At 28.1% G+C, this 121,620-nt stretch overlaps 10 protein-coding genes across 12 annotated transcripts; 3 read left to right on the forward strand and 7 right to left on the reverse strand.

The window, feature by feature from the left end:
* Nucleotides 1-322: 322 nt before the first annotated feature.
* On the reverse strand, nt 323-5,990 carry LOC132922576 (putative mediator of RNA polymerase II transcription subunit 26). Its single transcript, XM_060986156.1, has 2 exons — nt 5,754-5,990; nt 323-2,448 (listed from the first exon to the last, which is right to left on the reverse strand). The coding sequence occupies exons 1-2, from the start codon at nt 5,775-5,777 to the stop codon at nt 799-801; spliced, it is 1,674 nt and encodes a 557-aa protein (XP_060842139.1). The 5' UTR covers nt 5,778-5,990; the 3' UTR covers nt 323-798.
* Nucleotides 5,991-19,263: 13,273 nt separating this feature from the next.
* On the reverse strand, nt 19,264-24,151 carry LOC132922577 (uncharacterized). Its single transcript, XM_060986157.1, has 3 exons — nt 23,992-24,151; nt 22,938-23,065; nt 19,264-20,236 (listed from the first exon to the last, which is right to left on the reverse strand). Exons 1-3 carry the CDS (start codon nt 24,010-24,012, stop codon nt 19,372-19,374), a joined length of 1,014 nt encoding a protein of 337 aa, XP_060842140.1. The 5' UTR covers nt 24,013-24,151; the 3' UTR covers nt 19,264-19,371.
* Nucleotides 24,152-24,983: 832 nt separating this feature from the next.
* On the reverse strand, nt 24,984-27,777 carry LOC132922578 (basic-leucine zipper transcription factor A). Its single transcript, XM_060986158.1, has 2 exons — nt 27,618-27,777; nt 24,984-25,823 (listed from the first exon to the last, which is right to left on the reverse strand). The coding sequence occupies exons 1-2, from the start codon at nt 27,687-27,689 to the stop codon at nt 25,161-25,163; spliced, it is 735 nt and encodes a 244-aa protein (XP_060842141.1). The 5' UTR covers nt 27,690-27,777; the 3' UTR covers nt 24,984-25,160.
* A 1,503-nt stretch (nt 27,778-29,280) lies between these two features.
* On the forward strand, nt 29,281-32,264 carry LOC132922178 (uncharacterized). The gene is given in 3 exon segments (XM_060985543.1): nt 29,281-30,310; nt 31,530-31,666; nt 31,725-32,264. Coding segments are annotated over 3 exon segments (1,389 nt in total). The 5' UTR covers nt 29,281-29,444; the 3' UTR covers nt 32,111-32,264.
* Nucleotides 32,265-37,458: 5,194 nt separating this feature from the next.
* Nucleotides 37,459-39,550, reverse strand: LOC132918960 (sperm microtubule associated protein 2-like). The gene is made up of 7 exons (XM_060980315.1): nt 39,488-39,550; nt 39,274-39,411; nt 39,010-39,206; nt 38,817-38,934; nt 38,644-38,754; nt 38,440-38,578; nt 37,459-37,662 (listed from the first exon to the last, which is right to left on the reverse strand). The coding sequence occupies exons 1-7, from the start codon at nt 39,548-39,550 to the stop codon at nt 37,505-37,507; spliced, it is 924 nt and encodes a 307-aa protein (XP_060836298.1). The 3' UTR covers nt 37,459-37,504.
* Nucleotides 39,551-39,692: 142 nt separating this feature from the next.
* LOC132922830 (lysozyme-like) lies at nt 39,693-46,724 on the reverse strand. The gene is made up of 4 exons (XM_060986552.1): nt 46,565-46,724; nt 41,731-41,922; nt 41,541-41,614; nt 39,693-39,966 (listed from the first exon to the last, which is right to left on the reverse strand). The coding sequence occupies exons 1-4, from the start codon at nt 46,635-46,637 to the stop codon at nt 39,835-39,837; spliced, it is 471 nt and encodes a 156-aa protein (XP_060842535.1). The 5' UTR covers nt 46,638-46,724; the 3' UTR covers nt 39,693-39,834.
* Nucleotides 46,725-48,893: 2,169 nt separating this feature from the next.
* LOC132922028 (lysozyme 2-like) lies at nt 48,894-52,985 on the reverse strand. Its single transcript, XM_060985327.1, has 4 exons — nt 52,823-52,985; nt 51,447-51,641; nt 49,428-49,501; nt 48,894-49,274 (listed from the first exon to the last, which is right to left on the reverse strand). Exons 1-4 carry the CDS (start codon nt 52,890-52,892, stop codon nt 49,137-49,139), a joined length of 477 nt encoding a protein of 158 aa, XP_060841310.1. The 5' UTR covers nt 52,893-52,985; the 3' UTR covers nt 48,894-49,136.
* Nucleotides 52,986-61,275: 8,290 nt separating this feature from the next.
* LOC132921533 (uncharacterized) lies at nt 61,276-73,206 on the forward strand. The gene is made up of 4 exons (XM_060984602.1): nt 61,276-61,436; nt 62,637-62,890; nt 69,744-69,879; nt 73,042-73,206. The coding sequence occupies exons 1-4, from the start codon at nt 61,340-61,342 to the stop codon at nt 73,053-73,055; spliced, it is 501 nt and encodes a 166-aa protein (XP_060840585.1). The 5' UTR covers nt 61,276-61,339; the 3' UTR covers nt 73,056-73,206.
* LOC132921532 (uncharacterized) lies at nt 72,475-120,693 on the reverse strand. Its single transcript, XM_060984599.1, has 4 exons — nt 120,513-120,693; nt 96,612-96,674; nt 75,329-75,870; nt 72,475-73,594 (listed from the first exon to the last, which is right to left on the reverse strand). Exons 1-4 carry the CDS (start codon nt 120,597-120,599, stop codon nt 73,474-73,476), a joined length of 813 nt encoding a protein of 270 aa, XP_060840582.1. The 5' UTR covers nt 120,600-120,693; the 3' UTR covers nt 72,475-73,473.
* Nucleotides 99,464-110,645, forward strand: LOC132920821 (pancreatic triacylglycerol lipase). 3 transcript variants are annotated; one of them, XM_060983515.1, is made up of 7 exons: nt 99,464-99,879; nt 99,939-100,098; nt 100,190-100,338; nt 100,440-100,688; nt 105,359-105,577; nt 110,104-110,281; nt 110,348-110,645. In XM_060983515.1, the coding sequence occupies exons 1-7, from the start codon at nt 99,831-99,833 to the stop codon at nt 110,418-110,420; spliced, it is 1,077 nt and encodes a 358-aa protein (XP_060839498.1). In that variant the 5' UTR covers nt 99,464-99,830; the 3' UTR covers nt 110,421-110,645. The 3 variants fall into 3 exon arrangements, with proteins under 3 accessions (XP_060839498.1, XP_060839499.1, XP_060839501.1); XM_060983516.1 differs by having other exon boundaries at nt 99,465-99,879; nt 99,939-100,038; nt 110,348-110,642; XM_060983518.1 differs by lacking the exon at nt 99,939-100,098 and having other exon boundaries at nt 99,466-99,879; nt 110,348-110,642.
* Nucleotides 120,694-121,620: the final 927 nt, after the last annotated feature.

A 121,620-nucleotide genomic window follows, 5' to 3' on the forward strand; every position in this document is an offset into this window, starting at 1 on the left:
GATGGGCAATGTAATAAGTAATAATAAGTAATAATGACAACCTGTGGCTACTGCGCCTGTTGTGTCCGAATATTTCATCGGTTATGGAATGCGATTTAGGTCAAATATCAATAATTAAAAACGTAAAGAAACCTGGTTACATCATTTAGAGCAAACCGGATTTGGTGCGGAAGTAATACACATACAGGAAAGTGATACATATTTGAGTACATGTATGTAATAAACGGAAAGTGAAAACAACTGTCGTTTTTTCTCACACAACTTTTATTCATTATTAAAAATATATTTATATATATATATATATAATAATAGTAATACATCATATATAAAAGTTTATTTATTTACAAACATTGGGAGTATTTGAGCACATTTTGTTTTTGGAACATTAAACATAACATTATTATATTTTACGAGGATTTAATGTTACAAAAAAAAAAACCAGCATTTAGCAAAGTGCTAAATATACAGTAAGTTATGGCTTTCACCTCCGCCAGGTGAAACCGCTTATAGCTAAACGGGTGTGAATATCCTTATCGTTCTTACGCACGAAATTTATAAAATATATACGAGTATATGATATATCTATATAACGCGTTACACATTATTAATTAAGCTTAAACGAAAATAATATTATTTTTATCATTAATATTATTACGCTAAAATATAATATAATATAATATATAGTTTTTGTATGTGTAGTACAGCGTCAACATATAGTATGGGTCGCTGTACTCGGTGTCTATGTTATTATATTATATTATGTTATTTACAAATGGAAATATTATTAAATTATTCCGTTTAGAATTGCACGTTGTGGCCTCTTAGAAACGCGTCGATCTGGCCGGCGGCCAAGCTCTGTTGTCCGGGAGTTCGGCCGGGCTGGACTAGCACGAACTGCTGCTGGTGCGCTTCCGGTTGCTGTTCGAATCGCTGTGGCTGCTTGGGCGCGAACTGCGACGCCGGTTCGAAACGCTGCGACGGTGGCGGGAAGAACTGCGCCGACTGCGGTTGGAACGACTGCTGTTGCTGGAGTTGCTGTTTCTGTTGTTGTTGTCTGAACAGGTTTTGTGACTGTTGGAAAGCCATGGCCTGTTGCTGCTGGACCAATTGCTGTTGCGGGCCTGGGGCTCCCGGGAATCCGGCGGCAGGTCGTTGGAAGTCGAATTCGACCGGTCTCTGTGGCTGGAACGGTTGGATCGCCGGCCGGAACTGTGGTTGTGGTTGTTGGAACTGCGGAGGAGGGGCTTGTGGTCGGAACTGTTGCGCGGGCAGCGGTTGTTGTCTAGCCGGGGCCGCTGGTTGCAGAGGCAAACGTTGATTGATGTTGATGCCGCCCTGCTGTTTGGGCACCTGCTGGAATATGACGGTGTTGTACTGACCGGTGGCCGGATCGAAAACCAGTTCGGTGGTGTACAGAGGCGAGTTAGGTCCAGCGGGTGATTGAATCTTGCCGGATGTCAGTGCGGGTTGTGGCAAGTTTCTAAGTGCCGATTCCAGATTTCCGGCTCCAGCCAGGAATTGTGGTGGTGGTGCGGCTGTGGACGATGGACGGTCGGCTTGCAACTGAACCGGTGATATTTGCGGGGGTGGTCTCCTGGGAGCTTCTTGGAATGTCGATTGCTGCAACTGCTGTCTGCCCGGCTGGCGTGGGGTGGTGGACGGTTGTGCTTGTGGCTGCGACTCGAAATCGCCAAACGTCTGCTGGAACAAAGTGGTGGTCGGTCTGTTGTTCTTGGGTTTAGGTCTGCCCGCGTTCACTGGAATGTTGGCCGGAACATTCTCTTCCTCGCCAGGTTTGCCTGGCTGTTCTTCTTCGTCTTCGGCGGCGGCCGCGTTCGGGTCGCACGGGTTGCCCTGCACGTACGTGAACTCACGTTTGTTGCCGTCCGGGTCTACGTAACCGTACTTGCCCCTGACCACGCAGTCCGTGCCTCTGGTCTCCTCTTTGAAACTGCCGTCGTCCGCTTCATAACCGAACGTGAACGAACCGTCATCGTTCAGCTTGTTGAAATTCCTGATGGTCTGTGCGGTCGGTTCCTTCTGTTGTGGCGGCTGTTCCTGCTGCTTGAGTCGCTGTTGGACGAGCTGTTGCGCTTGCGGTGGTTGGGCTCTAAGACCCGCTTTTATCGGCTGTCTGATAACCACTTGCGGCTGTTCGGCGTCTTCGTCTTCGGCGGCCTCTTGTTGTTCGCGGGCCCGCTGTTGCAACACCCTCGGAGATTGCCGGACCACCACCACCGGTTGTCGTTCGGTGTCAACGTCCACCTGTGGTCTCTGCTGCAACGGCCTGCGTGCGATCAACACCGGCTTGAACTGTTGCTGTTGTGCCTCGTCATCGATGGCTGTCTGTTGCGCGTTGTCTTGTTCGACGTCGTCCGTCGCCTGTTTCACGTTCACTCGTCTACAATGCACATCCGTCGACAACAGCGTTACCAATAGTAACGCGCTCTGTAAAAACCACAGATAGACATTATAAATATATTCTAATTATTTTCAATCGATTTAAAGTCAGTACGACAATAATAGTAAAAACACGTATATTGTTATAGTATAAGATAGGTACAACTATAATACAAGACGGGACCGCTTTTTTTGTTATTTGTTTTTCTAAAAAAATTTGTTTATTATATTCACTATAAGAACATCTCTGGGTGGCCATTTACCTACGTTTTAAGCTTGAGCTTGATTTCCATAAATAGAGTAATGAAATTGTTTGTAGTGTAGGAATTATTGGAATTGCAATGCCTTTGTGTAAAGTGAGGTGGTTGCTAAAGGGCGAGAAGATGAAGGAATATTTACAAAATATTTACGAGGAATAAGATTATACCTGAAAGTATTTCCAATGTGCGCCTGTTTAAAACAAAAAATAAACCTCGTCAACACGGATCAACAACATTCTTTTAAATGTCAGTAATTTCACACAGAAATACAATCAAAATTAATTAATCATAAAATCCTGTATAATAAAGATTTATGATAATCATTTATCGCATAAGTCTTATTATTATAAACTTGATTATAATTGTACCATACATAGTGCTCGGTACGACAATCGGATAATGTATTTTGCGTAAATGATACGAGTTTTCATTTATTTATTATATTTTCGTTCTAACTTATCGCTGGTGCAGCTCATAAGTCTTTCCGTGTACGTGGCTATCCCAGGCGTGGACCACGATAGATCGTTGTAACTCGTAATAGTGATATTTTTACTATTATTATTATAGATGTGTCGCAATGTCCCGAGAGGATGAAAACAAAAACCTACTCGCAATAGTAATAACAATAATAACACTCGCAGGCTATAAATCACGGCACCTATATATTACACGTGTAATAACAGAATTTTATATTATATATAATATTATATGTGTCGGAAAACCCACGCTAGTTCGAACTACGAGAACATTATTCCCACGGTGAACCGCGTGTGACCCGCGTACGCGAAACGTCAAGGACGTCGTATATAGTATATATGTCACGATCTATTATAACGTATCTATATAAGCGTCAGACTTGTGCATTTTGAGAAATACGCCAAGGGCCACGGGTCAAACGATCAGAAACGGACTGTGTTATATGATGAAATCGTTTTTACGAAAATCCCTCGCACGTGTATCGTAATATTAGACGTGTAGAATTTGCGTAAAAATAAATCCCGATAAACTGGTAAATAATATGCGATAAAATAGCTTTAACTGAATGATATATTTTAATATATTATTAAAACAGAAAGAAAAAGTAAAAAACTTTCATTGGAATATTTGAAATACGTATAATCATAAAACACAATTAATATAGTTATGTATGATATAATATAATAATAATATAGTAATTAGTAAGTAGCGGTTGGGACATTAAACAATTTCAGGACGGGCGATTAACTAGTTCATTTTTGGTGTCAGTGTTACAAGAATAATAATCGATGAAGGTAATAATTATTGGAGGAGTCATATTATTTTGATTGGTACAAAAAAAGTTGGCAAAATTTAAAAAGTATCTACAATTTTAACGGTAAGAATACATCAAGCATCTCTAATGTGTGTAACAAACGGATAAGCACAAAAGACGGTTTTGTCGACCGCTTGACCGAATAGCACCAGAAACGTTACGGGCCGTTGTTTTGTAATATAATTATTATTATCGTATTATCATTACCGTTATTATTATTATAGATGGTGTTGTATAACTCTATGTGTGTGTTGTGTGTATGTGTGCATGTGTGATGACACATGTAGATAATAGCAGACGTAAAAAAAACATATTATAAGCCTAGATAACGATTAGTGAAAGTTGCACATTTGCACACTGTGCTTATTATTGTGTTCCGGCCCGTCGACAATTATTAAACGTTCAATATTATGTTAATTCGGTTTTCGAAAAAATAACTGTGTTATACATTATTCAATTATTTTTTCCAATAGGTACACACAATATTGGCGCGCAACTGTTACAAAATAATTACGATTTAGAGTAGAATGATAATAATAATGATTTTATAAAATAATATTATTCGTAATAGTTTAACGTTATACTATTATTGTAAAAAATATTAATATTAAATTCATATTATATTTTAATGCGATGTATGTATGTATTAATATTAGATATAGAGTACAACGTATAATGTTGTGATATTGTGCCTTCGGTTGTCTGCATGCCCGTGATTGCGCAATGACGGTCGAATAATTTAAAATGGACCGCTGACCGGCGGGCACTCAAAAAATAATAGTAATAATAAACGTACGATTCGTTTACAATAAAGCACGTACTTACATTATGTCTCCTCAGTTCAGAAAAAAATAAATAGATTTTCGTTTTCATCTCAAGGTTCGTAACGATGATATTATTATTATTCTTTGCTTCGAATAAACGATATGAAAGGAACATGCTGAGTAACTATCTGGTCAGATAATATGTACCTAATTGACAACCTCGCGGAGTAATCCGAACCCATACAACGCGATACACGTGGATGATATATCAAGGCCTCGCGTGTCTGTATAAGATATGAGTATACATGACATCCGAGGAAGTGTAGCTATAATACAAGTTGTATCGATCTTTTGCGTCGAATCGAAAACAAAACCATTTGTTTTCATTCCCGTGCCGTCGTTTCTAATCTCCGGCGCGATATTATATATTATTATTACAGTAAGTCTCTTTCAGTCGACCGTGTAAGTTCTTATCGTCCATATGACTACAACACGTATACCGAGTGACAAGTTAAAGTATAATGTAATGTATAATATTTGTACTGGATACGATAACATTGCATGAGAATAGAGTCGAAAAAAAAATACATTATACTGAAAGCATGACGTATACAGAATATTAAATCACCCGAAAAAAGTCATAAACAGATAGCGCACAATGATTCTGCGATCACGTTGCGGGTAAGTATCTAATAAGTAATAAGTAATTTAATGATAATAAAATACGTTCCTAAAATTACCAACGCTCAATACAGTTCGTTTCTTTCGAGTAAATGTTTATACTTACAAAGTTACAAATACACACGTCTCTATATCATTATTTTAAAGATTGGCCGATGTAGAATTAAAATAATAATGATTAATCATAAGTATTTTAAAATATCGGTGGCACAACTCGAATAGTTACTACTTTGTAGTTATAATATATTTTTAGTAATTAGTCTATACGATATTGAAACGCGACCAGAAAAATCGTTTTACAGCCGATGATAAAACACGCGTACATTTTATTAATATTATCATAATGGGTTTACTCACCAAGAGGTATGTCGTGTACTTCATCGTGTCAGCGGCACCGTGCAGATCGTTCAGATATAATATCTATGCGCTTTTTAAAATTATTTTTGTCTTTAAACTGTGTAGAAAAATCAAAAATAATAATAAAAACCAATTCTGCAGCAAACAGTACGCGCGTTACAGCACTGTGGCGAGAGGTCCGCGAATGGTCCTTAAACGATCGTCTTATTCAGTGGCGTACACTGACCGGACGAGCGGGTGCCGAGTGGGTTTTATAACTTTCCCCCGCCGTCGCGTAGTCTCGGGGCCAAAACCGCCGCTCTCGCACACATCATCGACACCGCAACCGTAATACCGTCATCGTCATCGTAGATACGTCATTGATCGTTTACGGGTACTACTCCTGCCGAATCTCCTGCAGATCGCGCGAATCTCTCCCGCACCGCATCCAGCTTGCACCTCCTCCGCGGTCGCGTAACCGTCGCGAGACATGTCCGAAGTTGTTTGCGCAACACGGACATTAGATACGCACCTACCTACATAAATGCTTAGCGTTTGCAATGCGATATCGTATGGATTAGGTATAATGTCCCATTGAAACCGGTAGGTAAGTATATGATGTTATGTATATCTATTAGATCATTGTATTGATATCTCCACGACACACAAACCTGAAACTCTTGGGATTTTACGCGGTAGTTGTCGTCGTTCCTAACCCGGCGCTGTTACTAGTTTTCGCCAAAATGATATTTAACGTTTTTGCTACTGCCTTTTTCTCTTCAAAGATGAAAAAGGTTCAATTCTGTTTCCGTCATAGTACCTAAGTTTCGGAAAAAAAGTTTTGTAACTAATGGTTTTAATTTTCAAACAATACATCGCAGCTATCAAGTTATTTGTTAAAGATATAGAAAAATAATATTAGATGAAATATAACACTTAAACTTTTATGGTATACAATATTATTGTTGAAATTAAATTGATGAATATATAGGTAATACGATTTATGTGATATTTTAAAAACCATAATTTAATCGTAGTATTAGACTTAGAAGTTGTTATGACTTGTATTATTTTTGTTATGACATTTTGAAATATTTAAATAAAACAGATATATAACATGCAACATAATGGTTATAAAATGTTCTTGTTTTAGTGTACACACGTGAATACGTGATTGTTATACGTTAGGTATGCGGTTCTGAAATAATAACTAGCAGAAACGAGAACCGTATCTTTTTAGTTTTTAGAATAAAAGGCCATGTTTTACCTAACCATATATTATATGTGAATATGGGTTTATATTGACACAGCCCCTCAAAATAATATTTTTTTATTAGTTTTAGTCATAATATTATGTATATTTTTTTATATACTAAGACAAAATGTATTTATACAAAATCAATTTTTATTAGTTATTACTTACTACTGTAATTATTAAACTATATTTTATGTTAAAATGTAATTTAGGCACAATAAGGTATCCCGGATACGGATCCATACGAATAAGACCAGACATACATTATTAGCAGTCTGTTGGAGCAAGTCGATGAGATTACACTAGTACATTACTGATAAAATAATAATATTTTTATTAAAATAAAAGTAGTATAATCATAATATTCTAGTAGTAAATGTAATATATTATAATTTCTCATACTTAATAATAAATAATGCATCAAATATTATGAATATTTATTATTATTAAATAAAATATTATGTTTTATTATAATTATTGTAATAAATTACAAAGTAAGTTCCTGTGTAGTGTGTAGTGTTTCTGTTAAAAACTATTGAATCGTGATTAATTTGGGGGCGTAGAATATTTAAGCGTTAAGTCCTCCAATTAATATTTGCCAAGATCTCCTAGAATCTATATACCTAGTCTCGAAAAACACAATAATATATTATTATAGTATAATAATGATTAATAACATAATGTAACCGGCGAAAACCTATTATCGCTTATTTACCGCACCTTTGATTACTATTTTTATTGTACTGTGTGGCACATAATAGCATATAACTATATATATATATATATATATTATAGTAATATCGTACGGGCAGTATATTATAGATGTATGATATCGATTGCCCCGGGATGACGTTTAGACCCGTAACGGGTTCGCACGCCGTGCTGTAAAGTTCATTTAACATCGTTTTATTGTTGTATGCGCGCTCGGTTCTTTGTCCAGGTTTAAGCGTCGATGCGTTATATTGTTTTTGTCGTTTTTGTATTATACATATAGGCAGTACCTCTTAAACACATTGTTCAACGGCACAGACGGTATCACAATAATAATATTTCGTACACGCCAGTCGCAAGATCTAGTCTCTACAAGCTACAGCGGATGAGATATTATTATGTGCTTTATCATCCAACTTGTCTGCAGACGACAATAATGCTACTATAGAAATATCATTAGGCTTGATGACGTCCGCGGAATAAATTCAGACACCGTAATTGACTCGTAATTGGGAGGTTCTCGTGGTCACAGTGCCGCATAAATCGGCCTTATGAGTTTAGGTCTCAAGTGACGATTTAGCACTATCTATGAATTATAATCATATAGAACGTGTATAATTTATATTATACGTAATATGTAACGTAGGCATTATTGACATACATATAGTTACTGAAAAAAAAAAACCATTTATTTTTAGTTACACACGATTTCTTACGGTAAAAGTCGAGTGCTCGAAGATAATCACGCACTTATGATGCTGTATTTTTATAGAATATAATAATATTATGCGTAATAATCAGCGAAACTTCCACTAATGGCCACTTCTAATCACTGACATTTTTTTAGGAAAAATTCTACAAAATATATATATAAAACTTCAGTGACCGAGTGACTAGTATTTAAAGATAAAAACGGAATCTCACAAACTGTGTATAAGATTAAATGCAAAACACATTTCTTGTCATGATTTGATATTGAACGAAATTTCACAAAAAATTCAAAATTTGTCATACCAATATAGTTCAAAAAGAGTTTGGAAATGTCGTAAAAATTTGAAATTGATAAATCCTTATAAACAATTAATTTAGCTTTTCGGTAGAAATTTTTTTATTCATAGGTTGGAAAACTTATAAACAACTTAGTATTTAATAAATTATCAAATTTATTTCGCAAAATTTTAATTTTAAACGATTATAAAAAAATGATTGTGAATATAGATTGCCAATATATTTTAGTTTAGATATTAACAAATTTATGAAGAGATTTTATTAAATTTGTAAGCATTTCTACCTTGTATCTTTAATCAATATTTATAGAAAAAAAAAATAATATAAGTTGAATTAATTTGAAAATGTTATCGTAAATAGAAAATGATTATATAAACATTTTACGAGAATTAAAGTATCTTTGATTATTTATTTTCGAGCTATATAAAAAAAAAATGTGGAACAAAAGTGTCATTTGCATAAAAACGTCTCTTTTCTTAATTTTTTTATTTATTTTTTCCAATACCAAAATTTACTTTATATTTTTGATTTCCTAAAGTACCAACTAGATCCAATTTTTGTTACAAGAAACGTCTTCCATTTTTGAAAATTCATAAATTTTTATTGAACCAAAAGGTGATGACAGACAGACAAAAAACACACATCATTGTAAAATCAATACATTTATCGCTCAGAATCTGAAAAAAATATTCGATTTCCGCGAACCAAAATAAAATTCATGTACGAGTACGAGTTTTATCTTATAGCGACTTATATGGGTTCAATGCAAAGCTACAAAATCCTTTTGAGTCTCTAGGAATCTATTGATATAACTTTTATTGAAAACGGTCCAGTAGTTTTGTGAGTTTAAAGAGGACAAACAAACAAAGAAACAATCATTTTTACATAATATAGATATACATGCCAGATGCATGTTTCATCCTGTTCTATAATAACACGGAGTCCCATATTATAGATATAACTATTTTTGATTACTTTACATAATGTATAATAATAATCTGCTACATATATGTACGCGTGCCGAAGTAGTCTCGTTTCATCGCTAGCTCCGTGTATTACTACTTGCAGGTCATCGGTAAAATATATTTCATTTCAATATACGTTAAATTGGACTCGGTATAACAAGTGTTTTTATAATCAAAAACATCAAAATTCCCCCGTTAGGTGTTGTAATCTGTCACTAAAACGTCAGAGGTATACAACGTTTTTTAGTTAACACATAACAGTATATATCATAGTAAAACCGCCGTGCAAAAAATATAAAAATATAAAGGCTCTAAGCCGATTTACGAACCATTTGACGAAAATTAATATAGGAAAAGGCCAAATCGAATTATGATGACGCATGGGTCAATAATTATTATTGCGTTTACATTATAGTTGCGGCACTACCCCGCGGGTGTTTTCACGACTGCAGCGAATATGGCAAGTATCTACCTACTTCATCCGGACAACGATCTACATAATAACACTGTTGTTATATAACATTACGTATAATTGAAAATGATCTACACTAACTACTAAGTATAGGTATTATATATTCTGAAATACACTGTTATAGATATTCGTTTTATTCTATCTAATACATAGCTCTATAAGTACGATAATATTACGCACGCCGTAATATGGCTTTAAAATATCTCGTCTCAACGATGTCCCTGCAGTGTTAATGTTTCGTATTTTCATAGATAATCGCTCTATTATAAATGACCACAGGAAAACTATTTCAAAATTAAAAATTAGACGGTAATATATTTTGTAAGCTCGGCATGATATTATTATTATTACTTATAACACATTAAATAATTTTTGTAACAATACAAATATTACACTTATTAGTAAGTTACCTGTAAGTTTTCAAAATAAATTTTATTTACAATTGACTGTTGTGCAATTTTGTTATTTAAAATAACGTCGATTTTGTTGACATTATAAATATTGTGTAATTACATATTATTCTTTTTCAATGGATTTTTAACGACAATACAAATCTAGGTAAAACAATTTTATCATTTCCACTTGTAAATTGGTTGAGGTGTACTGCTAACCATTAATGAAAGTAAATCGTATATAAATGCATTTTAATACTATTATTACTAGTTACAAATCGTGCAACAAGACTAACCTATATGTGCAAGTTAAATAAATAATTAATGTCTAATAAAAACGTTACACTAACCTGTCAGTCAAATTTAAGTGTAAAAACGGTGACTAATTTTTCGAATTATTCATTACACGAACAATCACTTAGTCGTTGTTCACGAGTGTTGTATAATATGTAATTCAATAAAACAATAACGATCGGATTAATGCAGACCATAGCTTATGTAGGTATAGTAGTACGGCATCAACTTGTTATTTAGATACCCTTTTAACAAAACAAATTACCGATTATAATAATTTTAAGGCATCCATTATTACTTATAAGTTATAAATTAGGTATAACCAAACACATCTGTACCTATCTATAAATTATTAATCCTGTAATTGTTCGTTGAGCCGCTTTAAATATTTCGGTATTGTATATTCGTATTTAAACTATTTTACGGACGAGATTAAAATCTTATTAATTTACATTTATTAAAATCATTCAGAAATGAAATAATAATTAACATTCACGTATAGAAATAAGACGTACCTATCGTATAGTTAGTACCTTTATTAGAAACTTTAACATAATAAAAGATAAAGATTTATAGCCTATACGTTATATTGTATTATTACATATTATGATATTTATTATATAACACAGTGATTAGATTAAACGTTTGATTTATCTATTTTCGTTACATAAAAATTAATATTTTGTTATTGTTATAATAGAAATCAATTTTATTGCTATCTACCTACTAAACAATCGTTATTATAACTATGTCAACTGTACTTAATTTAAATTTACACCCACCAAAAATAATATGCAATATACGATATGATTTATATTTATCATTCTAATAATCTCAAAAGTAGGTACCTAATAAATTATAATATGATAATCATTAAAAAGTAAAACTTTTTTTAAAATAACTAATTAAAATTAAAAAATTAAACAAACGAATATTTGAATAATATTAACGATGTAGGTATAGTGTTCTCAGCAGTGGTTCTACAGATTTTACGTAATACATTCACTGTAGACTTTTTAAATAACAATAATCTTTCACGCTTAAGAAAACCGTAAGTTGTTAATGTTTCTTATAATGTGAACATATTTAATTTTAATTTAAGAAAACACTTTTTTTCTCATGTATCTCTACGCCATTTCGCTTGAATTGTTCTGTTACACATTTTGCCTGTTATGTTACGCGTACAATACTTTTAGCGTAAGAAATAAACTTCTACTAAATGACTTGATACTTTGCTCCACACCTTTCTGTTCCTTTTCAGTCTTTGGTAGTCAGAATCTTAGTGTATTATACAAAGGTTATACGGGTTGCTTATGATTTATTTTCGGCCTTGGTTGATTCAACAAGATTTGTTGACCCAATTGCCATACACGAACCTGAAAATTTGTCTTCAGCTAACTTCGACAATCTGTCAACTGTAATTCGTATTTCGTAATAATTTATTTTTAAATCTCGCACCATTCGGGCGTGAGAAATAAAATACACATTTTTATATTATTAGCATTCTACTATTTTGTATTGAAAATAACAATGTCAATTTTTTGGTTTAAAAATATTATGAAACTCAGATAAAGGTGTATGCGATACTATTTCTGTATATAATTTGAGGACATTTGTAATATTATGGATACTATAGATACATATTATATTATTAACATAATAATGTACAATAACTTTAATATTTGTTTAAAATGAGAAATATTAGGAAATTACATTTTTTTATATTAACTTATTTCAACTTATATAATAATTATTACAGTAAGTAGTATATTAGTCAAGTTTATGTTAGCGATATGCCAATTGTTTGATTATAAATAATATGTATTAATATTATATTTTTAGTTTTAAATTATTGAAGTTATATGTTTTTAAACTTTACTCAAACACAATAAATAAAATCTATGAGATTTTAATAAAATTTGGTTGAAATAGTAAATAATATGTGTCAACAATACGATTATTTTGAAATACGTAGAATGTAGATGAATAAAATTAAAAAGGCGTTCAACAACAACCTATGTTCGTTATAAAATCGTTATTCTCCATAATATCGAGTTCGGCTTGATCGTTGTTTGACTGACATCTCGTGTGTAAGAACTACTTACGCAAAATGTATTCAAGAAATTAAAACCGATTTCTAAAAAAAAAAAAAAGAAAAAAAGCGAAGTCGACATCCGGTGAACAATCTAAAACGTCTATTTATCGATGCCAATTAGCGGCCTTGAACTTCACCACGATTTTCTCAGACAAACGCGAAGTTTTTGGACGTCGCTTATAATAATAATAATAATAATAATAATAATAACAATAATAATAATAATAATATATACCACATAGGAATACTGATAACTTTGGACACGGCCGGCCGCGGTCGCGATTTCATCAGGCAGTTTAGACATCACGAATGCAGCGGGGCCGGAATGGTTAATGTTCGCATTGTTTCGGTTTTCACCGATCGCTCGCCGTTTTCGAACTGTTGCACCATGACATACGCGATAATAATAATATTATAATGTTTCATTCATAATATATACAATATCACAAGGCACACGCACATTACTCGAAGGGAAATACGCAGTCAAGTCATCGTTGGTAATAATATTTCACAACAGTATAATGGCGTTGGAGCTACGGCCAAACGTTAGGCTGTCCAAATCTGCAGGATATACTATAAGTCTTAGCCTAGCAAAACACACGCCATCAAATATTCAATGTCGAGTCCAGACAATTTTTCTGGGGATCTCGTTTTGTAGTTTTTTTTTTTTTACATTGGTCATACATTATATAGTGATATTTATAAACATTGACTCAGTACGACTTGATACGTAACATATTATTTATTTTATACAAATTATTAAATTTTTAACGTGATAAATATTTTTTCTTTTATACAAATCGATTGCGTTTTCTTTACTCTCACGAGGCGGGTCTTCTTCGTCTTTGATTCTAATTTTCTCACAATATTAATATTCCAATACGTCTTGTGTCTAGTCCCATTCCATTTCGAAGTTTTCACATAATTCGATTCGTCGTATTGAATATAATTCAGGTTAACATTCAGTACAATTACAGCAGTGCAGCAGTGCCAATTGGTACGCATAGAACTAATTGATGAGTATTGTACATTTTATAAATGGTTGCATCCAAGTTCCGTCTCATTTATACAAATTGACTTTAAAGACAATAGTTCCGTCCTGGGTTTTTTTTTTTAATGGATAAACTGATTCTGCCCCGTGTCAAACATTTAGTTACTCTAGTACAGTCATTTTTGTATGTAATTTTATGTTATAATATAGGTATATAAAATGTACAACTTAATAACGTCGATAACTGAGTATAATAATATTATATTATTTAGAAATAAAGATAATATGATTTCAGTTAACGATACAAAATTAAGTGCATTAATAGGTGCATAAAATAATTTTTTACTTAAAAATATTGTAGTTAACTTTCTTTTTTTATTAAGAACGGAATTAGTATATATCTCTTTTAATTGGGGCGGAATTGGTGTGTAATTTTTTTTTTAATCCGTACGGCATTGGTATGTACCTTTTTTTTAACCGAGATGGAATTTGTATAAAAAAAGTTCTCGGAACGGAATTCGGATACAGCCCATTTTGTTGACAGTTGTATTTGTCGTGGGGAGGAGGATGAACAGTAATCCAGAGGGGTATTTGCTACCTTTTTTGTAGAATACCTGAATTTAACACTGTACATTTACAGTCAAATCGCGCGATAACTCGAAGTTTTTCACATAACATTTGGGTATTTCAACACGAGTAAGATATATGATGTTTAGAAAATAATGATGGCGCGGACTTCTTGATTGGTAAATTGTGGCAGACAAACTTACTATCGACCAACGAAATAAGCGTTTGTTATACAATCGACGACAATGTCGTAGTTAGCTGACTGTTAACCGGTGACAAAGTCTTAGGTATGAAATATGTATCGAAATATGTAGTAGTGATACCGAAAACGATGAAATTTATGAGTGCCGAAGAAAAATGTATTCAAATATTATCATAGCGAATCAAGCAATGTCATCATTATAAACTGTTGGGCAATTTGCCGAGTCGCGTATTATATTCTAACACGATATATATGGTATTAGTATTGTTATTATGTGGACAAGAGGGGTCAGGGACCGCAACAAAATACCATTAATGCCGATAATCAAACAAACATCATCATCATATTCATATAATATTAGTGCGCCGTTCGTATCGACCGCGAGTCGAGTTGGCTGCGGTATTTCGTCTGCTCAGGCGTTCAATCGGAATTGCGCGCACGGCGAACGATTTATTAGGTACCAATCAATTATTGAAATAATGTTTTAGTCGCCGTGAAAATATCATATTGTTTACACACATTACTGCTGGTCATAATAATACAACGTTCATGTAATATTATATTTTATATTATTATTTTTACGCGATTACAACGTTTCCATCAATATAATAATAAAATTGTGGTGACACACACTAACGTATAGCATTATTAGACGATTTCATACACATACACACAAGTGGTACTAAATAATTTATAATATAAAATATTATCTAGTTGAATACCTACGTTCATTGGTGAATATATTTCATTGTTACAGACGTGGTCATAGATATTATGTGAAAATATATAATTTACTATATATTACTATATATATACTAAAATATATTTTCTTAGTTGCAAACAAAAAACGTTATTATATATTTTATGAACGAAATGCATAGTTTGACAAATCAATAATAGTTATAATACATATATTATGTTCTATTATAAATTATAAATAATGATTTTTTTACAAAAAACGAGAGTTACGATATTGTAAATAGATAAGCTATGTTATACAATGTTTTAAACAAATATGTAATATTAAGGAAAAAAAATAATGACCAATGCTTTTAATTTTAACGTTCATAATTAATAATTAGAAAACATTAAAAAAAAAGTAATTAAATACCTCACATACAAACTTATTTAAATATAATATTATTCACTAATGAATTATCTTATTTCTCATCAGTTACTTTGCATCAATAGATTATAATATGGTATTTATTTACTGTTTGATATTCTACATTGAAAAATAAATGTTACAAATAAAAATATGTATAAATAATTTAGAAAATAATATTTTAGTATATGTAGGTTACGTCAAGTCATTATAAATATTTTATCAATTTTAAGATAAATAGTTTCAATTATTAATTTTATTATTATTTATAAAGATTATTTTAAAGTAATTTTATTCCAATTCACATGCATTTATATTCATGACTATTGACATTTTTATATACTGAACACTTTTTTTTTTGAAATACAATATAATATATTACAAACTGTATGTGTGTTTTTATAATATAATAATTTCGTACTTACAGAAATTATTTAATTATTTAATTTAATAAATTAAAATTTCTTATAAAGCGGTAGGTAATTGAAAAACCTGTTTTTAATTAAGTTAATCAAATTATAAGATTAAGATCGTTACTCGTTAGTAATTAGTGAAAAAGAAATAAATAATAATTATAGTAAAATACACAATGCGAAATTGTATTGTTATCATAGATTATCATATATTATTAAAATGTTATTTTATATATGAAAATATTTTATCAGAATTTCTCATGATCCCTATTTGATTATGTTAAAAAATTATTAATTTCATGAAATACATGAAATATATAATATAATACTTAAATTTTTCTTATAAAATAGTATTATATAATTTATTCTACAAAGACATATTAGGCGATTATGGTTGAGGTTAACACGATAGTCATTAATATTTTGAAAATTATGTACGTAGGTAGGTATATTATATTGTAGATACATATTTAACAACTGCGATCTTACGGTTATGTCATTCATCATTCATCGTAGTATTTACCGTATGGTGTATTTAATAATGTACATTTACGACTTACCTATATGGTATAATAATTATGCCCATAATAATAGCAATAAATAAAAATATAATAGTAGAAGCGTACAAAATTGAAACAAGTTCTGTAAATGAAATATAATTTTTCAAATTGTTATTTAATTTATACATAATCATGTTTTAATTGACGAAAAATGACCAGATATTATTCAGCTGTGCAATTTAATTGTTATACCTAATTCGTCATAGCAGTTGCTATCAACAATAATTATAATTTTAAATATGTTTTCTAATTAAATTTTATAAGCGCTCAATTATTATCCTTCTCTGTTATTTTCAGTTTAAACTGTATATTCTCGTGGATTCATTTTCATCTTACAGTCTATATTATTCTCTTCTCAATTATATTCGATCATTATCTGTACCATCATTTATTTTAAGTTAGACGGTATGTAGTACAATCTCAATAACAACATATAATATTGTAATATTAGAATTTTTATGTAAATTATAATCGTTATTAAATCATTAAAAATTAAATAAATTGTTGGCTGTGATAACTATTGTTCATTATTCAACGTATTATAGGATAACAACTAATAAGTATAATACATAATATATTAGCGTAGTAGATATTTAAAATTCAATTGGTTGTTTAAATATATGTGGTTATAATTGTAAATTTCAAATTAAATTCATCGATTCAGAATTAACTTTAAAACCTATACCTTTCTAATTTATTGCTTGTTGTAAATGAACCAAAGTCTTTTCAAAAAGAAGGATTCAAGAACTAAAATTATATTATCGTCGTAATATGGAAAAATATTTTATATGTATTTTAATACAAAAATCAATTACAGGATCCAATATTAGAAAACTATTACCAACCATAGATATAAAGAAATAACCAATTTAAACTTACAATACTATAATAATATATTATAATAAATCAATAAATTAAACATTTAATAGAAAAAAACAATCAACATTTTTATTTTTGATTAATTTGATACCTGACCTACCAATAGTAGGAATGGGGTATCTAGACTCGGAGTCTACCAATCACTTAGGAACCCCGCAGAAATAAACTCCAGAGTGAAATATATGTTATAGAAATATGCAAGATGGGGTAGCTTAAATAGTAAACATAACGATTTTTAGGACTATTATTAATAACGCTACCTATAATAATATTATGGTCTGCATAAATATTTTTTTACAAATTCAGTTTTAAAATAAGCACAAAGTTAAAAACAAAATTAAAGCAATGAATTTATATTATGACAAATAACAATATTTACACTATCTTATAACTTTGTTATTTTTTTAAAACAAATTATTATTACCATTATTTTTATATATAATATTATATATATCCATTATATGAATATAAATATTTATTAAAGATATAAATTGCACATTGAAATTATTTATAATTTATAACTGTAAATATTAAAAGCATTTTTGAAGATCATAATTCCATTTTTGTTTTACAAAAAGTGTATGAGTAGATTATATAATATGGAATAAGGATAGCATGGGTGGTATGAATTTTAAAATAATAAAAAGCCTTTTTGTCCAGTTTTCTGCCTTTCACGGTTCGGATTGGGACAATAGTCTGCCAGTTGCCACGTTCATTAATATAGATTCCAGAGATAATTTTTTAGTTGAGATCTCCAATGTTATGATTGTGTAATAATTTTAAAGATAATACTATCATTTCTTTAGATATCATTAGAGCACGGATGTTGTAGTACTAAAAAACTAGTAAATTGATTGCAGTATTATTACACTAAGAAACACCAACAATTGCACTAAACAATAACAGCGTTTTGTTAATGTTTTAAATGTACTGTTATAATCTAAAATTCTACTAAAAATATAAATATAAATAATTCAGTATTCTATTCGAAGTAGCTGAAGAACAAATTATAACAACATTACGCATAATTGTTAAATAGTCATATTTCACAAATTAATTGTGTGCTGTATTAAAAACCTATCAACTTGAAATTATGTTTATTTTATAAGATAACATAAATGTTACGACGGTTGAGTGTCGACTACATAACTAAAATAGTTGCATATAAATGAGTAAATTCAATAAAATTGCAATAAAAATCCAAAAATTGTAAAAATTGTAAAAAAATGCATTTGAAACTTTTAGATTTTAGTTCGTACATACATGACACGCATTTAAAACGTAGGTACTTATCAATATATTGAAAAAGTAGAAAAAAAGTTGCAAATGCAACAACATCCGTGCCCTATAGTTATCAGTAAATAATTTTTAACACAATTATAATATACTATAATATATGCCAATATTTATATAATATATATTTAATATACTCGTAGTAATATACAACCGTAGTATATTATTACTGCTTGACAAACTTATCAATTCTGCAACGGTTGTATTTAATTTAGTTTAAATGCAATAATATGATAGTATTTCTTTGGACGGAAGGACATAAAAACGATTTAAAAATGTAATAAGGACTTGGAAACGTTTTCCCAAATCAGAAATCCATACATCAACCATTAATTTTATACATAAAATCGTCGTTTATTTTCAATTAAAAAAAAATGTCATATTAAATATACACGAATATTTACACAAGCGCCTAACGAAACGGACGTCCGTTGCACTCACGAGTCCGATCCGAACGAAAAGTCATGAGACACGGGCGACTGGGACTCGGGCAGCGCGTACTGTTCGGCCAGTTGGTCGAGAACGCCGCCGGTGCGCATCTGCCTGGGCGCCGTGCGGTAGTTGCCGGACAGCTTCGGCGCCGCGGTTCCGGTGCGCCTGGCCGCGGGTTTGGCGACCGGCTGGTACAGCGTCGGCGGTTCCGTCAGCGGTTCTTGGTGTTCCTCGAACGTTTGGTACGAATGGTCGACGGGTGCCGAGGTTTGCGGGGGCAGACGTTCGTTTCGTGCGGCCAGCCGCCTGTCGCCAAAGTCTTGGACCGACTGGAACGACGCGGACGGACCCGAGTCCGACGACTGCTCGTCCACGGGAACGGCCCTGAACGAACCGGACACCGGAGGCATTGACTTGTTCGGACGCGATGCCGCGGCCGACGGACGGTGATGAGACGGTGCCGGCTGTTGTGGTCGGGTGGCCGCGGGCTGTGCCGTCCATTCGCCGTCATCAAAATCGGAGGCCACTGATATCGGCTGAGGCTGTTGTGGTTGTGGTTTCTGCTGTGGTCGGTACAGCGGTTTCGAAGGTTTGGCGGGCGACGGTCTCTTGGCCGGCACCTGTGGTTCCTCGTCCCGTTCGTCCTCGTCCGGTCGCAACTCCACCAGTGTGGGTGACGGCACGGTTATGCCCTCACCCGACGGCTGGAAACCGTACCTGTTGGCTCCGTACTCGACGACGCGCAACTTGCCCGAGTCGTCCACGTAACCGTATTTACCCGTCACTTCACCAGTCACCGTCTTGGTTTCGATCTTGAACGATCCGTCCGATCCCTCGTACCCGTAAGTGTATGATCCGTCTTCGTTGTGTCTGCCGAGTTTATAAAAACAAAAAAAAAAAAAACAAAATTATTGAAGTTATTGATCCCAATGAATGAATTACGCGTCAAATAAGTATTTTTAGCTATTTCGTTTTGGCCCTTTTGCGTTTTGTTCACCGCGCTATAGTACGAGTAGGACTTAATACGCAGCTCCTCCTGACATAAGTAATATCGTGATGCAGGGTTGAAATAGGAATTTGGATACACATGTTTACAGTCTCCCGTCTACTAAATTTTTCATTTTGCGCTTTAACTAAAAGTATGCATAATATAACCTCATGCTAAAATATTTCCGGTGTGCGTCTATATAACACTCGTATATGTACTATAAAACATAATAATTTACTCTCGAGAGTAAATCTTACGGTAGTTATACAATTAGATGAAAAACCACACGAAATATAATTATTATTAATTGTTATATATATATCGTCATATTATTATTGTTATTGCGTGTTTTCAGATGTTCGTGCATAGTTTGTACGCGGTGAAACTTTGTATACGACCACTGCCGCTCGTTCCATAACTTTTACATAAAAAAACGCATTGTTTTGGAGTTCCCAGGTTATAATTTCCGTACAGGAAAGAGGAAACATATTAGATCGTTTCGTGTACGTACGTGTGGGATTCGTAAACGTTGCGTCATTTCGCGAGTATCAAGTGTTATTTTTTGAACGGCAATAGGTCTTTAGATCGCATTGACGGTAAGTTGCAAATTACAAATCGGACCTCAGCGATTTCCGATAAATATATTTTTTAATATTAACAAACTAATAAAATACAATTATAAATATTATTATTATTATGTCGTAAAAATATAATCGTATAATGTTATCGTGTAAGCAGGACGTTGTACTTTATGATATTATTATCGTAAATCTCAAGAAGAAGAATATATTTATGTAGTAATAATGTAAAATTATCTTAACGATACAAAAAGCACGGCGAGTAAACAGATTACTATCATGATGACGCATTTAACCGAAGTTATAAACATCGAAGAATGATGACGACAGTGATTATGATGATAGCGAGCAAAAATATTTGGTTTACGGTGATTTGCTTTATTTATTCTTATTCTTGTACAGTCTAAATTTGTCTTTTCCAAACCGTCTAGACTTTGAATCTTAATGAACTATTCCACGAACTCATATGAATTGCTTGTAATACTTACTGTATCAGTCGATTAAACACGATAATATGGATATTCATAATATCGTATAATATCGAAATATAATTAAATTTTAAAATACAAAGCATCATCATAACAAACAGACAATCTAAACTTAATTATATTACTCTTACAGTCTTACACAATATTTCAGTGTATCTACTAATATTATATTATATTTTTTGTCACATATCCGTTGTAATTATTAGCATTCTATTTGAAAAATAATATTTTAAACTAAAATGATATATTAAATATAAATCTTCAAAATATAGATAATGATGAATAATATATTTAGTAATTTAGATTTCAATAAGAATATATAATTGACTATACTGTTTGAAGCTGTGATAATTTTATGAGAGTGAATTCGTCCATAATTTATTTGTATAAACCCAACCTCTATGATCAAAAATAAGTAGAGATCTGAATATTATTCTGTTTTTTAGTATTACTGGTGTTATTTTTAAAATAAAACCACCTATTTCTTGATAAGAGTGTACTTTAATTAGTGACGATGTTGTCATCTCGGCTATTTATCTAAGACTAAACTAGTCATGAATTATTACGTAAACGAAAACTCACGATTTCCGCTCCGTTTAGAAAACTTTAAATTAAACTAATAATTATGTAATAAATAAGACTTATTTAGTAAGTCAATTACTATGTATAATGGACGTTCCATATATTTTAAATAGTGATTAGTCGGTGAAATAAATAATAGATATGCAAGTAGTAGGTAGAAATAAGTTATCACCTTGTAGAATTAAAAAAGTTGTAATACATCATTAAATTAAATACAAGGTTAAAAATCATATTAATTTATGTAATCCATAAATAGTATTAAAGATTTTTAAACCTTTTACTTTATAAATAATAAAGTATTTATTATTCTTGTTGAATTTATTATGAAAAACGACAAAAATGTATACTGCTTTCCTAATATCACCTAGTTCACCCAGCATCATAATAGAAACCAAGCATTGCTTTTTAATATTTTTTATAAAAGTAGAAAATTATTTAATAATAGTAAAAATGAAAAAATTGCAATCTATTCGATGTCACGTTCGTATTTTCTAAAAATACACAGTTTGTATGAATTATAACGCAACTTTGCTCATTTAAACCGTATAAAAACTATATTAGCATAATGTAATTTTTTTTCGTTGTACTGAATGAGTAAAATATATATTATAAAAAAATACGATTGTTGAAAGGGAAGAAACCGTTAAAAAAAGTTTAGTTATAATTTGTCATTTTTTATACATAACAAAATACGTGAGCTACTCGGGAAACGATCTTTTGTACGTAGATACATATATATATTATATACCTATACTGTGTGTTAATTTAAAATATTATTATTTTCAGTGACATACTACATAACGTAAACAAACAAATTATGCATCACCCCCCGTCTATAGATACTTTTGATTTAATTTTTTAGAACAATGTTCATAAACGTTAATTTAAATTTATAAATAAATAATAATAATAATATGTCAAGCACACACGATTACCTGTGAATCTGTTTAAGTATTGATACATCTTGATTTTTCCGAGCCGATACTACTGATTGGTCGTTACCCTCATTGTAGTCTTCGGCATTTTGACCGTAACACGTACATAAGCCCAACAGCACAATTATCTGCAAATTGAAAAAAAAAATGTTAAAAAAAAACTATAGCCAGTGCGTTCATTATTTTCGACACAAAAGGATGGTTCATCTATATATTATTATAATACGCGGCTGCAGTCGATACGTGCTGCCGATGATGGTGCACAGGCGCCAGGTCAGACCTCCCGTGCGCGTGCACACCTGTTGATTAATTTCACAATTGTCTGATCGTGAGAATCGGATGATGGCGAGGTCATACACCGCTGGGATTTTCAAAACAATGACGATCGAGGTGGATAACCCACAACGAGCCTAAGGACGCTTTTTGTCAAATGCGAGCACGAGACGCGTGTCGGAAAAATAATGTAATATAAAAATCGTTAAATATAGTACAGCGAATGACTCTTCCGTTCTTTCAGTAAAACTTTCGATATAATATTATATTTATCTGGCGATTTCGTTTTTAATCACGTCCCGCAAGGTGGTGGTTTGTCCCCAGACTTTAATTGATGTGCAAGATTAAAGGTTTATTTTATTTTAAGCGTAAACAAGAATATTAGTATAACCGTTTCGTAAACTAACACGCCAGAGTGTACGAATAAAAAACTTCGTGCCTACCTATACAATAAATTATATTTCAAATTATTATTATCAAAACTTTAAACAAAAATAGACGTAACCATGCATTAATATTAATTGTTTATTCTTTACGATCGGTCATGAACTGTCAAAAATAATAAACGAAATGAGCCGCTGCAAACATAATAATGATGAATATACGATTTGCACTATTTGCAGATACCTATTTAACATATTTAATATTAGGTATCTATACTTAGATAACCAGGTAGTTTAATATAGTCAAAAATAAAATCAATACCCTGAGCAGCTATATAATATAAATGCGTTACGCGGTTACTGTACAAAATGAAATAATATTGGCATATCGTACTTACCACTGATTTGACTAGCATCATGGTTCTGGTTGTTCTCTTGCAGTAAACTGACGAATAAATATAATACCTACACTTAAAAGGTCTAAACTAAGTAGCCCCTCCAACGGGCACGTAAGGGTGACGCCAAGGCCGTCGGAAGTCGTCGTATGTGGTGATTTTTTGTTCTTCGCCTTTCACCACAAACCCTCTGCACTCAAACGAGTTGTTTTCGTTTCCTCGAGGAACGAGTCTACATTTAATGCAAAAAAAAAAAAATAATAATAAATAAATAACAACACTATAATGAACGCCGCTTAAAATCCATTTATATAAAGATTTACGTCTCCTATTTTATAATGCGATGATGATTATAATAATCATAATAATATATTATATATTACATATTATGTACTAACGTACTATGGAGTTTTGATACGTTCGAGGTGAATGTCAAGGATGGGTGTTGTCCGCGCTTTCGTTTCAATGCCGAAACGCCCTGGGGAAAATTGCATTCAGTCGTATGGTTAAAGATAATTTTTTTTGCATATTTTATTATTTTCGATTCGTCGAACAAGGCTTACCAAGGCAAACGACAAAATGGTTCAAAAACCGACTACGCCTTTAACGCGCGCGTCAGTTCCTGGTCTACGAGCGAGCACATTATTGTCGTTTGAGGATTGCGCGCGCGCAAGTGTATCAAGTCCACACAGTTGTGTCGTTTAGAGTTGAATTATACAATGTAACTAACTTGTTGGTAATGCGTTTTACCGACATTTTTTTTGTACCTATGCGTTAAATATACCAGATTCGACACGGCGTGGTATAATAGTAGTATATACCCGGCTTTGTAATAATTCATGATTAATATATTCTGCACGGGCCGACGTCCGTCGACGTCGAATAATAGTACGCGGTATAGTTGAGTATACCGTAGGTCGGGTGATCGGGTTACCATAATAATATTGTATGCGAACGATAAGACGAGCGCTACAGAAAATATGACAACGTGCAAATAAGACAACAGAGATTTTTTTATTGATTTTTATGTATAAAAAAATCTTATAAACTACTTATAAAATATAATATAATAATAGTGAAAAAAAATCGTACAAAAAAGTAATAATAATAAGTACAATATTAAACTCTATTCGATGTCATCGCGACGATGGCTTGTGACCACTCGACCGCAGTCATTTTCCCGTGTACGAGATGGAGAACGATCCGGACGCGGGATCGAAGTTGTGCACGGACGGATGGGCCTGGAACTGATTGAAGTCGGGCCTGGCCTTCTGCTGCGGACTGCCGGAGAACCATTGCTGTTGTCTCGGTGCTACGGGTGCGGCCTGTTGCAGGGATCGCAGTTGCTGTTGCTGTTGCTGCTGGTGGTGTTGCAGTTGCTGCTGGTGGTGCTGTTGCTGTTGCTGGTGGTGGCTGAGCTGCACGTCCGACGACGACGACGACGACGTCTTGTAGTACACGCTCGGGTCTTCGCGGTATTGCCCGTCGTCGTAATCGTCCTGCGACGAGGACGGGTCCTTGTGCAGGTCGTTGGAGTCGACGCCTAGAACAGGCGGCGGCACGGTGATGTCGGTGCCGACCGGCTCGAAACCGCGGGCGGACGCTCCGTACTCGACAGTGCGCAGTTTGCCCGTCTCGTCCACGTAACCGTATTTGCCGTACACTTCTCCCGTCGGATATTTGGTCTCGATCTTGTACGTGCCGTCCGCGTTCTCGTAACCGTAGCTGTACGAACCATCCTCGTTCTGTCGGTTCACCTGTTTCAGGATCGGTATGACCGTGTGTTGACCGGCTGGCGCGGCCAGTGCGCCGCACGCGCAGAAAGCCGCTAACGCCTGCGATTTGAAACACAACAAAAACAACACGTGAGACGGGTGTTCGTGGAATGTACAGATGTTGGTGACGCGTAGGGTGATTGCTTACGTCATTCGGTTAGGTTGGGTGGGTAAAAAAAATATAATATATAATAAAATTATAATAATAATAGTATTAATAATAACATTGGTAAAAATATACACCGTGTATTAGACATCAACAATTAATATTTTTAGTGTGGGGCACATTAGAAATTTAAGAAGTCTACTTGGCGGGTGAGGAGTACATTACAATTTAATATTTTAAGTTTATTAATATAAATTAAACGCAAAATTAAAACTTTAATGAAACCTCGACATAAAAAAAAAAAATGATATAATCTAAACAATTAATTTCTTGTCTGTGGGGCCAGATAAATATCGTCCAATGTCCACCATTTGCTCACCCATACCGTATATTTTCGGGGTGTATAATGATGATATTAAAAAAAAAAAAAAAATGTTCCATATTCGCGATAATGCAGTAACCATGGCTATGTGTTTGCTCTATTTTTGTGTGTGTGTGTGTGTAATACGTAATTTGTTATACGGGTAGTGAGTATGAAAATCGCAATCATAATCAGGACTGTCTTTAAATGGGAACATTCCCGCTTCTCTTTTCACCGCGAACTTTATACTATTATCATTATCTTAGGCATACATTTCTTAACCGTATTAAATATCTAAGGTGATTTAATCTACATCAGAAGTTATAATTTTATAATTAAAGCATTATCTGAGCAACAAAACAAATAAACAATTTTTTTTTACCATTTAATGCCTAGATCGGAATAGTGTGCGTAGACTTTTTTTTATTCACAAGATTATTTTGGTTGATAATAATTCATACCATAATTTGCGAAATTTAAATTTTTAATTTAATAGTAAATGTTTTGATAATTTGAGATAGCTTAGACATTTTTTCGATAATTATGACAATAATTTATCTGTAGTTGTAGACTTAAATTGTTAAGATCACGGTATCCGATAGACATATAAATTATACGGTCATTTTTGTTAAAAAATTGAATGCTGAACTAAAATGTGTGTTTAATACGAAAGATGGCATACAAATATGCCCCGTAAAGTGGTTAGATAAAGATAATATTATATCAAAATAGGCGTATAGAGAACGCAATATTGTTTGTGTTAAGATAATTCTATCACAACGGCTGTGTATTCAAGACACGATCAATTAATGTAATAACTGAAAACAAAATAATAAATCGATAGTAGACATCGAAATCATAATATCATTCATATTATTTTTATACTATTCGTATTACACTGTATATTTATATGTAGTTCATAAGTATACTCGTAGTTACATAAATATTATAGGTATTTAAATTTTGTGCTGAGATATTTAAAATCCATAGCAATTGAATACAAATATGCACCTACCTACGTAAAATATAAACGTTGAATATTATAATATTGAAAGGTATAATAACAAATATAACGATTATTTGTTCATTTATTGTTTTATTCATAACAAAATATATTTCTATATTAAAAACGCCTGAGAACAATAAATACTTTGGAGATTTAGTATGAATAATACATAATATTATAAACCACTAAAAAATCGTGTAATATAAGTAACCTTCAAAACGGGGAAAGTTCAAAAGCCTTGACACAAGGTGTATACTGTATAATATAAAAAAAATGTTCGTTCGATAAATTAAAATGATTTTTTGTATTAAATCAATAAATTTGTTTTATTAATTGGCGAGTGAGATAAATTGGTATGATCTTAAATATTAATATACTCACGGTGAATACTTTGAAGTGGTTCATTATGGTGTCTCTATTTGATGTGCGTACGACCAAGTTGAACGTCTTCATCGGCAATGGAACGGAATTGATTCGTGGTTAAATAGCCACCGTACGTTTTCTCCACCCATTGTCCATCGCAAAAAATATGATACGACCTCTACCGATCGAACACCAACTCGTTTTTTTTTTGTTCATGATGTAGCATAGGCACACACGAGGGAGGTATTTCATTAATCTACTCGAGTTTACGTTAGCCTTGAGCGAATTAAAAACAAATGTATACCGAGGAATGTGCGTGTTATATAATTATTAATTTAATATTTGTATCACTACGTTACTTGCACTATTTATAATAGGTATTATAAGAGCACAAAGATTCTGTTTAAAATAATATTATACAAAACGAATAAAATAAATAATGACTAATAATCGAAATACCTAATGGATAGTTGGGCGCACACCGTTTCGAACGCTTCCTCGATATATTTAATACAATAAAAATTATACTATCAAACATATATTTAATTAAATATTATGTTATAATTTGAACTGTATCTTCGAAATAAATAAATATTAAAAACGATTTCTTTGTCAGAAATCTTTGGAACTGAACATTCATTTGAAATACATTCTGGAATAAAAATATTTATTCAACTTATATAAATAAATTTGAATATGATTACTTAAATTTGGTATTTGTAGATTTAAAACTTAATTATCTAAAAAAAAAATTAAATCAAATTAATTTGCTTGAACTAATTTGCACGAATAAAAGTTGTATTTCAATTTAACCAAAAATACGATAACCACATTAAATAATAATTTTCCTATTATACTTATGTTCAAAAAATAAATTCGATTAAACCATTTAAATAATATATTTTATTACAAAAAGAATAATTTATTTGAGTTTTATAGCACCTAAATATATACACTTTTTTAAGTAGATCAATGATTAATTAAACAATATTTTTATACTTGTATTATATATAAAATATTATATCCAATTGTTTTTATGTAATAAATACATTTAAAATACATATTCTTCACTCTGGTATGTAATATGACAATAATTAATAATTATTTTTTTTTTACCTACCCATATTAATTCCTGTTAAAATGTAATGCAAATTTTAATAAAAATTATGTATCTATTCTAAAAATGATTGGTTTAAAAATCTGATTAACGCGTACAGGAAGCGTCTAGTTTTTAGTTTATCATATTTAGATCATTAATTATACAGTATAAAATAGTTGTTTTGAAATATTAATAAACATATATATTTCGTTATTACTAGCTACTGTATATGTATCGGTATCATTTTTTTTTTTTATGTAAAATCGAAACGATATTGAATTTTAGTTACTTATATAATATATTATTATTTTATGCTTTATTCATCTCCGAATGGCGTAATATGTCTCAAGCTTAAGGTACAATTATACATACGTCATAATATGTGAATTTATTGTAGGATTTACACAGCCATAATACATTTATATATAAAATGTGTATATGCTTATATAACTTTCACTTTTTGATGAAAGAAATGCATTAAAATAATATCGAATGCAAACCTCATATTATGCTGGTTTTACAAACGTCCAATGAATGATAATCAGTCTGAAAGTATTTGTTCACGTTAGAGCAGAAGCATGACAGTATATTATGTATAGTTTTATGTTGATTATAACTATACGTAATACAAAAACTAATAAGCAAAATAAGTCATATATTGCTAGGGAACTATTTATATTGAATACTACATTTTGAGTTTTGTTTTCTGTATGTTTTGTTGATAAAATTTGTGATTTAAATGAACCATGATTCAAAAAACAATTCGAAAACAGCTATTATATAAATCTTCATCACCAAATCCAGATAAAAATGTCAAACAGAACCGACTGGAGAGTCACAAAAGCGTATACGATTCGACATTGGGTTTAAAGAGAGAACGTTTAGGTCACAAAGAATTAAGTAATAAAGAGCACAAAAAGATAATATCTGCTGAAATATTACCACAATATTCAAAACAAATAACAAATAAAAAAAGATTTGGGAATAATAAAAACAATAAAAATCTTACACCGCAGGATTTAGAAATAATAAAAATATTTACATCACCAGAATGGTCGAAAAAAACATTTTATACATCGAATAATTCTATAGTAAATGCAATGGTTAACGATGATAATATTCCGATAAATACGGAATCAGAAAATATATTAGGTAGAAATGATAATGAAGCAGAATCAGTAGAATATCTAGATACTATACAAGAAATTGTCGACCAAGAAACTGAAGAAACTGATTACGTCGAAGAAAAACGAAACGTATACCTTCCTAATGAATCGTTTAATAGTGACCAGGTATTCGAAACAGAAGAGAAAGAATTGGAAAACAATCAAGAAAGCATAACTGAAAGTATGGTAGAGAATCAAAATGATAGGGAACTGTTCGAGGTATCCAGTTTTAATAGTAAAACGCAGCACGAATTTAATATGTCTTTTGAAACAAATAACGATATAGCTAACGACTTTGGATCACACCACCTATCGCGTACAGTCTCTAATGTCGATGAGTCGGACAAATCATTAAAAGTTGATAAGAGCAACTGTATTTATAATGAAGAAGATGTGTATGAACAACAAATTTGCATTGAGCATGAATACGAGTGCTATTTTCATAAGTATATAATATGCTATAATATTATGTTATATAATATTAAATACTATATTATTTTAGATTCTTAGTGATTTTCAAAAATATGGGTAGTTTTTAGTTGAAAATTTGGTTTAGTTAATACATAAGAGGGTTCAAAGTGAAAAAATATTAAAAATAAATTGTATAAACGGAATAAACAAAAAACAAAAAATAAAAAATAAGGAAAACTGGGATTTTTACGCAAATCCGATTTTTGACAACATCGATTTTTATTTATATAATTCGAAAACAAATAATCTTAAATAATATAAACTTTTACAAAATGTATATATTATTGTTTTTTTATCCACGATAACATTTTAAAAATATTTCAACTATTTTTGAGCTATTTATAGATTTTTAAATATAATACAACATTCTTCATAAGTATTTTATACTATAACCATAAAGATAATAATATATACTCAATTATTTTTTAGCGGCATTTTAAGTTAAAATTTGGGGGTAATTACTGATTTAAACGATAAAATAAATAACAATGTTAATGATTTTGTTATATTTAAAAACCATTATTCGCGGCAACTTAAAATGTTTACGTTTATTATATATTGTTATAAATTTTACTATACGCAATGAAGTTTTTACGTACCTTTATAGAAATATGTTTATGTTATTACATTATGAGTTATAATATAATGTTATAATATGGTATAAATACATATTATTATAATAATTAAAAAATAATAATATGTATAATAAACGTAATATTTTCGGAAAAAATTATATCAACCCACCGTAATACTAAAAGTAAAATTAATTACTTTAATAGTTACATCAAAAAAATAAAAAACACGAAATATACTTAGTAGTGTAATAAGTGGGTATCGGTGGGGCGGTGGACTTCCGCTCTGAATCGTTTTTTCGTATACAATGATATATTATTGAATTTAAATTTAATACACCCTATAAAAGTGTTTTAATAAAAATCTTAATGTACAGTAAACTTGTCTACTTGCCTACCTTTTTTTTTTAATAATTTATTCATTTTTTAGATTTTTCTATTTTTATTAGACTAAAATTAACTCAATGGTACGGATATTTTTTAAGATTATACTATTTAATTTAATTATATTATAATAATATTTATAAGGAATTAAAATTATATTGCTAATGAAATGCCAGTCTTGTACATAATACTTCTTGTTAACATAATAATTTTATTTGATATGGCTATATGGGTACAGCGAACATTGTGAAGAACAAGAAGCTTCACTGAATCTCAAATCCGTGGTGTCCACGTCAAACTTGTCATCCAAACAAATATGGAACGACTTGGCTTTTATGCAGCATTTTAATTTCAACGACTACAGTAGTGACAGCTGTAATAGTTACAACATTTCAATATTTGCACAATTCATGAATTTAGTATTGTGTTTTAGATGGTTCTAAAATAGTTGATTCGACGCCCACGGAGTCATTAAACACCGATGTCATGACTCGAATAATTCGTCAAAACAAATCACGTACATTTACACTCTCATATTAGTAGTATTAACAAATGTTTATTGCAGTTGTGAATTATCTAGGTAGCTACATGACTGAAAAGCAAATGAGTAATGAGTCAGCATACAAAGAAGCCATGGAACTGATATTCGAAGAAACCAAAGTATCACTGGGACAACTTTTAATTGAGGGTTTGTTACTTGTGTCAAAGAGACATCGTCAAGACGCATTTAAATACTTAGGTAAATGGTTGTTGATTCAAGCTGATATCAAGGATGAAAATAAAACTGAAGAAGAGTCTATGTTGAGTTTCGGAAAATGAAACAATTAACATAAAACTTTTAAGATTGTGAACAAAGTTCTATAATAATTACACTCATCTAACGGCAGACTGTCATAATCTTTTAATTAAATGAATAAATATGATATGTATACTATGATATTATACTTAAGCAATTTAAACTTTTTGAAAAATGACTTACATTATGATTTAAAAGCACAAACCGAATATGAACCATAATATTTTAAAATATGTATGAATTAAGAACATTATGTCTTAACAAGTAATTTGAATACGAATAAAAGTTCAAGTGTACAAAATAAAGTTGTTTATTTAAACTTTAAATGTTTCGTCATCGGATGTCATGAAATTAAAAAACATTTTAATTTATCAAAAAGTCTTAAAATTTCGTCTTTGTTTTCAGTACTCATAATTAAACTTTTATACAATATAAATATTTTTTTGTAAAATTGATTATAATAAAAAGTTAGATTGAATATGACTCGGTTCAATATCAATTATTTGTTGCGATATTGTATTTTATGATATGCAAAATTAATTATAATATCAATGTATTACAATAAAATTAAAATAATACTAAAGACACATTGAAATGTCTGCTAATTGCGACAATTCATTGATAGTCTTTCAATATTTTAATTTTCCGATTTAATAAGCTTTTATTACATGATTGCTTATTTTAACAATGCTGTATACAGTATTATAATAATTTAAATTCGATAATTAAAATTTGTTGTTGGTTAGTTCAATTAGTATACAACCGTTTATAAAAACTTGAAAACAAAATTTATACTAATTTTTTTTCTATAAAAGTTAAAAAATATTTCATGTTTATACATTTTCCTATTTCAATCTTGAAATTAATGTTTATATGTTAAATTAAATTTTACATTTAAAACAAGTGTGAAATAATTATTTATCTACGAATAACATTATTGATATGTTTTAAAAAAAAAAATGTTAATAAAAACGATGAGTACCTAACCTATACGTTCTTTTAGATTCTGAGCTAATCGATGATTATATTGATTTTACAATGATGTATGTTTTTATTTATTTATTTATTTTTTGTGTCTGTCATCACATCTTGGTGTAGTAAAAAATGCTTGAATTTTCAACTAGGGGGTGGTTTCTGGTAGTAAATACTAAAGAGGATTTACTAATCTAGTTTGTACTTTGAAGGTTTAAAAGTAAAAATTTTCCAGTACTTTTTTTTAATAGGTAATTAGAGCTAGGATTTTATATAGGTATGTTTTATTTTTTAGTTCAAATCGATTGGTTGTCAGATTTGTTCACAATTTGGTTTATTCTTGATTCGATAGAACAATTCTTTTTTTGTATATTTTAGCATATTTTGAACGTAATGCATATAATTGTATATTTAGAATTTTAAGAAGCTAATGAATTTTAAATAGTATTTATTTAAAGGACGTCTATAATTATTGGGTTATTTGTCGAATTGTCGTAATAAATATACTATCTAAACTTATCTAGGTTGGACGACTAACTATAGGATTATTTACACATTATATTTGTTTTTAATTAGCACGGTGTGAGTTGCCATTTAGGTACATTCAAATTTAAAAGTTGAGCGATTTCATAGTTTTAGTCAATATAAATTCATTTTTCATTCCATTTGCCGATTGTACGTGTTTTAAAATTTGAAAGAACATATCATCACAGCATGTAATATTTAATGTAATAATATCTAATTATGTATAATAAACTAGTTGTCCCCGCGTACTTCGTTAACCGTATAAAATGCTTCCGTGTTAAATTTGGTTATTAATTTGGTAGCTTAGCTCAACATATCAAATTTACATAGCTGTTCCACCCGGCGGTATCCGTGCAATTTTTTTCGACCAATTAAAAGTAGCAATTTTAAAAATTATTTTTCGTAAGGATGGACGGCGTTAGGCTGAATATTGATTTTTAAAGTACCTATACTTCAATGCTTCTATCAATTTTATAATATTTATCTATATAAACTTTTTTACCCATTTAAATAATGCCTCTTATGTGGTTCAAACTTTGTTCATTAAGTTATTTATACTCATCATTCACAGACAACTCTGCGCTCCTTTTATACATTTATATAAGTACCTATTTGTTAATAATTTAAAAAATTCATACATCAATTGGATCTCGGTTCACTGGAAAATCTTTAATTTTTTTAAATACATTTGTATAATCATTATTTTAAAAATTTAAGTTAATACAATATTGACAATTTTTCTAATTTCATTAAGCTCAACTCGCCAGGGAAAAAGTTATACCATTTTTTGTATTAAATTAAAATTTTCTTTTTTTTTTTTGAACAGATGACGCTACTGATATACTCATATTTTATTTCGGACTGGAGTTGTATTCAAAAAACTACGTTAAAATTTGTTTTGTAATGTGCTCTTTCATTAAAAAAATCACATGACGACCGAATGAGTAGCTTCCAAGATCATTGGCATCTAAGATTCACCGGATTCACACATATATTAATTAAAGCAAATCCACGTAAAAATGTTGTAAAACCCAATCTTGCGATTCCACCAACAGTGTCACTAAATTATGAATCTAAACTATTCAGAGACTCTCTCAAACTACACAAAAATGTAAATAAAATTAGCTCTGCCGGTTAAATAATTACTTAATTCTTTTAAGAGAATCGAAATATTCTGAAATGCATATTTAAACTCTTGTCTCTTGATCTTATAATAATAATAAAACATTGTTAACGTAAATTATTATAGAACGTTTTAAATTATAAACATACAATACAAATTTTCTAACTCTATGCAACAGTAATACAATTTGTTTTAATAAAATATCGTCTTTAGAAACAAATTTAGTTTTGGTCGTCTAATGCACTGACTATCGGTTATCTTTGACTGATCAACCAAAAACTTGATAATTTTTAAATAAATAATGTCAATTTACACTTTTCGTGATACATTCTTAAAACAAAAGTAATTTTCAAAAACGATTTTTAGTGTAAGAAAATATTAAAATCTATTAAATAGGTTAGTTTAGGTAAATACATAATATATTATTATTATTATTATTATTCTTTATTGATTGATTAAATGCATACATTTTATTAACAATACGACCATTAATACAAATTAAAACATATGGAAATCTACTGGTATCAAATTATATTATTCAGTCGATTTAAAAAAAATATAATTTGAGTTTAAAAACTTATATTATTATAGTATTGGTACCAGCTTTGGCCAATTATCCGAGAAAGTTTTTACTGCTGCAGATCGGCGCATTTTAAGAAGCGGTCCAGTTCCATCTTACCTTTCCTTACGGTACCGTTCTCTTTTTTTTATTATTATTAGTTATAATAATTTAGTTATATTAGTTTTTTTATATTAATAGTTATTCATATATCATACAGGACGATCTGTCTAGTGCCAGTTGGCGTATTGTTTTATTATATATAACATAATTACTTATGTGTGATATATTATATTTTGTTTTGAAATATTATTTGTAAGTTTTATATAGATCGTTTATGACCCTAGTCATCGCCGTCCACAAGCCAAAACAAAGGTAAGTCCGGCGTTGGCGAAACATGTTTAAACAGTAGTTGTATAGTCAATTCGGCTTATCTGTATTTGAGGCCAATATTGTTTTACCACTGTGCCACTCGGGAATACAATCGGATTTACGTGCATTATATGCCAGGTCCAGAGAAATATCCAGATTCAGGTCAAGTGTGACAACTTTGGTATACCCGTATTTATCGGTCGGTTAAAGATGGTAAGGACCCAAAGGAACATGTTCACCCTTAACAAATGGTCATCATAACATGATATATTGTAAATTGTAATCTATACGAGAGTGGAAAACCGAAAGGATATGTACGAAACATTTTATTCAGATGCTTAAAACACATCATACTTCTTTTTCATTCAAAGGCAATGGCCTTTCACTACTCAAAAACATGATCTGTGATTATTGCCGTTTATCGATTGTAACGTGACTTGCTGCCATTTTAACTATGTATGAGCCGATATAGAACTGATACTTGATGTAGGGTGGTATTAATTTTAACGATATTGAATTTTTTTAATTATTTTTTTATTCCAAACATTGATATAACAAATATAAAAATCATATCTAAGGCTGATCATAGTATGGGATTATTGTCAATTATAATATTTCAAATGCGATTGTCATTTGTTATTATGATCAATAATGTTGTAAAAATAAAATAAATGTCATTCTAATCAAAATCTATCACCTAATTAATTTCATGATATTTTTTAACAAGATCATGTATATATATTATATATTTTTAATTTATTATATAATCATGTTGGTAGTTTCAACATTTTTCTCTAAATGTTTAGAAAATGTTTGTTATTTTACATTGTTTTTAATTTTCAATTATATTTAATAGGTTTCAATTTTTTTTTACTAATTTGCCATTTTCTTTTTTTAAAACTGTTTAATAGGAACATGGTTATTACTTTATAATAAATTACTAATTGTTGGTTATTTTGATTAATCTATAATATTATATTATTATGTAGTATTGGTCATGGTATAGGCTAACATTTTTTTTTTAAATATTTCTATTTTCTATAGTCGATTTTTTATAAATATCATTCTTTATCGCAGAGTATCGGGTATTGTTAAAAAGTGGTACCAATCTATCCCTAAATTTTAAACACTCGTATATTAGTTCCTACAAAAAATGTAACAGAAATAGATAAAAAATGTTATTACGTAACTCTATTTATTATTTTGGAGAAACATTAGTCGTATTATACAGAGTGATTCTTTTATCATAAAACACTCATTATTTCAAAAAGTATTCATGTTTTTGAAAACATTTTTTTACATAGTTTCAAGTTAACAACATTTTCATTAAAAAATTATATTATTAAATATTTTTTATCCTTATATTTTTTTAAGTTTTTTACTTTTTTGAATGACAACATAGAGTTTTAATTTCATATTTCAAAGCAGAATAATTTTCTGAGTATTTTGATACATGAAAATCGAATTTAGGACCAGTAGTTTATGAGTTATACGTTTTTAAGTTTCGACAAGCGGAGAAGTGGATAAACATTTTGCGGGGTAACCCCGTACCACTCCACTCCGCGAATCAAAACTTTAAATACTTATAAGTTATAACTCATAAACTACTCCTCAAAAATTCAATTTTTGTGTATCAAACTTAGAAAATTATTTTGCTTTGGAGTATGAAATTAAAACTCTATGTTGTCATTCAAAAAAGTAAAAAACTTAAAAAAATATAAGGATAAAAAATATTTAATAATATAATTTTTTAATACAAATGTTGTTAACTTGAAACTATGTAAAAAATGTTTTCAAAAACATGAATATTTTTTGAAATAATGAGTGTTTTATGATAAAAGAATCATCCTGTAGTTGTACAGTATTTTAATCTCTTATGATGGGTCTGGCCAATTGTTTTATTCTTGGAGAACACCGCGCTTTTAAAGCATTCGGATTGACTGAAAATGCGTTTGTTTTAACTTCAACGGTTTTTGGCGTTTGTCTAACTTTTGGTGTCGACAATTCTTTGATCCTATCTGAAGCTGCGAATATACATAAAAAAAATAAAAAAAAATTGAAATATATTTTCATACAATTTATAGTTAGTTCTTTAAAATTTTCGTTAAAGATTTCGTCAAATTTTAAAATAGTAATATTATATTTTAATTTAACGCCAAACAAAAGTTTTAATATACATAAAATTTATATTTTTTTTTACCAATGTCGGTGTTTGCAGACCGAAAATAAACGCTTTTTCAATATATAAGTTACACAATATACACATGTGTATAATGTGTAGAAAACCATGCAAGACACATAATATTTTAAATAAATTAAACTACATTTCGATAAACAAACATTTTTGGATTTTAGTAATAAAATAGAACTTTAAAGTGTACAGAGATTTTTAAAAATGTTTATTTTAATCAATTAACATTATATTTTAAGTTTAAATATTACTATTGAGAGAGTTAAAATACACAAAGGAAAAAATAGACATCTAAATTTAAATGAATTTTTAAGGAAACGTTATACATTGGAACTATTATTTTATTATTTATACACATAATAATATGAATATTATATTATTTATAATAAAAAGACAACTTAGGTACTAGTTTATAATGTTTTAAATACAGATTTTAATAATTTTTAGATTTTTATTTTTGTTAATAAAGAGTTTTGTATAAAACTTGTATAAAACTGTATCAAGTACAATATCTAAATTTAAATACCTACCTATCTCGTTAAGTATTTTAACCTTTTTCTATAAATAAATATAACTTTCGAGATTTTAATATTATCATGACATTAGTTACCAATGTATTTTTTCGCATTAACGAGTCTATCTCGTGGATTGTAATTTATATCCATCAAAGTCTGTTCATTTAATTGCTTAGCAACAGCTAAATTTTTAGTTCTTTCACTGGCATTGTATTTTAGAGCTGAACTTTTAATCTAAAAACAATTTTATAACTTAATAAAAATAAATATGTCAAACGACAAACAACTGTATTTGTTACCGTGTATAATTCTTCAAATGTCTTTTCATTGGTGTTCGGGGGACGATTGGCGGGTTTGGATAACGGCTCTAGATACGTCATAATTTTTCCTAATGGTTTTTTAATTCTTTTCTAAACAAAGATAAATTATAGATTATAGTGTAAAACCAAATCAAACAATCCATATATCTAACTGGTGCTAGTGGGCTTGGCGGTGGTCGTCTGGCTGCACCAAATGTTTTAAGTTTTTTAATATAATTGAGCCATTCAATTTCGGTCAATTTAAAACGTGTTCTTACAATTTTTTCTTTTCTTTGAATTATAAAAAATAGAAAATATACGTAATAAATGTATTACTATTAATTATTTATTTTATATGTATATTACGTATCATCTTTGAATGTTCTTGGCTGGGACAGTTCAATTAATCTATCACTAATTGTTTTTATTTTATCTTTTCTTGATGATGTAGTTGGTAAATAATAGCTGTCCCAATATTCGTTTTCTATTTTAGGCCACGATAAATATTCTACTCTATCTGTAATTTTGGCTTTAAGAGCAGCAGGAGAAATCACAAAAGGGCCCTATATATCACATTACCTATAAAGATTTTTACATTTTTATTTATTAATATTAATAATTATAGTCGACCTCTAGTTCTGGATCTGGCCATGGTCGCAATTTCCTACATATCGGTCTACTTAACAATTCTCTACGAACTAATTGACACAAATAATTGTAATCGGTCTTCTTATTATGTCTTCGAACTGAACTTGTAGATTTTTTTAGCTATAGATTATAAATATATAAAAAATATATTGTATTATTGTAAACAACTTGTAAATGTTTTTGATACGCTATTTACCAGATCAATTGAAGATACTCCTAGGGCTCTGAGAAACTGTTTTTCGTATAAGCGGTTCGCCATATTTATTTTAAGTAAAATTTAAATGACCGAAATTTATTAACTATACAATTTGTTTTTATAAATCAAACTCACTATATTCGTTTTTATTGACATTTATAAAATTGTTTCTAAGCAACCATACATTAAAATATTTAAACAAAAATAAATTTGTAATAAATTGTATGTATATTAATTATTATATAATGATAATATACTATATAATATTATACTATTCTTATTTCTATATATTTTTTTGTAATAATATATCCTATATATAATAAAACAACATTTTAATAATAATTAAATTAAGATGAAATACAATTTCTAAAAACTTTATAGTATGGAAGTGATGTGATCGGTCTTTCACAATTTGCTTCTCCAAAATAATGTAATCGTACATAATCATCACATGACAGTACGCGATCCTTATTGCAATCCTGAAAATATTCAATATTAGGTAGGTATTAATGTATTATTGAAGTGTTATTAGTCATTAATTTCTATATTATGTGAAAAGAATATAATTATTATTACGTGTATTAATTGCACGTATGAAGTATTTATTTTTAAATATTTTTTTTTTTACATGTAGTATTGAACAAAATATTACTCTTGTCTTTATGAATTTAAATGTATGAAATTTTACAACTAAAACAGGATAATTAAACTGAAAAGAATTGTTCTAAAAAAAAATAATGGAAATTAACATATATTATGCTGTTTAAATGAAAAATTTATAATGCTGTTTATCAGATAATGTTGTACTAAATACTTACATATTATATAGATCATTTTTATAGATAACATTTATTTTGATAAAACACAAACAATTGAGTTAAATTAAAATTTTTAAATTAAGTTAGAAACAAAAGTGTCTAATTAATGCTTTGATTTATATATTTGTGGTTTTGTATGACCGATTATTTGAAAATAATATCGTTTAAAATATATTTTTATTAATCTATACATAATTATATAAAGAATAAAGAATAATAATCTATAAAATTAGTATAAGTAGAACCATAAGCAAAGAATAAAATGAAAAAGTATTACTTTGTACAAGGTTTAATTTTATGATGAGTTGTGACTTGTGGTTATGTTGTCCACGACTATAGCAATAAACATAATCAATGGATAAAAGTGTTTTTATATAAAAATAATAGAAAATTTAGAAAATTAAATTTTAAATAAGGGCACTTCTAGTATAGGTAGTTCGCATATACTGTATGTTTGAGAAATATACTTCAAACTATTAACTAAGCGAAAAATTGTACACTGAATATAATTTTCATTTTTAAATAATTTAATTTATAAAACGAAAATTATTTTTAGTAGAAGGATATTTTAAAGTCTATATTATTATGGAGCTATAATAACAGATACCTAAGAACAATGGATTTCTATAAAGGAAGATCAAAATGTTTATAAAATCTGCAATTCATTGACTGCCTGATATAAATATCTACGCAAACATCAAAATTTATAATATATTGTGAAAATTAGGCAAATTTAGGAACAGCACTCGATAAAATGTATTTATCTATTTATTTATTAATGCAAACAAATATTTTATAATAGATTGTAATATAATGCCTTAATATATAATAGTTTGCTCATCTTCTGTAAGCTAGTGCTTCCGTTAAATATTTTGTGCAGCTTTTATACGTATAGGAAATACAATATTATATATCAGCGCTATAATACGAAAATACATATTAGTTATACTATAAATTATAAGGTCGATGTTGATAATGTGTTTATAATTAAACGTTTCAAAATACATTTCAATAAGAATTAAACTGCTACATATTGTATTGTTTAAATAATAGTAAATAATGTGAGTAGGTACCTATATAATCAAAACGCTAAAGGTATAATGGTTTTAAAAATTATAAATGCATTAGACCACATGTGGGTTGAGGTACATTTGTTCAATACTTTACACGTGTGTTAAAAATGTGGTTTTATGTATATCTAATATCTATTTCTCTTATCTTATAAACTCGAATACCTTTGCATATCTCTGTATGTACTGATTTACAGCTCTCGCTGCGCAATATGGGTCTCTGACGCACCTTTCAAATGCTGAAACGAAAAGTGTTCAAAGTGGTAACGATATAACAATTATATGTCAATACGACACAAGCGCATTATAATGTATTATTATTTTTAACATTTTAAGTATACAACGCAGTACTTACCTCCAATTCGTGTAGGGTCATCCCCTTGAAGTACAGGTGTACCAGCGTCTTGCCAATAAACGTCACTCAACAAGAATACACCGCAATATTTAACTTCGTTTTGTTCAATGCATTCGAGTGTTTGATTGCATCCAGAGGATGCTTCGCACATACATCCAATACATTTTTCTGTCCATCCAGGTGGGAATTCTTCTGTAAGTGCAATACATTTTTTTAAATGTTTCAGTTCAGTCATATGCACACGAAACCAATAGATAGTTGTTGGCGATATTATTACTATAGTTATATTAGAAGTTTTGAAGATTGAAGTTAGTGAACTATTATTGTTAACATTTGAATAGTTCATTGAATTATACTTTTATACTAACTTAATTGTATTTTATCACTTTGCTATATTATAGTAAATCAATATTTAAAATTTAATAGAATCAAAAACTATTGGCTATAAGTATTGCACATATTTTTTTCAAATGCAATATTATTATGAATGCTACTTGAATATTTTCGTATGTAGAAAAGAAACTGCTACCTTTTGGGTGTTGGGACCAATCAATAAAATACAAATAAAAAGGGAGAGGGTTGTATGATGTCGTTAACTTAATGGTATACTATAAATTTGAGCCCGGAAGTTGCTTGCATTGAATTTCTGAAGTGCGTTAAAGTTAATCTATTATTGATAAAAAAAAACCTTATTTGTTAACTTCAATATACAATAATAATCTCAAATAAAAATTATAAATGTAGAAATTAAAGAAAAAAAGGAATAAGACTCTAAACGAAAATAACATTTAAAATTATTATGACATTGTATTTGTATAAAATTAAATAATATATTTAGATTATCAGACAATATAACTTATATTTTATAGTTTTATGATTTTTAGAACTCATTAATAAACTTATAATTTGCATAATGATATTACTTTGAATAAGATCATATTATTTACAATAAAAATGCAAGATTTTTGTTCTACAATTACAAAAGCCATAACAGTTGTAAAAAGTTCTATAGTCGTGTCATTAAACACAGATGGTACTTGATAGAGGTAGTATTTTTAATAGGTATATATTTAATATATGTATTTTTTAAAATATATTATATTATAATATAACAAAATTAATAAACATTAAAAAATTGTAAACGAGTGCACTTTACGTTTTTAATTGTTCGATGTATCATCACTATCAAATTTAAAAACTATACCTATCTCGGTAACCCATCTAACATTACTTGTTTCTCACATAATGTAAATTCATCATTTAAATTAATTTAAACAGTGTGGCGCTTAGATAATTTCATTAGTGCTTTAAAATATTTTAATGAATTGAATACTATTAATTTGTAAAAGGCAATCAGTTCTTTGCATGATAACAACTATTAACATAATATAATAATCTGATAAAGTAATTCACGAAATCAGTATTCTTAATAGTCGTACTAAAAATATCCTAAGTATATTATGTTAACTTGCGTGTAATTTTTAAATAAAGAAAAACGATTATTGAACAGAAACGGTTTGTAAAAAAGTAAGTGGATGTGTACCAATTTATTTTTAATTGATTTTAGAACTATTTATTAGCGTATTTGACTATAATTTTTAATATTTTAGTAAATAAATTAGGTACTCTTTCAACATATTATTAATATAATTTAAGAAATTTCTAGGGGTGCAACTTTAATTATTTGTTTATAGTGATAATAATAAAGAAAATGGTGATTGGTGGGTGGATTTTTGTATTACAATTTATTAATACATCTCGTCAATTTGGATTTTGAAAACATATCACTTAGTCGTGTTTTTGATATAATAAAATGAAAAACTTTATATAAATACAATTAAATTATTAATTCAAGATAAAATGTCAATATACATTCTTAAATATTTTTTAAAAGTAAGTACCTACTTTATTTATAGTCTGCAGTATTATTTAACTTAAAACTTTTTTGTTTTGTTTTGTTTTTATTCCACGTTTTTTTTTTAGACTACTGCCTAAGTAAATTTGAATCATAATATCACGTATGACAAATTGTATGTGTTTTTAAAATGGTTTTAGTTTTAAAATAATTTATATATTAATGAAATATGTTAAATTATTGTTAAAAATTATTCCTAAAAACTTTGTTTTTTTATACCTGACTATAGTTATGTCCATTAAAAATATTTGATGCATAATTTATTTTTAAAATATATATTACACGGTTTCCGCGATTATTATTTATTTATGATGTCTATTTTTAATTTTGTTCCGTAAAGTTATTTACATTTTGTAAAGTATAATGAGTATTTGATTCTAAAAGGAAAAAGTTATTTTTAGTTTTTTATCATTGTTATTTATTATTAAATTTCAAACAAAAATGAGCACGCCATGCATAATATCATTATTGTACTGCCATAAGTAATGGAATGACCTATACTTACCAATCAATTTTTAAGAACGTAAAAGAAAATACAGAAGCTAAAAAAAAACAATTAAAAATATTTACCAGCTATCTCATTTTAGTGTCGTTTAAATTGAGTTTGTTATCGCAATTTAGTCTTAGCATTGTCTGACCCGCTTATCGAAGTTGTAGTTTTTTATGCTTGTAATACAACTAATAACTTTGGAGATAAATTTTTTTGTGCATTGATATTTCAATTTGATAAAAATTTTCTTACGCGCAACAATAGCAAAAACTATTTGAAATAAATTATCTGGACACCGTATTACAAATTGCAGGCTGCAGTGTATTACCTGTAAAATCGAGGCCATAGAATCATTATAACTGGTCTAAAAAGGTATTGGGTGGCCAACCTACCTACCTACTCGTTTTGGTAATGCTCTTAACTGGACGGAAATACCCACCACGTTAACAGGATACAACAAACGGACGAAGTTGACAAATTATTATTGCCAACTGTATTATATTATGCGTATTATAGAGCTCTAAGAATTGGCACAAAGATTGAATACAAAATCAGCGTAAGCGTAGGTAAGGTACACACATTTGCGGAGTAAAACAGTTTTGCTTACTGTTATTTTCGTTATTCGCTACACGCGTCAATAAAGGATTCAATACCGCTTTGGTTAACACTATCAGCATGATATTATAAAGGTTATAAATAATTAGCTATAGGTACCTACTATAGAAATATTAACTGTCTGCGGGACGTATGCAATTTTATGATGATTTTTTTTTTGTACAAAACGCGGGGACCTAAGTTTAAATATTGTTTTCTAAATGAAAGCGTCCCACGACGAGTTATTAATTTAATCGAATGCCGGTGCCAGTATTGTAGGTATTACACAGTATCGTATTATGGGCGTATATCGGTATGTATAACGACGTGACCATTTTAAAGCCCGCATATACGCATTTTTAATGAAATAAAACATATATTCAATTGAGTACGAATAGTTGATAAAAAAAATAGAGCTTAACATACCATTATATGAAATCGGTAACTAATAGTTTTAAAATAACTACTCTAATAATTTTTAAAGAATTGAAACAAAATATATACCTAGGCAATATTTTAAAGGTATTATTTAGATAAAGTTACCTACACCTGCAGTGGAATATTTATTATAAATATTATAAATATTGTCTTAAAAATAATGACGAAAATTAAATATCATATTCTTATATTATATTATAATTATGTATAATAGTGTTAAATATTATTAATTACCCGTTTATTATACTTTAAATATAAATTGGAGCTAAAAAAATTAAAATAACATTTTTTAAATTGAATAATATAAACTTAATGCAATCAAAATAATGACTATACTTAGAACGTTATAGACTAAAGCTATAATTTATTTTATGTTTGTATTATTATATCGAAACTTTTGTGACTATTAATGACTTCGTCACAACTAAATATTATTTTCAGTGAAACACTGAAGTTAAGCAATTCGTTTTATGATGGTGACTCAAAATTATAATAACCTAGCAGTACATAGCAGAATAGCCCACAAATAATATGAGTAAATGAGTAATAAACGTATATAATGTAAAGCATATTAAACCAAATAATAACATTTATAAGTATTGAATTTAAATAATATATAGGCACGTGCAGTGTAAAATTCAAGATATATATTAATCAAAAATTTAGTACAATTATGTACTTTTTTTATTATTGCATTATAATAAATAATACTATTTTAATACTTATTAGTAATGAATGTTATAAAATATGTGTGTGGGCGAAACTGGAAATTAATGCATATACAATGTTACTAACTTTGGTCAACAGTATATTATTATTCATCATTATATTTTCGTGTTACGTGTTTTCAAATGGATATTTGTCTTAGTAAATATTTAAATTGTACAGAATTCTTTTGCAGCTTACGTTTGAGTTGTATTTTCCCAACATATAACAAATTATATGGTTTAACAACAGGATATACGTCGGATACACATATCCTTGAATCTTTAACTTCTAACTGATATTTCATAACTTATTTAATGTTTATGGATAATTTGTTTAACTCAATATTATCTTCTCGTAATATTATATTTTTAAAGTGTTGATAATTATCGTAAAAATAATTCACACAAAACTAAATAAACGTTACAGTTTTTAAACTAAAAATAAAATATAAAATAAATTATGCATAGAAAACGAACTATAATTTAAATTAATTTAAAATAATATTATTTATGTGATACCTAAATATAATTGAATATCTACGTTTATGAGCAATTAATGTTGTAAAAAATATTTCGTTTTTTTAATGAAATGTTGTTATTAATCCTTGTGATATTTTAGTATGATAGTTTTAAAGTTATAGTTAAATAGGAAATAATTAGATTGTATGAAGAAAAAAACATTACAATTACCTTGTAAATCGTTTTGAGAGAAAACCAACGTGACGAACACTAACGTTAACAGGAATTGTAGTAGCGCGCCCATGACATCTAACTGCTTCGACGGATTTTTGCACAATGAGTGTCGTATAGATCACACGGGGTAGAAGATACCTAGTGGCTAGTGTTCGCAAGTTGATACTAAAGTAGCCTGGCCTAGGTGTTCTCAAAATGTCCCCACCTGTACAATACTTGGAACCATTTCTAGGGCCACCTGTGGTTTGTTTTTCAACACAAAAACCGTACTAATAATAAATGTTATTTGACTCATCTGTCTTCTATAACATATAATATTGCATAGATTATCACGTTTTTACAGTAGGCAATAAGATTATATGCTTGTATGCGTCACAACCTTAAATATTTAAATATCATGGTCCCCTGCATGTAACACATAATATATATTATGCACATGATGAGTGATTATTGGCATATATTTTACTAAAATATTCACTTAGTCGTGCCTTTAAAGGAAGGTATTAGGTTCAAAATATATTTATGTTTTAAATAGTAGGAAAGTATTTTTCTTAAATCGTATATATTAATGTCAGGTGTTTCGATTCAGAGTTAATACTGTACCAGGAGAAAATATTCGTAATATTATGAATTTTAAAATTTGGTCTCATTTAATTGTCCATCGAGTATTAGCCACGGCTATTGAATGTATGACAGACGCAACCTTTTACGAAATTACACAAAAAAAAAAATTAAATGAAATGACTAACAGCTATAATTGATAATTATATTATAAATAAAATTATTGTAGTTTGAATATTTTGATCAAATATTGAACAATGTATTTACATATACACGTATTAAAATTAATATTGTTCATGTTTTTAATGTTTTACATTAAAATGTCTGATAAAAAGTAGTAATCAGGATAAATTACTTCTCTAAACCAAAATTTTTCAATGACAGAATGTTGAAAAAATTGTAATATTTTTTGTACATATACATTTAAAAATAGTATAATTGCAGTGACCACTGCGGTCTTTCTGTCTACTGAAAATTTTTGATATAGTCTTTCGTCATACTGACAAAATATTATGCTCTTGATGGATAATGAAACAAAATAAAAGTCGAACAGAGACGGGGCATGATACTCGCATATCCTCTAGTATATTTCTTTCACTAAGCTTGGCGCAACGTAGTGTTGTTTGTATGTATATAATCATTATAAATGTGAACGAAATGATAAATAACCGCATATTCGAAAAACGATTCTGAGCGGAGTTCGTGATTTACTATATAGAGTTTATAGTACTCTTGAAAATGTCCAGTTACTCAAAAAAATATAATTAATCATTAAAAATGTCGAACATTGATTTATTGTATAAAATCTATTAATAATAGTAAGTCTCAATAATTCGAGTTACTAATTAAAGAGATGTTAAAAAAAACCCATTTCCGTTAGATTGTATACAACTAAAATTTTTCAAAAATCAAGTAAGTAGTAAAATTACGATTTTTGAATTTTTTAAATTGTTATGATTGTTAAACACGTATAATTATATTGAATAATCTTAATTTGAAATAACTTAGTCATAAAATTATAAATTAAACGTTTGTCATCTGCAGGATATATTTTATCAGTTGTAATATTTTAATATTATCAATATTTCGTGGTTTGTATTTAACTATATTATGCCTATTTGATCAGTTATGAATAAAATAAAAACGTTGTGATGTAAGGAATAGGACTTAAACATAATGTGCTCACTGCTCACATAAACACTCTTCTGAGTTATTGAAATAAACGCCATCAAGGATTTATTCAAGCCTTTACCGTTTATGTCATCATTATGCATTATTGCGATGTAGGTTCATAAGTTGTACATTTTTTATTCAACCAGTGAGATTAATAAACAAAATAATTGTGTAATAAGGCACAACATGTATAAGCTTGGCACATTTTTTCAATATAAAGACCAAATAATAATAATAATAATACATTGACATTTTATTAAAATATAAAATATCATAAACGATAATAGTAAAGTTTATTATTATAGAAAATAATAATAATATCTTCCTCTTTACCCTTCTCAAATACATATATTAGATTTGCTTGAATTAAAAAAAACCTGTAGTGACCGCGTAAGACTTTTTTTTGTTTTTGAAGATTAAGTTACTGTTTTTCATGTTAACCGCGAATTAAGATACTATATATGCAGTTGCCCAACGAGCTGTTACAATAAGTATCCTAAGAAATTAATCTTCAAACATCCGTTATTTGTCTTTGTATTAATAAATAATTTATTTTATAATATTGTATTTTTTAAAACATAGAAACTAAAACTAATCAAATTAAATTTTTATTACTTTTTAGAATACATAATTGGTATATTTAATATAGTAGATAAGAAATACATTTCACAAGAAAATTAAAGATAGGTAGGGTGTTTCAAATTATACGTAGTAGGTGTTTGTTCCATCAATGTTCAGATTATCATCGTTGAGCATATGACAAGATCTGGACTGTTGGTAGCTGGACAATCCTAATAGTATCTAAGATTGAAATACCAATATATTGTGACGGGATCTAACTGATACTTGGGTTATGGCAAGACAAGAATCGTCTTTTGAAGTCTTCGCTCAGCGAACCTCTGCATCCATAACCTCCGAGCTTGTGAATGGCTGCGTAATCGTAGCAATCAACGACTCCGTCGTCATTACAGTCCTGTAGTTAATAATAAGAGTTGAATTAAAAAATGAACAAATAAAATATATAAAAGTAAAAAAAAAATGAACAGCTGATCGAATTAAATGGAAAAAATGATTATCCCCATAACGCATTCAACAGCTAATTATTATGATTAATCTAACGATTTACCTCAGAGAATTTGTCCATGTAATTTATTATTGCCGTTTTAGCACAATAAGCGTTTACAGCACATTTCGGGTAAGCTGAAAATACACGAAAAAAAATTTATTAATTATTAAATATTATTAAGTGTCGATAACGTTGTTGTGAGTATGGAATAGTATAACCATTATCATCATCACATGTATTAGATCATTTTTATCACATGATCTGCTAAAGTATAATTATATATTCTTAATAATATTCGACTAAAAGTACATAATTTATTTTCTTTATACATAATGATATTATATGCAACAGAAAACATTCATGTCGGGGAATGTGAATGGATAGAAAAGTTGATTTATCTAGAAAAACTTTAATAGTTGACGAAAATATTATTTAACCGCATCGGACACATAATAACAATATCCTGTGCGTGACACTTCCAGAATTTACTTTTGTTCGTTTAATATGGTCGTTTTTGGAGTATAATACAAGGTGCTGTGTACTTTTAAACAACACGCAAAAAATGAAAAACTGCCGAATCATACTATTTTCGAAAATGTTATCCAGTAGATATTCGCATATTTAACGACTATTCTTTATATATAATATTTAGTATAAAATAAATGTCAACTTTGAAACTATACTATTTTTATTATTTTACTATTTACACACACATAAAATGTAAAATGTTTAAAAATACAACGGAGGCCATTATTGGAATATTATATGTACTTAATATGTATTATACTTGCAAGGATAACATTTTCATTTTAAACTATTAAGAGTTTTTTTTAACACTGTTAATGTGGTTTGTGTACAATGATTTACACAAGTATAAGTAAGTAAACAAAATAATATCAGTTTCTTTGTCAAATTGTAAACCATTTATTTATAATATTTTATAGATGACAGTTAATTATATAGTTCAATAGTGAATAATTTATGTATTTTAAATAGATTTGTACAATATTATTTTCATTATAGTTCCCCTTGATTTAATGTTATTTCTACTTTATATGCTGATGTATTAACTATAAACATTAATTTTCTATCATTCACTAACTGACATACATAATTAGAGGAAATATTCTAAAATTATTTGAATATTTTTTCAAGGATTTGAATATGTCCTGAATATATATTTTTAGATACATATTTAAAAATAATGACAGATCATTAACTGTTGGAGCTGGGCATTGTATGTTGTGCGTTATAGATTATTATACTTAGAAGTTACTATCGACAATTATTAGCTTGGTAATGCCGTATTATTTATTGAATTTTTCATCATACTATTATTTATCTACAATGATTGTTTTAGTATTTATATTTAATGATGGCTAAGAATTTAAGATAAATTTTAGTCTTCTTAAATCTTAATGTTACGTTATGAATTAATATGCATATCATTTCATCATACTATGTACTTATTTAATTAAAATAATAATTATTAAAGTGTTTATATTTAATTATTAATATTAATTTATTTTACTTAAAACAAAATGTTAAATGATGAAAATATAATATGCATAATAGGTATCATTATTCGTTACAAATTTTAGTAGCTACCTACCTAAAACAATTCTGAACTCAACTAATATTTTGCTTATAAGTGTCCCTAATGACTGCATTATGCAGGGATACAACTCTGAACTAGTATACACCACGGGTTTTATAAGTCCACGAACAATCGTGATTTTATAGTGCTGACTTTTTTTTACTACTCATCAATATCAGTTGTAATTTCATAAATTGTCTAAAAATATGCAAATATATACGTCGATGCGTGAAAAAACGTATTTTTGTTCTGACGTTGTGTAACCACCGTAATTAATGACCATCACCTACTATAATATATTTTAATATTTTCTGCTTATTCTACAGAATTCATTCTTTAGTTTTTTTTTTTTTATGATAATTTTCATAAAAATACATTCAATTATCATTTCATGGACGTAAAATATTGTAATATAAGTATACATAATAATAGATCACTTATCATTATAGATACATAAAACTTATATTAATCTGATATCTTACCATCTGAGTCACTTGGTTTACTTCCTGATACAACCGGTTTGCCTGAATCAGCCCAATACGCCCACGTTATACCGAACATACCACATACTTCTCCCTCGCACTTCGTGTCGGGTCGACACTGACCAACGCCTTCGCAGATGCATCTCAAACAAGCATCAGTTACTGGCATTTTTTGTATACCTATCGGTTGAGGAGCTGCAAAATAATTAATAATATAATATATTATTATTATGTTCGCATTAAAATCGATTTGATACAATACGAAATAAAAATCGTACAACATACATTTATCTAAGGTTGAGTTTCGCGAATGTTTAATATCATATTGTAATAAAAAAAAATGTATGTATTTTTTCATAAGAATTTACATCGTGAATTTCTATCTGCCCTAGCGTGAAATACATTTTCGATAGTATTGATAACATAAATATTTTTTTCATTACTCGTTCCCTGAATTGCATGAATGAATAAGAACCAATACGGTATCACTTTGTGCGTTGTTCAAATTTTCTTTGTAGAATTATTAAATCCTATTAGATTCAGATTGGAACAAAGGACTTATTGATTTTACAATGATGTGTGCTTCTTCGCAGTTTGTTGGTAGTAAAAGAAAGCTCTAAAAGTTGCATGCACCACCGCAGTATTATTCCGATTGGTTTTCAAAAAAAAATAGTGTATATACGAGAAAAAAGTACACCTAGATGAATATTTATAACAAGTGGTTTTAATTTTACCTTTGTAGTAAGTTATTCAGAGTAAGTTTTTGAACTTATTTATCTTCAACACTTAAATATAATCCATCACATATTTTTGTTAGATTAATACTATTTATAATTTAAAATAAATGGGATGTCACGTTTGAGCTATAATTGTATATGTTTATAGATAGCGCGTAATTAACTTTTAAAACGAAATGAATTAAAATAATTAAAAATTGATTTAATTAGCGTTAATTGTTAAATTAAAAATTCTACAAAAATTTCTATAATTTAGCTTACAATGATGAAAATAATGTTAAAACATATTTAAGTAACTATTTTCAAATATATATCGGGTAAAAAAGAACTTACGCTGATTAACATCGTAAAATAAATCGGTTTCTGTAGACTTCAACTAAAGCTCCGAGATACGAATAATAATCGTAAACGAATAGAATAAAAACGAATAATATCAATTTATTATATCGCGCAAAAACGTGTATAATTTAACCGCAAAAGAGTCATAATTTTCACAATGATTTACAATGATATAATATCAATACACGTCGTAAGTATATCATTGTAGTGAAGTAAATATTGTAAACAAATAATAATCGCCGAGATGGATATTGACAATTATATTTGATAATACGTTATGATATTATAATATGTACTTACATGCGGTAACAGAAATAGACAGTGCTATTAGACACAAGACTGTGCTAGCAAATATGATATGACTAGCCATCGTGTGGTGAAGTGTGAATTGCCTTGGGTACTGGATGCAGTTGAATCGTTCAACTCGACTTGACCGACGTGTGTAGATGAATAACAGCAATTTCCGAGGTAATGGATGTATTTAAATGATTGTGGCCTAAGACATTATTACATAACCTCCATCCAAGTGTAGTGATAATATATACATGATATAATATGGAATATCAGATGACTTTCAACCGTTTACTGCATATCTTAATGGTATTATAATTAGTTATTATACTATTTACATTTAATAATTTTTATAGTCCATCTAATGACAATGATGTTATTTTTCATGTGTCGTATGTATTAATAAGAATACTGCGACGCGTTTTTTTTTTTTAAATATTTTTAAAAAATCATCCCGAGAATTGAACAAAAAATAATATAAGTACTATTAAAATATTGTTTACGAAATACCATTTTGGGTCGCACTAATTCAATGAACGACGGAGGTCGACCATTTTAACAAAATGTATACTGGAATCATAAAACACAAAATTCATAAATAAAATATTATTACCGCAGAATTGTATAGATCTAATCTGTGTATTATGTTTCTGTGTTACTGCGATTTTTATATCACACTAACAAGATTTTATTGTTATTTTCAAAAATAACAAAATACCCTATTGTGTGGAACAAGTACAGACTGAATTGTATTATTTTCAGTACACGTTTTATACTTGACGTTTAATTCTATTAATATATATTTTTATATATATTTTATTAAAATCGGCATAGATCGATTTAATTTAAAACCTTTTAATAATTGTTCAAATTAAATGCTTATAAAATGAAATATGTGATAATATTTTTAATATAATATGATATGATTATCCAATAAAATTTTTTGACTAATATGTTATGATAGTTATTATAATTGTTTTACATTAAGTTTTACAATTACTGCTGAACATTAACATTTTATTAACTGAAGATAAATATTTTTGATGGTAAAAAAAAAATATAAATGTATTATTTAATATTAAATCTCATTAAACGTATATTAATAGTGTTGTTGTTATTTTTCACTCATCAAAGTTATAAGACGTATATAAAAATATATTTGTTGTCAATATATGATATAAAATAGAATAGTTTACCTACTACGTATTTCTATACATTTGAAGGACAAGTATATAATTATATAATAAAGTAATTTTTTAATTGTATTAATTTTGAACTGTACATTTGTACATTTTGAATTTAACAGTTAAATGTAGTCGACAATGTTAATTATATAATATGAATTCAGGTTTATAATATATTTTAATAAATTGTGTTCATCAACCATTTAAAATAAAAAAACACGCTGCAATAAATTGCGACTACAAACAAATTTATTTTGTAGCTTTTTCTTTAAAATATTATAAACTTTCCAGCGTTATAAATGTTTATCATAACTTATAAATTATTGAAAGTGTATTTCAACTTAACCTAATTAATAAGTTATAACACTTACGTAGAATTTATAATGTGTATAATACATATATAATTTTTTGATACTATACCTAAATTGCATAATAAGTTATACTAGATATCAATATATCATATTAGTATTTTCATATATTTTTGATAGGAAAGACAAAATAATAGAGAACGCTAAAAATCAGTTTGGAATGCATATATAGTATTAAAATTTAAAATGTTTTAATTTATTAATCAACTAAAGTTTTTTTATTCATTAATAAACATGTGATATTTTATTTTTTATTTTTCTATTATGTAAGAATCTTACTATATAATTTTTAATTTTATTAATAACAATAATGGGTTCTAATTACTGCAATAATTTACACACGTGTTCTATAATTAATTAAACATGTATCATATATGATATATATCGCGTTTTTCGGTCAACTTTTTATCTCCGCTTTATTTAAACAGTTGTTATTTGCCTAACGAGTTCCTAGTATAATGTATCTTTTTTATTTCAAAAGATTATCATATTTGTATAGTCTAACGTCATTAAAACCCGTAAGCTAATGCATGTTTTTGACACATATTTCACAATATATTCATTTTAAACATTAAACTGTAATAGAATCCTATCTCCGGAATTATAGACCACATGGCTGAATATTTTGAATGTGCTGAAAAAAATATGTTTATTGTTTATACAAAAAACATTAACTTCACGTGAAAAATGTTGAACAAGGAAACAAATTCAAAAATAGTATATTAACGAAGGACAAAAAAAATGTCTATTATATTTCGATTAAGAAAATTGAAAAGTTATTTACCCAGTAATAATTATAAAGGGTGTAACAGGACTATTTAACAAATATAGTAACATATTTGTAATGGAAGTTTGTCAAATAGTCTTGTTACACCTATATATAGCTAAATTGTATTATAAATATACAAAATTTACTATAATATATAAAATTGTAAGATAATCACATAATTTTTTTTTTTTGTACTTATAATGTGTAATATGTGTAATAAATATTTTAAATAACTATAATTAAGATTTAAAACCAAAATATGTTGTTTGTTGTCGTACTACTCATAATAATAGCAAGGTTTACATATGTATACAAAGATAATAACAACAAATTTCAACACAATAAAATTTTTTAGTTTAGATGGGTAAATTATATCAAACAAATTAATTTGTTCGACTTTTATATTTTAAAATTTTGAGCGACACAAAGAACGCATTGATTTTATAATATTATAATTATGTGACTTTATTTATTTATTTTGTGTCTGCCATTGCATTTTGGAGTAGAAAAATTAATTCAATCAACATTGAGATCATTTAAGGGATTTCTGTTAGAAAATTACATCTAGGTAGTAAGTATATGTTAGGATAAAACCACTTCAAAACAGAAATGTTCAAATAACTCCAGTTTTCGATAAAATCAATTTTGCTGTAATTCAAAAAGGAATAACCACAAAGATTTGAGAATATTTCCTACCAAGTACTTATATCAGCATTTTCTAGATGTAATTATTTTTAAAATATATTCCACCATTTTCTCAGAACCTATATGATATATTATGAATTATAGCTGATGATATTAAACTTTATATAAAAAGAAAGAACGCTGAACAAATTAAATGCATCGTTGACCATTATCATAATAGATAACAATTGAAGCATTTAAAATGTATTGGACAATATACATTTATCCTTGTAAAGTGTAATTAAGTATATTATTTATTCTGCAATTTTTAATTATAATAATTAATAACTCAATACGAGTTACGTATTATGAATATTTTAAACAATACTATTTTTAACTTCCTTTATTTTTGTTTTTGTAGTTTTCACCAACATTTTCACAAACTATTTTATTTATCAGAAAACATTAACTGTAAACACTCAAAACTTTTCGTTATTACTAATTAATAGTTATATTATAATTTTCTTTACACGATGATATTTTTAAGCCATTTATATTAAATCCGAGTGTTCTAAGGTGTTTTTACTTCACCGTATAGTTGTGTCGTATTTCGTATATTAAATATTACGAGTATGTTGGTAACGAAATTTCGGTAATACTACACAATACGGCACATGGAAACAAAGGGGTAGGTTAAGTTCAAACTATGGTAAATAAAGTTGATTTAAACTATTTTTATTACCATAATATTCACATCTACTTTATGGACTATTTTATATCGATATTGATTTATAGGTTGTATATACAATGTTTTGGGGAAAAACATGGTCCAATTCAATAATATAAAACCAAATTATAGAAAATGTATAATATTCTATTATTAATATACTGTCTTCAAAGTGGCTCAGACAGACATACCAATCAACCTGTTTCATTTGGTAAGAATCATTTTTCCGTTTTCGTACCTATATTTATATATCTGCAATTATTAACCATTAAATTCAACTTTAATGCATCCATTACTGCGCTGACTAAATAATATACTCAACAACGAAGTACATTCGAAACCTAAAACTTGTATAGTAATACGGCGAGTTTCATGACATTTTTCTTTTTACATTTTTCGATTTCGATATGAGTGATTCCTGCATTTTCTGTACATACACGTAGGACGGAAACACATTACGCTTGTAAAAATTATAATATCGGCTATAGCGAAAAGATTGAACGAAATGTCAACAGTTCAAATTGGTATTGTCATTATATACGTAGGTAAGTATCAATACCTTCTTTAGATTTAAATACTTATAGGTAAATTTTTGATAGGTCAATTGCCAGTATACGATACTGTTGGTTGGATATATGGCATTTGCACTAACGTTTTTAAGATTTTCATTAATGGGTAGAAAGGGGTATTGATTTGGAAATTAATTTCTAGGATACTCAATACAGGCACAGGTTTATTAACGAGTATAACAAAATGTATTCCCTATACAATTTGGCTTCCAATCTAGACATTCATAATAAATGAAATATATTATTTAGGAAAAGTATCATCTTTTGTACATGATAGATGGCCAATTCAATTATATTAACCACTTATAGGTATAACCCATAATAGGTTGAAATAATAAGCTACATTTTTAGTCATATTGGAATCGATATTTTTCATTTAATTTGAATCTATAGATTAGTAAAGAATTTCAACAAAATAAATGAAATATGTATTATTGTACCGACCGACCGTGTCATCATAAATCGAATGAATTTTTTAATAAACTAAGTGTGATGCAATAAACAACAAATAATATTTTTCTATATATTATAAGAATGTCGTATAAGCTAAAAAAAAAAAGGCCAAGAGAACCCCTCCCACCTAATAAATAAACACCATTACTGAAGAATTATAGGCGTTTAACTTCTGTTTTCGTTAAAATATATAGTAAAATCATATTTTCGAAAATAATATGTTAGTAATACTCGTAACATAACAAAATGAATCTATTGAAATTAGCACAATTTTTAGAAATTCTTTAAAAAACTTAGAAAAAAAAATTGAATGGAAAAAAAACTCAAAAAACAATCACACCCCAATAAAATAATATATGGATCAAATTTTCTACTGCATAAGTGCCACAGATTTTTATTACCTAAGTATTGATAAAAAAATGTAACATTTTGACTAGTTAGAACAAAATGCAGTTTACTTAATTTTTATTATTGGGTATCTAGTATCTACTACCAACCTACATCATCCAATATACCTACATCACGTATATCTAAACTAAACCACTTCATAAAATTAAACTTGAAGAACGAAAAATAAACACAAACGAAACTAAAAGCTTATAACATGACGGATAAAATGGAAAATTATCTTTATAATATTATTTTAAAATTTTTAATTTTTTCTTGATGATTTATTGTAAACATTTTTTTAGGTGAATCTTTTCAATTGAATATTTTTTCCTCGAGCTTTTAATTCCGTGAGTATTTTTATGAAATTATATCAAAATTGTCTTAATTTTTTTTGGCATTATACACTGTTGTTAATAATTTTGTATTAATGATATTGCATTTAGAGTTTACAAATATCTGTGATATACTTGTATAAGTGAAATTAAATCCGACGAGTGAGTAACAGTGTTTTATTAGGTGGAATAGTACGAATGACGCACGGAAAAAATGTTGAAGGATTTTACAAAAATTTCGTGGAAACGATGAGCTGCTTATTATACCAATGAATATAATATTAAGTCGTATTATAGATGTTATACGACGTATGTTATTCGAAAAATCTTTTTCCTACTCGTGTTTACTCGTTTAATATGTCCTTCGTCACTCAATATATGCCTTTCGTCTCACACATTATAATAGGTCAACGCGATCGCAATAACAACGCTATATAATATAATATATTGTATTGTATTATACAATATATAGCCGTCATCATTAATTAATAATTAATTATTGATTGCACTATTATAGGTAGATGTGATTTTTCGATTTTTTTTTGTTTTTGTTTTTTTTTTTTAACATTTCACTAGAACATAATACGACGGCTGTAATAATGCATCCGCGTGTGTGTATTATGTTACTCGGTAAACAACCTCGGGCGCAATCATAATATCCAGAGGCGGACCCGGATTCCAATGTAGTACCGAACGTAGGTCCGACAACCTTCCATCTGCCGTAGTAGTGGTAAAAAAAAAAATAATAATAATAGTGTAATACCGGCGACATCGAAGACAGCGGACGACTACGTCATCGTCTGAATCGAGGCTTATTGAGAGTCTCATACCAACAACCGTGTATGGCAGTTTCGAAGATCACACACACACACACGTTACAACTTACGAATTGCAGTCGGCAGACAGTTCTTATCGTACACGCCATAGTGAATGCCTCCATAAAACATTGGGCACTCGGCTGCGACTGGCACGGAAAAACTACATTAAATGTCTATATTTTATATTATATGTATCAGTAAATATATATAACAGTATATACTATCGCGTATACCGATGCATATTGTGTATAATAATTTATAGAATTTTCCAGCAGTTATGAGGTACAAGATACCCTCTCGATAACTATCACGGACTTCAATAGAATCAGAGACAGGTCATATAATATAGAAATTCAATCTGACGGTGCGCACGACAACACGTGGGTGGTCACTGGTCAGTGTACATTTTAAATGGCATGTGGTACAAAATAGTGACGCGTGAACGTATTAATAGTATACCGCCGTGGCCTGCAAAGATACGAAAAATAATTTAAATCAAATCCAAAATATATATAATATATAAAAACGGTGTATTTTTGGTACTTACCGTTATACCGGCTATTGATACATTGTTTGTTAATCATATCTGTCTTGAAACCTTTAGGTAAATAATAGTATTTATTAACTTTTTTCGACTACTTACATTTATTTTGAAATTTTTCATCGTCAGTACCTAAAATGTCTATTAAATAGTTCACTTTCAAATCTTGAAATCGATTTAAGTATAACTATATATTATTATGGTACCATTATTTAAACCTACTTTCAGTTATATATATAATAGTAAGACGTGTAATCTCACGAAATTATTGTTCGCCTGTTCGGTAACGCGTAGGTACCTATTGCTTGAGTTTTTCAGTTAACTGAACTCAATAGTGCACGTAATGTATGAACTATAAATCCTTAATCCGTGATATTTATATCAAACACGTACATTTTAATGAATTCCATTATTCGGTTCGAATCTCGGAATAATGTCTAAACAATACTTAAAACTCACCCTTACGGACTCGTTTACCTAATATATAAGTAAAGTAACCAAATATAATACAATCGAATTGAACACTATTGTATCGATTGCATAAATCATGTAATATATTCAGAGTGATTCGCCAAAAATACTCACCATAATTTGTTCTATTAATAATAAATGCATTTTAACTTTTAGGTATACTTATAATATATATTTCTTATATTTTAAAATACTTAGACTTAAGGGGTGTCTGTATGTGGCGACACAAACTTCTTCTCTCTCTCTCTCTCTCTCTCTCTCTTTTTTAATAAAAATTGTATTTTAAAATATTGATGCAACTGAACTAAGATTTAAACTGATATAATGTAGATAATATGTGATAATATTATATATAGAATATAATATTATATACTTATAAATAGTATAGTAATTAATAGTCTTAAAAATGATTTAACAAAAATATAAAATAAACGTAATATATTTTAATCTAATACCTGCAGCTTAATGTTTAATAATTCTTACTTATTACTAAGTTAGTGTTTACAATAAATATTATACGATTTCAATAGTTCAATAGATATTATTGGTATTAATTATAAATATTTTTAATTCATCGTGGTCTCCATATTATTATGAACCTATATCTTAAGCGTACGACATTAAATAAATTAAATAATAATAGTTAGAATTTTGATTTTGTTACCAGCTAGCATTAACATTTTCAAAAAAGCCATCGGGTTAAAAATTTACAGGAATAGGGATGATTTGCATCTGAAAAAAATGTGGACATTTCTTAAATGGTATAAAAATCTAAATATTTGAAAATATAGTACTTAAGTATATTAGGTATTATTAAAAAATAGAAAAATAATAATTGGTTTAGGTATATTCATTATTAAAGAAAGAAATATGAGCGAGCATGCTCGGCGAATCGTCTTGTACAATATATTGGTAAGTACTTTATAAATGTAAAGTCACATCAGACGGAAAAAAAAACATAAATTGTAGTAATGGACTTCGAAGGTAACACTGCAATAGTTATTGGCCGTGTCCCGGTTGGCAGAGAATTGCAGCACGAAAATGTGATTTCATATATTATGCCGTTATCGCCTCAGCTGCCACGCTTATATTACGTCGTTATCGCGGTCGCTGATAAAAGAGAAGGTTGTGGCGTTGGCCGGTTCGACGGTATAACACCAATACCAGTATACCACACGCGTGAACCATCATAATAATAATAATAATAATAATATTATAAAATCGTTATTGGCTGATACGCAGTGGCCAGTGCACGGTCCACGTAAACAAATAGTACGACAATGACGCGTGACCCGTCCGGACAGCGTTTCCTGACGTGCGCCGCCGCAGCTGCACTGCTGCTGATCGCGTCATGGTCATCCATGGCCACGACAGCCGGTAAGTTGGACTAAACGCAGAATAATCATATTGTATGCCATGTAGGTTAAATTTAAATTATGCTATCATTCACCGTTGGTTTCGAATCGAATGTGTGATAAGAAAACCGAAAAAAAAATTGTACTCTACGACGAGATTTTGTCGCTTGGGCTGAAGATTTATAACATAATAGGTGTATGAATCTAATGGAGTCTTTCTTCCGATAGCTACGTCTGAAAAATACTCTCATCACGATAACGTCAGATGCATAGACATGGTGACCAGAGGTACTTTTTTTTGTTGCATCGTCCTAATGTCATACGTCATAGGTTTGAGTAAATTAAATTATACTAATTTTCGAAAATATCGGTCTAATATTATTGGTATTTCTTCAACATATCATATTATCATCTATATGTATATATATATATAGATATATAGATATTAGTGCAGAGTTGTTCACTAATACTTCCAAATGAACGAATTATTGCTATCGAATAGTGTTTAATAACATTATGTTTTTTTATGATAAAAAAGGTAAAATTTAAAGTATGATTTTTTTTTTAAGTTTTATATCTGATCACCATAATAATATGCATGTGATGTATACGAAAACGTGCGGTCGAAATTACTCGCAGTGACATCTACAACGCATACATCATAATATTTTATAATAAAGTACTCGTAATTAAACGTATTCAGCAAAATCATCGCGATAGCCGACAGGCATACGTCATTTAATTTTTCATAAATCCTCGAAAACGACCTGTGATATATTTTTTTCTACGTGTACGTCGTTCGGTCGCTAAGTCCCGGTGCACGCGATAGTAATATTGTTCCGACGTTGTAATATACCGAACACAGACTATATTATATATATAGATACAATAAATTAAAGGATATATATAGAACGCGATGGTGCTACATTTTTCGTGATTGGATTTTAAGATGCCAGAGGTGAGTTATCATCACACGTCACGGTAGCGTATAATAATTCTATATTATAGTATACGGTGGTTGGATCGATGATTATTCACCTAGCTTCACTTTTTTTTTTTAGTACATTAATATATTAGGCACGTTCCCATCATATATGCATATACTGCAATATAATATATACCAATGATTTTATAAATCACCAACGGTCGTAGTAGGTTATAATCGAGCGAGTTTATTATTTCGTAATTGATGTCGTCGTCGTCGCTGTTGTTGTTTTTGCAGGCAGATATGTGTCTAACCTTAACGGAAACTGCATGCGGTGCTTGTGTTATGCGTCCACACTGTGCAACGTGACAGTCGGATGCTCGCGCGGTTACTGCGGTCCATATTACTTGTATCGTGATTACTGGAAGGAAGCGGGCCAGTTGGTGTTGCCCGACGACGATCCGGACCGAGACCAGGCGTTCGTGGACTGTGCTTCGAACGAAGAATGCGCGCAAAAAGTCGTCGAGAACTACATGGTCAAGTGGGGAAAGGTGAGTGACAAACATATAGTAGAACAACAAACAAATGGGCTGATATCAGAGTGGGTGTGTGTGTGAGAGAGAGAAAAAGAGGTTCGGGAGCCAAATTTCAATAGAAAAATATGGCATAAAATTTGAATCATTTATACAAATTAATGGCGTTAGAGAAAAATTAATTTAATAACAAAGTTATTAGAAAATGATTGCATCTACTTTAAATGCCGCGACATATTATGTATTCTTCAGCAGAGTGAGGGACGAGGTGTCTATATTATATTATATTAAAATGCCCATAGTTCCAACAATGTATCATAGTAAAATTTACTAAGCACTAGTATAGTTGCAGTGACGCAACTATAGTTGAAACCCTCATCGAATTTTCACAACAATTTTTAAAACTTTTTCAGTGTGCTTTAAATAAACTGTAATTTATTTGAGGATTATTGCTCAAGTAAAACGTGGTATTTCCACGCTGGAATCAGTATAATAAACCAAACTTTCGAGGAATCCTCTAGTTAAGCTTCCCTTATAAAAAACAAATTATTAGCTCCCCCTTTTGCTCCTAAAAAACAAAATCCTGACTATTTCACTGCTGAATAATAATATTATTTGGGTACTTCTGCGACGTCAGGCCGGAAGGAAGCGCGCGTCGCCTTCGTCGTTATTACACCATTGACCGATGTATAATAATTATTAGCCGCAAGACGAGTTGTGCGGGAATGAAATCACCGGTGTTCGTAGTTTGGGTGGGGAAGGGGGTAAGGGACGAATTTTAAGTTCCGCCGTCTACGTCCTTAGGAAACGCGTCATCCGGTCGTTGGCAGGTTAATCACCATGATAACGATTATAATATATTATTATTATTAGGTATTATATTGGCTGCAGTATATGTTGTGATGAAGGATGTGTAATAAAATATTCATACTATGCTGTCCCCTGACCGGGTTAGAAATGATCGAAAACGTTCAAACACGCTCCCCGTCGTACCTACATAGGTACATAAATACATAATAAACGTCACACGAAACACACTCGTTACCGGGCGTCACGCATATTATATAACGCGAGTATTAAAACACCAACAATAATAATCATAATAATATACTATATAGCGTCAATGATTTAATTGTCTTTCGTGGACGCGATATTATAATAATATTATTTTAAAGACTTCAGCACATCATAATAACGAGTATCTGGTTACTGTAGGTATTAAAATATAGGTACTAACAATATCATGTTTCGGTATCGAATGATTAAATCGTTTTTTTTTTCAAAACATTTTGATAGCCTATTATTGTTTTTAATCAACCCACCAGAAATCGCTGAATACAAAATAATATACTGCATAATATTATCATAACTATAGGGAGTAACTTTTTTTGTAAAATTAAATTTAAGGTTGTTGACAACAATCTTTTCGGATAATAATAATTTTAAGCTACTGCAACAGCAATTTTGTTACACATATTTTTATATATTTGATAATAATTGCATATTTCTACAAAATTTAGTATTTGTTACATTTTGAAGTAAAGTTGAATTATGTACTGTTTTCAAAATTTAATAAAGGTGTAAAATAATATTTCATCCAGTAGAAAGATTTAATAATACGTTTTGTCGACTATGAACCTATCATTTTTGGTTAACTAATAAAAATTGTATCATTTTTAACAGAAGATGAACTTCTTTATCCATAATCTTGTAAAAAAATGTTATTAAAAAAAAAATGATTGTTTTGCATCAAGTTAATAAATTTATTTATAATTATTTTGATGTCTAATGAAATAATAATTAATAACTATCAAATATATAAAAAAATACATATATAATTTTTTTTATTATAATCTATTGTTGGCTATTTTTATGAATTGCACTTTATATTGTGATGCTTTTTACTGCATACAAATATGTACTCTAATCGTGAATATTGGTCATAACGTGGATTGTATTATACGTATTCTAGGGTTCATTATAAATGATTTCATACAACATAGGCTGCGAGGCGCACCAACGAACAAAAAGTTATTGTTTGTTACACAAATATATATTTCATTGTTTATGGAAAACACGATCAGCGATATAGTGAATTATACGTAGACCTACCTATACTTATTACTTGCCTCCTACCTATGTATATTGTTATATTACTCGAAAGAATTTAAAAGTTCTTAAAATATTTTAGTTGGCTATTTTCTGTTATGATGATATATAATATATAATATAAATACCGCTCCGATATAATTTTATGTAAAATATAAAATTTCAAGTGCTTTTGTATTCAAATCGACTTGTAAATATCTTTCGAAAGTATTTTTTTTTTTTTTTTTACAACACTACATACAAGTTTAGGTATACAATATGCGATCGATGAGCGCGGATCGGTGTCCTTGATGTGTTGCAGGTCTTGTTGTACCTACACCGCACGCTAACCAGAATATAATAATAATATAGACACAACCATTAGTCATCAAATTGCGATATTAAAACCCGATATTATATTATTATTAATGTGTGTTCGTGTAAATGCATTATAGTACCTATACAACACGGCGATGGGTTTTAAACGAAACGCGTAAATTATTCACGTGCAATATTAGATACAATATTTAATAAACGGGGTCCACGCGATTATTATTATTATTATCGGGACTTGGGAGTCATTTGCGGTCCACGGGTTCCCTTCTTTTTTTTTTTTTGTATGATTCGTACAAAATGGTTTTGTTAGCCACCACCACCGCCGCTGTATTCAATGAAACAATATAGGTAGGTACGTGTTTACACGATAATCTATATTATACACGTGCCTACACAACGACGAATCCGATTACTCGGGAAAATTATCTGTTGTCAGGAATTTTGTATTACATATAATTAAAGAGTTGCGCAATCGTTAAAAATTCTGTTTTTATTTTTATGTACCTTGAAAACGGCATGCGTCTAATACTATTGTATAATATTATGTGTTGTAGAACGTCTTGATAATATTATTATAACGGTAACTCCAAAAATTAGAATGACGTGTTTTCGTACTAAAATATCAATGAAATAATAATATACGGTAATAAACTACCATTATTGACCACATTATCATATTAATATTGCACATGTAGACTTATCGTTAATGTTACGATAACTGTGACGATCACGGACGAGTTTGTTTTTACCAATCGCATCATAATAATATATTTATATATTTATACATATTATTATATTAATATTTGCTTGGATAATTAATATGATATTAGTGCAGTACTTGTCTTTTCTGGTCATTATAATAATATATTAGGTGTATATTGTGTGTACGTGTCGAATGCGGGCTGACGAGCGCATTATGTGGGATTACAAAAATGTGTAATAAACCTACAAATAAAATGAACATTTTTTGTCCTTTAAAATAATATGACGTTTTGTATACGGATAAATTATTCAAGTCAAAACGGTTTTGTGTCCGCGCCAGTCTATTGTGCAGTGTGACGTTAGCGATTCCATGCCGTATAATAAACCATTGGACGTGTGAATAATTCAAAATAAATGTTGTTAATATTTTTTTTTATATATATAAAAACAGTCGTGTACGATTAATAACGGTAAAAAAAACACTGCCATACGAGTCGTCGATAAACCCTCAACTTACCCAGAATATAATAATAATAATATATATATATATATATATATATGTAGTTAACAAGTAAATGGCCTGAATACCGTGAAAAATGTTTGATCGCTAGTCAATTTATTATTAATTAACTAACCGATCAAAATTACATTTTTATGCATAGACATTTTTAGAAAAATACTCTATTTCGGAATACAAACATTAAAATCATATTGTGTTGTTAAAAAGTAAAAACCTGTATAAATAATAACGTTAAAAATAGTGGAAATATATTATTATTATTTTCAAACACGTTGTTTTGTATTGACTTCAAATTATAGACATAAAAACATTAATACTTTTTGAAAAAATGAATATTTGTCTTGAAAATAGCTGTATATTTGAAAAATATTATTATAATTAAAACTCTAGGTCCTCCACTGAGATGGATGAATACCGATATTTGTTATTTCTGTATTTTACACGTGTAGCATAATAGTAAAAGCTATAGATACTAGCTTAGTATCCATCATCGGTCGATCAATGTAGTGACGACAAATATTATAAAAACAGATCTTAATTTGCGTGGAATGGAGTTGAGCCATATCTTTAAATTAAATTTTAGTTATTTTTTCAAATAATAAATAACATTTTGAAACTTTTAAATCAAATTTTTGGAAACTGGAGAGTGAATTCAAACAATGTAGCTAGTTTAATAGTATATATACTTTACATTGAATTAAAATTTGTATAACAAGATGGACGGATGGATAGATTCAAAAAGAAGCAGTTTTTATACTACGTTTCACTTATAAAACGTAGAGATAACAAATATTTTTAACCTGCAATCTTGTGTGTATAGAAATTTTTTTGTTTTTTTTTTATTTGGTGGATGGGGATAACATTTTTCAAAAAATATTTAAGTATTATTTTGTGTAGGAACTTATGGCGATTTTTAGGTCGTATATCATATGCACATTTTTTGTACCAAAATACCGTAGGTACATCAAATGTTCATTATCATTCTGAAGAATAGAAGAGTATAAAAAATAATTTTTGGTTGAAAATGTAATGATTGTCATAAATTATATGTAATAAGTAGTTACAAACAATTAAAAATATTAAATAATAATGTGTTGTAAGAAACTATGTGCATATTTTTAAACCATATTTGTACTATTTTAAGCGTATAAATGCATGCATATTTAGTACTTTTTAAATGCATTAAGTTTCAAGCCCTTAATCCTTGTTGAGACGAATTGACAAAACGATATTATTTTTATTAAATATGAGTTTAATAATTACATTTTTTACAAAGTTATTTTTTAAAACGGTGACTTATGTTGTTTTTGAAATGACCGATCAATTTACTTATAACGACTTACTTAGTGTTTTTTACCTTTGAATCGACCGTAAAATTATCAGTTTTGTGGTATTTGACCCAAAATTGGGCCTCAGATACTAATAAACTCAAAGTCACGTTTTCTCTATATGTATAATGAAAAATAATGATACTTTTACATGTAGGTGTACGTCGAATTCTGGCTGTCCGGACAATACTTCCAGATTATTGTTCGTCTCGGGCCACGCTGTATATAATTTATTATACCTAATAGGTAACAATTCCATTATTATTATCGTCAAATGAATATTTTAATAATACAGCTGATGTTATAATATTTGCCATAACAGAATATAATAACTGGGTACGTAGGTGAACAATGATGTTATAGTAGTTGTTATTATATTTTTAGGAAATCCGATAAAAATAGATTTTTAAACTTACTATATGTACTTCTAACGGAACTTCGTTCATAGTTCACGTGATATCAGTCGTGATACTGTCTATGTGCATTGATTTGCTCGTTGATATGTGTAGTATATTACTATTATTATAATATTATAATTTATATAATTTATAATAATGTAATACCTGTATACATACATATATACTAATATATATACTAATTAGGTGAATGAATATTAAAGAATCTCAAAAGAATATCGTCAAAGATAAAACTATTTTTCAAAATTATTTTTATAGGTAGGTACAAAAAAAAAACACTTAAAAATTGTGAAATTTTATTTATGTGTACGAAAAAAGGTTGCTATGAACCAATAAAAATTGATGAACACCAAAGTACGGTGTTAGAAACTTAGAAATAATATGTGGAGAACACACAATCTCCAATTATTGACAGATTTAGTGGTAGAAAGACACAAAGTAGATATTGGTTATTTCAAAAACAACATAAATCACCATATTAAAAATATTTTTCAGTTTATTTTATTTTTTATCGTTTCGTCAATTTCCTTCAACGACAAGGTTTAAGGGCTCGAAACTTAATGCACTTAAAAAGTTTTAAATATACAGATCCCCCATGACTTTTTTTTATATTAATGTATTCAATTTTGTTTTATTTTTTTCTCAAAACAACTCCTATCAGCGTATACATATTATTATTATCCTGATTCTAGATTGATTTTAAGACTAAGGCTGTGATTATTATTAATATTTATTAATTTATTAATTTAAAAAAAATTTATTTTAATTCTTTTATTTGTGCAAAATTGCATAATTTTATGCCTATTCAATGTTTTCAATTCAAACTCGATGTTTTTATTTTATAGTTTTTGTATTTTAGTAAATATACATAAAGGTTGAAAATATATTGTTTATATTTTTTGGTTATCGATTGTAATTTTGTAGTTTAATATGATTAACATAGCAATACCGGCATAGTTTTCTATATATCAGGTCTTTCTTTTCGATTTTTAGTTTATTTAATAAAACAATTTTGAGTATTATAGTAGTATACTAATAATACAACAATGATAATAATAATTAATACATTCATACTTTTTATTTGGAATATTGAAAAAATGTTCCGTATATATCATATTTTCGCTTGCCTATTTTGTCCGTGTATAATATATTATCTATATTGTATTTCTATAAATTTCCGATCGCTAATTATTGGAACACGATAATGATATGGTCGGCAGAAATAAACAGCTTGCATCATGCACCACTACGTCGTGTTCATCAGTATACGTACATACGGCGGTATTGATCACAAGCGCTTACGGCTAGAAGCTAACAAAAAATAATATATATTTTTTCGATTTATCTGAGACCATATTATAATATTATTTTATACCTTGAAGGGAGATTACCATTGATCTTTTTATATAGTCTTTATTATCGTTGGTGGGTGGTTTAGGTGGTTGTTTTTTTTATCAATTTTTTTTATTTTCTGACCGCAGGACTGCAACAAAGACGGCGTGACGGATTGCGACGATTACGCGAGGATTCACTTCAATGGCCGTGAAGACTGTTCGTCCATCGAAAACACCAATTTCGGAAGGCGGTACGAAACGTGCCGACCGGTCAGCAGCAGAGGTGAGTCTATCGGATCCTGCACGGTGTTTCATACATTTTATACTCTCGCAGTTTTCTATCGAACGGGTAGTCGATGGTTCGGGGTAGGTCCCAACACGGACACATTTTATAATCAAACCTATTACTGGTCGTTTTTCCGACGAGAAATTTTATTGCAGATAAGTCTGAATACACACACACACACACACACACACACACACAGCCACATATTTTGTATTGACGTAAATATTATATTATATCGTGAACGCACTAGGGGGTGCGTTTAAGTCGATATGGCCGCACAGCACGTACTGCTACAGCGCAGACCCGTCGCCCAAAACGGTCTACGATTTTAATATATTATCATGATTATAGTAACGTTTATTGAAAAAAATATCTGATGCCCTCGGTCCACAGCCGCGTTTGTACACGTCAAACATCGTATAATATACCCATAGATGCACGTATTACATAATACAGCTGTAGGTGTACATAAAAGTGCGGTTGTTTGCATGTACACCGCCTCCACTGCTTCCCCGCCGAATTCGCACATAAAATTATCAGCGGCGTACATACGTTCGCGATGTTATAAATATATTATAATTGTATATTATTATTATAATAACATTATATTATATATTAATATTAAGTATCGCTCCGAGGATCGCGTTATTTAGACTTGGCGCGATGTTAGAAATTTATTCAGCGCCCCTGTTAATTAACGTCTATTCATATTTTATAAAATATATTATACATATTATATACTATATATATATACATATCATTGAGATGTAAATATATGGAGTGTGTATATAAACATAACATATACAATAATATCATATGTATACATGTATATATTATTATTGTTTACGTGATGGGTTTGGAAACAAAAGGCGCTGTCTAGAAACATAAAATTATATTGTTCAGGAAAGTAATTTAAACTTCAAATACTATTAAAGGTTTATCTTCTTTCGTAATAAATGATTTTTTTCTCATTGATCGTCAGATCCAAATAATAATTTAAAAAGTTGTTATGGGTTAATTCTTGTGTAATTTGGGGATGTCCTCACTGAACTAAAGCCGCTTTAACGTATAAACAACTTCATGATTCGTGTGACGCTTTTTAAAACCATGCTCGTTAGTCACATCTAATACGGTCGTGAAATATGATTGTGGCTCACATCTTGTGTAAACCCACCTTACGCAAAACTTGACAAAAAAGAAGATAATGTAAACAACGAGGACCAAAAAGTTCTTTTATTTTTTTTACCTATATAGTTAGAAATTCGTCGGATGATACTACTAACTAACTTCCCACTCTATAATTTCCAGTTTAAAGTAATAAAAGTAATATAAAAATTATTTATCGTACAAACAATAACTTATATATTGTAATTACAATTTTTAATAAAAAAAAAGTAGTTATACATTTTACTTACATAATATGTTTATCATGAAACTTAATTTGTATTTAAAAAAAAGAGGATGAAACGAGATAAATATTATATTAATATTTTAACAAAAAATTAAATTACGGTATAATTATTTATCTATACAATTTTTCAATTTGTTGATGAATTTATGCAATAACTAATAATATTGTACTACAGTTTTATTATTGTATGGTTGAAATAGTGAATACAAAATGATCAATTGGAACCTATTGGTTTTAACGGCATCGCTAAGGATCAAAAATTTTGTTGAGACTAGGTATTAAATAATATATCTATAAATTTTGTCAGTTTAGAACTATAAAAGATCTTGGATAACTTTAAATAATAAGTTTAAATTCGGTTATTTGCAATGTTGAAACTGTATTGCTAACAATGGGTATGTTGAAGCCCCTTGTTTTCTTAGTTAGTCCACAAATTGTACTAATTTCCAAACGTTGGTTGCTAATCACACTCATGCACCTAAATGGTTTTTCGCTAGCTTAAATAAATGAAAATCGTGAACTAATTTTATATCATATTATGTATATAAAAAAAAACAGATTTTAAATTTCAAAAAAATGTAGTCAGCCTCTTTGGATCTAAACCCTCGACATGAACAATACGTAAATATACAAACCTATATTTTTACACTGATAGTTCACCATCTTATTTTGGGGACTCCTACGCATAGAATATTAGAATAATATAATATATTATCATTGAGTTAAGGTTAACGTTTAGTTACTGTTTGTAGTGGTCTAATATATTAAAGCCATTGAGAAATCAAGCGAGCATTGGTACTTTATCGGGCAATTTTCGATTGAATATTGTTGACAGGATGTAACATAAAACAATTGACAGATATAACTATGTTTTATTTTTATCAATTTATTATTGTAGATATTATAAATCATGTAAAAAAAACGAAATACCTGTTGATAAAAACAAAAGTTACAATATTTGTTAGCTATTTCTGTTTAATTCTGTATACTAGTATTATAATTGAGTATGCATTTGACATTGACCCGGGTATTCGCAGGGTTTTCACAGTCCTAGTAAAAGTGTTGTCGGTATTGAATATAAAATTTCCAACCGTCAAAAAGTAAAAGTAGGTATTATATTCGAAAAGTAACACAACATAATATGACATAATGAAGTAGAAAATAAAATATCTCACACTAAATATAAAACACTAAGAGATTTATTCGAATGAAAATGTTGTTACAATATACATAAAATAGGTTTTATAATATAATATCATAGGCTCTATTACAATAGTTTTACGTCTAATTGTTATTGTATTTTTATAAAATTGGTCGTTTGACTAACAAAGAAAACAAACATTATCAGACTTAATTCGTGAATTAATAATTAATACATCCTTAAATCTATAGTTTAGATACAAGATCAGCTATATTATTACGCTACATATACATTACACATATACAAATATAAATCACAGAAATGAGGTTTAAAAAAGTGGAAGCCTTAAGTACAAATACACTACACACAATATTACACATTAAAAATAGTTTTATTTTTCTTACACTATGATAATAATAATAATAATAATAATAATAATAACGAACGTTTAAATGTAACCGTGTGTAAGGGTTCTATTATTTAATGGGTCAAATGAAATATTTTTAACATTCGTGTTATGTTGTATACAGCGCTTTTCAGCGTCATGAATATTTGAATTTATAATTTAATTCACACTCCGTATTTATTTATGTTCTGTTTGTTTCAGGAAAGTTTAACTGATGTTGTACCTATCGAGAGACCAAACTACACGAACTCATTAATACTTACTATTGCAAAGTTATTATTTATATTAAAATTCAAATGTACTGTATAATATATTATTGCTATGAAAAAAATAATAAGAAATCGGATTTTATTCGTTACAATATTATGATGATAATAATTTTATATGAGCTAACCGTCGGTCATTTTGATTTCCACAAATGGAAAAATAATATGGATCTTTTTAAAAATCAATCACTTTATTATATTATTATATTAATATTATGTATGTACATGATAAAATATTTATAGTATAATATAAGTCATCGGTTACCACCGGTCAAATATCCGTTAATTTGTAGTAAACACAGTGCGCTCTACGTGGTCAAAACTATAATACCTATCCGCATAATATAAATCGCCATGTGCACAGTCGTTACGGTTTGTTGTTTTTAAAACGTAACAATCGCCAGAATTTGAATTTACCAAGTATCCTCTGTAGGCCGTTTTTCGATTGATTGTCGTGTCTCATCCGGTCCGCCGTTGATTCCAGTTTGCTACACCATACAAAAATAAAATACACGCATGAGACACACGTGAATAATAAATTATGCTAGATTCACACATGGACATTTATTTTTATTATTATTAAATTCTAAAATATCGATACCGAAAATTGGTTATGAATACGAAAGATAAAATTTAATCCACCGACTGTTGTTTATAATTTATTTTAATTTATTGTGGTTTTAACTTTTAGTAATCTGTTTGCTATACTATTTTATGTTTGATATTGGTCATAGATTTTACGTTAATTATTGATAGATGTTTTAACTACACAGTAATTCGCTAGATTAGAAATCTGTAAAAAATAATAGTGAAAAAAAACCATTGATTATGAAGATATTCGTTTAAAAGTAATATCAACCTCGTCCTATTTCAAAATAACATAATGATTTCATCAAATCTTTATTCTTATCATCTGCTGATTAATAACCGTACCATATTATTATATTGAAATTAGATTTATTGGTCGATAAAATTAACTGAAAAATCAAAAAGTACCGTTTCACAAGATAGAATTGGAATAGTGCTTGAACAACGGCCGGCTAATAAGCGCAGCTTCACGCAGTGTGTGGGCGAACCTATACCTGTCAAACAGCACGCGATTTATAATTATATATTATGATTTACCTACACATGTCACGTGTTTTAGCGGTCGAGGATTTTCAGAACAAGGCCGTTCAGTTGAAATAACGGATTTTCGTAGAAATTGGATAAAATAAATAGCAAATCCGGGCCCGAAGGCGACCGCATCTCGACATTAACTCGAGGGGTTTTGGGTACGAAAAACAAAACCGTGTTTAACTCTAAGACACCGTACAAACAAAAAAAAAAACAGCCACTCAATTATGCATAGTATAATATATTATGATATTATACTGAAGGTTATTCTTGGAATACATAAAACAATTTCATATTGTCTATAAAAAATATTATTCTTATGACGTATTAATGGATAGAAAATATCGACGAAGAGTATTACCGACAATGTATTATATTATTATGATGATTTTAATAATACGATAAAAGTGAGTGGTTTAGTAAAACGAATAAAAATGTTTTGTGTTATTATTATTTTTCGGTGTAAAGGACGCGGAAAAAAAAGAGGATGGTCTCCTATAATATGATGTACGTACAGATATAACCAAGCGATTGATCGTTAAATTATATTCCTAAACTACGTACCGTGGATAGCACCAATCTTCATAATGGTGATAAACCATTAAATATAATATCATACAATACGAATAAACTGACCAATACACTTGGTGGTGTCATTCTTGGTGTAATATTTTTTTTTCCGGATCAGAAGAAAAATTTATTCTTTTAGTATAGAGCATTTAAATCTATTACTTGGTTGTATCTGTACTAAGATTTTTAGAAGTCAGGAGAATCAAAATATGTACTTTGCTTTTACTTTAATACATTTTAATTTGTACAACTTTCAATTCCAATAAAAACACGACGGGTTTAAAGAAAACAATAAAGTTTAAATGCATTTATTAAAACGTTTAAAAGTAAAATGTTTAAGCCTTCAAACTCAAAATCATAGTACAGCAGACATAAAAAAACGAAACAATAATAAATAATCGTTCAATTCTAACCCAAAACGATGAAATGCGTACAATTTTGAAATGCATAATAATGGATATTGCTGCGAACGATACTTTTATTTTTTTACCTTTGGAATTGATGTCACGACGTCATATATTATTATAATAAAGTACCTGTATTTAACGGAAGTGGCGAGCATTTGGTAGCGACCACCTCCGGCAACGCCATTGCCGACGTCGTAGTCCTCTTCGTCTTCGTCGTCATCGTCGTCGTCGTCGTCGTCGTCCGTTGCAAACGCGTCGGCCCATCCGGAAAAGTTGTGCCGCCGTCCGCCGCTACTGCCACCACCGCAGCCGCCGCTGGTTGTCCGCCGCACGTGACTCGTTTTGCCTGTGCCGACCGACCGGGACCGGACGGCCACGGCGGCGGTCACATGCCGCCGGAGCTTTGTCGGCAAGCTGTGCGACCGGCCGGCCGCGGCGGCCGCGTCACGGCCGCCGTCCGACGTGCAGACCGCCACCGCCGTGGACGCGGTCCGCGGGTCCGACGATCTCTTGAGGCGCAACACGCGTGCGCGGCAAACGACGCACCGCAACGGCAACGACCGCCGAGACACGGCTATCTGGATGGTGCGCACCAGACATTTGCGGCACACCACCCGGTGACCGCACGGCCAAGTCTGCATCGTCGCCTTCGAGTTGACGCATATCACGCACTGTGACAACATTACATGCAACACACGCGACGTATTAATAAAATCTACAGAGCATGTTCTGCTGAATTTTACAAATATAATTACGATCGACGTCACAATCGTCGTTAAAAAATAGCGGGGTTTCGGGATGCGTTTTTTCCCTTCCGAATCGATATGCAGGATCGGCCTGCACGCGCGAGTTTCGACCGCATACAGCTGCTGCAGTGTATTCCATAGCAACGAACTTTTCTTTCTCACGGGAGGCTTAGCATAATATTGTTTTTGGGACATTGTTTAGATCCCGATTTTTACCCGCTCCTATAGGAATATTACAAAAACCAAACGTATAGGTTATGCGTAGAAAAACATATTACATGATTTTCTTTTCTCTGTGTAAAAATGTCGTTATTTAAAATTAACACGAGTCGCGGATTTATCTTATTAACCAAATCGCAACACGTCCACCGGTCGATTAAATGCTGGTGTCAGTTTTATACATTCAAAACGTGGGTCATCCCGCATTATTTTATAAAATATTCATTAATCAATACTTACGATACCAATTATTTTAAGTGTATTTTTTGTGGCATTAAAATCTGAGCATTATTTCTAAGTAACCATATCATCGTCAAAGGTGGGCATTGGCTAGTTAAAATTATGTTTATACAAAATATCTATAACCAAATTAATCATTTAATTTTTTATGTAATTATTCATGCTTTATATAATTATTTTTAAAAAAAAAACCATCAATATTTTACTAAATTTATAACAAATTTACGTACCTACTTAATGTCTAATTCCTTAAACTACTACAACTTGTGCGCATATTGCAAAGAAATATTGATGTTATATACAATGAATATTAAACAAAATGTTTTTTTATTAAAAACACTTGGAAATTATACGAAATTAGTAGTGTGACTCAAGTGGTAATTAAAAAATAAAACTAATTAGACAGTTTTTAAACGAAATAAGACGATAAATTAATTTTTTTCCTAATACTATAATATTATTAATATCTAACTGAATGTTAAATTAATTAATCTATCTCAAATTAATTATTTTCATTAATCTACTCACATTAAATCGTTGTTAAATTATTATACTTATTGTTAATTGGATTTCAATATGAAAATTCACAAAATATTCATTACAATAATGAAATAAAATAAAATAATAAGACTATTCAATTAATACAAGAAAATCTTATTGTTTTTTCTATAAATAATAATATGATTTTATTTGAAAGATAAAAATTATCTGTGCCTAAATATGAAGATATTGATGCCAGTTTAATTTTTTTCTTTAATGAGCGTAACAATTTAGTATAATCCAAAAGAAAATTAATATTTATGGGCATGATAAAAAAAAAATGAAAACAAATTAGTCACATGTTACGCGGCGTAATGTATAGGCAAAATAGGTGCACATCGCTGTTGGAAGGTTGAAGACATCATGACGTGCAGTATTGAATTATTAAAAATGGTATACCTCTATAGTATAATAATTATTAAGATTATTATAATATATTTTGTAGCTTTTAGTTTAGTTTAGTTTTGTAAACTTGTTATTGATTTTAAATAACTATTAGAAGAAAGTAGAATTCTGACGAACCTGATGGGCTCTTTAATTACTATAAAAGTTATTAAATTTAAATGCTTTATTATTTGATCAAAGTCATACCAGTGCTCTGGACAATACTCAACATTTTTTTGGAATTAATTAATCTTTTAAAATTAACTGGAATAGTTTTTCTAAAAAAAAAGTTTGGAAAAATGCTAATTTTTTGCTCAGTGTGTATAATATTATGCACCATTGTACTTTATCAAACAGCAGCATTATTATTGACCACAATATAAACTTATAATTATTAAATTTTAATTGATATTATTTTATAGTTGAATCAAATCATTGTAGGTAGTTATTGAATAATATTGTATTATATTTTAGGACTACAAATTTTAATTCAAAATTATACAATGTATGAAACTGCATGTTAACATTGAAATGACATTAATTGAATTGAATTTTCATTGTTATTGATAGATTAATAATCTGCTATGTATTGATTATGTCAAAGTCGTTTTCATTAAATGTACAGACTTCAAAAAATAATGGAATACTCGGAAGTTCATCTATAAATTATAATACTATAATATAGGACAACACATTATTTCCTGTGATCAACGTGCGTATGACCATCGTGTAATCGAAAAGGACACCATTTAAATAAATTTAGTTTAGTTATTTTAATTAAAGTTGTTAATTAATCTTCTAAACTTTAACAACCTTAGTTAGTTAATTAATGAACTTAAGTGCATATATAGTACACCAATAGTTAAAAAATACAACCTACAACAGAATCTATTTTTAAAAATTGTGGTTATGACTTGAAATAATGTATCTACTTAATTAAAAATATAAAATAAAAACAATAAAAATATATATTCTACATTTATTAGTAACTACGCGTTTTTAAATTTATTAAAATGAACAGATTTTGGGCTGTAAAAATGTACATCTAACACTTATTATTATTTTGAATTTACATATCAACACTTAATAAGTCAGATTTTTTCGAGTTTCTTATTAAAAAGATTTTAGTTTGAAGATAAATCTGTTTTTTAAATAGAAGTGAACCATTTTAATCTTTGACAAAATCTCGAAAATTTTGGATTCAGTTTATTATTGTTATTATACTATTCGGATTTCAAAATAATATTTGAATATTTCACTGCCACGTTAGATTTAACTGCTGACCGTTCGCTTTTTTTCATTCTCCTAATTATAGAAAATCCAGGATTAACCAGTGCTGGGTTCCAGGGTGGTCAGAAATAAAATGCATGACATTTAATGGCATGGTTTTACTACGGTCGGATTAATGTGCGTTCAGACTAACTATATTAATGGTTCGACGACGTTAATGAACCAAGCTGCTGTTTTTCCGGGATTCTCGCTAGCGGCTAGCCACGACACTAAATCAAAAGTGGAAATTCAAAAACAGTAATGTATGTAAGTATGTCATACCTGTATATTTGTATTATTGTACTGTACCAGACTGCTGGTCATTATTTTACCTCAGTGGTAATAATATTGTTATAACCTAACCTCCGATATATACTATGAAAATTCCAATAATAATAATATTATCAATTATTATTGTCAACATCGTTGGTTTAAGAAAAAAAAAATGTATAAAAACGTAAACTCACAAAATATATTTTCAATTTCTAATTTTCATCGTTTTTAATACCACTGTTATTACTAAAGTGGGCTACCTATAAAATGCATTTACTGTTAATTATTTGCTTACTTTTAAGTGCACTTGGTCTTGAAATTCAATTAAAAAAGCAAGTTTCGCGTCTATTGCTCTATTCCATCAGCTGTATAGTATAACGTCAGTGTATTATTGTACTTAATGGACTAACTGTAATACAATTTAATCATACTCAATTGTTTTACAGTTTGGTAGCTATTTTTTGTATATTTTCTGTATGTCCATAGACACATTTCAACATATTGCATTATTTTAACATTAAATATTTAGTGTGCCGGTGTGCAAAATATACAGAAATATTCGATTTAGAAAAATATGTATGAAGTATTGTTTTGCAAATTGCAGATGTTTATATATTTTATGTACGCTTAAAGTATCTACCATCGAGTAATAAATATTTATTATTATTTATCATATAACTTGTTTTTATTATTATTTTAAGCGAAACGAAAGTATCAAAAAGTATTATTATGTTTTTACATATTTTATGTTGATTGTTCCCGTGTTTTTGGAAATATTATATATAAAGGTTTAAATATTAATTTATATTTTTGATTTATTATAGGTATTTTAAATTGTTTATTACCTCTTTTAGCCTTATCTATTCGTAAAACGCATTTCTAAATAGCATTTGTCATCATTACATTTTTAATGTCTACTCAATCTAGGCAATTTATGCGGGTGTGTTATAGATTATCACATACATTTATATATATATATATATAAGACATAAGTACGTAATGGAAAACTAAAAGCATCGAGTTTTACAAACAATTTATGGTTCAATTAAATTATACGGGGATACGGACATAGTTGGAATACTCACTATGTATACATATGCACATATTATACATATATACATATTTGTACATTATAAGGATTCAATTTTAAATTCCTAACGTGATTTCCAACGAGTAATAAATATATCTAGGTAATCTACAAACCTGACGATTCAAAATGAACGTGATTTACTCACAGTGTTGGCTTAATATTTTAAATTGACTACACGTTAATTAGTCACTTTAATGGGAACAGGTCAAACTACCACTGCAGTATTTTTTTTTTTATACATGCACGTAATTTAACTTACCTCTAGACCTCTAGCCTTTAAGCTTAACAAAGTAATATTTGTAAACTTGAATATTTTTATAAAGTATATTATGTTATAACATATTTGACAAATGTTAGTAGGTATAGCAATAATATTACTGTTAAAATTAAAATAACATGTTTTTATTATTGTACTTTTGAAATTTTTAATTTATTAGTAATACACAATTTATTTTTAATTTAGTACAACGTGCCTTTTATCAATTAAAAAAAAGTACTTTATAAGCTCAACGTGTTTTATTATATTATTTCCGGAATATAAATTAATATATTTAACCGTAAATTCATTTGAACTGCTAACATAATACAAAATATTTAATACTTGTTCCTTATTCTCAACTAATATTCTATATTTTAACACTTGATAAAATACAATTTTTATTTATGAACTATGATTGTATTGACTATTATTTTAGATATTTGTTTACCAAGAGCGAACTACCGGGAGTATAATTCCAACTCTGGTATTTTCTAATACCCAAGTAAGTAATAACTGATATTATTTTAAATTTATAATTTAATTGTTTTTCAAATAATTATTAAAATATAAAAATAATATTTTCTTTGCGATAGTTGATAAATAATTTTTAACTCGATATATTCTTTATTTGGTAATCTTTATCAATCATTTAAAAAATAAGTTAAATTTCCCCTTGACTCAGACATTTTTACCCATTATTACTGAATTAAAAGTATATTATACAATATACAATCGTGCATGAAAGCAAATTATGAATATAGCTATGATTTATTTACGTTTACGCATAGTAAATAATCATTCAATATTTGGAAATTATTTATAATGTTATAATATTATTTTTTGAATATTCAATGATTATTTAATAACAAAATGAGCGCTAAAACTCTATGGATAACTTTTAAATAACTCGTCTATTTCCGTTCCTTCAAAAAATCCTGAGAATGCCACTATAGTCAATATAGAACAATACTGGGTAATAACAATGTACAATATTTTATTTTAATGGTTAGTTTAATAGTAGTTTCATTATGTATTTGATCATAGACATATAGAAGCGTAAGCGATTTACCGAGGAAATGTTCCCTCGTTTTTTTGTATGCGGGATTCCAACCATAAAAGAGATGATGGAATTAATATTTGTATCCAGACTGCATAGTTTTAATTAAAGCCTTTAGGGGTATTCATTTTTATACCTGGATAAACGCCGATTTATTTTTTTAAATATAAATATATCATTATAAACTATGAATCACGATAACGCAATATATATTTTTCGATTTACATTTACTTAAACGAAAAAAAAAAAACAAAACCGTATACCATTAGGTAGTAGGTGCACATTATTATTATATCGAGACAAGCGCGCGTGCTGTAAGTATATGATATATATTTTGTACACCCCTGTCCTATTCATAATACATAATTTATTTATAAACAGTATATTATAAATGTATAAATAATACATTATGTTGGTACCGATAAAATACATTAGGGGTCTCCAATGTATATTATAATTGCAAACGGATCGTATAAACAGAAAAAATGTTTAAAATGTGTTTATACTGTATCTCAGAATATTATATATATTATAGGGTGCCAATTATTTTTGAAGTTGTAACTTTTGAAAAACGCCGTTCGAGAAATTTGTTCCAATGCATCTATAAATAGTGTCTGTAAATATTGAGCTCTATAAAACACAATTAACACGTGGCAACGTAATCTCAAAGTTTTATGAAAAACGTAAAATTTTATGGAATAATTACTGTAGAACTAATATATTCCCAAAAACAAAAATCTTTACACTTTTTTCGTTGAATTATTCTGTTTACTCGTGAAAATATTTACAAAAACTATCTATTAATACCAAGTATATACGTTTAAATGTTTGAGTATATGATAAGTAGTATGATAAGCAACTTCGTACGAAGGAATTAAAATAAATATTAGAGTTTAAAATACAGTAAAATCCCGTTACAACGAACTCCAGGGGACCTAATTTTTTTTCGTTATAACGGAAATTTAGTTGTAACGAAAATTCGAATAAACTCTTTATAAGCTCTGATTTTCGGTATTGACTTCTATGACTTTCGTTATAACGGGATTTTTTGTAGTATTGGTGTTCGTTCTAACGGGAAATTACTGTATAAATTTAATTTTTATACAATCAAACAGTGATAACAATATTGAGTTATTTTACATTTGATTTACGTGAAACTTAAAATCAATAGACTAGTATCATTTATTATAAAACTCATTTCGTAAACACACATCTATCGATAATACTGAGTTATTAGATTTTGTTTAATTTATTTAAATATAGAACATATTTTCGACGAATATTTTTAAAATATTTAAATGTTTTTAGGTATTATCTAATATATATTTTTATAATATTTCTTGCTATAGATTTTTCTACAATTATACATATTTATCTGATAAATATAATATTCCAAATATTTTATAAAATAAATTAAGACATAATTTAATTTATATTAGCAATGGTTGATGTTTATAATATTATTATAATAAAATTTTATGACTTATTATTTTTGTTGAATTATTATGGTTCATTTACTCGCATTTTATTTTTGCAGTGACTCAAAAAGTCTTTCTTGTTTGATATCTCTGATAAGAAATTAAGACAATGGATACATAAGTATAGTATATATATGCATATATTCAAGTCAATACTTTGAAGATAAACTTATTTTTTCCAAAAGTATGAATGTAAATATTTCTTGTTATAAGTATTTGAAATTTAAATGAGCAAAGTTATACACCAAAAAATATTGGTAGCGGTTCATATAATATATTGTATTTAAAATACTTGTAACTAAACATATCTTAAAAAAACGTTCATATTTTTTGAAATAATAACTGTTTATTTTTAAAATAATGTTCTGCTTTGAAATATGGTATTAGTGATATATGTTATCATTAATAAAAAAAAAAATAATAACGAGAAATATTGATTAAGTATAAATATTTTTTGCTTTTTAAAAAAGTGCATGGTAATAATGCCTCACAATTATCTTAAAAAGATATTTTTATAAACGTTCATATTTCATAATAACCATTACGTATATAGTATACATGTATAATGGAAGACCGGTTGGGAACCTTGCCCCAAGTGCTATTGGTATAAGGGTGCTCTTAAGCTTATGAAAAATAAATAAAAGTAATGATCGTAAAATATATTATAATAAAATATGTATAAATTATAATAATATATTTCCAAACTTTCATCAAGAAAAAAAAATAATATTACACATTAGTTATTTAAAAATATATAATGGTTTATCTTTAAACTATTTTTGTCCGGTGTTGATGTTTTTTAAATGGTAAAGTTTATCAGATTATTAGTTTTCGGAAAAAACCCAATCCGATGACCAATGATAATATTGAATATTATTTTAATGCTAAATTGAAGTACGATATACGATTGTACGATAATATATTTTGTATCGTTCATTTGTTTCTACCGAGTAGTCGATTTTATTTAAACATTACAATTATATCATATTATTATAATAACATCAATAGTATAAACAAAAATAAAAACGATAATGAATTCAATTAAAAATGTTTAGTGAGGCCGAAAATAGAAAAAGAAAACTAGAACTTGAAAATTAAAGGAGTTCAAGCACGATTAATTGAATTGAATAAACTTGCCAGATTTATCTCATGCACAGTTCACTCCTTAAATTTAATTGGTGTTAGTAAATTAAAATAAAGTGATTATTAATTCATGTTTATGTTTTTATATAAATAATGATGAATTTATTGATTTATGATTCAAGCATAATATTTAAAATTTACATATTCTATTATATATATTTATATATATATACATTATACATATATGAAGACAATGGTTTCAATAAAAATATTTGTAATATGAAAATATAAATTTTGATTTATGTTGACACCCAAAAAACTTCATAGATCCATCAGTACACGGGTACAGCATTTTCATTAGCACCGGGCGTCAAATGTTCTAGATCCGGCACTGCCAACATTTAATAGTTTACTATATTGGCATCTAATATTTTTATTTCTACGTTGGAAAACCAGATTATTTGTGTTTGCAAATGTTGGACAACAACGTATTGTTTATTGATATAGATATTTAAAGTTGAGATAAACAGTGATAAATAGTGAAAAGAAAGTTTTAGTTTCTATAGGCTTCTAATTGCTATCACAATTATGATTACGGTTATGAATTGAATAACAAGAAAATGATTACACGATATGATTTGAAAAAAATTTCCGCTCTAGAATGTGAAATAGAAAAAGGATTGCCATCAAAAAAAAACTGCTAGAAATTCGATAAACCGAAAACGGAAGAACAAAAAATGAATGTCGTTTTTTTTATTTCTACGCCGGAGATGAGAAGGTGACTACCTTTCTATATTTATAATATAAATTATAAACTATAATGTTGGATATCATTGCCAGCACAATCCTTTCACTGCTTGCAATATATGTGTCATATTATTATTTATTATTATTATGGTACTTATCATAATATTTGTACCTAGATTTCGTGGTCAAGTGGCGTCACATAACGGTCAGATTATTAATAGAAATAAGTAATAACGCTGTGCGAATGAACTATAAATTTGGTAGCCGTCACACCATTTACCCGATGTGACGCAGTTCGGTCGTACACTTCCTGGAACAGCACGGCCCGTCTCGTGTTTAGACGTGTGCACGCGACGTACATCTCTGTTTATATAATAATAATATTATTATTATTATTGAAATTACGTTGAGATGTTGTCGCAATGCACACGCCTAGTTTCCTGACAAGAAATTCGTCTTCCCCCGCACCCTCTTCCACAAATAAACGATATTTTTTTCACTGAAATAAGACGACTAGCAATACGCTTATTTATTATTATGATATGCAAACATTGCTTAGTTTCGATAACTTTTTACTCGTTGGTTGACGTAGTTGACAAATACTGTCACGAGCTATTGGTTTCGTCTATAAATAAATGATATTTTCACATGTTCGGATTTTCCACGAATACGCCAAAGGGTTTAATGAAATCCGTTTTGGGAAATCACTTATTTGACCACGGTATTTTCATTTTATAATGTTACGACGGTGCTTAAAATTGAAACCTTGGAATATCAATAGTCTAAAAATCCAAAACTTAAAAATTTAAACAATCGTTCAGAAATCTAAACCAAAAACGAATTAAAAAAATGATATCATTCAATGTTTAACATCCATCGATAATCGATTATTTACGAATAATAATTGACAATTGTAATACGTATACTTGATGCAATCTCGTCTATATTGTACGAAGATAGATAAAAATTAACGTTTAATTTTATTGATAATGACTGCAATAAGGTTATAAAGACTGAATTCTTTAAGAAAATCTTAAAATATCTATCTATTAATGACTTAACCTATTTCAAATCAATGTTTAAAAAACATAATTAAAAAAAATAAATCTACAAAAACAATTACAATTTGAACAAAAAGTCCATAATTTAAAACCAGAAAATGAAATTTTACAACTGCAGTTATTTATCATGATAAATAATAACAACATTAAAAACAATTTATTTACAAAACTCAAAAATAAAATTCAAAAACTGAAATCAAATTGATTATTGTATTGCAGATAATTGAGTAAAATAAATATAAATAAATTTTAATCAAATATCAATAAATTAAGTTTTACATTTGACAATGTTTGAACCCATTAACTATGTAATCGTGTTGTGTTCAAAAAAACATAAATCGTATATACAATCGAAAAATAAAATATTTAACAATATTTAAGACTCAATTTATTTTTTGGTGGGGGGGTGGCTGTCAAAATTTAGGGTTTGAGTAACTATAATTCACTTGCTTTTAATTTTGAATTTAAGATTTTTATCCTAGTGGTTACGTTAAACGTGTAATTTTTATGGAAGAATACCAGGCTTACATTTCGCACGATTTATCGATTATTTTTTTGTTTCGGTGAAAATATTTTGTATTTCTGTATTATATTTTAGTGCTAAAATAACTTTTTTACAATCTCATATTGTAGACCTTATAAAAAACTAAAATAAGGAAAATAACTTTTGTAGGCCTCGATACAGCTAGCATGTTAAAGGAGAGAGAAAAATTCCACAACCATTCCTGTAATATTGTTACGTGTAGGTATAAATAAATATGCTTCACCACGATCGGTTGATGCGTGCAGGTGCTGAATGAAAGTCGATGTATACCTATAAATAGGTACAGACCGATTCAAAAATATAATAATAATTTTGAGCGAACACAATATTGCCTACCTATATATTAATGTTATAATATTGAACGTTTTCCGTACACAGGTACGAAGTTAACCTACGCGCTTTTAATAATAATAATAATTATGGTTTTTGACGTTGTTCACATTAAAGAAATACCTACAGGTTTTCCGATACGGCGCACATTACACAAGTGTAACACCAGTGGCGGCACGTGGAGATGACTCAGGCGTAATCACTATAATTATTGTTTGCGAAATTAAACACGCGATTTTGCACGACATTAATGTTTCGACTAAAATGAAGGCACGTTAAAAAAAATAAAATTTTCTCCAAACTTTGTATCTGTATTGTACATATTAAGTTTTAGATCGAACAACACGTTTTCCATGCGATCGTACATTATTGTTATTGAATCGTATTAATAAATAATAGGCTTAACTTATGGTTATCAAATTATATTGTTTTTTTTTTTTATTATTTTAAATAATCATAAAAATGTTATTGAAAAACAAAAAAGTTGCCTTTTAAAAAACATAATAATAAAAGGTAGACATGGCACATAAAATATAAATTTCTCAAATAGTAAAAAATATGAGATTGAATATTTTCAACTTTAACTTTAAAATTATTTCCAGATGTCTAGAAAATTGTTTATTTTTATTTTATTAATAAAAGTAAGAAGTAAAGAATGATAATAATTTATAAACCAATTTTCAGGAATTTATTTCACCTAATATTTTAATAGTTAACACTCATGTCAATTTGTTTTATATATATTATAGATTATCGTTTGAATTTTTCAAAACTACATTATCTAATACATTTTACAGTAATACATTTAATAAGAATATAATCAAAATCATTTAATGTATGTGTAAATTATAAAAATGATAATTTTTTTGCGAATACTTTGTGGGTAAAAATAATTCGACATTAATAGATTGAGGAATCGAACGTCGAGTAGAAGAATTATTTAAATAACTCATTTTTCGATGATGGAGAATTATTAAAGAAAATATATCAACAATCGTACTGTTATACCGAACGGAATCGTTTTTATTTTTAATACCAAGATTTAAATCTGTAAACTTTTTATTTGAAAAAGCTCCAAATTTCGTTATATTACAGAAGGTTACCAGATGTGAGAAATGATTTTATTAGTACGCATAAAGGGGTTTTCAAATAAAACTATAAAAATAATACGAAAAACCTTACATATCGTAAAACAATATAATTTTCTTGTTTCGTTCGATCACTAAAAGTATATTATGCAAATCGATTCGTTAGCATATTTCCGTAAATATAATATTATATATATTTATAATACATACTAAAGTAGTAAATAATCCTCATAATAATAAAATATAGAATATACAAAAAATCTGATGTGATAAAGTTCTTTTAAATTAAAAACCAAATATGTCCTACCTATCACAATTAATAAATAAAAATGTATTATGTATTATGGGTACGTCATATGTAATGAATAGTTTATTAGAATAATAATATTAAGGTTTGCAATGAATATTGTTATTTTAATTAGTATGATATATTAAAAATAATACAATTTAAGGAGCTTGTAGAAACATCGTGTAGTTTTATTTATCATACAGGAAATACATAATATATTACACTGAAAACTATTCTTAAATATTTAATTTTATATTTTTAGTTTAATAGACAAGTTTAATATTATCACAAAAAATAACTAACATATTATATATGTTACTTAAGGAATATTTTTGAATATAATTTATACATATATTATAAATCATATTATCATAATGATATCCAAGTATAATATGTCTATAAATTTGTCAATTTGAAGATAAACTTATAAAAAAAAAAAATGTACCTATGTATATCAATAATATTTTTGATTAATAATATATATAGCTAGAAGCTATTGATGTCCATGTTTCTATAATAATTGGACATATTATTATATTTTCGTTTTGATGGATTATGTGTGTAGGTTTTTCAAAAATAAAATAGGATAATATAATGTTATTAGCCATAGATAACTGGAAATGAGTTTCTTGCATTATTGATAATTCGCTTAACAACTCGCACGAACCTCATTAAGTATAATAAATGATTGTTTATATATACCCTAACAAAAGTGGCTTTATTCCTTTATAACCCCCCACTTGTTTACACGACCGCTGTAAAATCTATACTGTTTATTTTATAGTATCGTTAATAATAATTACCTACAGACTTTTTTTTCTTTTATAGAAGTTTAGTGTTAATGATTTCGGTATTTAAATCACCTCATTAGTTATTAATTATGAACAATATTTTAAATCAAGTTATTCAAACTCAGCGTTTCATGTGGTTATTAATTTAATTTTAAGATAAATATATATAACTTGAATCAAGCTTATGATTCTCAGTACGCTTCTGCTTTTTTAAGCAATCTAATGAGTAAGTGACTTGTGTATTTAGTATTATTTAATAAGTAAAATTGTTTTCGCAATCAACAATATAAAGTACACTTTTATTATTTGTTTAATTAAAATAGTTAAATATAATCAGAACATTTATATCAAATTTAAAAATACCAAAAAAAGAATAAGAATCAATGAATTTACTGTATAGTAAGTGTGAGTGTTTCCTTGGTCATTGTAAAATAATGGATGTATTAAATTTGAGTTCAATAATAAAATATGGCTTTACGTAAATACTAATAAATAGCTTAAAAATTAAAATTAATTTATATCATCATTTACCTGTTGGCTGTTACTTATTTTTAAAATGCGAATAATTAGTGTATAATTAGATAATTTAATTAATAGTGGAATGCTTCAAGCTTTTACGATTACTGTTTTTCGAATAATAACAAAATAATTAAAATTGTTGGATCAGATAGATTATTAATATTAATATTATACGTTTATTAATTATTATAATATCAAATGTCGTTACAATTTAAACTTCAAACGTCTATAAAAATATAATATCACTTTACGTTCAACCATCTATTTATTTATTTTTTAATTTTGTTAAAAGAAATTTATTAAGTATCTTTTCATGACTTAGGTTTTAAAATTAAATAATATGTTATATATTATTTACTACTGAATAATTAGTAAATTTTACGATTTAGACGACATTCATCAAAATTCTTCCTTCAAACACTCATGAAAAATTAATGTTGATTTACTCTTGTTTTTTTTTTTAAATTTTATTAAGAAAATCTTATGACATCTTGTACTAAATTTTTCAACTTTTTAACCAATTTAAAGTTATGTATTGTTAATACAAAAAATAAAAACGTCAAAAATGTTAAATATCTATAAATAACATAGAAAAACCAAAATATTTTGAAAATAATAATATTTCTATAATATGTTATTAATTTGTTACCAGTAACGATTATTGAAGTTAAAGATTATATAATTTTCCTTCTATGAAGTGACTCCTGAGTTCAGAGTTCAGATATTAAAAAACATACATTATGGTAAAACCATAGTACATTCATCGCTCTACTCAGAATCCTAAAATATTTAACTATAAATATTTATACGTTTTTAGGACATGAGATTTTTCACTATTGGTACATTCAATTTATAAATTATTTTGGTATCACAATACTTTTAAAAATTAGGTTATTATCACGGTGTTTAGACAACAGGCTTTTATTGTTTCATATTTTCTCATAAAAAAATCAAAATTTTTGACAGAAAAATATTATAGTACTATACTAAACTTACAAAAAATACTGTGTACTGCAATTTGACTTCGATCAAACATGTATTTCAAACCACACGTCATATCATTATTTTTTGTGTTCACATTATAATATGTACCTATGCGTAAGTGGGTATAGGTACGGAATGAAACTTTATTGATTAAGTTTTACACATTGTTTTCTGCATCGTTTTGGCTTCATACGAAAAGGTCATAAAATTAAGTATATTTAATAATATTGCATCTTTATATTATATTTTATTATACTGTATATTATTTTGTACTGTGCATTTTAGTGATGATTATTTGGACATAAATTATATTATATAGACTATTAAAATACGTTTATCACTAAAATTAATTACGATATTTATTTGATTTCTTACTGGCGTATGCCATCCGCCTGAACTGTGTTAAATGTCAAGCATACAATTTAATTATTTGGTCAATAAACGTCTTGGCATTTGGCCATTCGCCTCGTGTTCCTTTTGTATGCGATGGCGGGGAAAACAAATTACGGCAACAATTTCAAAGTAGGCTCGTAGGTATATAATACCATGGTAAATGATAATGAAACACTTAGTATGTTATATTTTTTATAAATTGCTTCCTAAGGGTTTGGAGTCCTAGTGACCCGAGTCATCGATTTTTCCATGTGAATGTAAGCATATAGTGTAAAGGTAGAATAATGCTTTCAGGACACCGTGAACAATGGTTTAATGGGGGGCAGGTGTGCAACAGTGCTATAATATAATATTATATACGCGTATAGAAAAATATTAAAATTTACACGTATACTTATGTTCAGTGACATTATATTTAAATACTAAAAGCCTTATAAAACATATTTGTTAACGTTATTGAAAATAGAATTTTCTTAATGGTATGTTTAACATATTTTTAGGCAAGAGGGGCGACGATATGCAACAACATACAAGTTTTAAACGATTACATTTGCGTGAAATCTATAATTTTAACTTGTAAAATTGGAACTTACTTGGGCACTCAGTAAAATAAATGTACAACTAGTTTGTGCACACTACAATAATTTAATTTTATCTATCTAACAATATGGTAACTGATAATCATCGATAAAAAGTACAGAAAGTGTTATTACATTTCTTACTATCAGTACATCTCGAGAACTTACTGAGTTTGTACATATATTTTAGGATATATTTAAAAATAATGAGAAATTTTTATCACGGAAAATAATAAAAAGCCAGTAAAGTAAAATCAATAAGTCGGTTCCAATAATAACTTGTATCAATATAAAAGCAAGTATTAATATGCATTTTTAATGTATGTAGGTACTTTTAAAATTATAACAAATTATAATTTTAAAAGTACATTGATGCTGTAAAAGGTAACTGTCCGCAAACTATGTATCTAGTTTAAAGCTCAACTGCTCCCAAAGGAGTGGTAATTTTATACTTAAATAACTTGTCTTTTTGGTATTTGTGCGAAAACCAGTATTGCCCAAAATAAATATATATTTAAGAGAATAAGACATAATATTATTTTACAACCTATAAATTTAGAAAGAAATCTTTCTGTAAATAGCATGTGCATAACTTTATAAGTTAGTTAATATTTTTTTCATATTATTATTATTATTATTATGTTTACGCTGTAGCATTAACGAAACATAATTTTTTTAATTGTCTGGCAGGATTTTTATTATGTAAGAATGTATAAAATGGCTGTCATATTAAATTATGATATTCATATCATTATAAAATCTCATTAATAATACATTTCTTCTATCGTGCATTCCTGTGTATTGATCATACAAACTCTCTAAGAAAATACTAAGTGTTTAAGCATTCACTTATTATTCCACAAGTGTGTAAGTAATATAATGTACACATTTTGTAAAAAAAAAAAAAAATGTTGTACTTCAAATTATATTTGAATATAGTGGTGTGTTATTCGTAATATAATAATATTATTATTTTTGAAGAATATGTTAAATCACACAAACGTTCACGTCGTTATCACAAAGTCTCATGAAACTATCTCGAAACACTTAAGTCAATTTTTTATTCGAACAAATTTTCGACTGTTTACACTTAATATAATGAGTAGAAAATAAAATACATTTTATATTATATGTATCTGATGTTTTATATTAAATATTCATACATAGTTAAATAGGTGATTGGTACCAATATTATAATTTATAGCATGCAAGAATACCTATTATACCTAAACATACTAAATATATGTAGGTATTTTGTAATACTTGAATAGATAAAAATGTATTTCTATTACTACTATTTATTATGTTATTTACAGCATTAATCAACTTTTAAGAAATGTACTGATCATATATAGATAGGTAAGCATACGGGAAATAAAATGTATAATATGTAAGTGATGTCTTATCGTATTCGTTTTTAAAAGTTTTACGTTATCAGTTTTTTAAATTTTACCATAATATTTTTAGATACCCATATTTATAATTAAAGTTAGTTATTACGTTATTGTAAGTACTCAATTATTACATAATTTATACACAAAATTTAATTTCATAAATTCGTGGCAAAAGCTTCTATTAGATGTGAACTACTCTTGTTAAATTTATATAAACAGTAATTTTTTTAATAAAACATTAGTTAATTATGTTATAATTTCAGTATAGATTTTTTTTCGTGGACTTTTACGTACCTATAATACTACGATAGCTTTATGAAATCTATATACAAACTAAAACAACATAAACTTTTAATGCTTATTTTATACTTTAAGAATTAAGTAATAAATGTTTGTATGTTATTGTATATGCAACAATAATACAAAATATGCTTTGCAATTTGGATAAATATCAGATAAATGGGCATTACTTATCTGAATATTGAACAAGTGTGGTCATGTTAAAAGTTGTATTTAAAAAATAAATATAATAAACTGTATTTGTGTGTATTTAATAATAATGTACTTAAGACTTAACTACTTAAATATTATGTTTTCATAAATGTACATATATAAATAAATAATTAAAGGAGTAATTTATTCAAAATAATTTGTTTGTCCGTAATCAGTTTTAAAATGCAGTTGTCAGTAAGACGCTTTAAACTAGGAAAATCATATGTAATAATTTTTATGTATATTTAATTATATAAATATATATAAATCATGCAAATTTATTAGTACTCCTCAATCTATTATATAAGTTTATCATAGATATATATGCTTATAAAAATATGTATCAATACATTAAAGACTACGTTAGTACTACAGTGTTTGTGGTTATAATATATAATATATCATACAGTTCATATAGCAGATTCCAAACAACTATACAATGTAACAAGATTTGTGTTTTGAATTTTAAAACGTCATCTATAAGGGATTCTCAATATTCAGTCGTATATTAGTACCTATTATGTTTGTCTATATGTGTACACTGGATGGTTCTTTTAAGAATAAACACTCAACAATTATTAAGGTTTTTGAAAATAGTTTTTTTTCTTACATACTTAATTTAAACTTTAAGACCATGATGTATAAAACAACATTTTTGAAAAATATATTACTTATATAATTATATTATATTTATATATATATTTAATTTTATATTTTGATTACAATTTATTTTTGTACTTGAAAATCGTATTTCAAACGACTAGTTAGAAAGTTCTAAGTACCAATATGGCAGCATTGTACATTTGTACTACTTCAATCTATTCCTTTAAACTTTAAACTGTAAATACTTATAAAGTTATATAACTACCAGATACTTTTTATTAACTACTTGTAAAAATACGAATTTCGTATAAACTTGTACAAAATTCTATGCAAAATAATATATTGTTTGAAATATGAAATAAAAACACATACTGAGAATTCAAAAAAGTATAAACCATAAAAAAATTGTGAATTATACAATATTTTATCAACAATTGCGTCTTATACTCGTATATAATAAAATTCCAGATTATGTAAAAAAAAAACTTCAAAAATATTGTTAATTTTCGAGATGATGAGTGTTTACTGTAAAAAGAATTACTTAGTATATATTTGTAGTAGTGAAAGACATTTTTCTTTGTGACTTGAGTTATGTATTATATATTTAATCATTGTTATTTTCTTTATTTGAAAATTGTGTAGTACCAAAACTAATAGATATGCCTTTGGGAATAATCAATATTATCTCGTGCTGGAAGTTGTCAGACTAAATTACGTCGAGGTCGAGCACTCGAGCTAGTATCTTGATGAGTTATTTGTTTACTTGTTAAAAAAAAGTCAGAAATATGGCTCCAATCTGAAATTACTCCTTCTCACGTGAGTCAAAATGATTTCTTAATTTATAAAAGGACAGATGCATACAAAAAAAAAACATTTTTTAACTAAAAAAACGGATTATTAGGATAAAGTTAGAAAAAAGAATACTTAAAATTATGATATAAAACTAATTAAATATTCAATAATAATATTAGTTGAATTTCAAATGGCAAAGCAAAAATCGTAATTTGTCGCTAATTGAATCTAAGTTTTAAAATACTCTACAGTAACCATATTTTATGTACCTATTTATAATTTTAAATTACAGATTTTTATTTTTTTTTCGATACTGAAAATTAATTTTTACTCACTAATGAAATGATCAGGTCGTATTATTAATATTTGTGATTGAACTAATAATAATGTATATATGTGAATATATTAATAATCGTTTTGCTGGTATTTTACACGAAACTAAATAATTTGTTTAGTTTTGATTAGATATGAAAATACTAGACGTTGTACTCAGAATAACTATTGTTCAGATATACGCAAGAAAAATGAAAAAAATATTCATAGTTACAGTAAGACTTAGCTATTACATCGCAATAAAATCACGTATGACAATATAACATATTGTACTATAATACTGTTCATTATCGTAGGATATTATGTGTGATTTCGTTTAATGCATACAAAATGAAAATACACAATATGTTAGCACTTCGGAACTAGGAAGCACTGAAGACTCGGAACAAAAAAAAAAACGTTTTAAACAAATGTTCTTAATTGACACTTTTTCCAGTATTTATTTAATAACAATAAATTTATAATCGAAACTTACGTCTTTTATAATAAAACATCCACAGTTTACACAGCACAAAAGCTCTTATAAAGTTTTTACCTTTAAAAAAATTGCGAGTTCACTGATCCCTAACAGTTTCTAGAAATCGTAAAATTTACATTACATTGCTTCAAGTTAATTTATTTTCATATAGTTAAATTTATTTTTGTTTCATTTAATTTATTATTTGGTTTAATAGGTTTTAGACTTATAGACTTATAGTGTTGTACATTTATTGCATGATGTTTTAAATATTTTAATTACCTACCTGTTATTTCTTTTATACTTTACTAAGCGACAATAACTTTATTTAGTTTCATGTTTAAACTAAATATTTTGTCTATGTATATTATGTGTACCTAATAATTATTATGATTTTTAATATACAAGAACTATACCTTATATTTAAATCAACTGATCAAATCAACATTTCGATTTGTTTTGGGGATCTTTTAGCTTAGTCTACCTAGTTAAAAAAAAATTGTCAACAATTAAGCACAAATAAAAATAGATACTAATAATATTTTTAAACTACTTGTTGACAAACAATTCATGTTTGTTGTAAATTTGGGATTTGTATTTGTATTTTATAACACGTCATAGCGTGTTTAAACAAGTCAAAGGAAAATTATACAGACAATTTTTAAACGTTATTAATAATAGTTGTTAATAACACTTGCATAACATTTGTAGGTATGTATACATTATTTTGTTTCTTGTGGACGAAATTCACGTGATGAGCTTAAATAAATTTCAAATCGAATAATATGTTTTAGCAGGCAATTAAATTAGGCACTTAAAAATAAAATGAAAAAACTAAACGGTGAATTCAATATAATGACTTAAAGTTTGCATAGCGAATAAGGACAAACAAAAATAAACGATAACATAATATTTTTTTTATCGGTGTATATAAATATATTATGTATACATTCAATACATTTGGATGTTCAATTTTGGAGGACATGTCAACAAAATTCGAAAAATATGTTTTAAGTGCGATGTATGAAAACAGAGTTTACCGAGCAATTGATGATTTTTGGGTAAACGTAAAAATATATAATAAAAAAAACCACGAATAACTCGACGTACAAATAATAATAATAATTGTGTGCTGTTATTATTATTTTTATACAGGACATATTATTATGTGTACACCATGGCCCATATTTTTGTTCTAAAATATTTCGTGCTACACAAACGCTCAACATTTATTGCAAAATGTATACTCTCAGGAGTTTTTTCCGTATGGATTTTCGTGGCGTACACGAATATACATTATACACGTGTAACATGTATAATGATAACCGTAAGGTCCGAGTGTACATAATATTATTATAGCGAATAAGTCTCAAACCCACCTCTTCTTCCGGCGTTTTTGCTTCGTCTTGTTCTTTCTCGTCTAGTTTGTTCAACAGTTTGTCCTGTAAAAACAAAAGTAAAATGAAAACGTAAACGGATCGCTCGCAACTAACAAGTGGCTCTATACGAAACAAACAAAACATTATAATAGTCTTAGGTATGTGTGTGTGTATATATATATATCTATATAATATAACTACGACCGCCTTCGTCGAATAGGCCATCGTTCTACCACTATTATGTACGGCTGCGACGACGACACGAACGCTCGTCCGTCCGAACGGACTGAGAAACGGAATATACCTATATAATATTATTATAATAATTGCAAAAACGTCTATTCACATCGATTTGCGAACAACGACATAATAACACGTTGTATATCATTAAGTATTATTGTTGTCGGCCGGTGGCTGCGGTGGTATAGTTGCGGTGTCGGTGCACAGGTATTCGCGTGTCCCGATTATAATAATAACAATATTATGTTATTAGATCTCGTTATCTCATCTGTTGATTGTAGTTATGCATATTATATTGTTAATGTACATGTAATGTATTTGACCTGCGGGGCTCGTGTATTTCGATTTGAGCAAATAAACTTTATGACCGCCTGCGCGCCAAGACGCTATGATAAGACATTATTATAATCTTCGTCGATGAACTCAAGATATCGACCAAATCGGTTCGCTAACCGTACGATAATAGACTCGGTGTTGTACAAAGATAATCGAAAAATTGTCTAGATAACGTAAAAGATAATTTATTGAAATCGTATCCAATTCATGATATAGGTAAGGTAATAGATAACACTTAAAATAAAAAAAAAGTAGAAAAAATAAAAAAAATGATTTAAAACTTGCATCTGTAAAATAGCATTTTAATATTTTAAATTTAAGTTTAAATTTTTAAAATTATAAACACCATTACTCATCGATGTTACATTGAAATGGAGAATGAACATTACAACGAAATAACTTCAGTAAAACACACGTAATAATGGAGATAAGTAAGGTAAGGTGAAAATAAAATAAAACAAATCGGGTATAGGTTCATTAGCTTTTGAGAATTATTAACTTCCTACACACGGAAAATTTTTAGTTATTTTTTAACTAACTAAGATACAAAGATAAATGATTATGTTTATCCGTGTAAATCGTTTGGATACAATTATCTAGACAATAAAGTCGACCGTGGAACCAATAGTATCCTAATTATATTATGATGTGACAAGTATACAAACAGTACCTATATATAACGAGTTTTTTTATATAACATCTGTTCTAAATATATTAATTTATCGGATTCGTGCTTTCGCTTTTTCCTAATTGAGCGGTTTTCTTATTAAAACCGTAATACATTTCCGAAGTACCTGCCTCTATGACAATATACATCGATTCGGTCAGAAGCTAAAATAATGTATAATAATATATATAAAAAAAAAAATATTTTATATTTACGTTACATAAATCGTTCCGTTATGGCACTCGCGCCTATAAAATATTATTATGCATAATATCATGGCAGTCGACATGAACATAATATCATATATACTGTCACGGAGTGTCGAAACCGCGCGAGCGAGCTCGTCGGCCGTATCAAATTAATTGCTGCAGCACGTATATTATATATATACATGTATAATATACATTATATTCGATCGGAAGCGAAGTTATTATAATACAATTATATATTTTACCGTGTTAAACGATAATGAACTGTCATAAATCGGCGGCGACGCGTTGTCTGTAATATATGTTGTTGTTGTTTTTTATTATTATTTATTTATTTTTTTTTATTTTTGGCCCCTTCTACGCCGCCAGAGAATTGGCCCCATTTTCTACACAAGGACGTGCGGGAAACGCGAAAATGCGTTTTTTTTTTTCATAAGGTGTATGGTGAGCACACAACCGCACTATGATAATATGTGGACATAATATACGAATATGCGATTTACGTGTATTTATACGTAATTTATAATAAAGCAAAACCGACGGGATATTATTGCAGACGATATTATAATCTCATATGTTATATAAGTAGGTATATATTTTATATAGGTAAAAACACACGGTTTATCGACTCGTGTTAGTCAGTACGTCGGCGATACTGGACAGCACACGTGTAGGTACCATGCGAGTTGCATCGCCGCCGCGATGTTGTTTTGAAAAGTATATTTTATTATTATACTAAATTAACAATCGTCATCATCTTTCGTCCGCCGCGTGTGAGGATTTGTTTGTTGAAACCTATTGAAAACACGTCGCGTCCGTTTCGTTAAGTTTTGTTTTTCATTTCGTCGGATATTTATTTTCCACAACGCCCGGAACGAGTGCACTCGTTGTCTAGTGCGATGCATTTGAATGCGTTTCCCGTATCACAAATACTATAAGGTATCGGCAAAATCGTTATTTTTTCTTTCGTATTTGGGTGACTGGAACGCCTGACATTAAATTTTGTGGTCATGGTTTTCGTATCGGTGAATAATATTTTCGCGTCATGCCAAGGACGACAATATAGTATTATTATTATTATTATATTACCTATAATCGTTCGCACTACGCGAACGTAACAAAGTATAGATTGGTAGGCTCGCTGCAATATAATAATTAAAAAAGGCGATCACAATACGAATAATGTGTATCTGATATACAATATTAATATTGTGTTGTATAATATATCGTACCTATATGAGTATAACGATATAAAACACAATTTAAACGCTTTAAAGGCAAGCATTATATTATGATCTTTAGGTTTTATTTTTATCAAAATTGATAACGATTATATAATTATAATATTATAATATGTATCAAATATTTATAATTAATTTTCGGCTGAACGTGGTACGAATAACAGAATAGTACCTACTATTCTGTAAATCTAACTCCGAATAAACAAAATGCATTTAAGTTTCAGAAGAATTTGCCATTGTTGTTATTTGTGAATTTCCATTAGCTTTAACCTTGGGCGTAGAAGAGCTGGCGGGGAGATAAAAAATACATAAACGAAGCCCTGCAAGCAACGAAACGTTTAGTAATGTTTCCCATTCAGCTAACGCGCATTCGGTGGTAGATATTAATTTTTTTTTTTTTTTACGTTAAACACACTTATAACAAATAGTTCACGACATATATATATAATATATATGTATGTGTTTTTTTCAATTGTACTATTACCAACTAAATTGTGATATCGATGTTCTGTGATGCCAATTAATCATGGTGGCCCTAGGCATGATGGCATGCATGACCTTCACGTTATTTTGGGGTGAGTTCGACTTTTAAATGATGTAGAGCAAACTGTGAAACCACAATTTTATCGTTCAGGTAAAAATCCATTTTCCGCTACAATGACGCCCAGGGGTCGATGTGAAGGTTGTTGTCCAATAAACGAAAAAGAGGACATCGCTTTTTTTTCATACTCGAGGTGTGTGTGTGTGTGTGTATGTATGTGTATGCTGGTGTATGTAATGTGCGTTACGTATATGTGTGTATCCGTTTTATTATTTTTATTCTTATTATTATATATGTCACTAGAAAAAACAATAATAATCAAACACAAAAATAATATTGTCCAGGAACAACCCTTTTCGTCCGAAACGCATATATATCGGTGACGATGTTTCCCTACGCAGAGCAAATATGATGCACAATTTGACAACCGTGATCTATGTTCACGGATTTACAGAGCAGGGAAACTCCAAGGGTGCGGAGACCATAAAAAAGGGTATCATTTAAAAATATAATTTATTAAGACAGTTAAATAGGAGAGGAACGCTGAATGAGTTTCCTACTTTTATAGCGATTTAAAACGGTAAATGTTTGTAGCGTATTTACATCGAGGCGGTGTGAATATTATAATAGTGGATTGGAGTCCTATGTGCGCATTTCCGTGGTATAGTCACGCAGTACTCAATACGCGTATAGCTGCTAAATATTTGGCTAAATTCATCGAATATTTAGTGTCGAGAAGATTTTATCTATCCAAAATACATTTAATTGGATTTAGTTTGGGCGCTGAAATAGCTGGGTTCACTGGCAAGAATCTTAAAATCGGAAAACTTCCACGAATCACAGGTTAGTACATATATACAGTATCTGCATTTGTTAAATATTGTTCTGTATTAATTTTGTATCTACGTAAACACAAACATGACATTTAAGTATGATACGAATATGAAAAATAATTACATATTATTCAATATTTATCTTCTAATGACACATTATACTTAAATTTAAAAAAATAATAAAACTAAAACATAGCCAGCCATTACCGTACAGTAAACAATGACTAGTTAAGTTGTGGAACTATTATTTTTAAATAATTAATAATAAAAAATATGTTCAAGTATTTTATAGGTATAATACATTACTTAACATAATATAACAGGAATGTATAATATTGAACTAAATACTTATCTTATAAGTTCTAAAAAAATATTTTCTCTTAAAATGTTTATTAAATAATGTTATTGTTTTTTATCAAACATATGTTATTTTATTAGGTATATATATATATATATATATATATATATATAAGTGTACTATAATTAAAATTGAAATTGAAATTAATTAAGTTACATAAAATAAACAATTTGAATGCCCTTACATAAAGTTTTTAAATATATTCAAATTTATTCAAAACTAAATTCAAAATTGAATTACTAACCCTCCAAAAATGTTTGCGTATTTTTTTTAAATTAGATAATTATAAAATTTAAATAAATTGTTATTTAGGTAATTTCTTTGTAATATCCTCAAAATGTGTATTTAAATTGAAGATTATTATTGCTTATAGCTTATGTATTATATATTAACACAAAGTTGCATATTATAATTATTATAACCAACATAGTTTCTCATTTTATATTTTGACATATATTTTATCATGATTACGCCATTGAAATTATCGTATATTTTATATAGGTATTTCCTCAATTTAATTTCAATATTTTAACATAATCTAATGTTTTCGGTAGTCAATCATAAATCATTTAGAATACCGCTAATGTTTATAATGCCAATTTCATGCATAAAATTGCTACCGAATAGTGCAAATACTCAATTTACATTAAATGAATACAAGAAATAAAATAATTAGATATATACGTACGTTTATTACTTTTATTTATATTTTATGATTTTTTTTTTAACAATAATAAATATTAAATATGTTCAAATATCAAATGTCAATTTTTATGACGTATTTTATAGTTTAAAATATTTTTGTTTGGAAATGACATATTTTATAGTATAACAGATAATAAATAATAATAAAAATACAATAAAATTGTATTATATTTTATTATCGATGTCAAACGTCAATATTTCACGAACATTATGTAATAATAATAATTTGTACATCAATTTATTATTCAATGTATAGTTATCGAAATAAAAGTATCATAATATTATTACAATATTATGATATACAAAGTTTATTTAAAAATTAATAGCATGATTTATAATTATTAAAAATACCCGTGAAAAGTATTAAGAGAAAAAAATAGCTAATATTATTAACTTTTAAGCTTTATAGTAAACATGAAAAAAAATACGAATACTGTTAATCATTAATCAACCATAGTATCGTTGATTTCCAGCGAATCTAGAAACATAATATTTAAAATTATTATTATTAATTAACTAAACGTAAAAAATATACATAGCACGCAAGCTTTTCGAACTTCGATATTGTAATGAAATGCAAATTAATAAAGTTTTGACGGTAAAAGTGTTTCCGCAACGTACTTACAAACACGATAAATCCGATAATAATATTGTTATAATACGATCACATAGAATTCGATCGAATGATATCATTTCGATTGCGTCTACAATAGTCAAATAATAACTAAATATTATATAAATAAAAATAGATAATCATTAGCCATTAACCAGAATAAATGTATTTTCCGAATATCCGTAAAATTTATGTTTAACCATAACATAGAAACATTTTTTTTTCTGACTGCACAATAATATAATGTTTATCGATACGATAAAAACACGATATACCTAGTTTTGTTTTCACATTCATATCATTATATTATTCATACTACGGACTTTTAATTATTGTTGTCGGTGTATCGAAAAATCTGCACTGTACACGTGCACGTAACTCTTTAACTCGGTTATTTTTAATATGTACGTGGAAATTCACAAGACACAAAGTGTGTGTGAAATGTTTTGAAGGCGAATAATTAAAAAGCGCACACTTGGTAATGGTAAACGGGTTGTGGTTTTCGTGGTACTAGGGTCGGGAAATTTCGTGCATCCCCGCTGAAACGGATAGAACGCGTGATGATAATAATTACATATTATAATGATTTACGCAAACGACAAACGGTTTTATGCGAGCTACGCGCGAGGAATAATATTCCCGCACCTATATATGTATATATACAGGACCGGAAGATTATGTAACGCGTATAACCCGTCTTATATACCACTAGATTTTATACCTGCACGTTTATACTTACATCGTGTAAAATATTATAATATGGGCGATGGCGACGAAATCGTCTCCGCTGTAGGGTTATACTAACACCTGTGCGCGTACGATAATAGTATAGAATATACAGTATAAAATATTGAATATTGTTCGCATATTAGTAGGCGAAATGGCACGTATTATCATTGATTAAACAACATCGCAACAGATATTATATACTTATACAAATATTATTTTAAGTATCTCCTATGTCAACGCGGGACTTGATATATACTCGATTTTGGTTCACAGTATATTACTTATACTTTCAATAGTTAAAAATGAAGATTTATTATACGTTCCGGTACATTTGGTGGTAGAAGTTAAAATTTAAATTTTCCAATAAATGTGTTTCTTCCAAAAACATCCAGTTTAAATTTAATGTAATTAATCTGAGAATTTAGATTTACCTGGAAAAATGATCGCATTATTGTGGTTCAAGCGGCTTATGTAATTTTACTATAAATCATGATGAGTGACGACAAAACACACTAGAAACACACACATCATTGTAAAAACCAATATATTCATTGCTTCGCTCAAAATTTAAAATTATTAAATATTTAAATTATAATTTATGAATATTTTGTATAGGTACCTAGCTATTATATTATATTATATTATGCAATATTTTGTACGATAAATTATTAAAATTATAAATAAATATGTAATACATTTTTACTTAGGTATCTTATCCTTTAAAATATATCATTAGACATCAAATTGTATTAAATAGGTAATCAAATAGACAAAAGTAGGAAAATTGGAGTGTCAATTGTCCGTATTATTTGTGACAGAGAGGGGTGTATAATGTGTGGATAATCGAACAATGATTAAAAACATACAATGAACATGAATTTAAATGTTTTAAATAATTAAAAATAAAACAAACTACTGCATATATAACGTATTTTAAGTATAAATGTATAATACGATAATATATATATATTATGTATTGTTTAAAGTATGTAATATATAGTTAATTTAAATTTTAAATTAAAAATAAATTTTTTTCTTGAAATTTTTTATTGGTATTTTGTATTTTGTATTTTGTATTTACATAATATGTATAAAAAAAGACGCGTAGAGATCTTTTTTTAGATACGTATTTTAATTATATATATATATATAAATTTATCTTACACATTTTTCGTTTTAATAATAATAATATAAAATATAAAATTGAAATGTATGAAAAAATATTTTTTATATATTTGAAACATGTATAATATACATTTTTTGTATAAAAACGGTTTACGGGAGTAGGAGGGGTGTTAAAACAACCATCTGGATATGGAACTGGATAAACAATATTCATAATATAATATTATACAATATATATATATATGCTCTAGATATTAATAAAATAATGTCAATAATTCTTTTTTTTTTTTTATATACTCGTCAAGTCCGACATAGATTGAAAGAGTCGAAATAAATGTTGAACACCACTGGCATACAGTACGTAAACTATTTTGCGTTGCAGTGATATTATATTACGAGAGCGTTTGTGGTACGTCGTTACGATAATTATATACGACTGAAGCACACAGCTCTGTATAGGACGCAATAAATATACATTATATATTATGATGTGAAAAACATTTCGTGAGGTTTTTAATATCAACGACCATAATATACTTTATTATATACAATTCAGAATTTATTTGGCTTGATTAATTTATACCTACTGTAATTTTGTCGTCCTTATACCTATATAATATGTATGCGAGGTTTTCAATTTTAATACGATAATGGAAATTATATCCATTCGTACTTAATATAATATATTATCTCATGCGGTGAACATCAAATCCTCGAAAAACCTCCTTAAAATGTATACCAATATAATACCTGTCCTGTTCGCTATAATGAGGCGTGAGATCCGGCAATGATATATCGGTGAGCACTGCTTTAAAAATACATTTATTATTAAATATTAATTTATAAAATCCTAATTTATACAAACATTTCATAATGCATTTTAAAAACAATAATATGATAATAGTGATGAAGTAGTACCAGACCACTAAATATAAATAAATACAATTATATTTAAACAAATAACTAAAATTTATAAATATTAAATATTCATACATTTATGTAAGTATATATTGACGTGGTTATATATGAACATTTATTGACACCAAACATAAAAATCTTGATTTTGATATTTTATATTCTTCTGAGATAAAGATAACACAGTCGATATTTTAATAACATAAAGCGTATGCTTTTCATTCCGTTTTTCTAGGACTCGACCCGGCTTTTCCACTATATATGTGGACGGGAAAGATGGGACATTTGACGCCTTCGGACGCCGAGTTCGTGGATGTAATACATACCGATGGCGGTGTATTCGGATTTCCGGTGGCCCTAGGTCACGCTGACTTTTTCCCGAACGGAGGTTTCCCATTGCAACCAGGGTGCAGCCTCAAGGAGCTGGCGCAGACCAACCTCATAACCAGAATTAGTGAGTACACCCAAACTTAGTATAATACCGAAAAAAATAACTTAGATGTCTGAATAATCATATTATTACTCATTATTATTATACTCATTTACGAATTTACAGTTTTTTTTTTACTGACCACTAGTTTATAAGCTACTTAATATAATATTAATAATATTTTTTATTGATCAAAAATAATATCGAACGCGTTTAACTTATAGAATTTGGAAATATTTAAAAATCGTTAAAATTTGGACCCTAAAATAGATATTAAATTATTTTATAAATAATAGTTAGGTTAGGTTAGGTACCTACAAATTACAAAATAACAAATATATTATCCAACCTCAAACTCCAAATAATTCTTAACATTCGTATAGCACTATAGTTCATATAATTTAGATAGCATCAACACATTACATGTATATAATGCAGTAAATACATAAAAACCTTTGTGGAATAACTTACTCTGATATTGCACGGTCCAAATTTGTAATAAGTAATGCAATAAATTTAGTCAAAAATGAATATAATAAGCATACGTTAATGTACTAAAAAATGTTAAAACTCCTACTATAGTGTATTCAGTAGGTAAACGTCATTAGTATGCGCTGAAATATGAAAAAATATGTTAAAAATAATTAGATACCTGTAAAATAGTTTACATATTTAATTAAACGATAGTCAGTGTGGTTTGAAGCTATAGTTGCGCGCAAATACTGAGTGATGGTTCTGCGGTGGGGTGGATGATTGAAAAAAGTCAGTACACGACGTAAAGATAACAATTTATAAAAAAAAAAAAAATCCAATTTTCGTAATTGACCTACTGTAATTGGACGTCAAATGTATAATTAGTAATTAATACTTTCATTAGAATTATATTAAAAAATATTGTTGAGTATTTTCTGAAAATATGATAAAAAAAAAATTTTTAAATTAAAAAAAAATGCTCGACCTACACCGTAAAAATATGTAAGTAAGTAATTAATTCCTGCATATTGTAAATTATAATAATTATGTAAATATTATACTCGAAGGCGGAAACTCATTTAAATTATTTTTTTTTTTAAAACAATTTAAAATAATCCCAAGAACGTCGATAACGTTTTGAAGCTTTCTTAGCATTATCAATAATAAGCAATTATTCCTATATGGTACTACTGTAGTAGCCTGCAGTATACTATATAGGTTACTCTATAGTCTATAGGTATATACTCTACAGCTTGTCTGATTTTAACATGAGATATTGAACGGCACGCGATCATGACTTTGCACAAGTCTCAAAATTATTGTTCATGTTCTATCCACAACAATATCATATCATACAATACCATAACAGCAATAGTAATAATAACACCTGCATACGCGCAGGTGATTGTCCACGGTAAACTATACTATATCTGATATCATAACTTATAACTGACGCCGATGGCACGCCAATACGGTTGTTACTTTTATCGTTATTACTTATGCAAGCACACGGTGACGGTGTGTCATTCCGTCGAAATTCGATCGCGGCTTGTTACAAATACAATTTTATACCTGTATAATATAGAATGGTATACCCGTTCCATTGCCATATCGCATCGTGTCAATATCACGACACTAACGTCTAGCCGCAGCATCGTCTCACAAACACGGAAAAATACAATACAATAATATAATATTGTTTATAAAAAACTATGTAGTTTATTGTATAATGTATAATGTTCGCAGTTGACTTATAACGAAATTTAAGTATCCCGTTGGTTGTTTCCGACGAATATGATTGAATCCAATGCTTAACAGCGGGATTATAATATTAGCTATTATTATGACTTGTGAGTTTTCTAACAATCTATTGAAAACGTTTCCTGGACCGTTTTAATTTTTTAAACGCATCTTAATATGCGTTTATATTATTAATTTATTTTCACAGAGCGCCATTAATTTTGAAACGATTTTTCATTTGTTTAAGATTTTGTATAAATCACAACAGTAATGTATTCATTTATTCGTGGTATTTTGTCTTTAAATATTTATTACATTGTTTGTTAGGTTTTATCAAGTCAACATTTTTTTTTTTTTTTAAGAGTGAAATAGTGAAATAAAAGCAAACTTTAGTCAGCAGATGAATTTAATAAATTAGAAGTCTGACATAAAATAAATTAATAACAAAACACTGAAATAATCGAGGCAATATATGAAATTAATCGATTTAAAACTAGAGTATAATATTCTTTAAGACAATACTGTTATATATATATATTTGGAACTAAGTTGTATTTGTTGTATTATTAAAACAATTTATGTGTGTTTATATTTTCGTTTAATTATAAAGGGCTTAATATTTGGTATCTAAACCTTGCAAACTATTCCAAATTATCAACTATAATATTCTCTGATATCCAATATATCTTCTTTTGGTCTTATAAATAACATTTTGTTTCTAATAAAAAACAGACATGTCCTGTCTCTTTAGGTAATAATTATTAGAAACAATTATAATAATAATATACTATTATGATTTAAAATAAATATAATATAATATTTTAACGATATTTTTTAATGCCAGTTTATTCCAAACTAATAAATATTCTTGATTTTCACAATTTAAATATTTGGTTTGGAAATAAAAATTTACGAGTTCTCTTGTGTTCTCTTTTTTTCATTATTTGAATTATGTTTAGTTATTATGTATAGGCTCCAAAAGAAATTGTTCTAGTTATCTTATCAAATATAATATTAGGTATATTATACAATTGAATTATAATAATAAATATAATATATATCACATTTTCATTATTGCTATGAGATTAGATATTTTGCTACAATTTATAAAATATATCTATGAAAGTTTACATAAATTACAAATTTATAAAATATTTTTTTATGATTAGAAAGATAAATATTAGAAACTTATTTACTTTAAATAAAGTCATTAAGTAAATAATAACGTCATATATAATCAGTTATAATAAAATGCTCAATTCTAACCTATTTAATATATTTTTTTTCAACAAATAATTGTTTAAGAACATAATTATTATGATCTATTTTACATTATTTACACGTATAATAACTATAAAAAAAAAAAATTTTAATAGTGTAACACTATAAAATATTTGTTTTTTGTGGATAAAACTGGCTAAAACGTATAGTGATTACACAGTTTATAAGTTAGAACTACAGTAAAATTTCAAGTATATGAAGTTTATTGTATCAACTTAAGAAAAATGGCAAAAAGTTTTCGAACATTAGGTTTTATAAGTGAACGTCAGAAGAAATAATAGGGTTTTGTTGCTATGGGCACCTGTAGTTTGTTGAATTTGACAATAGAAAACGTAGGCATTACTTATCTCGACTCCATTATGTATAGAGTGTGAGAACATTAAAATGTATAACTAAAGAAACTTCAGTGAGTTATAAATATTCAAAGAATATTATTTACTGTTATTTAATACGTTTATTGAAACATCGACACTTCGATAAAATCAATTTTAACTATAAATGTTTTTGTCAACCAAGGAGTGAACATATATATGATATAATTATTTTCTGTCTGCATTATATGCTTACAGTATAACATAGAAATTATTTCATAACAATAAAAAAAAAAAAACCTTTTTACTTGTTGGGAAATGAGAACTCTCTGAGTACCTGAGTACGTGCTCATTAATTTACGAGTATATTGTAGTATACGTTATAGATTACTTACATTTTATTTATATTTAAAATAAACTTCATTTCATTTAATGTTTTACATTTTAATATTTACCATAGACAATTCAATTTTAATTACATAAATAATCTAAATTCTAGATAAACGTTGTTAAGTTAAATTTTAATAATAATTATATCATATGATTTAAATTAATTTAAATTGTAATGATTAAAACTTAATAGTTTATGATGATGGTTTCGAAAACGGTTTTACTCACTGCTTTCCAGTAGCATTAAATTGATAATTAAAACTACCCTCAATGGCTGCTAGCAAACTAATAATATTGTTGGAGGGTGGAATAATAAGTTTTCAAATCTAGTTGGTCAAACACATCCTTCAGTAGGAAACTAATAATACTAATCGAAAACGAGATTAATGCAGATCATGCACATTTAACAGTTGATTACACCTATTTATGAAACCAAAACCAATAACTATATTTAAAGAAAAATGTAAGACTACAAAAATTTGAATTGGATAACCATCCAAATAAATTAATGAAAATACATATGATTAAACCGCTTTTAATTTAAAATAAATAATAATATTAAATTAATAGAAGTTAAAAACATTATTGCTAAAGCCTTATAAACCACATAATCAAAAAAAAAAAAAATATATAAAAAAACATTAATAACATTAATATATTATATAACATTTTTTCAAGTTTCATAAATGCGATTAGTTACATTATTTGTTTGAAGGTATATAAATATAAATTCCAAGAATATTTTTATTTTTTTAAACTATACAACGAAATAATATTATTTGGTCATGAATATATTTACCGGGGAAAACTATATTGCTGTATAACATTTTTACATTTGAAATGCAATTTTTTTAGTGGCTTGCAGCCACGACCGAGCGTGGGAGTATTTTGCTGAATCCGTCATCAATCCTACTGGATTTCCTTCGTTGAGATGTTTAAACTACGAATCATTTACAAACGGCACGTGTTTCAGAGACTTCGCATACTCCAAAGAACAAAAAGTCCAATACATGGGATTAGCAGTCAACAAACAGTATGTTATCACTTTATATGAATTCAAAATATCACGAAACCGTTATAATTTTTCCCCCATTTTCAGGATCAGAGGTCAATTCTACTTGGCTACCAAACCGACAGCACCGTTTGCATACAATAAAATATATAAACCCTAACATCTTATTTATAGAACTGTGTATTAGCTTAAAGAAAAAAAATAAACTTGTTTCCTACTTTGCATAAAAATATGTTCTTGGAATCAATTTGATTAAATTAAGCACTGTATCAATGAACTAATACATACTGAAGTAAACAGTTAACTTGGAAGTCACATACAACGTATAAAATAGGGGAAACTTATAGAAAGTTTTTAAACATCATCCTACGTGCGCGTGATGTTGTACGAGCAGTAGTATAAAATATATTTAAAATTTTGTCTAGACACCCAGGAATTCTTTTATCGATACGAATTGTGTGTACACTCAAAGTTGTAAAAAACTATATGTATTTATTCAACTTTTTACACTTTTCAATAAATAAGGTGTATTATGTGCATATTTCGTGATAGTTATTTTGTATTCGGAGAAATAATCATTTTTGGGTTTTAGAATATCTCTTTAGAATTTACCAACAACCGAAATAAATATAATATAACGAATACTGTAATTGTAATAGGTAAGCCACTTAACCTTAATGCAGTAATAGTATTATGTAATTTTAAAACAAAGTATGTAATCATATAATCGTTAAGTACAACATGAATATCATTACATGTTTTATTAAGAGGATATCAGCTTACTATTTGTTTTTTTTCTCTAACATCGTGAATATAACAAATTCGCATTTAGCATAACTAACCTTGTAATTTTAGCTCTGATATTAGTATAAAATTACCCATTAATCCAAAAACTTAAACTGTGTTCTTAGATTGTCTTCATTCAAATATTGTTCATTTTTTTTTTGAGAATTTTTAAATTGACACATTTTATTATATACTTATAACTATAATAACTTTGATTAAATTTGAAAAAACAACGCATAAAAGTTTGGATAAGGTTAATCTTTCGTAAAAGAACCAGCGTAAGAACACATATAATATTCATTACTTAAAGTTTTATGACAAGTAAATTCACTCTAATAACATGCGGTTGGTTCTGGTGAACGCAAATTTTCTATGTTGCGTATCATGGGCGGGAGAAAAATAAAAAATAGTGCGCTGATATCACATATGTTAAATAAAAATTATAATTGCCAAATTAAGGGAAAATTAATAGTATATCGGTATTGTGGTGCTTTTATACTGCATATAATAGAACATAATAATATAATATCCATAGAATTTTACGTACGGATACAGAAATGAGACTATAATATATATTTTATATAGACGCCTTTTCTACTGGAATTCCGAAAATAGTATCGCACAGGAATGCGTATATTACACACGCACACACACACACACACACACACAGACGCACATGGATTTAAAACGTAGCTAGTCGTATTGGAAAAGAGAAACTTCGTGCCGTTTAGGCGGTGCTGTAGCTCTTCTTTTTGTGTTTTTGTATCTGCACGCGTATTCGCGCGGTATATGCGGATAAATCCGATAAAGACCGCCCGAGGAATGCGTGCATGTCTGTTTTCGAAGGGTCGTCCGCGTTTCGCCGAAACAACCCCGTTCGCAACTCCTACATCTCGCCGCCTTCGCGAAACGTCGGTTTTTGACAGGGTTTCCGTACATATTATATAATATATTTAGAACATTTTAGTTCGTTATCGCGCGTATGCATATAATATACACATAATATATAAAATGGTTAAAGAGCAGAGAAAAATAAAAAATACTGTTTTCCGATACAAACGGCAAAGTTAACGTGAGTGCCAGCAGGTGTTTTCTGTTTTTCAGCGACAGAAACGGCGGCCACGCACCATACCGACTGCATCGACGACGATATAACATCGTATACGTGTCTTCGATCCGATCACCGGTTAAATTATTCCACGACACACCGGCTAGCGCACGAGTTTTGTGTGGCCGATACTCCCACGCTCTCGTTCAACATCGTCGTATTCCGCTTTATTTATTTACTATATATTATATAACGTATACATTGTGACGAATATATTTCGATCATTCGTGAAAAGTTAGGTTAGCAACCTCATACCCCTGACATGTTTTGCGGATAAGTATACTCGCAGTTACGTCGTGCCAAGAGAGAAAAACTTGGTCCCAAAAAACAGGAATATAATTTAATTAAGATATATCAGTAATAAGGACTAGCTATATAGTCAGTTTTTCGTTATCTCGTTAATTTATCGCGAGGCTCGTTAATTAAATACTATCGGTACCCGAATTGCTCCAGTTAATATACGAATGAGTGGTATACGGCTTATTGGATAATTTTGTTGGTATGGAAAAATATAAAATGACCTTACAGTGGCTGAACTGAAAGGGTATACAATATTGATTGTACAGTTAAAAGAGATAGTATTCTTTAACCACTAGTTGGAAAGTCTAAGACATCAAGTAATGAAGCACACCGCATCGCCAACGAAACGATTGGCCGGCCATACTTTTACTACGGTATCTGAAGCTGACATCACCACGTTGTGCCTCTAATATTATTGACGTCCCAACTGATACATTTTGCGCAGAGTGGCCGAGGAAACGACATTTTGAATAGTTTGGGACGTTTGGGTTGACAGAAGAAGGGAAACTTAATGAGTCGTAACTCGTAAACCATAGCCCGTAGAGATCGGCGATGGCTTTTGTTTTAGTAACGTAGATGAAAATATTTAAACCGCAACAACGGATAATCCTACGATTCTGACGTTCGATGTCCTAAAAATCACATTTGTCACATCATATTATTAGAAAATCTCACTCCTCTCGCAGGGTGGAGGGTATAACAGAGTATGGATTTAGACTTGACACCGAGGTACCAATGCTCTTTGGTGCTAATCACTATCAAGTGCTACAGGTTGTATCGATATAACCTTTATTGCATATTATAAATCATGTATAGTATAGTTATGATCTTCAGTTTAAAAAAACGTCTGTTTACTTTTTTAAAATTATTGTATAAGTCACTATTCAAATTATAGAAATAAAAACTGATATACAAACACGAAATAGATACCTATTTAATTACTATACTATTCTGAAATCTAACATAATTAACCAATTATTACATTTAAATTATTATAATGCTATTTATATATTTCTAAAAACCTTACAAAATCGAAATGTTGCCTATATGATTATAGAACTGTTTATATTTAAAGGATCTGATACTCTAATTAAACAAAATATAAAAATGTCGAGTACAATTATCATATATTTTTCAGTAAAATAAAGTAATCACTGACAATTTATGTATATTGATTACTTATATACTTGCAGTTTATAAAAGTTTTCAAAATTAAATACATTTACCAAAACATTTTCAATAGCTTCGATATATTTCTGTGAAATAAATTCATCTTCTACTAGTTTTATAAAACATTTGAATATACTTTATATTCATCACATTTAAATATTCAATATAATCATAATGAAATATTTTTTAATTACGTAAAACACTGTGTTCAATGAACTTGTTTTAAATTTATATTAGGTACGTACATATTGAGTTTCAAAATATTATTTGTTTATATTTTGCTAATATTGTGAATATAGTTAAAACAGTTTTATATTTTCTTTATCGACCTAGGTGTATTTATAACAAACGTCCAATCAGAAAATTAAATATTTTTAGGCCCGCCCACTGACCGGTGTCCGTACTGCCGTTTTGTTATCAAAACAATAACTATTATTTTATTATTATTATTATATATATATATTGTTTTTTTCGTTACGTATTATTTTTAGTTTTTTTTCTTGTTATTATAATAATATGTTATGTTATTAATGTTATTATTACGAGTTCATGTTTAACATATAGTCCGCGACTGCGTCGGATCGCCAACCTGGGAAGATTAGTTATGTTTAAATTGATTTTACCCAATGATAATTGACATTCTAACTTAAATATTAACAATGTTAACACGTCATATAACTTAAATTTTTTCTTCTACATTATAACATTAGACTTTCGACGTAAGAAGGTATGACAATCCGTCATAGGCAGATTGCCTAGCCAGTTATTGATTTGTACCGGTTGAGGACTGGTAGCTAGACACTCAATTACCATTTTCGGTATGCATATATTATTTTTGAATTCAAAAAAGGCACCGGGCAAGCGTTGAGACAAACTTTTACACCGAATTAGAACTGATAACTGATAACTCACAAACATGGTAATCATATGTTTTAGTGACCGATTTCTATCCGGTAAAACAATTTTCATTCGATCACCTCAAATAAGGTGGCTTCTACGCACTGGAATCGAGTCACACGGGCAGCTAGTATTTGAATAAATTATATAATAATATTTTACATAGTAAAATTTGGTGCCTTTCAGATTCCGAGGAGTACCTCGTTTGAGTGTACAGAATTTTATGTGAAATCAAAAACAGGAATTAAGTATAATTAGTCGTTTAAATTCAATTGCTAAAATTTCTGGTATTAAAAATTGATTAAAATGACGTATAGTTGCTATTAATAAACACTTAAGTTAAAAAATTGTATTATGATAAGGCTTTAAGCATATATAATAAAAATATTTAACACGTCATAATTTAGAAAATTAATTTTTCAATCTGAACTTATATGTACATAACATTTTTAACGATAGATGATAATTATTATTTTATTATTTTAATATAAAGGAAGAAATAGAATTGGTTAAATAATTTATTTTTACTGTTAAGTCAATATATTTTCTCAAATAATAAATTAAAATGTATTTATTGTACCAGGAAATTATAAAATTGAATAAATTAAATGAATAGTTTTATAAACTAATTTTATAATTGATTTTATATATCTTATATACAATTTGAAAAATTATAACGGTTATTTAATTAATAATATCTATTATCATAAATAATAAATATTTGCATATTTAACGGAAACAAAATAATATTATTATTATATATTTTTAATTAGATTCACCTGTTTATTTAAGATATTACATTCGCATGTATTACCAAATAATAAACATATACAATTTATGAAGAAATATTTATTAGGTTTAATGTATATAACAGTTATACTTATTATTTTAAATTAAAACGACGTTTACAAAATCAAAATATATAACACACAGAGACCACTCTTTTAAGTACTTATTAAAAGTTTCACATACTCATTTTGTAAGTATTTTATTATAATATATTAATTTTTATTATTGTAAATGATTTAAAGTGAAGTTTAGCAAGTTTGATGAAAATTAATGAGAATTTACAAATTATTTAATCTTGAAAATACCTTATCAACATTCAAGTTAAACCCATAATTTCAACTGATTGTTTGCTAAAAATATTATAGTTAATATTTCTTGCAAATCTTTTCAGTAAAAACTTAATTTAAATAAAAATAAAATACGATACCTATATTTTAAGTTTCTTTAGTTTTATGTGCATTTTATTTAGTATTCAAGAATTTCTCAGTTGTAACATATTTCTCATATTTTAAACCTTAGAGTATCTTTAAACATCCTCTTGACATAGTGTTATTCATTGTCAAACATTTTGAAACTGTCAGACAAAATTTTGTGGCTTTCTCCGTGTTTTGACATAGTGTAACATTGTTTATTTTTTTATGATATTCAACTGCAAGACGCGTGTTTCTTTCATAGTCTTTAGAACGCAATTTTTCTGATTTTTCAATACATGGTTTGGTTCCCTATAATATGAACACGAGATTTCAAACAAATTTCGGTCATCGCGTTTTCTGCTGAGTTTATAAATTAATATTATTATATAAAATATATATATATTAATATTATATATATTTAAATTCTTTATTTTTATTTTCGATTCCACAAAATATTTCTGAATAGCTCCAACTCTATTCTAACAAAACATAATTTAGTATGGATGGACATGGTTCAGTCATACAGTTTTTTAGTTTAAAATTAATTAGTCCAATAAAATTTTCTTTTAATTCGTATCAGATTAAATTGAATTCGATATAGGTTTAAATTTATTCACCGACTTATTTTAATATATAAAGAATTTATACTTATATATTATGTAAACAAATTAATTATTCACAAAATGAATTGTTTCAAATTATAGAAAACATTAAAAACTTATAATTTATATTGAACAAGAGGTAAATCTATGTATTTTTTATTAGGACAGCATTTCCTTTTTTTTCTATTGTCTGTCTTTTAAAAATGCGAACTGATTGTAAAATAATTTTTACTTTGAAATATAGTAGTAAATTAGTTTTGAAACTTTTTTAAAAAATAAATTATTTATAAGGGATAAGATAATAAAAGATAAGTAATTTAATAACATAAAAAATTATTCAAATATTTTTAATATTTTTACTTGTAACGTGTCTTAAATGTAATTCATTGTGCTGAATTAATTATTATTTTGTAAAACTAAATTTAAGTTTTATCATATTTTGTATTTTTTTTCTACATTAATTCATTTCTCGTAAGGTTTTAAAACTTGTATAAGTACTACGTTTTTAAAGCTATAACTTATTTATAACATTTTCTCCAAAAATATGAATCGTATTTTGTAATGATGCGGATACAGAAAATAAAAATAATGGCCTTGAAAGAGTAATAAATGAGTACCTATATTTTTTATAATGGATATTGAGGGGTAGATTGTGAATATATTAACATTTAGTTTAATGTAATAGTATAATTATACTCAATTTATGTTTATGATTCACATTTTTGAAGTTAAACAGATTCCGCGGAATTTAATATAAAATTGTCCAAAAATGAAACAACATTTCACGAGGTATATATTTATAGATTCATTTTAACATGATTGTAAATATCGTAAAAACAATATAATGTACTATTGCACTAGTATTAAATCGTAATAAAAAAATATTTAAATAGTATAGGGTTTGTAGAATAACTAATATAGGATATGTAATATATAAACGATGTTAAACGGTTTTAAATTTAAATTTGAACTTACACTATAATAGAATGCCTATAATTTTTTACTATACATAGAATTTGAACATGAATACGAAATATATAAAATACAAATAGAGGTTTTATGTTATGATTTTTATATTTTGAAGTTTAATTAAAAATATAATAATACGGTAGCTTTTGATATTTCATTACTAGAATTAGTAGAATTTCTCATACAGAACAATAGACAATATAAAACTAAATCAATGTTGTGTACCTAATATAATTTATAAGTATTTTATACATGCATAATAATGGATTTCATATTTGTAACAATGCCAGAATATTACATTATAAGTTATTATAGTACTATTCATAAATATATTATAATATACAGTGTGATCACTTCTTCATTATAATATAACAATACATTTTTTATCCGGATTATGTTGGATTGAACTGGGACTTAGTTGACAAACTAGGAAGTCCCTATACATATACATGTATAGGAACATTTCAATTTTTTAACTCTGTTGATATATGTACATTGTACAATGTACATACACAATTAAATTTGTATTTGTTTTATAAGTAGAGCTTGGATTTTGTAGTGAATGTTTCTCTTTTGATGGGAGTGTTATAGAAGCATAATAATGATTATACATAAATACTGTTTGAATCGTTCCGATTTCAACGAAATAAATTTTATTTTGCTTAGTTTTTTTTTTCACGAAACGTGCTTTTTTTTGCTTTTTTTCTGATTTTTACGTAATTTTCATGAAAATTAATAACTTTGTATATTATACTTCAGCTCTACTATTATTTTGCCAAAAATTATAAATACAGTGAAAAAAAACCAATAATAAATAGATGACCAATTGAGTTAAGTAACTGACCAAATATACCAATATATACAAAATGTATAATTATAAATTATATAAGTAACAGTTAAATACCTATTTTGAAAGTTTGAACCACCATATTTTTTTAATAGTAATTGTCACTGAATGAGAGCAATTTAAAATTTAATTATAACGAATAAATACGTGTTTATGTATTAAATATTTATAATCGAACATTTTTTAACATAATATTATCTGATTTAATTTATTATCCTTATTATTTTTGTTATTAGAATACCATAAATAGTAATATTTAGTTTTATATTTAAAAAAATACATATTAAATATTAATGATAAAGTTTAATATGACTCATTTAGTCGAATTTGATTTTAGAACAATAATCATAAAATTATATAATAACCTTAAAAATAAAGATTTACTCAATTAAAGCATTTAAACTAGATAACTTTATTTATAAAAAATACAAGTTTGAGATAAATATTGTATATTTACAGGGTATCAAAAGCTTGTCAAAGTCCCGATTCAATTCAACATGAGGTATATGATATTTTATATGTTAAATAAAGTTTGTGATAGTTTATGATTTTGTCGATTTGATAAATTATAATTCAATTCAATTGAATAGTAACTAAATTATTCGTAAAAAAACTTTTAAAGAAAAATACAATTTAAATCTTATAATATAAAATCAGACATACCTACTCAATCTGATTAAAATACTAGTAGTTGATCGGATATAAATAAATCTTGGATAGTTTTTTTGCGAATATTTGATACGCATTTTATAATTGATTGTTATTATCTTGTTTAATATTAAATAATTAAAAAAAACTCTCTAAACTAATCTTGACGTTTATCTAACATAGCAGTGTAATAGCTTTTATAATTTTTATTCAAATTGTTATACAAGTTTGAAGTTTATAACTTCCTACACCAGTTAACTATGATCAATAAAGTGTAAATTGTTTTTCTTATGTTTATCTTAAAATAAATCCCGATTTATATTTTCAAATCTAAAAACGTATAACGCGATTACATTGTATATAAGTAAACAACGTTATTAGTTTTTTTTTCGTCGTATCCATATTTTATATATTTAATGCTATTTGAGTAGGATTGCTACGTAGCATTATTATTTAATGGGAAACGTCTTAGGTTTATTACGTATATATTTAGTATTTTTTTCTTATCAGGTTCTAATACTTAGTATAAGCTATACTGGACGATGATTTATATCCGTATTCTATTAAAGCCATTGATCGTCGATCAAAATGTTTTCGTTAAAAATAATTATTCATAAAATGTCCAATACAGTCAATAGTAAACACGATTTTTTCAATTTGAACGTATAGTTTGTATAGATATACATATATTTTAAATTACCTATATAAAGGATATATTGTTTATATTAAAATTGTATTTTTAACTTTTTTTTTACAAAACCATTGAATATCTTTATTCTTTACCCAGAAATTGTAATAAATATGCTAAATATTTATGTGAAACTATGATGTAGTTAGTTTCTAATATATATATACATTAAAAGTTTATCACTTATTCATTTTTATAACTGCTTTGTTTATTCACAAACTATTTTGATGAAAATAAATTAAATAAAAATATATTTTAGTAAAAATAATGTAGCAGTTCTAAAATATAACGTAAATGTAAATATTTTTCTAAAAAATGATATCAATATCATCTTATCAACAATTCCTAAGTAAATTTAAACATAAGACAATTCGATGTTTGGAGTTTAATTTGATAGAAAATATAAATTTATAATCTTAGTTTAATGGCAAATTTATAGAATTTATTTAAATCAATTTTTATAAATCTAAAGGTAGAAATTGTTTTTCATAATATTAGTATAATATGTGTATATTATCCATGATTCTATTGGTTTGTATCCACCACTAATTTTTAACAAGAAACCTATGGAACTTGTCGTCTAATTAAGATTTTGATTGTCTTTATAACCTAGTTTTTTAATGCAAAATCAAATATTTGAAGAATATTTTTTATAAATTTATATTATTATTATTTTTTTTTTTTATCTTGAATTATATTTTTGTACTGTGAGAATGTTTTCTGTCCGAGCAATTCTGTATTGTGAATAACTAACACAGCCCTAGTTAAAAAGTTGTGTATATTATTATATTATATAATACATGATCGAGAATTTTGATCAATGAAATTATCGTATATGTAAGTGTACGATAAAATATATATACGACTATATATGAAACACTTTTCGCGATATATTGTGTTTTGTATTACTATATATAAACATTTATTGTTATAATACGCAATAGTGAGATGGCACTTGTTTTAGATAATATTATCACAAATTTAATATTAGAGAGAGAGAGAGACAATAGCAAACAGACAGAGCTGGACACTTACGATTTTCGTGTTGAGATTTCGTAGTTGAGATTCGGCGTATCGGAAATCACGTTTAGACTTTCGGTGATCCGCGGGCTTCGCGTCCATGTCGACGGCCGTTCGTCGTACCACTGCGATCACCGTAATACTGCCACGAATGTGTCGTACGCGTCGTCGAAAATGGTTTTAGGAGGGTAGCAGTGTGGTGGGGTAGTTTTTTGGGCTGGAGGGCGACTCGACGTCAGCGACGACGGGAAGCGCGCGCCTGTGTTGTTATGACTGCGGAGCCCCCAGACTTGCGCGATGACCGCTTGGTTCAGAAGTATTTTGGATCTCGTCGGAAATCGCGTGTTGTCATCCCGGTAGACTCGTCGAGATGTTCGAACCATGGCCTCTACGATGGGTTATGGTTACAAAATATTTACATATATTATGTAATATTATGTACCGTATAGTGGACCCCTGCGGAGACCGGTAGACCTGCCTACCTGCTCTATATTGTATAATGCGCTGAAATAACCATGAATTTCAAACCCCCTATCATTGAACTGTGGGGGAGATATTATTATTTTAGGGTATTTTTATCGTTCTCCGTGATGTTTCCGCAATCATTTTTGTGTCCCTCGATAAAAATAAACTAAGATTAATGAAGAGTTGTACCTTGAATCGTAGAAATATTATAGGCATCCTTACAGCCTAGATGCGGTCAAATTACATTTTACATTTAGAATGTTATATTATTTACTTAATTACACTAAAAAAATGACCACATATGTATATGTTTAAACTTTTTTTTTTTAAATAATAAGTTTCATAGTTAAATTGATCGACCACCGGCTTGGTGATCCAAATACTTAACATATTTTATATAGTGCATAACAACCATGATGGAATAATACATTTTCGTATTACTGTTTTAAATAATTAGTCGAAGACATAAAATGACTACACAAGTCAATGAACTTAGTTAAATGAAAAAAAAACAAAGTTTGAATTTTACTTCAAAAATCAAGGAAATCGAACTGCTATATAAAAGTTTTGAGTTAACCTCGTCATTTAGTACTTATATCGCTGCAATGGACTCGTTAAATTCAACTGATGCGATAGTAAAAATCATTGTATACTAAAA

This window comes from Rhopalosiphum padi, chromosome 2, assembly GCF_020882245.1.
Source record: "Rhopalosiphum padi isolate XX-2018 chromosome 2, ASM2088224v1, whole genome shotgun sequence".
NCBI lineage: Eukaryota > Metazoa > Arthropoda > Insecta > Hemiptera > Aphididae > Rhopalosiphum > Rhopalosiphum padi.

Excerpts from the sequence above, each read along its gene's own strand:
- LOC132922576 (XM_060986156.1), bottom strand. The coding sequence starts at position 5,777 with ATGAAGTACACGACATACCTCTTG. Across the intron at positions 2,449-5,753 it reads AGTACACGACATACCTCTTG|AGCGCGTTACTATTGGTAAC; the intron begins GTGAGTAAACCC and ends TGGTTTTTACAG.
- LOC132922577 (XM_060986157.1), bottom strand. The coding sequence starts at position 24,012 with ATGATGCTAGTCAAATCAGTG. Across the intron at positions 23,066-23,991 it reads TGATGCTAGTCAAATCAGTG|ATAATTGTGCTGTTGGGCTT; the intron begins GTAAGTACGATA and ends TTCAATTTGCAG. Across the intron at positions 20,237-22,937 it reads ATACTTAAACAGATTCACAG|ACACAACGAAGACGGATCAT; the intron begins GTAATCGTGTGT and ends TAAACTCGGCAG.
- LOC132922578 (XM_060986158.1), bottom strand. The coding sequence starts at position 27,689 with ATGAAGACGTTCAACTTGGTCGTACGCACATCAAATAGAGACACCATA. Across the intron at positions 25,824-27,617 it reads ACCACTTCAAAGTATTCACC|GCGTTAGCGGCTTTCTGCGC; the intron begins GTGAGTATATTA and ends TTCAAATCGCAG.
- LOC132918960 (XM_060980315.1), bottom strand. The coding sequence starts at position 39,550 with ATGGCGAACCGCTTATACGAAAAACAGTTTCTCAGAGCCCTAGGAGTA. Across the intron at positions 39,207-39,273 it reads GGCCAGATCCAGAACTAGAG|GGCCCTTTTGTGATTTCTCC; the intron begins GTCGACTATAAT and ends TGTGATATATAG. Across the intron at positions 38,579-38,643 it reads CATTTGAAGAATTATACACG|ATTAAAAGTTCAGCTCTAAA; the intron begins GTAACAAATACA and ends AATTGTTTTTAG.
- LOC132922830 (XM_060986552.1), bottom strand. The coding sequence starts at position 46,637 with ATGGGCGCGCTACTACAATTCCTGTTAACGTTAGTGTTCGTCACGTTG. Across the intron at positions 41,923-46,564 it reads CTCTCAAAACGATTTACAAG|AAGAATTCCCACCTGGATGG; the intron begins GTAATTGTAATG and ends TTGCACTTACAG. Across the intron at positions 41,615-41,730 it reads TGACCCTACACGAATTGGAG|CATTTGAAAGGTGCGTCAGA; the intron begins GTAAGTACTGCG and ends TTTTCGTTTCAG.
- LOC132922028 (XM_060985327.1), bottom strand. The coding sequence starts at position 52,892 with ATGGCTAGTCATATCATATTTGCTAGCACAGTCTTGTGTCTAATAGCA. Across the intron at positions 51,642-52,822 it reads GTCTATTTCTGTTACCGCAT|CTCCTCAACCGATAGGTATA; the intron begins GTAAGTACATAT and ends ATTATTTTGCAG. Across the intron at positions 49,275-49,427 it reads ACATGGACAAATTCTCTGAG|GACTGTAATGACGACGGAGT; the intron begins GTAAATCGTTAG and ends TATTAACTACAG.
- LOC132921533 (XM_060984602.1), top strand. The coding sequence starts at position 61,340 with ATGACGCGTGACCCGTCCGGACAGCGTTTCCTGACGTGCGCCGCCGCA. Across the intron at positions 61,437-62,636 it reads ATCCATGGCCACGACAGCCG|GCAGATATGTGTCTAACCTT; the intron begins GTAAGTTGGACT and ends TTGTTTTTGCAG. Across the intron at positions 62,891-69,743 it reads ACATGGTCAAGTGGGGAAAG|GACTGCAACAAAGACGGCGT; the intron begins GTGAGTGACAAA and ends TTCTGACCGCAG.
- LOC132920821 (XM_060983515.1), top strand. The coding sequence starts at position 99,831 with ATGGTGGCCCTAGGCATGATGGCATGCATGACCTTCACGTTATTTTGG. Across the intron at positions 100,339-100,439 it reads TGCGGAGACCATAAAAAAGG|CGTATTTACATCGAGGCGGT; the intron begins GTATCATTTAAA and ends AAATGTTTGTAG. Across the intron at positions 105,578-110,103 it reads CAACCTCATAACCAGAATTA|TGGCTTGCAGCCACGACCGA; the intron begins GTGAGTACACCC and ends CAATTTTTTTAG.
- LOC132921532 (XM_060984599.1), bottom strand. The coding sequence starts at position 120,599 with ATGGACGCGAAGCCCGCGGATCACCGAAAGTCTAAACGTGATTTCCGA. Across the intron at positions 96,675-120,512 it reads GAAATCTCAACACGAAAATC|GACAAACTGTTGAACAAACT; the intron begins GTAAGTGTCCAG and ends TTGTTTTTACAG. Across the intron at positions 75,871-96,611 it reads CAAAAACGCCGGAAGAAGAG|TGCGTGATATGCGTCAACTC; the intron begins GTGGGTTTGAGA and ends ATGTTGTCACAG.